This window comes from Prionailurus bengalensis, chromosome B3 (assembly GCF_016509475.1).
Source record: "Prionailurus bengalensis isolate Pbe53 chromosome B3, Fcat_Pben_1.1_paternal_pri, whole genome shotgun sequence".
Taxonomy (NCBI): Eukaryota; Metazoa; Chordata; class Mammalia; order Carnivora; family Felidae; genus Prionailurus; species Prionailurus bengalensis.
This window is the reverse complement of record NC_057355.1, coordinates 138,054,232-138,194,452: the sequence shown is the minus strand read 5'-3', so window position 1 is coordinate 138,194,452 and position 140,221 is coordinate 138,054,232. Positions and strand designations below refer to the sequence as shown.

General features: G+C 53.1%; 3 protein-coding genes and 1 long non-coding RNA gene across 5 annotated transcripts; 1 reads left to right on the top strand and 3 right to left on the bottom strand.

The window, feature by feature from the left end:
• Positions 1–73,789: 73,789 nt before the first annotated feature.
• On the top strand, positions 73,790–75,307 carry LOC122469495. The gene is made up of 2 exons (XR_006293484.1): positions 73,790–74,246; positions 74,760–75,307. It is a non-coding gene; the product is annotated as an uncharacterized LOC122469495 (long non-coding RNA).
• Positions 75,308–86,881: 11,574 nt separating this feature from the next.
• On the bottom strand, positions 86,882–95,023 carry SERPINA3 (serpin family A member 3). The gene is made up of 5 exons (XM_043556945.1): positions 94,930–95,023; positions 93,160–93,813; positions 90,978–91,251; positions 88,607–88,757; positions 86,882–87,297 (listed from the first exon to the last, which is right to left on the bottom strand). Exons 1-5 carry the CDS (start codon positions 95,006–95,008, stop codon positions 87,094–87,096), a joined length of 1,362 nt encoding a protein of 453 aa, XP_043412880.1. The 5' UTR covers positions 95,009–95,023; the 3' UTR covers positions 86,882–87,093.
• A 10,108-nt stretch (positions 95,024–105,131) lies between these two features.
• Positions 105,132–115,699, bottom strand: SERPINA5 (serpin family A member 5). Of its 2 annotated transcripts, XM_043556944.1 has the most exons (6): positions 115,587–115,695; positions 110,896–110,993; positions 108,899–109,531; positions 107,315–107,585; positions 106,807–106,954; positions 105,132–106,226 (listed from the first exon to the last, which is right to left on the bottom strand). In XM_043556944.1, exons 3-6 carry the CDS (start codon positions 109,512–109,514, stop codon positions 106,038–106,040), a joined length of 1,224 nt encoding a protein of 407 aa, XP_043412879.1. In that variant the 5' UTR covers positions 109,515–109,531; positions 110,896–110,993; positions 115,587–115,695; the 3' UTR covers positions 105,132–106,037. The 2 variants fall into 2 exon arrangements, with proteins under 2 accessions (XP_043412879.1, XP_043412878.1); XM_043556943.1 differs by lacking the exon at positions 110,896–110,993 and having other exon boundaries at positions 115,587–115,699.
• A 6,243-nt stretch (positions 115,700–121,942) lies between these two features.
• Positions 121,943–131,876, bottom strand: SERPINA4 (serpin family A member 4). Its single transcript, XM_043556942.1, has 5 exons — positions 131,752–131,876; positions 129,059–129,724; positions 124,246–124,519; positions 123,243–123,402; positions 121,943–122,475 (listed from the first exon to the last, which is right to left on the bottom strand). Exons 1-5 carry the CDS (start codon positions 131,810–131,812, stop codon positions 122,275–122,277), a joined length of 1,362 nt encoding a protein of 453 aa, XP_043412877.1. The 5' UTR covers positions 131,813–131,876; the 3' UTR covers positions 121,943–122,274.
• Between the last annotated feature and the right edge of the window lie 8,345 nt (positions 131,877–140,221).

Here is a 140,221-nt window from a genome sequence, read left to right as displayed (position 1 = left end):
TCAAGGTCAAGATAAAGAGAATCAGGCTGGTGTGAGGCCCCCCGCCCCCCCAATGGAGGTCAAACCTCTCGGGGATTATGGCGCGCATTAGTTCCCCGGAGCCACTGTCACCAAGTGCCACCAACTTGGGGCCTAAAGGCAGCAGAAAGGTATCCTCGCATAGTTCTAGAGGCTAGGAGTCTGACATGAAGGCTCTGGCTTCTTTCTTTCTCGTTCTTTCCTTTCTTTCTTTCTTTTTATTTCTTTCTTCCTTTTCTTCCTTTCTTTCTCTCTCTCTTTCCTTCCTTCCTTCCTTCCTTCCTCCCTCCCTCCCTCCCTCCCTCCTTTCTTTCTTTCTTTCTTTCTTTCTTTCTTTCTCCTTCCTTCCTTCTTTCTTTCTTTTTTTTTTCTTTCTTCCTTTTCTGTCTTCCTTTTCTTTCTTTCTTCTTTCTTTCTTTCTTTCTTTCTTTCTTTCTTTCTTTCTTCCATGTTTATTTATTTTTGAGAGAGAGCACAAGCAGAGCAGGGGCAGAGAGAGAGGGAGACAGAATCCAAAGCAGGCTCTGCGCTGTCAGCACAAAGCCTGACACGAGGCTCCAACTTATGAGCCGCGAGATCATGACCTGAGCCGAAGTCGGACGCTTAACCGACCGAGCCACCTGGGTGCCCCTTTGTGTCTCTTTGCTTATAAGGAAACCAGTCCTATTGGATTAGGGGCCCATCTCATTCCAATGTCACTTCGTTTTCACTTATTACATCCACAAAGACCCTATTTCCAAATAGGGGGGGCACAGGGCAACCCGTAACGTAAAGACGTTTGGGACAGGAGCGTCTGATTTCACACCCCAGCCCCACCTCTGGGGCGGGGGGGCGGGGGGAGGGCAGATCGCTTTCTCCCTGAGACTTGATTCCCGTCTCTGTTCGATGCCTGTAGCAGACTCTGCCTGGCAGCCGAGTCCTGTGATCAAGGGAGGTGACATGACCGCTTGGCATTGAGCTGGTCCTTCACGGTGTTGGTCCTGTCTCCTTTCCATGGGCCCAACTGGGAAGAAGGGAATATTTGTCTTCTAAGCTTCCAATTAGAAAACTTTGCAGTATCTGGAAGAAACGGTGGCTGTGGCGAATGAAAGCCATGCTAGAATTTTCAGGACACGTCGGCATACGTAGTGGATGGTAAGGAGAGCCCGTCTTTTTTGTTTTTATTTATTTTTCATCTATTTTTATTATTTAGTGTTTTAACTTCTTTTTGAGAGTGAGGCCGTGAGCAGGGGAGGGATGTCGTGAGCCGATGTCGGTCACTCAACCAACTGAGCCACCCAGATGCCCCAGGAGAGTCTGCCTTTAAGTGGGACCCCAAGCTGCCAGCCATAAGGTCATCTGTGCTGGGGGTTGCACAGATGTCACAGGAGCCAGCTGGATTTGTGGGCTTTAGGAGTGGCTTCGTGTGTTGCAGAGGGAGGTGTTACTAAATAAAAGAGCATTTTTTTTTTTTAACACAAGATGTGAGCTTGCCCCGTGCTTAAATCGGAAAGTCAGACTTAGTCTTGCCTCTGTGCCTCCTCTGACCTTGAATACATTCCATGGAGCCCTGAGGTCAGCTGAAAACTGTCGTGACTCTGTCTCCCCCCGAAACTGTGAGTCCTGAGAGCAGGGTGACTGTGCTATTTATTTCTCGACCCAGAATGTTCCAGTTATTTATTGCCGCCTCACCAACCACCCCGATGCCTAGTGGTTGAAAATAATATATTATTAACTCTCTTGGTTCTGGAGGGTCGACGAGGCTCCGCTGGGTGGTTTTGTCTGTCCCCCACACGGTCACGATGGGATGCTGGAACCACCTGAGGGTAGCTCATACGTCTGACGGGGACAGCTGACATACGTGGGCTGGGCAGCTGGGGCTCCTGGGGCTCCTGGGGCATTCTGATCTCCGTGAGGACTCTCTACACGGTTTCTCTCTCAGGGTGCCTTCAGGGTAGCTGGAGTCCCGTGGTACTCAGGGTTCCAAAAGCGCATGCCCCGAAGAGAGAACCAGGTAGACTCTGCCTTGCTTTTTATGAATAAGGCTCTGAAGTCAAAGCGCAGTCACTTCCCAGAGACTCACAAAGGCCAGCCCATATTCAAGGGGAAGGCAGGGAAACCCTTACCTTTGGATGGGAGGATCGTCAAAGAATTTACAGTGTAAAGACTTCCGTGGGATGGACAGGGGGCTGCTGGCTTATTTTTTATTTAAAAAAAAAAAAAAAAGTCACGAGAATCCCAGTCAAGCATTTGGAGATCCAGACATTAAGCATAAGTTAATTAAACTATTTTACTGAACGTCTGAAGATGCTGATCTGTGTTAGTGTGCTAGATCTTTTTTTTTTTTTTTTCTTTAGGACAAAGTCAGCATGGGTTGGTTATTTCTGTCGTAGCCTCTGAGGAGGTCAGCATCCACAGAAAGAGGTGGGTACTGCGGCTGGCACTCGAGGGGTCATCTTATCACCCAAAGAAAGGTCTGTTTCCGTGAAAAGCACTTGGAAGATTGACCCAACAGGAAATCGCTACAACTACAAGCGTAAACTGTCTTAACCTCGAGACTTTCCTTTTGCTCTGTCGCTAGAAAAGAGGATTCTTGCCCGTAGGAGGGCAGACCTCACCGAGAGCACACAGTAGGTGCTCAGTCCACGTTTGCCGAACTGACTTGCTGCCGAATGGCAAGTGGGTTCCAAGTGGATTCCCGGTGGAATCAGTGGGTTCCAACCCGTAGGTAAGCGGACACGGTTAAACAATGGCCATAGCAACCATAGTTAACAGTTGGTCTTAGCATGTACAATCAAGGAGTAAAGTTTTGCTTTGCTGTAGGACTGTATGGAGGGTGACCGGTGTGTCAGTAAGGGTTCCACCAAGGAGGCGGGACGGCTCGGCGTGTCCTAACGGGTTTATTCTAGGCGTTAGACTTTATATGTTTCTGGGAACCAGTTACGCAGTCTATGTCAGTCTGTTGTCCTCGAGTCGGTTGTGGGTCTGAGGCCACAGCAGGGCTGCTGGTGGAAAGAGAAGACGAAGGTGTAGTGGGGAGGGGGGAGCAAAGTCAAACTGGAACCCGGGAGGATAAACGGGAATCCACCGGAAGGTCGCGTCCCACTGGATCCCATGCTGGTCTTTCCACAACCTTGATGCCTTAAGGGGAGCCACGTAAGACCTAGATGCTTGGATCCACTTGGCCTGGGTGGACACAGACAGCTTCATACACGTAACGTGACCCAGGATTTGGGACCCGGACGGGGGAGATGGGGCGGGAGCTGGGGGCGGGAGCTGGGGGTGGGGGCGTGGGCGTGGGTGCCACTGCCCCACCCAGGTGGGCCAGGAGACCCAGGACGATGTGCGTGAGCTCCAGCAGCTCTGGGGGCTGGGACCGGGTCGGGGGCTCTTCGTGTTGAACAGATGGTGTCGGGGACCCATGACTGGTAGACACGAGACTGTTACAGCTTCTCAAGGAGTAAACCTAAGCAAAACGTATTCAAATTACAAACACATGCCCCTTGGCCCAGAATCCCACACCTGGGAATCTTTATCACACAATGTGCGAATACTGATGTTCAAGGTTGAATACGTTGCCTAATAATTCAATGCAATACGTTGCCTAATTGAATACATGCCTAATAATTCATAGTACTTCATTGATCGTTATAGTAATGGATAATTCTTAGTTCATTAAAAGTAATAAATTGGCACTCTCTCTAGGGTCCTGGAGCCATGGGGTATTCAAAGAGCAAAGCTGAAGCTGGGTGTGGATGCCTTGAACCCATTTTTTAAACAGTGACAAAAATATGTTGTATGTGTATATGTGTCCCTGTATGTGTGTAGCCATTATATGTTTAGAATTATGATTCTACAAGCATGGGGAGAGTGTGGACAAAATAAGTACAAGGTTGCTGAGACTGGTTGAGTAGGACGGGGTGGGGAAGTAAACAGGGAGCCTCACAGAGAGAAAAAAGCAGATATAACACTGGGTCAAACACCACTGGAGGGACATGATCTCATTTAGACTGGGATTCAGGATTATGTATGTGTGTGTATATATAATTTATCTCTATTAATATTCATTTCCTTTGCTGTTCTTAGACTTACTTTTTGTATCGGGAAGTCATTTTGTACCCACTCAGTGTCACTCTCTCTGTCTTCATAAAGTACATCACTTTTAGACAATATGTAGTTGGGTCTCTTTGGTCCATTCTATTCTACCTTTTAATTGTTTAGATCATTAACATTTAATGTGATTACTGCTCTGATTGTATTTAGCTCTGCCATTTTCTTATTCATCTTTGGTTTTTCCCTTTGTTATTTGTTTTAACTGCTTTTGAGAATAATTTCAAATTTACGGAGAAGATGCAAAGATAGCTCTGGATGGGTTGTGCCCCCCTCCCATTCATATGGTGAAATCCCAACCCCCCAATGCGATGGTATTTGCAGGTGCGGCCTTTGAGAGGTGATTAGGGCCCAAGGGTGGAGCCCCCGTGGGTGGGATCTGTGCCTTGTAAAAAGAGGAGCAGACACAGAATCCCTCTCTTTCTGTCTGCCTTGTGAGGACACGGCAATAAAATGGCCATTTGCAAACCAGGAAGAGGACTCTCGCCAGAACGGACTGTGCTGGCATCCCGACCTTGGACTTCTCACCTCCACACAAGCCCCCCAGTCTATGATATTCTGTTAGAGCAGCCCACACTGGCGAAGACAATAGCACAGAGAGTTCCATGAGTCCCTCATCCAGTTCCCTCAGTGTTGACATGTTCCATTAGATCTCACCATGGTACATTTGTCACAAGTAAGAAACCGACATTGGCACATTACAGTTAACTAAGCTCCAGACTTCTTTGATTTCACCAGTTTTTCCATTTATGTCCTCTTTCCAATCCAGGGTATCGCCTTGCACTTAGTCAGTAGGTCCTCTTGGTCTCCTTTGGTCTATAACAGTGTCTCAGTCTTTCCTTGTTTTTCATGACCTTGACAGTCTTGAGGAATCTTGGCCAAGTATCCTGTAGAATATTTCCCAACTTGGGCTCGTGTGATGTTTTTCTCATTAGACTTGGGTTATGGGGTTTAGAAGAGAATACCAAGGAAGTGAGGTTTCCTTCTTGTCACAGCCTATCAGGGACACATGCCTGGTGATGTTGACCTTCACCACTTGGCTAAGGGGGTGTTTGCCAGGTTTCTCCACTGCAAAAGTACCATGCTTTCCCCTTTCTAAGTTTGCCCTGTACCTCTTTGGAGGCAAGTTACTAACTAGCCCACCTGTAAGGGGGAGGAGGAGTTAAACTCCACCTTCTAGAAAGGGGGTCTCTACATGTTAGTTGAAATTCTTTTATAGGGAAGATTTGTTTCTCGTCCCCACTGATTGGTTTATTTGATCATTTATTTATATAAGAATGGACTCATGTATTTTCTGCTTTGGGTTATAATTTAAAACTGCTGTTTATTTCATTCAAATTGTTTCAGCTGTGGTCACTGGGCACTCTTTCAGGTTGACTTCTATGTCTGCGTGACTTGTCCCTACTCTTTAAGGTTTTACGATCACATCTACCCTGAACTTTTCAGTTTTTCAGACATATGCGCTAATAAGTTTCCCCTCCCCCACTGTATTGCTTAAGCTAAATTGAATTGGATATCTGTGTATATAATATGTCTGGTATATAACAGATATAATATACATCAGACCCAGATATAATAGGACTTAAAATTATTATTTAAGATTGTTAAAAATATATTGAAATAGGTAAAAAAAAATCATACTCCAAATTTAGGCCAATATAGTTATCAGCATTAAACACATAATTTAAGGTGGAGTTTCCTGGTACCCAAAGCAAGAATAGAAACAGGATGAATTATTTAACACTTGTCTTATGAAAGGAAACGTATCAACCTCTCAAGAGAGATAAGATTATCTTTGATCCAAATGTTGCAAATATTTTCTCATGAGGATTCTTACTATGAGAATATTAAGCAGGGTAAGGATTATTTTTTAAAGATGCCATAATGTTTCGATATAAAAGGGATATTATTATTATTATATTATATTATATTATATATTATAATATATTATATATTATTATATTATATTATATATAGTATATTATATATTATTATATTATATATTATATTATTATATATTATTAATAATAATATTATTATTATTTCAGGGTAAGTTAGCAAAGGCATTTCGGTAAGAAGATGACTTCTTGTGGTCTAGAAACCATCTTCTTTGTGTTCTAACCTGATACAGATCAAGAGCTTAGGGAATTGGAGGGATGGATGGACAGTCTTTGTCTTAGACTATTATTCTCAGGTAGCCTTGGGTATTTGAAGGATAGTAGTCAAACTATTTCTCTAAAAATAAAGCCCACACTCCACACACATGTCCTACTGAAATGGCAGCGATCTTAAGTCAGAATTCCAACTCTAGTATTTGCTCTGGAGATTTAACTCTGCAATTTCCACTGTCGCTGATGAATCTTGTGTCCGTTCTCTCCCGATCAGCCCAGCAAACTCGTTCTAATTTCTCTGCAGAGTTTAATGGGACTCTTCCCGAAGAAAGTGCTCCGTGGCACGCCAAGAATAACGTCTGTAATACAAGGGCAAGTGACCCAAGGACAATCTTCTCCCAAATATTTGCTTTTCTTCCCCTTGCGTTTTCCCTTCCTTGTACCTTGACACGGCAGCGCCTTGGCGTTAGCAGGCTGAAACAGGGACCCCTGGGCATTCCATTCCCGCCCCTCTGGATCTGTATTACTGCTCCAAACCCACATTCCTTTCACCTCAAGGAGCCCACCCAACAGCGGGCTGGCCTACCTCCTGACTTGAATGCCACCTCCAGAAGGCTTCACCTTCCAGCGGCTAAGTGAGTTAATCCGCTTACCAAGGGCTTGGCTGCTTTTTGACTTCCAGTGGTATTTTTCTGCCACCGGTAAGCTCTCTCTTTTGACATCACGTTTCTGTAGTGCTGTAGGATTTCGAGGAGGATAGATTGGCCTGCGAAAGGCTTCAAGTCAGGCAGCTCCAGTAGAGCACACGAATTCCAGTCCCCCCGAGAGACTGGTGGCTTGGAAGAAACCCCAAACAGCATCCTGATCCCAGGCCCTAGAGGAACAATCCATTTGAAAAACTCAGGGTCCCAGGCTAGGGCATCGCGGCCCAAACGTCAACCAGCCGCACGTTGTGCGTCAGCCTAACACAAGGTTTACTTGATCTTTAAGTCGTTTTATGTTTTAAGGTTTAAATGCATTTATTTAAGAAGGAAACCTCGTGGGCCTGATCAGCCAGGGCTTGAGGCCCTTCCAGCTCCACTGGGGCTTTGGCTGTGGACCTGGGAGGCCTTCAGAGGCGATGCACGGCCTGGCCACTTACCCCAGCGCCTGTCAGAGACCCCGCGGTGCCCCTCCTTAGGGCCCAAAGGTGGCCCAGAGGGGAGAAATGGACGGGCCCAGACAGTGGCCCTGGCTCATCTCCATAGGCTCCTGTCGTGTCCTCCTCCCACACCCAGCCTTAAGACTGCTCCAGGCCAGACAAAACCAAGTGTTCCCCAGAGGGGTTCGGCTTCCTCCAATTGGTCCTGCTTTCTTTGCTAATAGTAGAGAACGAATTTGAAATGGGATAGTTCTATATTCAGAAATACTCCTTTGTCCCAGAAGCGGTTTTGCAGCCCCGAAGTTCCCAGCGCTTGCAGACAGAGCCGCCCGCGCTGGCGTTGTTTTGGGGGGGCGTTTGAAACCCTCCATTGTGAGGCCGGCCTTTTCCAGCCCCTGGACGTGGAGGAGGCCGTGCTCCCAAGATCCGCCCCTTCAGCTTAGCCCCTTCAACACTTGCCCATGAACGCGGGAGACGGGGCTGACCTCCCAGGCGCCTTGCAAAGAAGGTACTGTTACCTCTTCAACTTTTAACAGGCGACACCAGTTTTGTACGTAAAAGGAGACTTTGCAAAAATGAGTCCGGTTTGGAAGGACAGATGTGCACGCTGAAGTTCCGAGGGGTAAAAATGCCTGGATCAGGCTGTAGGCTTCTTTGGCAGGAACTTGCACCTGCCCCCTTCTGTCTATTAACGGTGGGCGGAGCTTTGCATCACCGCAGAGGCAGGACCGCTTTCCTTGACAGCGCGACGCAGGAGCGCATGCGCCAGTGTGCAGTCGCGCCGGATCGGGTCTACGTGAAGCAACCCACGGCTCCCGTCCAGGGGGTCGCAGGTGCGGGTGCCCGAGTGTCCCCCCCGTGCGGGGGAAGGGGTGACGTGGAAGTTGTGGCCGGCCAGGAAGTGACTGCTTGGAATCATTCGACACGTTTTCGGTGCAAAGTACAGCATAACTTCCACCGTCTTTTGTGATTTTTGTGACTGCCTAGAGCACCCGTAAAACATTGGTTTTCACTAACCTCATAATAATGCAATATGTCTCCTGTGATTGAACGTTTGGACCCTACTTGCCCCCTAATGGAAGGGCTTCCAGGCGTTTTGTGATAGAAACTCAGTGATGGGAGGCGTGGCTCGACCTCAAGTCCCAGAAGCGTGAATCCTGAAATGCACGTTTAAAGAGGCACATCCTGAAATTCACAGGAAAGCAACAAGAGAAGAAAAGGAATCTTTACATCACTACAGTCAACGGAAAACAAGTATGGCTTGCCAGGAGGAGGTGAAAACCACCGTGGGGGAAACTGTCCTGAGGATGACTCTGACCAATGAAAGCATAGCTGTGTTCAATTCTGGCTCAGTCTTCTGTCTGGGGAGGCTTCTCAGCCCCAGAACTGCTATCTCTTGGTTTAAAAAGATCATCTTTCTTCTAGACGTCATCAGCAGTACCGTAAGGGGCAAGAGAGGAGCACCTTTAGCACTGTTGTTCAAGGATGTTTAAGGACCCTTCCATGTCCCAACTCTTTGGGGGGACGCTGGGTGCTGGAAAGAGACCAGACGCCCTCTGCGCATCGTCTGGGCTTGAACCCCCACTTTGCCCTTTATAGCCACGCGACCCCGGGCAAGTTCCCTGCTGTCAGTTTTCCCATCTGTAGAAACTGTAAGGCCGATTCCTCCCTTTGAGATCTGTTCAACAGAGATCGGAGATTCCCACCAGCATAGCAGAACGTGCCTTAGACAGTGCCTACCTAGCACATAGTAGGTGCTTAATAGGTAGCTTCAGTTATAAAACGACCTGGAAGGCCACGGCTGGACAAGGAGACTCCAGACTTTCAAGTGCTGTGCGGAGCACAGCATTTCTCCCCGATGTGTACGCATTACAAAAATCACAGAAAGGAAAATTTAGAGTCTGTTCATCACCTTACTGTTCTTCTTTTTTTTTTAAAGTCTATTTATTTATTTTGAGAGAGAGAGAATCCCAAGCAGGCTCTGAACTGTCAGCACAGAGCCCGCTGTGGGGCTTGAACTCACCACCTGACCCGAGCCAAAATCAAGATTCAGATGCTTAACCGACTGAGCCACCCAGGCGCTCCTTACCATTCTGAAACAGCCATTTTCACCTTTCTTTTGTTCCATCACTAACTCTGGGATTTTATTTTGCTTTTTGCCCTTAACATTACAATGCGGACCTTTTCCCTTCCGGTCTTCGGTCTCTCCCAAACAGCACCTGTTTCTGTCTCCATTGCGGGGTCTGTGGATTATCTTCAGTTACCAGCGGCTACATCAAATGCTCCGTGGACATCAGCAGTGTTCTGACCCTTGGACCTCATTGTTCAACCCGTTACTCCACATGACTCTAGGGAGCGTGTGTCAAGCATTTTCTGCCTTATGTAGTGAATTCACATTATTTCTTTTAATTTTTTTTTTTTTTCTACAAGATTGGGTCCTGAGGAAAATTCCTAGCAGAAACACCAAAACACCACAAACTTGCGAACGTTTTTCATAGCTTTCCGGACAACCGCCAAATTGCTTTCAGCTCACGGATTTAGCAAACGCACAAGGAGCCAGCTACGCGATGTGGCTTCCCACCTGCCATGAGAAGACAGTCCCGTCGGAGCATGGATGTGTATCTGTCTTACTGCTAGGCCAGCACTGATTGTGATGACGTTTATCTTTTTTCCTGGTTACACAGGCACACTCTTGTTTGTACTGGAGATCTGGTTTCCATGAGTTTTTTTCCTTGGGTTTGGCGAACGGGTTTCCATCCATCCATAAGAACCTCCAAAAGCTGGGACGTGTCGCAAGGATGTGTTGAAGGCTGAGCTTCGGTTTTGTCAACCATATGAAAAGGGGCTGGGATAGATGCCCATCAGCTCGTGTGCAGGCTCTCTGGGAAGCCGGTGTTAGTGTTATTCCCGTTTCGCTGATGAGGAAACTGAGGCTCGGGGACATCGGGGAACTTGTCTGAGGTTGTATGTGTGGTTAAGTGCCAGCTCTCTCTAAATCGTAAGTTCTTCACCATGCCGCGTGGATCGCACTGAAAACCACTCTGGGGACAGGATTTTGCTGGCAGAAGTAGACGTCCCACAGAGATTAATTGGAAAGGGGCCAAGTTCATCTCCGGAATTAAAAAAAAAAAAAGGTTTTTTTTTGAGTTTTTGTGTCTGCATGCAGTCCGTGCATCACCCCTTCAGCAGGGATGGGTTTGTAGTGCTACGTGAATGCTCGTATCCTGGGGGCCTTCCTAGACTCCCCTTAGCCCTGGATCTGCCCCCTGTCTCCATGAGCTCTACAAATCAAAGTACCCTTTCCATTAACTTTAACAAGTTGGCTATGAAGTCCTTTAAAACAGACTCTCCTTCCCTTGTTTCAAAATGGAATCAGAGTCCGGGAGAGCTTCTGTTTCAAGTAAAGGCTGTAGCAAATCAATGGTAGTTAGACACCCCTCCGGTAATTTATCAAAGAAATTCCCTCTTTGGGTAGCAACTCGTGATTTCTAAGAGAGATGAAAGGAGCCAGGGAGCCCATATATCTTAGTAATTGTAAAGTTAAATGTCTGCAGAAGCAAGAAGTAATACAAATGAGTGGAGCAGGACAATCGGGAGTGGTGGAGACTGTGGCAAACAACAGCCCATGCTTCTGTGTGGAGGGAGCACGGCTCAGTTCCCCCAGAGTGTTGCCATGAATGAAATAGGCCTAGTATCGCTTAATCTTTTATTCTTAAAGAGATGCCAGAATTCCAGATTCTTAGGTAAAACCTGCCCATTTTTATAAAGGAGAAACCGATTTGGATTCTAAGAGGGAAAAAAAAAATGCGCGCAGAACACCAAATATGTCTGCAAACCGACTTTGGCGGAGGGCAAGCAGTTTGTAAGCTTTGGTCTAGTGGCACCATCACGTTTTACAGAAGAGAGAGCTGAGACCCGAAGACGGGGAATGACCATATGAATCATCCTGTGCTAATAGTTTAGGGGCCTGCAGTTAGAAGAAGCCACTTTGCCAAGGTGCAGAATTTTGAAGTCCCTGGGAAACCCATTTGGGCGTCATCAGGGCTCACTGCAGAAGTTAGCATCTATTGCCCACTTGCTGTACTCTAAGCCCTGTGCGGAGATATATCTCACGTGGTCATTACAGCTACTTAAAAAAAAAAATTTTTTTTTAATGTTTATTTTTGAGAGAGTGAGAGAGAGAGAGAGAGAGCATGAGCAGGGCAGGGGCAGAGACAGAGAGGGAGACGCAGAATCCGAAACAGGCTCCGGGCTCTGAGCTGTCAGCACAGAGCCCGACGCGGGGCTCGAACCCACGAACCGCGAGATCATGACCTGAGCCGAAGTCGGCCACTTAACCGACTGAGCCGCCCAGGCGCCCGGTCATAACTGCTATTTTATCCACTTCACAAATGAGGAAGCTGAAGTTCGTGGATGACGAGTCAGAATAAAGGGTGGACCGGCTTTCAGGCGTGCCTGACTCTGAGGCCTGTGCTCTGTTTTCTACTGCTAGCTGTCTTCTTAGGTAATGACTCCTGTCCCCCGCAGAGTCCCTATTAGGAACAAGATTCTTATAGAGGATAGATAGTAGGAGCAGGTGCCACTTGAGGCCCCCTGGAGATGACGCTTCTTGACTTCGGCACTCCTGACATTTGGGCAGGTTCTTCGTTGTGGAAGCTGCTCCTGTGTGTTGTAGGACGTTCAGTAGCATGCCTGGCTTCTACCTAGGGATGTATCTTCAGCATCCCTACATGTCAGTAGCGCCCCTTTCCACCCCCCCAGTTGTGACACCCAAATATGTCTTCAGACATTGCCAAATGTCTCCCGGGAGCAAAATAACCCCCACTTGGGACCCACTTCAAGGTTTGAGATTCTCATAAATCTGTCATTAGTGGTGGTTTTCACATCAGCTTTGGAGCAAAAGAAGGGAAGCAGGCTAAGATCTGTGGACCCTCCAGGTGCCTCCGATGCATCACCTCGCAGGGTCTTCCCAAGAGGCTGGGAGAGGGGGCCATCACCCCTGCTTCACAGCTTAGGGTACAGATGCTCTGGAGAGCTCAGTGATTCGCCCAGGAGACATGACCAAGTCATGGAGGATGTGATCAATACATTCATGTCCTAACACCCAGGGCTTTTTACTATATAAGAATTTCAAAGTGAAATGCACATGCAATGCACCCAAATCAAGAGAGTAGAGAGGAATTATTGCCATAACAAAAACAGAGAAGAGTAATGAGATCATTATCGGCCTTTTGATTATATTCCTAAGGTTAATAGGAGAAACACTATTCATAAGGCTCGTGATAGAAAGATGCACGTAAATAAAATATAAACCTCTATGGAGAAAGTTTACAATTTGATCTGAAAGAACAAAAAGAAGATCTGAAAAACGGAGAGACGCTCATGTGCTTCCACAGCATTACTTAACGTTACAAATCTGCCCGTGTCCCAAGTTAAGCTATTGTTTCGACGCAGGCCTGACCAAATTTCAGTTGGATTTTCTGGGGGAACTCCATAAACTTGTTCTAACATTTTTATTCTTGCAAGCATAAAAGTCCACGAATAGCTGAGTCAACTCTGGAAAACGAAAAGCAGAGTCACGATTTCCCCCACCCAAGGACACGTTCATGAAAACAGCGTGGAACAAAGAATGTGGAACGGAACGGAAGCTCAGAGACTGACCTGTGGGTACAGGTGAAAACTCAGCACAATAAAGGGCCCCCCCCACAAGTCAGCGGGAGAGAATGAACAGTTTCACGAGTGGAGCCGGCAAAACTGACCCACCAAACGGAGGCAAGGAGACGCCTAGATCCCCCGTAGCCGTTTTACAAAGGGGGTTCCCGATGGAAGAGACTTCAATTTGAAAGGTAAGGCTAGAATATCAGTCGGAAATAACACAGAAGAAAATAATAGAGCATTCTCGTGGGAAACTACTACATGGGTAGGAGTGTGTGTGTGTGTGTGTGTGTGTGTATCTCAAAAGCACAGACCATGAGACAGGAACAGAGTTGGGTTTGACGATAACACAATTGAGGGTTTCTGTCTGGTGAGGGACACTTTGGAACACGTTCACAGACAGGTAGACTGGGAGACGTATTTGCAATGTCAGAAATGGACCAGGGACTAATATTGACAATGTCCGAGAAATTTCTGCAAAACAACAAACAACAGGAACTTCAAGGAAAAACCGGACCAAAGGTGTAAACAGGCACTTCATAGAAGAGACCCAAAAAGCCAAGAGGAGGCTCAAACGTAGCAGCCAACGGCGGAGACACTAAGGGACACAACAAGACGTCACTTACACCCATCAGATGGGCAAAAGCTAAAAACACAAAAAGCAGGATAACAATGCAAAATGCCGGTGGGGACGCAGGGATACGGAAAACCCCGTGCCTGGCTGGTAGGGATGTTCAGGCGGATACGTCTGTTCTGGACAGCCCCCTGGCTGGCCCTGGTCTAACTGAGGTGCACATGTCCTCCCCACGACCCTGCAATTCCCCCCTGATATTGTTCCTCAAAGAAACTCTCACATATCTCCATCAGGTGACATATACAGGATATTCATCAAGGATTGTTGGGGCGTCTAGAGGCAGGTCTGCTGTGGGTCCCCGGGGGGGGGGGAACGGGTCCAAAAAATGTGGCGGACAGACGCTGTGGAATGCTAGGCAGTCGTTAGCAGCATAATTGCAGATCTTTCAAAACGCAAACTGTGACGCATACAGGGCGTGCGCATTGGAACGTGTGTGACTCCTCTTGGGAGAGGGGTGGCGCCGGAGGTAATGAGGCGAAAAGAGGAGGAGTAAGTAAGTGAATCAAGACAGAGGTCCTGAGTTGACCAATGGTGAGTGTGAGCCACGAAATGAAGCATGTGATGAACTCGGTCGATGCCTTTCCCCAAAGTGAAGAATATGTATTGTTTTACGAAAATACAGCCCTCTGGGGCGCCTGGGTGGCTCGTTCGGTTAAGCGTCCGACTTCGGCTCAGGTCATGCTTTCGCGGTTTGTGAGTTCGAGCCCCGCGTCGGGCTCTGTGCTGTCAGCTCGGAGCCTGGAGCCTGCTTCGGATTCTGTGTCTCCCTCTCTCTCTACCCCTCCCCTGCTCTCACTCGGCCTCTCTCTCTCTTTCTCTCTCTCTCAAAAATAAATAAACATTAAAATTTTTTTTTTGTAAAAGAAAATAAAGCCCTCTGCCCTTATGCTGTTGGGGAACAGCCAGTTTCCCCAGCCCACTTGTCATTTGCAAGCCTGTCTCCATCCAGGCTGCCGGTCTGATCCTGATTTTATGTCTTCCTATCACAGCTCCTTCCGACATCACGCCTGTCATGTTGAATCTTCCCCGCCTTGCATGCCATGCGGAAAATCAAGCCCCGTGTCTGCACAGCCAGGGGGTGGGTGTCTTGTCATGAACAAACCCAGGAAATTCAGAGTGATGTAATGGCCATGGGCCTTCTGGGTGAAAATGAGAAAAAGTCCTCACCTCGTATCCCTGCCAATGTTCGCGGACCATAAAAAAGGAACATTAGAAGTGAAAAATGGGCGATCGCGATGCAGCCGCCATGGAAATCTTTGGCTTTGGAGACATTTGGAAGAATGGGGCAGAACAATGGACTGGGGGACAGACTTGTCCCGATATTTTTATCCCCTTTCCCCACTTGAGGGGGGCGCTCTGGAATTTGTGTGCTGCAGAGGGCACGGCTGATCCTGGGAACCAGAATGATAATGACGATAAGAGCAGCTGCTATTTATTGATTGATCTATTACCTGCTGTTTGTTACCCACCTGGCTGCAAAGTACCAGGATGGGGCCGTCAAAAAAGTTGTTGCTAATTCTCACGACTCCCTCGCAGTGGGGAAGGAATCTGGATCCCAGTGTGACCTCAGAGATGGAGAAAAGCAGAGCCCTGAACTCTTTGAAGACTCTCTCTTGCCTGGGCCGCCTATTCCCCGTGCAGGTGGCAGTGGGAGGAGGCCTGGCTTGAAGCCCCAAAGCAGAATGCTGTGTGCCATTCGGCAGGACGCTCGACGTCGCTAAGCCACAGATTCCTCATCCACCAAATGGACAGAGGGTCCCAGCCCTGGCCACTTCACCGCGCTGTTAGTTAGGGGGTCCCCTGGGGGCTTGTGAAGTGTTCTTTGAATGGAAGCCGCTGCTGATAGATTACTTGGGGGCTTTGTGCTACCCTACGTGTAGGGGAAATCAAGGGGAAGACCTCGGTGTGCAAGGGTGGCGGGCAAGGGGTAGCCGGGCTCACAGTGACTGAGTGGCGGCTCCTCTCTCTCTGGGCTGCCTGTCCTTCCCCTGGCATCCTTGATGTAGCCGCCACCGGGGGCTGATGGAGCATGACTTTGGGGCCAGGAGAGACCTGGGTTTTGAGTTCTGGCTCCGCTGAGGACCAGCTGTGAGACCCCGGGTAAGTCACCTATGTGTCACATGCACAAAGTGATATCCTCTCGCTGCGGGCGGCATGGTACCATGCTTCCACGTGCCTCGTATACCGTAAGCACTCCATGAATGCTAACTGCCTCCTTTTCGTGTGAAACCTTGTGTGTTTTCTTTTCCAGCATGGCCGTTCATGGGTCTTTCGGAGACAGAGAGAGGCAACTGAGAATAATCAACAAATTTTAGATCCTGTGACGGTCGGTTTTATGCGTCAACTTGCCTGAGGCCCAGTCCTCAGGTATTGGGAGGTTGCTGTGAACGTGGGTGTTTTCATTTATTTGTTGGCTTGTATTTGGGTATGATTAACACTGAAATTGGTGGCCTTAGAACGAAGCAGATTACCCTCTGTAACGTGGGTGGGCCCTGTCCAATCAGTTGAAGGCTTGTTTAGAACAAAGCGTGAGCTCCCCTGAGCAAGAAGGAATTCTCCCAGCAGGTGGTCTTTGGACTCTTCCCCTGGATTCCTAGCCTGCCAGCCTGCAGATTTTATATATCAGCCTCCATAATTGTGTGAGCCAATTCCTTCCAACAAGCTTCCCTCTCTCCCTTTTCTCTCTCTCTCTTTCTCTCTCGATCTCTCCCCCCCCCCATCCTGCCCTCTCTCTGTCTCCTTCTGTACACACACACACACACACACACACACACACGTCCCGTTAGTTCTGTTTCTCTGGAGAACCCACCACAGACACCCCCCCAAGTCAAACCTCTGTGCTGTCTGGCCCCCTCCCTCTGAAGAATCAGCCTTGAAAGCGATTTGGGGGCCTGGACGCCTCAGGAGGCAGGTGAAGGACTCAGCATGAGTACCTCAGAGCTGCTTTGCTGAGCCACAAGCTCTGGTTCATGATAATGAGAAGCGGACCGTGAAGCAGGAGGCATCATGGGATTTCCCCAATTTGTCTGAATAATGAAGTGTTGCCCTTTGCCTGCATGGCTGACTATGAACAAAATATGTGTTCTGTGCTCTATCCACCATTTGGGGCAGAAGAGAAAAAAACATTTGGATTTTCTTTATGAATGGTCTCGTGAAAACGTGTGCTGTGTTCATCGACGTCTTCCCTACCCTAGAGCCTTGCCAATTACCGAAAGTTATGTTCTCCCACTGTTACAGTTGTTGCGGGTGCTCAGACATGAACTTTCCAGGCTTTTACATTCTGACTTTCTCCTTATGACAGGTTTCTCAACCTCGGCGCTCTTGACGTTTGGGGCCAGACAATTCTTTGTTGTTTGGGGCTGTCCTTTGCATTCTGCGATGTTTCCCTGCATCCCGGGCCTCTCACTGGGGCTCACTCACCCCATTAGTCACAGTAGACCCCGTGCCCAAGGTTAGGGGCTTACAAAACTGGCTTCATCTTAACTGAATTTTAAAATCAGAAGGAAAAGAAATGAATATAACAATAATGAGTATGTAACAATGATTCCAATGTCAGTTCTATTCCTCTTCACACCAACTCAGCTTTTTAAATCATGTTTTTAAATGTTGAGTTTTGAGAGAGGGCGTGGGAGCGGGGAAAGAGCAGAGAGAGAGGGGAGCAGAGGATCCAGGCTCTACGCCGACAGCAGAGAGCCTGATGCGGGTGTTGAGCTCACGCGATCATGACCTGAGCTGAAGTCAGACGCTTTAGCTGACGGAGCCGCCCAGGTGCCCCGCCCACCAACTGAGTTTTTAAGCTATATTTAAAAAAAACCCAAACTTTTTTTGGAGGAAGGGGCACATGATGATGGAAGTAGGGTGCAGGGAAACCTTGATGCATAGCGATGCCTGTATGCGTCGCCTCCCGCCCCCCAAAACGTCTCCAGACGTTAGCAGGTGTTGGGCAGGCGGTGGGGGGACGTCCTACAGAATCAGTCGGTTGGGAATGCCCGCTTTATGCTCTGCTGTGTCGTATCAGTAGTAATCGCTTAGTCAGTCAACAAGCATTCAGAGAGCCCTCCTGGGTCCTGGGTGCTTGCTCTGAGGATGGGAAGAAGCATAGAAGGCTAAGATAGTCTTCCTGCCCTGGGCGGCTTCGGGGGTGGCCAAAGAACCAGGGGAGGTGGGCAAGTGGGTTAAGAAGGTGCAGGGACACATCAGTCCCGTTGCTACAGAGGAAGAGGCCTTGGCTGGTTCAGGGGGTCAGGAGGGACTCTCAGACGTGGGCTTTCTGAACGGGGGCTTGGAAGGTGAGCGGACGTTTTTCAGGTTAGGACGAGAGAGCCAACACGCCCGCAGGGGTGAGACGGCACCCCGGGGTCTGTTTCTGGGGCCACTGCGAGGTTCGAAGGGCCAGACATAGGGCCCTTTGTAATAAGTGTAGAATAGGAGCATATTTAGTTCCCTGGAATCCCAGGAATATTAATTTCTTCTCGAATCTCCTGAAAGATTCATTTCTTCTGCTGGCACCAACAATAACATACGGCGTGAAATACCACCGGCCCTGACACCATGTCCAGCCCCGTGAAGTCCAATTAGAAAATTACCGTCGATTTCAGATTTATCAGATTCGAGTTTTGACTCGTGTCCAGAGGAGAACAGGGGCATGGTGTTATTACAGGCTTGTATTTCACCTTCTGGAGGAAGGAAAGGAAAGACACACGTCGTTTTGATGGGATCCAGAGCCAGCTCGGAAAGAGGCGCCCTATTTTATAACGGAGCTGCTGTCTAGAAATAGTCCTGCCCTGTGGATGCTGGTTAGTTTCTGGGCCCGTCATGCCAGCCACGTGAAACAGAGTGCAGTCTCTGGGCCGACACCAGCTTTTCCAGGGCGAGGGGGTCTGCCCGGGGTAAGAGTCAATGCTGTGGCACAATGTGTGCTCTCAAACTGGCACGTGGGGGCGGGGGTGGGGGGCAGTGCTTCTGGAACTTTAAAATCAGCCACTGGTCCTGCTTCGCCTAAAGGGATGGGGACTGTCCTTCTCGGTGGACACCTAAAGGTGGCCTGGAAACTTCTCAGCCTTCTTCTCCGACCATTGAGAGCACAGCCGCCCCCTCCCCACGTCTCCTTCCCTTTCTAGGCACCGCAGTGTGGGATAAAAGGATAAGATTTGGGGGGATGACACCCTGCTGGGGGTGCGTGCGGGGAGAGGCAGCCTGTGTTCCTTCGAGCCCCTCTTCAGCCGCTCAAGTCCGTGGCCGTCAGAAAACCGCTGCACGCTGTAGGGTAAGGGTCCACCAGGCGCTGTTGTACGTGTTTCTCCTGTCTTTGCTCGTTGGCCATCGCAACACCTAGGAGGTGGTGAGGGGCGTGGCGCGAGCCCTCAGGAAACGCTCGCTCTTGGCGGCGTTGTTTTGACTTATCGTTACTGGAGCATCTGAGAAAATAACACGCACGAGGAGCTGAGCCCCGAAGCTGACGCCTCAGAGGTGTTCGGGAAGTAGGAGCTGGTGTTCATATATACTGAGCTGGTCTTAGCTCCTGTATTCTGATGGAAGGAGGGACTGTGTATTCTGGCTGGGCGATTTGGGCACCGCAGAAAGGGTGTCATCATTCAGCAGGGAAGGGAGTCCAGTGGGCGTGATCCCTCGAGGAAGGGGGACACCTCGGGCCTCCCACTGGAGGCTGGGGCTCCTGAGCCCATGTGCTCTGCCCAAGGTCACACAGTGAATCGTGGAATTGTGGCAGAACTGGGAGCCGACTCGGGGCCACCTTCCCCTGTCCCGGAGGCCTTGGTTCACGGAGAAAGTTCCGCTGGGCTCACACCCCTGTCCCTCCGGAACCCCTTCTCCCACGGTCTGGTCCGCAAAGGAGATTTGGATGGACGTCCTTTGCATTCCCTCCCCGGCTAGGGGCCGGTGACCGTCACCGGGAGGGCCAGCCCCACGTTCCCAGGTTGCCCGTCCCAAGGTGCCCCGCAGCCCTACCCAGCGTCTCCCAGAGAGCAGAGCCCGGTTGCCTCTGGCAGCACCTAAAAAATGAAAATAACTTAATACTTAGCAATGCAGCCCTCATTATCTCTCCGAGCAACACGATCTGTCTACAAACCTGAGAAGTTCAGATTACCGAGTTTCCAGGCCTTTTTACCAACCCAATCCAAAAACAATCCTGGTTTTATAACTCAATAAAAAGGACTCAAGAGCTTTCATGCAGAGCAGAACAGGCGGGAGCTCGCAGGCCCAGGGGCTGACGGGGGAAATGATCAGTCTCCCCAGTTGGGAGGGGGTGGGGGCGGCCGCCAGGCAGGGCCGGGCCCAGAGCCCTTGCTTGTACAGGGAGAAAGCTGTCTGCTTCCACTCCGTCATGGGACTTACACTCCGGGCAGGCTGGAGGGGCAGCAGGGCAGAACCCCCTCCTCTCTGTCCAACCGATGGGGAAACTGAGGCGGGGGGCAGGTGCCAGGCAGGGTTGGGCCTGGTGTTTAGATTTGGGGGGGGTGCTCCCCAGCCAGCCGTGCTCCCTGGTGCGAGGCTGCCTATGCCTGGAGGGGGTGCCCTATTCTGGTTCAGGCACTTGGCCTCCCTTCCCGGGCAGTGAGTTCACTGCACTGTTTTGTGGGATTTTTTTTTAATGTTTTTATTTTTTTTATTGTTGGGAGAAGGAGAGACAGAGCACAAGTGGGAGAGGGGCAGAGAGAGAGAGGGAGACACAGCATCCAAGGCAGGCTCCAGGCTCTGAGCCGTCAGCGCAGACCCCGATGCGGGGCTGGAACTCACGAACTGCGAGATCATGACCTGAGCTGAAGTCGGGACGCTTAACTGACTGAGCCACCCAGGCACTCCTGCACTGTTTTCATGGAGTCCCCGGGTCTGGAACGGAGGACAGCCCAGAGCGCCTTGTATCTAGCCCTTGCCTGCTTTTCCCGCAGTCAGATTGCCCTGGCTGGGTTGTGGGCGTGGTTGGATCTCTAAGAATTTAGTGCCCACCCCTCTGCCCCCCCCCCCCCGCAGCCTCAGTTTCCCCAGTGTGTGGGGGAAATACAGCTCTCTGCAGGGTGATGTGAGGTATACATGAGGAGAGGACGCACAGGACTGGGGAAGAGGTCCTCTCCCACACAGTTTAGTGGCGTAGGAACCGGTTCCATCATGTCTGTTTGGTGATTCGGATCCACGACGATTATACCAATTTTGATCCAGCCATTCTGCTTGGTGGAATGGGTCCTGGGGGGTAATTTGAGCTAAAGGCAAAGATGTGTGGAGGAGGAAGTAAGTTCAGGACTACCCTGTGTACGGTAGCAAAAACTGGCAAATCGCCAACCATCGGTAGAGGCAGGTTTAACAAAGGTGCATCCCCCACCCAGTAAAATATGCTGCACCTGTTGAAGAGAATCAGCTAAGTTTCCATGCAGTGACCCAGATTGAAACCTAGTCAAGCACACACACACACACACACACACACACACACATTGGGTTATGGAACACGATGGAGGGCATTCCTTGATTTTGGTCAAATCTTTTATCGTATGCATTGATTTATGTGTTTTCTTCATATATACATAAATAAATCTGGAAATACCAACCAAGTCACTAACAGTGTTGGCCTATGGGGAATGTTTGCAATCTACCGAATCCATTTTATAGTGCGTGGTTTTCCTTTTTTCAAAAAAATGGAGCCTGGGGCACCTGGGGGGCTCAGTCGGTGGATCGTCCGACCTCGGCTCAGGTCACGATCTCACGGTTTGTGGGTTCGAGCCCCGCATCGGGCTCTGTGCCGACCGCTTGCTCAGAGCCTGGAGCCTGCTTCAGATGCTGCGTCGCCTTCTCTCTCCGCCCCTCCCCCGCTCACGCTTTGTCTCACTCTGTTTCTCAAAAATAAATAAATGTAAAAAAAATGAAATAAAAATGTAGCCTGCATTAATTTTATCATCAGAACAAAAGTTATTCCAGTTTAGAAAAGGAAAAAAACCCAAAAACCTGAGAGAGCACAGAGAAAGCACAAGAATAGTTTTGAACACATGTTAGGTGCTCAGTAAATGAAATTCTGTCCACGGGGCCTCTTTTTTAAACATTTTTTTTTTCACATTTGTTTATTTTTGAGAGAGAGAGAGACAGAGCATGAGCAAGGGAGGGGCAGAGAGAGAGGGAGTCACAGAATCCGAAGCAGGCTCCAGGCTCTGAGCCATCAGCACAGACCCTGATGCGGGGCTCGAACCCACGAACCGTGAGATCGTGACCTGAGCGAAAGTCGGACTCTCCACCGACGGAGCCCCCCAGGTGCCCCTCCGTCCACGGGGCATCTTGATACTATCCCTCCCAAGTAGCACTTTGAAATTTACGTGAGCATTTGTCCCCTACTGAAAGCCCTCAAGTCCAGCAATAAGTGGCTAAATTAAAATGGAAATATATGGGCCAAGTAAGTCTCATTGAAAGAAAAAAACAGAAAAGAAAAAAACCTGACTATACATGTATATAAAATCCATATTATAACATGCTGGGCTGGAAACCATAAATTGGAAACAGGTGAAGTCGCCCTACATGGGCCTATAGATTGCATTTTTAATACGTTGCCTTGACATTGGCCGTCTTCTTATAGCATCTGAGGGCGGCAAGGGGATCGCTGGCCTGAGGGAGCAGCGGGCCGCCCCGTGCTCTCGGGCACCTCTGTGTCCTCTTCCTTCAATGCCAACAAGTTAAAGAGGATCTTGTCACCTCCCGCCCACCTTCCCAATCTCCCAAGGCAAATACCAAACAGATGTTCTCAAAGGGTGGAAAAATGAAATGAAAGGCACATTTAGGATTTATAGAGCTGAAAACCAGAAACCAGTGGAAATTAGAACTCTGATGAGCACAAAGCTGGCCACTAATGCCTTTTTTTTTTCACCATAGCATTTGCAAATTGGCTTTCAGATCCCAAAGCTGCGAGCAGGATATAGGAAAGTGGCCTTAGTTTGCTAAAGTGATAGGTCTGAGTCAGGCATTCAAAGCCCTTCAGGACCTGGCAGGAACCTACCCGTGCAGACTTACTCCCCTCCCCTGCCCTCCTTGGTCCTTCCACCCTCGAGGACCTCCTCCTTCCCCCAGCCCTCCTCCTCCACCCCCTCCCCCAAGTCTCCAACACTGCCTGCCTCGGTCCCGCCCCTTCCCCCAACACTGTGGTCCCTGGTCCCCCCCTTCTCCAGCATTCCCATCCTTGATGTACCCCTTTCTCTGAACTAACATTTCCCTCCGGGATGCCCAGTGGACTCCATGATGATGATTTATAGATCGGCCCTTATCCAAATCCCTGGTGGCCTCTATAACGTCGTTCTCTCCGTCTAGAATGCTCTCCTCGGTTGTGAAAACGTCTTGCAAACTTCAAGACTCAGAAGAAAGTCATCTCTACCTGTGGGCTCCCCTCCACCCAGGGAAGGACTCCGTCAGCCCTTCCTGCACGACACTGCCTCTGCTGTTCAGGCCTGGCCCCCCCGTGGGAACCTTTCCGAGGCAGGGACTATAGTTATTATCGCTCTGGCAGAGGGTTCCCATAGACATCTTCCCACACAACAGTAGAAAGCACTTCATTGGATGAACGGATGAATGGGGTCTTTGCCACAGGCTCACCCCATCCTCCTCACCCCCACGAGAGAACATCTTGAGCCCCTCGGGTGGGAGAAATAAAGCAACTTCAGGAGGAAGCAAATTGCCATTCATCACGACCGTCCTGCGACCGCCTGCCCTCTGGGGGCTTCATGGACTTTAATCTCATCGATTTCATCCATTTCTGTTCTACAGATGTTGAAACAGAGACTCGGAGAGGTGAAGGGCTCTGCCCAAGGTCACCTCCTATCAGGACCCAGGAAACGGGACTTGGGGACCAAGGTGGGGAGAGACTGAGACCAGGGGGTGGGTGTGCCGGAAGCAGAAGAGGGCGGTCAGCAGGTCGGTGCTCCGGAAAACGCCCACTGACCGCAGGGTAAATGTTCATTTCAAATTCATTATTGTCTTTGTGAGCAAATGCCTGCTTATCTTCCCACACTAGAATTCCCGGAATCCTTGCATTTGACCTGATTTCCCTCACAATAGCCTGATAACAGTCCAGTGATATTTTCTCCCCCTAAATGCTCGTGAACATAATTAATATTCCATCTCAGACGAAACACCAAAGCGTAGGAGCCTTATTAGTTTCCCAAATAACCCGAGGACTTTGAGCCAGGGTTGAACCTGCAGGGTCTCGCTCCCAGCCTGTGCACCTCCCACCGTCCTACCCCGCTTGTGACGCCTTCCAGTTGGGTGACCCCGGGCAGGGACACGTGTGGAAGCCCCAGCCTGGTCCGGCGGGCCACGCGATCCTTCCCTTGGAACTGGAGTCAAGGTAAATGCGGGTTCTAATCTCCCACCAGGGCCCAGTGCCTTTCAGAGGTCAGTCAGTCGATCTGCAAACGCACGCCCGCTCTGCGCCGGGCCCTGTGCCTGTGCTTGTCCTGGTGTCCCCAGGGCTCACGGGCCACCTACGACTGAGCAAACACGCAAACAAGATTACTGAAGTAGCCGCTAAGGTCCTTCATCCCGAATAACCCAAGCAACGACGTGAAAAGGGACCGTCACCCCACAGGTCAGGGATCACAGGGGTGTCACGTTTCATAGACAAGGGGCCATCCCGGGTCAGGACCAACGGCACCGCCAGGCAGATTCAAAACCCTTCTTTGCGGGTCTCTGTTCTGCCATTTCTCCTGGCAAGGCTCGCATCCGTTGGGGCACGCCTGGAAAAAGCAGCCCCAGTAGGCACTCCAGGGAAGGGGTCCACCGTGGACTGACCCACAGGTGACGGAGGACAGGAAGCGCAGAGGGGGAGCACTGAGCGGAGCCAAGGGCAATGTGGGGGGACAGCTGCCGCCATCGCGAGGGTAGACAAGGGGTCTGAAACCAGGAACGTGGAGAGGGGGTGCTGGGGGAGCTGGGGGAGGGACCTCTGAGATGGGAAAGAGGGGAGGCTGACTGCAGAGTTGGGCCATTGTGTGTCGGGGGGGGGGAGTTCGGGGCCAGCAGGGCAGAGGCCACACCCCTCGATGCCACCCCCCATCCTCTCTTGCCCTAGTGCCTTTCTTGGTGGAGCCCACAAGAAGCCACTGCCAGCCGGGTCACCTGCACACCCAGTCCCAGCATCCCTGACCTCAGTGTGGACAGATGGATAGAAAGAGGAGAGGCAATGACTGACCCTGCCACTTCCTAACTGTCTCACTTCTGGAAGTTTCCTTAAATTAACATCTCTGAACCCCATCCACGAACTGGCCTGCTGCTGGTCCTACAGTTGCTTTGGGCGCTCCCTTCTTTTCCCTTCCCTTTCCCCTTCCCTTCCCTCCTCCCTTCTCCTCCCCTCCCTTCCCCCTTTGCTTCTCTTTCCCTCCCTTCCATTCCCGCCTCCCTTCCCTCTCCCCTTCCTCCTCCCCTCCCCTTCCTTTCACTTCCTTTTCTCCTTTCCTTCTCTTCCATTTCCTCTTCACTTCTCTTTGCCCTTCCCTCCCCTTCCCTTCCCTCCCCTTCCCTCCCCTCTCCTTCCCTTCCCTTCTCTTCCATCCCCTTCCCTTCCCTTCCCTTCCCTTCCCTTCCCTTCCCTTCCCTTCCCTCCCCTCTCCTTCCCTTCCCTTCCCTTCCTTCCCTTCCCTTCCATCCCCTTCCCTTCCATCCCCTTCCCTTCCCTTCCCTTCCCTTCCCTTCCCTTCCATCCCCTCCCCTCCCCTCCCATCCCCTCCCCTCCCCTCCCATCCCCTTCCCTTCCATCCCCTCCCCTCCCCTCCCCTCCCCTTCCCTTCCCTTCCTTCCCTTCCCTTCCATCTCCTCCCCTCCCCTCCCATCCCCTTCCCTTCCATCCCCTTCCCTTCCCTTCCATCCCCTTCCCTTCCCTTCCATCCCCTCCCCTCCTCTTCCCTTCCCTTCCACCCCCTTCCCTTCCATTCCATCCCCTTCTCTTCCATCCCCTACCTCCCTCCCCTTCCCTTCCCTTCCCTTCCCTTCCTTCCCTTCCATCCCCTCCCCTCCACTCCCATCCCCTCCCCTCCACTCCCATCCCCTTCCTTCCATCCCCTTTCCTTCCCTTCCCTCCCCTCCCCTCCCCTCCCCTTCCCTTCCCTTCCCTTCCATCCCCTTCCCTTCCCTTCCCTTCCCTTCCCTTCCATCCCCTTCCCTTCCCTTCCCTTCCCTACCCTCCCCTCCCCTCCCCTTCCCTTCCCTTCCATCCCCTTCCCTCCCCTTCCCTTCCCTTCCCTTCCATCCCCTTCCCTTCCCTTCCCTTCCCTTCCCTTCCCTTCCCTTCCCTCCCCTCCCCTCCCCTTCCCTTCCCTTCCATCCCCTTCCCTTCCCTTCCCTTCCCTTCCCTCCCCTCCCCTCCCCTTCCCTTCCCTTCCATCCCCTTCCCTTCCCTTCCATCCCCTTTCTTTCCCTTCCCTCCCCTTCCCTTCCCTTCCCTTCCATCCCCTTTCTTTCCCTTCCCTCCCTCCCCTTCCCTTCCCTTCCCTTCCATCCCCTTCCCTCCCCTTCCCTTCCCTTCCCTTCCATCCCCTTCCCTTCCCTTCCCTTCCCTTCCCTCCCCTCCCCTCCCCTTCCCTTCCCTTCCCTCCCCTCCCCTTCCCTTCCCTTCCCTTCCCTCCCCTTCTCTCCCCTTCCCTCCCCTTCCCTTCCCTTCCACCCCCTTCCCTTCCATTCCATCCCCTTCTCTTCCATCCCCTACCTCCCTCCCCTTCCCTTCCCTTCCCTTCCTTCCCTTCCATCCCCTCTCCTCCACTCCCATCCCCTCCCCTCCACTCCCATCCCCTTCCCTTCCATCCCCTTTCCTTCCCTTCCCTCCCCTCCCCTTCCCTTCCCTTCCCTTCCATCCCCTTCCCTTCCCTTCCCTCCCCTCCCCTCCCCTCCCCTCCCCTTCCCTCCCCTCCCCTCCCTTTCCCTTCCCTTCCCTCCCCTCCCCTTCCCTTCCCTTCCCTTCCCTCCCCTTCCCTCCCCTTCCCTTCCCTTCCACCCCCTTCCCTTCCATTCCATACCCTTCTCTTCCATCCCCTACCTCCCTCCCCTTCCCTTCCCTTCCCTTCCTTCCCTTCCATCCCCTACCTCCCTCCCCTTCCCTTCCCTTCCCTTCCTTCCCTTCCATCCCCTCCCCTCCACTCCCATCCCCTCCCCTCCACTCCCATCCCCTTCCCTTCCATCCCCTTCCCTTCCCTTCCCTTTCTTTCCCTTCCCTCCCCTCCCCTTCCCTTCCCTTCCATCCCCTTCCCTTCCCTTCCATCCCCTTTCTTTCCCTTCCCTCCCCTCCCCTTCCCTTCCATCCCCTTCCCTTCCCTTCCATCCCCTTTCTTTCCCTTCCCTTCCCTTCCCTTCCCTTCCCTTCCCTTCCATCCCCTTCCCTCCCCTTCCCTCCCCTTCCCTTCCATCCCCTTCCCTTCCCTTCCCTTCCCTTCCCTTCCCTTCCCTTCCATCCCCTTCCCTCCCCTTCCCTTCCCTTCCATCCCCTTCCCTTCCCTTCCCTTCCCTTCCCTTCCCTTCTTTTCCCTCCCCTCCCATCCCCTTCCCTTCCCTTCCCCCCTCCCATCCCTTCCCTTCCCTTCCATCCCCTTCCCTTCCCTTCCCTTTCTTTCCCTTCCCTCCCCTCCCCTTCCCTTCCCTTCCATCCCCTTCCCTTCCCTTCCATCCCCTTTCTTTCCCTTCCCTCCCCTCCCCTTCCCTTCCATCCCCTTCCCTTCCCTTCCATCCCCTTTCTTTCCCTTCCCTTCCCTTCCCTTCCCTTCCCTTCCATCCCCTTCCCTCCCCTTCCCTCCCCTTCCCTTCCATCCCCTTCCCTTCCCTTCCCTTCCCTTCCCTTCCCTTCCATCCCCTTCCCTCCCCTTCCCTTCCCTTCCATCCCCTTCCCTTCCCTTCCCTTCCCTTCCCTTCCCTTCCCTTCCCTTCTTTTCCCTCCCCTCCCATCCCCTTCCCTTCCCTTCCCCCCCTCCCATCCCCTTCCCTTCCCTTCCCTCCCCTTCCCTTCCTTCTTCCCTTCCTTCTTCCCTTCCTTCTTCCTTTCCCTCTTCCCTCTTCCCCTCCCCTCCCTTCCCTCCTCCCTTCCCTCCTCCCTTCCCTCCCCATCTCTTTTCTCATTTGGAAAGCGCTCAAGTAAAGTACCAGGCTGCAGGACTCTAGAGCCATAAAACAGGGCAAGGATGCGGTCGCACCCCCACAGCCCACTCCCCAAGCCACTCCCCTGCTTTCGTTTTACTCACAGCCAAATTCCAGTGAGTCAGTTGAAAACTCTTGTGTAATGTCCTCTCTGCCTACTAGAATCTGAGCTACAGACGGACAGGGATTTCCGTTTGTGTCCTTCTCTCGCGAATAAGAACAGGGCCCGGCTTGGGGCGCCTGGGTGGCTCAGTCGGTTATGCTTTGGACTTCGGCTCAGGTCATGATCTCACGGTCCGTGAGTTCGAGCCCCGCGCCGGGCTCTGTGCGGACAGCTCGGAGCCTGGAGCCTGTTTCAGATTCTGTGTCTCCCTCTCTCTCTGGCCCTCCCCCGTTCATGCTCTCTCTCTGTCTCAAAACTAAATAAACGTTAAAAAAAAAAATTTTAAAGAACAGGGCCCAGCCAGAACTTAAGTCTCCTCCTTCCCACTTCCCCTCCCTCCCTCCCTCCTTCCTTCTTTCCTGGAATATGTACCATTTAAAGCCCTGGAAACTAAGGACATGTTACCCTTCAGTTACCCATCATCTTGCTTGTCACCTCCGTGACCTCGGAGGTGGGGTCTGACTCTTCCCTTGGGGTCAGGCCATCCGGGGTCGGTCGGTCCCAGCCCACCAGAAAGCGGCGGTGTCCTCTGTGGATAATTTATTCACTCTTCCGTTCATTTGTCCCACAAACCCTCAGTTAGGCTGCGTGTCCAGGACGTTGCTCAAGACTGGGGTAAATAGACCCATGCCTTCGTTTACTTTAGAGCCAACTTATTTCACATCAGCTATGTAACTCACTTAAAATCTCTGAGCCTAAGGTTACCTGTCTGGGAACCGGGCGTAACAATCCCAGCTGTCGAGGTTACCGTGGAGAAAGCCACTGAGGCAAGTGACGGGCACACCCCCACCGCCAAGGGCAGCGGCCGCGAGCGGGCGGTGGGTTTCTGCAGCGCGAAGAGGGATGCAATTAATCAGTCATCTGACAAAGCTTGCCAAGCACCTGCTCTGTGCTCAACCCTTCTAAGTGCTCTCCTGGTATGAACTCAGCTAACCTGTAACAGCCCCGGGGAAGTAGAGGTACTGCCGAGATGCCCTTTTTCCGGGGGAGGAAACCAAGGACAAGTTGAAGATACGCAATTTTCTCAAGGTCACACAACCAGCGGAGGGCAGGATTCCAACCCGCCACCGGCCTCTGGAGCTCTGCTCTTGACCATGATGATATGAGGCGGGGGGGGGGGGGGGGGGGGGGGGGGGGCGGGGTGGGCAGGAGGAACAGGGACCCAACATTTCTGTATGGCAGGAACTGGGGGGGGGCAGTGGGGCTGGAAGAGTGTTGTATGGGTGTGAGGAAGGTGGTTTGCAGGGGCTCAGCCCTTTCTTTGCATAATTTTTTTTTTTTTTTTTTTTTGGGACAGAGAGAGACAGAGCATGAACGGGGGAGGGGCAGAGAGAGAGGGAGACACAGAATCGGAAACAGGCTCCAGGCTCCGAGCCATCAGCCCAGAGCCCGACGCGGGGCTCGAACTCACGGGCCGCGAGATCGTGACCTGGCTGAAGTCAGACGGTTAACCGACTGCGCCACCCAGGCGCCCCTCTTTGCATAATTAAAAAAAAAGTCCACATCCAAGAGTGGAGGGGAGACCCTGGCCACCTCTTACCACCCACCTCTCCTCCCCCCAGGGTGTAAATGCACCTGGAGGGTCTGGAGGGAGGGTGGCTGTGGGGAGCCCTGTGGAGGGGTCTCAGCACCCTACCACGCAGGGGGTCTGCCGACCAGTGGCACCAGCCTCACCTCGGAGCTTGTGGAGAATGCAGAATCTCAGGCCCCATCCCAGACCCGCCACGCCCCGGTGCGAGGGTGACGGTCCCAGAGCGTGAGCACCTGCGGAGGGTGGGGGTGGTGTCTAAAGTCAAGTTGGGAGAAGGTCTACGGTGGAAGAGGCCTTCCTTGACCACCTTCTTCAAGGCCCATCCCCTTTGATTTCCTTCTCTCTACTTCTTGGGCCCACACTCACTGCACACACATACACACACACACGATACTAGTGGGGGGCAGGGCAGTTGAAGACTTTGTATGGCGTGGACTCCCCAGCTTTCAACAGTGCAAAATATGACGGAACCCTCGGTTTTAAATGCACAATTTGCAGAACGTCAGACATCTTCTCTCTGAGTCTGGTCTGTCCTGGGCGGGGGCCCTGGTGATTGGCTGAGCCCAGAAATTTGGATGTAAGCAGAAGAAAACGCGGGGTGGAATGCATCTGCCCTGGGGCTGCTCAACGCGGAACCACAGGGTAAAGGGGGAACAAAGAGTGACAAGCCCCTCCGAGGTTGGGCGGAGGTCTAGTCACACTCTAGTTAGAAGCAGGGAAGCCTTCACGAGCTTGAGCTCTGTACTAGGCTCTGCCACCCCCTTGCTGCGTGATCCGGGACGACCTGCTTAACCTCTCTGAGCCTCATTTGTATAATCTGCAAAATGGGGAGAATAACATCTGCCTCCTACTCATCTCTCGTGACAAATTTTGGCTCACTCCTCCCTCCCCACGCAGAACCTCACCTCCTGGAAAGCAGGGACCAGAACCTTTTTGTATTTCTCTTTTGTTTCTCTTTCTACCTCTATTCGGCCTCGGTTTCAGGCAGGCTCTGTGCGGTTCAGTTCCGTTGCCTTCATCCAGCCGCCCCTGGTGGAAAGCCTGCCGTGGGGTGGGCCCGGCACAGGGACCGGGAAGGTGGAGAAGAGGGAAACCGGATCCTGGTCCCAGGGAGGAGGCAGTAGGTGGAGGAGGCATCGCGGAGGTGGTCACTTCCATACAATAATACAGGGAGGGTTACAGCTGTGTAGCTGTTTGAGACCCCATAGTGAGGTCAAGGAGGACTTCCTGGAGGAGGTGACCCTTGCAAGATGAGGAACGGTTGGGCAGGGGAAGAGGGACCAACGTTGTTGACGATGACGGTGGTCGCTGGGAAGAGCCAGCACTTAGTATATGATGTGCCAGGCGGCCGCACCAGCATTTCCTGAGGGCGGTCTTCTGCAAGTGCCTATGAGGTAGGCATTATTTCATCTCCATTTATAGATGAGGAGACTGAGGCACAGAGAGGTTAAGTGACTTCCCCAGGATCACATAGCTCAGTAAAGCAACCACAGGTATCATTTACTGGATTTTTTTTTTAATCTTTTTTCTAAAAATGGTTATTTATTTTTTTAAAAAAATTTGTTTAAGTTTATTTATTTCGAGAGACAGAGAGGGTGAGGGGGGAGAGGCAGAGAGACAGGGAGAGAGAGAATCCCAAGCAGGCTCCGCGCTGTCACCAGTGAAGTCCAATGCGGGGCTGGAACTCACAAACCGTGAGATCACGGCCTGAGCCAAAACGAAGAGTTGGATGCTTAACCTTGAGCCACTCGGGTGCCCCTAAAAATGTTTTATTTTTTTTTTAATTTTTTTTAATGTTTATTTATTTTTGAGACAGAGAGAGACAGAGCATGAACAGGGGAGGGGCAGAGAGAGGGAGACACAGAATCGGAAACAGGCTCCAGGCTCTGAGCTGTCAGCACGGAGCCCGACGCGGGGCTGGAACTCACGGACCGCGAGATCATGACCTGAGCCGAAGCCGGCCGCTCAACCGACTGAGCCACCCAGGCGCCCCAATGTTTTATTTTTGAGAGAGAGAGAGAGAGAGAGAGAGAACGGGGGAAGGGCAGAGAAAGAGAGAGGGACAGAGGATCTGAAGCAGGCTCCGGGCTGTCAGCACAGAGCCCGATGCAGGGCTTGAACCCACGAACCGTGAGATCATGACCTGAACCAAAGTTGGACGCTTCACCGACTGAGCCACCTGGGCGCCCCTACCTGATTTTTTTTTTTTTTACACCAATGACACAGTTAACTATTTTTCAACTCACATCATTTACCATTTTTCACCCATCCTGTCAGGCAGACGCATCGCTTTTTGGTTCTGCATGATTCTGATTTTACAAGTTGGGCAAATGCGACTGAACGGGCCAGCATGTCCACTGTCGCCCAGCCAAGGAGCCGGGAGGGCAGGACTGGAACCCGGGGCCTGCCGCCCAGAGCCTTGCGTCAGTCCCTCCGCTCTCCTGCATTTGAACCCCCGGCTCTGTGCCAGGCGCTCTCCCTGGAACCTGACACGTAGCAGCCACGGGGCAGGGGTGCGCGTTTCAGAACGATTCTCGAAGCAGCCACTGGGGGGGGGGTGGTGAAGGGGGAAGCGGAGAGCAGAGTCCCTCCCTTGCCCTCCCCCCTGCACCCCCACCTCCAGAGGAGTTTCCAGCGTCCCGGTTAGCGCCGGGAGCCTTTCGCACACCCTTCCCGCGCTCCTGTTTCTTCTCCCTGCCGGTGTTTCATCCGGGCGCTCCTGGAGAGCGGCACCTGCGTGTTTCACAAGCCAAACGTTGGACAGAAGCCTCTAAACGTCTGGAGGAGCACAAGGAGGGGTGCACGCAGGTAATGAAGCTGAAAGCTCGCAGAGTCCGTGGCCTTCGGGGCTTGATTAGCGGGGACTGGCACTTTGCTGCAGAATTGGCAAATGAAATGCTTCTTGGAACTAACGGGGCGAATTTGGAAAACTTGGGAACGTTCGGTCTTGAAAAGCCGGCCTTCCCCCGTCTGGCAGGGACCCAGACAGACAGGGCCCCTGGAAGCTTGCGGACCCCTCGCGGGGTCTGCTGGGAAGGAATGGGAAGACTTGGAAGACGGAGGTTCCAGTCTGGGCGCTGTGATCCTTCGGCCAAATTCCCTACCTTCTCGAGCCTCAGCTTCCTCATCTGTAAAAGGGACGCGTGTCCTGGGTGGCTCAGTCGGTTAAGCGTCCGGCTTCGGCTCAGGTCGTGATGTCGGGATTCTTGGGTTCGAGCCCCGTCGGGCTCTGTGCTGGCAGCTCGGAGCCCGGAGCCTGCTTCGGATTCTGTGTCTCCTCCTCTCCCTGCCCCTCCCCCACTCGCACTCTGTCTCTCTCTCTCTCTCTCTAAAATAAAATAAACATAAAAAATAATTTTTAAAAAAAGGTGGATGTCTCCTACCTTATGGTATCGTGGGAGGACTAAATGAAATATTGCGCATAAAGCTCGTGGGATCGTCAGCTCTGGTTCTCTTCATTCTGTTTTTTGCCTGCCTGCATCCCTCCCAAGCCCCGCGGCCCTCCACCTCTGTTCCCTGTTGCTCTGTGCCTGGAACGTTGCCCCCGCGGACTACATTACCCAGCTTCCCTTGCTCCGTGGCTTCAGCCATAGAGAGGCTCCGGTCGGGGCTTAGGGGCGGGGCCACAGAAAGAGGCCGGGGGTGTTTCTTCTCCACTCCTTCCTGGCTTCAGATGGTATTGGAGTCCCTCGAGAGCTGCCGCTGCCGCTGCCACCGGGCAGCCCTCCAGGGGGCTCCGGCCCTCCCTGGGCTCCCGCCGCAAGAGATGGGGATGTGTCCCCTTGCGCTGGTCCCCATGTCTTCCCCACGCTCTGCGACTCGCTCCCAGAATTCCAGCCATGGCCCGTGCTGTGTCCTCCAGGCGTCTCGTTATCGTGTTCTCAGTAATGTCAGGTTTAATTTTTCTGTCACCAACAGCCTACGTGCGACCCGAGATGAGCCCCTTCTGCTGTTCCGCACTCCTCAGTGGCCGTGGCCAGAGACTGTCTGCTCTCCCCTCCACAGGATAAAAATGAGGTAAACAGTCTGGCCTCCTGCCAGCTTCGGGAGGGGGAGTAGCTTAACCAGCGGTGACTTTGGGATGGGAAACCCAGGGGTGGAATCCGACCCCTCCTTCTGGGAGAAAAGAGGCCTGCGGTTGTGGGGTTGGATTAACTCTGCACACGAAATCTCAGGGACTCTGGTTTTTGGCCACAGATCTGAGCTCTGCTCCCTAATCAGCTGTTGTAATGCAGCGGACGCCTCAGTCTACGGTTCCGAGGTCCCTGCTGCTTCCAGCCTCAGGAGGGCAGAGGTCACTGGCCCCGCGGCCCCCGACACCTTTCCAAGACCAGTCTGTTCCTCTGGCTCACCAAACTGGAAAGTTCTGCAAGTCTGTGAATGCTGGAGCCCACGTTGGAGTGTGGGAACCCCGGGGGTTTGGATCCCGTCTTCCCGGCGGGCCCTCAAAGCTGGTGACCAGGTTTGTCCATCCTGAGATTAATGGGCCCTCCCCCCAGCTCCCAGCCCAGCACTCCTCACACAGCTTGATAAACGCATGCCGAGGACTTGGTCCCCGGGGCAGTTCACGTCCTGCAGAAGGTCGTTGCTGAGGTGGGTTTGGGGCGTCCCGGGATTCACTGTAGGTAAAGCCCGCGAGGGAGAGGAGGCAGGAGCATCAGGGAGAGAGAGTCTTCGACCCCAGTGAGCTTCCGGCAAAGTCTCGGCCAGCCCAGCGGAGAACTCCAGAGCAAAGATTGCTTGCTGAGGACGCGTGCTAAGGGCACGAGTGGCCGGGCCCTACCTCCCCCGTAGAGACCAGCTATTGACGGCGGCCTGGCCCGGAAATGCCTGGTCCTGGCTCGAAGGCCAAGCTGGAGCCAGATGGCTCCGTCGGCAGAAGGCTGGCAGCTCAGTGCTCGCCCTGACGCTGAGCTCCAGGTTCCTTCTCCAAGAGAGACCTGAGCGGCTCGTCCCCACCGACGGTCACTGGGCCATCTGCTTAATGACAACTAAAGGAGACATACAGGTCGCAGGCCTCTGAGGCGACCGTGGTCCACCGGCCACGATAAGTCCAGACCATCTGAGCGGGCAGGGCCCTTAGACTTAGACATTCATTCAGCAAGTGTCAGGGGAAGCCGTTGGATGCCGGGCACGGTTCTAGGCTCTGGGAAAATAGTAGGCGAATGAAACGGTCTCTGTGCGGATCTGCCAGGAGAGGGGTCAGAAAACTTCAAAGGGCCAGAGAGGAAATATTTTAGGTCTGTTGCAAGGACCCCGTGCTGCTGTTGTGGGGACACAGCAGTCGTTTGCTGTGTAAGCGAACGGGCGTGACCGTGCCGGTAAGACTTCACAAAAACAGGCCAGGTTTGGCCCGCAGGCTGTAGCGTTCTGACCCCGGATTGGGATAACACCTGCCTGTTTACAGATGCAAAGACTGAGGCCCAGAGAGGGTAGGCACTAGACCCAGCTCACACAGCAGGAGGTAGGGGAACCAGCCAGGTAGGGGGCTACACGGCAGCTGGTGTGGCCACCGCAGGACACACACCTGTGGACCCAGCCTTGGGTCTCCCCCTCATCTGGGTCACGCAGCTTGAACCAGAGCTGGGGACGGAGCAGGATTTGCTCACCTTGCACGGCCCTGCAGGAGTCACGCTGGGGCGCGAGCCGTAGCCGCGGGGTGCCTGAACTACTGTTTACTTGATTTAAAATTAAATTTAGATTAAATACGCCAAAAATGTTAAATCCGCAGTTACTAATAATTTTTCTTAACTCAGTCTTCATTTTACTTGAGTACGTCTCCTCTTGACAGAATCAGCAAGGCCGAGAAAGAAGCGGAAAGGCGGTAACTTTCCCACTGGGTGATTCTTCCTCCAGGCGGTGAGTGTCGGGTGGGGGTGGGGGCGCTGGCGCGTGGCTGGCACACTCCCGCTTCTGGGCAACTCTGCTCTGGACAGACAGAGGTAGCTACGTACCTGGGGCATTTCTTTCGCAACGGGGAGTCTTCAACAGGAGACCGTGGACATCAGCTGCGACAGTGCCCCAACTCTGGAGCGGTCACAGACACACAGGTATGGCGCTGGGCAAGTCAGTTTCTCACCTGGACGCACCTGAGGTCCCTCTAGCCGTGGCCCAAGCATTCCAACGGGGACCGCTATAGCTTGGTGGTGGGAGCACACGTCTGGGGGCAGAGGAGGCCCAGATAGCTTTGACCCCTACTCTGTGTCTTATTAGCCGTGTGGCCTGGGTTAAGTCACCCATCGTGTCGGAGTCTCATTCTTCCCGCGGAGACGACGGTACCTACTTCAGAAGGTGGGTGTCAGAACAGAGAAAGCAATCGTGCTGGCCACGTAGCACAGGGCGGACCACTAACGCATGTGTGTTCAACGGACACGCAAAGGAGCACAAATCCTACGGGTTCTCTAGCGCGCCAGGACTCGGCAATCCTCGTGGGGCGTGTCGACCCCGTTACACAGATGAGGAAGCTGAGACCAGAGAGTTAGGGTGCTCTACCCCGGGTCACACCAAGGGCGGAAGCCAGTGTGGAAACTCTCCGGGGCCCTTGGCTGCCATCTTCTTCCCATGATGCCCCAACTGCTTCCCGCGTTCCAGTCTGCTGCACTTGGGCCTGGTTTTTATGGCCCAGGTTTTGTATTTTCCTTTTTTAGAGGCTCTGGGAAAATCTCGGTCTTTCCGCTGACTTGGAAGCCATAATTACCGTATTAACTGGAGAAGACTTTTGGGTTTACTGGAGCACATAAAAAGCAGACGCAGGCCCTGGCCGGGAGGGCCTGGGGACAAACAAAAAATGCCCCCTTTCGCTTGGAGACTAACTGAGCTCTTGGTTCAGGCACCTAAGTGGGGAATAAATATCGATCCTGCAAATCTGAGGTTAGAACCGGTGCTCACGGTCGTTCGGGCTCTTGGGGAGACGTAAAGAGCCTTAAATACAATGCTTGGCTCAGTCTGAGCGCGGTAATCTAGCTCTCCACTACCCCTTCCGTGAGGCCAGAAATACCAGGACCCCAATACCGGGTACTTACTAGCCTCGTGCAAGGAGGGTACACGAATGCTCCATTTATCAAAGGAAATGGTCCAGTTCCCCCAGGTTTGTAGCCTGAACTGGAATAACCATTTGGCTGAGCACAGGGGAGGAGGGACATGAAAATTTAATGAGCACCTACTCTGTGCTAGGTACTGTACAGGGGCAAAATCATTTCTCTTTGTTGTCAAAATAGACAGCAGGGTATGACTTACGGCTTTGTGCAAATGAGAGGCTCGGCTACTGGGGTAAGTTCCTTGCCCCGGATCCCGCAGCTAGGAAGGGAGTGGGAAATGTTGGGGGAATCATGTGTATCTCACTCTGTCTCCCCAGGAGGGGCCTATTATCATGGGGAGGCAGTTCTTCCTGAAACTCACTGGCCTGGCTGGGGTCGGAGTTGGGGGGGGGGGTTGGTGAATGTGGATTCTGCAGCAGGCCTGGGGGAGGGCTCTGTGATTAGCCTCACACGTTGTTTGCGCCTTTCCAAGGCTCAGAGGGGGAAAGACAGGTATTTTCCCTTCGCCCCCCACTCCCAGTTTAAACTGGTTTTGTTGCTAACTGTGAAGCTGGCCCTGTCTGGGCACCTCATTTGCTGCTGAATTGGAAATAGCTGGAGTCTCAGCAGCGATGGGAAGTGAAAAAGGGAGAAAGATAATGCTGGAATTTTCACTGGGGGAAGGGTTCTCCAGATCCATCCATCCATCCATCCATCCGTCCAGCATCTATCCACCATCTGTCCATCTATCCATCCATCCCAAGGCAGGCTGGAGTGGAAGCTTTCACCGCTGTCACCTGGGAGCCCTGGGAGCCATCCCAGGCTCTGCCACTTACCTGCGATGTGATGTTGGGCGGGCAGCGTGAGCCCCCCGAGCCTCTGTTTCTACACCTGCAACGCAGAGCGGACAATACCTCCATCACGAGAGTGTTAAGTGGCATTCACGGGAAGAGGCTCATTGAGTAGCCGGTATGGTGGTGGTGACACCGTTGGCTCTCAGTAAATGCTGATTTCCAGCACCTTCCTTGTCAAGCGAATGGCGCTTAGTCCTTCTTCTTCCTTCCATTCCTTCTTGCTCGACATTGTGCTACACCCTCCTCAGGGACCCAGCAGGGAACAGGAGTTGGTGGGACTTCTGCCTTCATGGAGCTAACGGGCTAGTTTTGAACAAAAACGCGCGACTGAGATTGTACGTGGGTCTTTCTGACGTACGGAGCCCAAATGGCTCTGTCAGCGATGTGTCGACTTCAAAAAAAAAATAGACCTTATATTTTTAGAGCACATTTAGAGCAAAAGCGGGCAGAAAGTAGAGAGAGTTCCCATGTGCCCCCAGCCACCACACACACACACACACACACACACACACAGCCTCCCCCATGATCAACATCCCCCAGGACCCAACGTCATCATCCAAAGCCCATACTTTGCATCAGGGCTCACCCTTGACGCTGTGTATCATACGGGTTTGGACAAACGGACAGTGACCCGTGCTCACCCTTCCAGTATCCTCCCCAAAGGTTTGGCTGCCCAAACACTCCTCTCTGCTACACCTGTGCATCCCACCCTACCCCTAACCCTGGCAGCCGTCGATCTGTTTGCTGTCGCCCTAGTGTTGCCTTTTCTGAAACATCATCTGGTTGGAATCCTGTCCCTTTCAGTATGAGATTGGCTTCTTTCACTTAGAGATGTGCGCGTCAGTTCCCTCCACGTCATTTCGTAGTTTGGGAGCTCGTTTTCTTTGTAGCCCTGAATAATGGTCCGTTGTCTGGATGCACCCCGGTTTATTCATCCGTCACCCACTGAAGGACGTCTCGGTTGCCGCCAGGTTTCGGCGATTATGACTAAGCCGCTATAAACATCCGTGAGTGGATCTTGGTGCGAACAGAAGTTTTCAGTGCGTTGACTTTTTTCTCAATTAACTGCCAACATTTACAAGTTGAGATATTTCACTTTAAAAACAAACACTCAACCAGGGCTTCCAGCTTTTCTTGGAAATCCAAAGATCTGGTGTCTCCTTGCGCCGAGCAGCGAGCGGGGGGCGGGGGTGGGAGTGGGGGTGGCGGGGGTGGGGGGTGAGTGTGGGTGGGGGGATGCCCCCCCATGGGGTCGGAGATCTCCGGCTCTCTGCTGCCCTCTCCCAGCCCTCCCTGCCCCTCTGCTCCTTGTCTGATGTCTCTAGGCGTGTGAATTTGAGATCCTTGCAGGGGACGATGTGTGCCTTACCCTACAAATGCCTGTCTTTAAAACTAAACCCTTACATAGTGCTCACGCAGGGCCAGGCACTGTTTAAAGAGCTCTATAAAATTTAACTCTTTCAGGGGCGCCTGGGTGGCTCAGTCAGTTGACCGTCTGATTTCAGCTTAGGTCACGCGTCGGAGCCCCGCATCGGGGTCTCTGCTGTCGGCGTGGATCCTGCTTCGGATCCTCTGTCTCCCTCTCTCTCTGCCCCTCCCCTGCTTGTACTCTCTCTCTCTCTCTCTCTCTCTCTCAAAAATAAACAAACATCTAAAGAAAATTTTAAAAAATTTAAATCGTTCAGTCTTCATGGAAATTCTAGGAGGCCAGTACTAAACGGATCCTTACTGTACATATGGGAAGCAGAGGCACAGAGAAGTTAAGTAAGTTGTCCAAGCTCACACAGCCAAAAACACGAGAGCCAAGGTTGGAACGCGGACTGCCTGCCTCTTTTTTATGTTTTAATTTTTTTTAATGTTTATTTATTTTTTAGAAAGAGAGAGAGAGAGACAGAGCATGAGTGGGGGAGGGGTAGAGAGAGAGGGAGACACAGAATCGGAAGCAGGTTCCAGGCTCTGAGCTGTCAGCACACAAGAGCCCCACGCGGGGCTCGAACTCATGAACCGCGAGATCATGACCTGCCCCTTCACCGACTGAGCCTCCCAGGCACCCCCTGACTGTCTGGCTCTCACGTACTAAGCTGTGTGTATTCCAGGGGTGGTCTGAGTAGGGGCGGTCCGGGTGAGACAAATGACGATCCAAGAGAAGCCACAGGTCAATGGTGCCAGTAACTGGGAGGCCGGAAAGGGCCGGGGAACTCGGGAGAGGGAAACTTCCCGGCTCTCCAGGCTCTCCATAGTGCCTGGTGTGGATAATCAGCCAGTGCCGGTGGGAGGAAACTTGCAAGGACTGAATACGGCTGATCAAGTCTGGGCAGGCTTCCTGAAGGCGGCAGCATCCACCGGCTGGGCCTTAGCCCGGAGGAGACAGGACCGGGAGACAGATTCTCTTGGACTCTCTTAGACGCGACCAATGGTCACTTCTTGGACCCCTGGTGGCACGATCCTAGTCCACGGGCTGAAATATGGGATACGCATGCCCTGTGCGTAGAGCAGGCAGACGTCGCCGTGATGAATCTCTGAGCAGAGAAGCTCAGGTGCCCGATGCCCCGTCACAGACATCACGGGCGGTTAACCCAAAGTGGGCGCTGGGCATGGGGCGTGGTCCGTGAGCCGGCCACGGCCGTGTTGGGAGCCCCAAAGAGCAGCGACTGGTGCAGACATCGGGGAGACCTCTCACTCACCTTGACCTGTCGTGGGCAGGGGATGCCAGACTGTTGCCCTCTGCTAGGAGCCGGTGCTGGAGAGCAGCGAGCCCCATGGGGGACGGGCAGGTCCCTCCCGTGTGGCTACAGGGCCCAGCAGGCTCTGGAGCCTGGGCCTCCCTCTGTCAAGCCCAAAACTCAGGTCCTGGGAGGGAGAGGAGGTCACTGAGTTGCCAATTTGGGTGCGAGGTCCCCAGAAATGTCCACTGCCTGCCGAAGGCATCTGTCTCACTGACTCGGGGCCACTGGCTTCTCCTTATCTCACGGCGGCATCTTGCCATGACAGTTGACATTGAGTCCTGGCTCCCCAAGGAAACACGCGTGGCTTTGAAAGCCGTTGGGGAAAGCACCATGGGGCCTGCGAAGGTGGCCACGCACGCAGTCTCTCCCAGCCCCGGCGGCTGCAGACGAGCCCTTCGGAAGCCAGGGCAAGGACAGGGGGCTGTTTCCAGAGGAGGTCCCAGCAGTGACGCGTGTTTGGGTTTTGTGTGATGTAAAAAGAGGCAGAAATATCTCGGTGTCTCGACTTCCCTCTCTTCCCTCTCCCCCTTTAAACCAGGCCTTTAAGCGCTGGCCCTCCGCCTGCTGAGTGCCTCGCTGCAAAGCTATTTAGAAACTTCCTGTTCCACATGCTAATTAACAGTCTATGAATTTTAACTTCCACCCAGGGCCCGTGTAGCTAGAACGTGAGCTCGGTGGAGGCCTGTATTTGCCATTCGACGCCTGTGGTGTGTTTTTCTCTTTCCTGCTAATCTGGATGCACGATGGGGATCTTCGCGGGATTATCCGTGTCTCAGGTACCCCTGACTCCGGGACGGGGTCCTTTATCATGACCCACCTTGCCATTCCTGGCAAGTTCAAGGGAGACGGGCTCTGATTCACCAAACACCACTGCAGGACAAGAGAGCCTGTGCTGGGCCCAGCCTCGCCCCCAAGGGCTCCCAGACTTGGTAGAGGCCGACAAGTCACCAAGGGCGGTTCTGGGGAATATTCACGTATTTGGTCTTTACAACAGCTCCCATGAGGCCAGGACCCTTTTATGGACTAGAACGCTAAGGTCCAGAGTGGTCGAGTAACTTCTCTGGGAACACACAGCGAGTCTATTTCATATCCCGGGCTCATTTGTTTTCTATTGAGTTTTTGGTCTCCGTGATTTGTAGGAAGTCTTTAAATATCGAGGAAAGCGTCTCTCCGTCCGTGATAGGAGTTGTACATATTTTCTCCCCGTTTGTTGTTCGCCTTTTATTTTGTTTAATTTTTCCCCTTCCAGTTTAAAAACTTTATTCATGAGAATTCAACAATCTTTTCTTTTACGGCGTTTGAGTTTTGGGTCATGCTTATTTATAAAAAGGTCTTCCTCGTTCTGAAATTATATATAAAAATGCTGTGCATTCTTCTAACGATTTTAGCCTGGTTTGGTTTTTTTTTTTTTTTTTTTTTTTTTGCATATACATATTGGTTTTGTTTGGAACTTGTCTGGAACTATGTCACCGTCCCCCCAGTCAGGAGAACCAAAGCTTGGAGTCTCAGAGTATCTGTCAATATCTAGCAGCTGGTGGTACTGAGAATTCTAGAGATAGGTTAGAAGGATATCGACCCACCTTGAAGTTACAGCTTAAACTGGAGCATTAAAGCCCGCCCTATTTTCCAGACCCTTTGCCCCTCAATAGCAACTGAAATTTGAGGGCCCCTTGAACCGGAGGCCTGGGCATTCTCTGGTGCCAAGCCCGGGACTGGCGCTGGGGACCAGGAGATAAATAAGCCAGCCGCCCCCTCGCGGATCTCGCAGACCAGCCGAGAGACAGAAACGGCGGACCCAGCGCGGTGAGCCTCCGAAGGCCAGCCCTGGGGCCGCGTCGGCATGATGCAGCCATTGTGCCTGGAGAGGCAGGCTTTTCTGCCATTCAGGACGTCCCACTCGCCTGCGCGGCGGACCCGTCGGGTCCCCAGTCTGCAGAATGCACCGTGGGACCGGAAGGTGTCCGACTTCCCTCCGAATGCGTGACTTTACAGCTTGCGTTGTGGAGACGCCCCCCCAGGCACTGAATGGTTTTTGTCTGAATGCTTTTATTTCTTTCACCCCAACGTCTAAATGTGTCTGGAAGAGCGCCTTGCGAAGTCCCTTCTGGTATATTGCAGGAGCGTCGTTATTCTGAAAAATGTGTCACAGCAGGAGAGGACGGCAGGTGCAGGCGGAGACCTCCAGGACTGACCCCCTCCCCGTCTGGCCCCCGGGGGGGTACCAGAGGAGCCGGGTGAAGGCCACAGATCACCAGAGACCCATGACGGCTGAGTGGCCTCGGCTGGCCGGTGGCCTTCCCTGAACTCGGCTGCAAGGGTGGGGGGCCTGGGTTCCAGGGTCCTGCGTGGCTGGAAAGTTCCACATCTGTGGCCAGTGAGAGGGTGGGGAGAGGCTTGAAGGAATGTCCCTTCTTCCCGCTTGGTGACTGACAGTGCCTGCCACTCCACTGGCCCATCCTCCTCCTTCTGGTGGGCACATGAGGTCCCTGAGGATGCTCGGGGAACTTCAACAATTTTGGATACTCTAGGCTGCAGGGAGGGGTGGAAGGGGTCCTTTAAAAAGCTTCTAATCTGCTGCCAGAGACTTCTCCTACCCAGTCTTCTCCAGAAATCCTGGTCCCAGGCCTTGGGTTGGCTCCAGGGCCCAGCCTGCCCCTCCCAGCCCTGCCCGGCCGCCCCGCAGCCCATAGGCGCTGCTCTGGCGCCGCCTAGTGGTGAGCGAGCGTCAGCGCCCTTAAATCCTGCGGCAGAGGCTTCCTTAGCTCTCTCCTTGACCTGCTGGGGGTCCCAGTCCTCACCGTTTTGGTGGCTTGGTGTGTGTAAAAGCCAACGAGACACCTTCCAGCTTCCTCAAATGTTTCCTTTCTCTATTGCGGGTGACTGGTCCTTTTTCCTGGTTGATGAAGCGGTGTTTCTATTTTATCCTATTTTCTTCCTCACATTGAAATTTTGTAACGAGGGGAAAGAGCCCCGGGGGTCGACGATCGAGCTGTGGCTTCCCTGGGCCAGTGCTTTCTCATCTAGAAAACAGATTTTACGTAGCGTTTAAGCACAACGACTCCGGGGGGTCTGAACCACACGGGCAATGCTCATGTCGTTTTGTTCGTTGAGAACGTAGGACACAAAGCCAGGGTTTCATCTACTCTGATGACAACTATTCATTGTTTTCAATGAATATTCTTAATAGTTTTCGTTAATATTCTTTAATGAATTTGTTATTTATTGGTATCATGTGATGTACAAGATAGAATATACAATATATGATATAATACATTAAAAGGTGGTATTTGTAGGAAATCCACCAAAGGGCAAGGGCGCTCACAGCAGCCCCAAACTAGAAACAGCCCAAAGGTCTGCCCACGGTGGAATGGCTACGTTAGTGACAGCTCAGCAGGAAGACCCCACGGTCACCATGCTGAGCGAAAGGGACGAGATACAAATGATTTCACGCAGGTACAATTCTAAAACAAGCCACCCTTGTAGAAATCGGGAGTGGCTCTCTGCACGTGGGTGTGGGGTGGGAGGGGGGCCTGCCGGGGTGCCGACTACCCCGCATCGATCCTCGATCACTAATTGATCGAGCTAGCGGCTACATTCATGCCAACGTTTAGCAAGCTGTACAATTAGGACTAGGCGTGTTCTGGGCCGGATGTTTGTGTCCCCCACAAATTCACAGGTCGAGACTCTAATATCCAATGTGATCGTGTCAGAAGGTGGGGCCTTGGGAGGTACTTAGGCCATGAGGGAGGAGCCCCGACGAATGGGAGTGGCGCCCTTGCGAAAGGGACCCCAGAGAGCTCCCTTGCCCCTCCCGGTGTGACGATACGATCAGACACTGTGACCCAGAAGAGGGTCTTCACCGGACCATACTGGCACCTTGAACTTGGACTTCCAGCCTCAAAAATCTGTGAAAAGCAAGTTTCTGTTGGTTATACGTCACCCGGTCGATGGTTTTATTATAGCAGCCTGAACGGACTAAGACATGTGTTTCCACATTTTTTTTTGATGATGTGCTTCAATAAAAAGTCAAGAAAAAGAAAAAAAAGTAGCAAATGGGGTAGGAGGAGACACGCCAAGTTACCAAGTTAGTTGCTTCTGGAGAGGGGGATTATGGGTAATTTCCCTTCCTTTTATGCATCATTGTGCTTTGAAGAATTTTAATCAGAAAAATCACTTTTAAAAAATGTTACGTATCTCAGGACTTGGGAGTGAGTGAGCGCAAATAATACGCGTCTATGTGCTTTGTAAAATGCCAAGTGTTCTGAGAACCGTCGGATTCGGTGTGCTTAGGAAGGTTCTAGATGTGTCTGTGGGAGAAGGATGGTTGTGTTGGCGAATCGGGACAAGAGCCTATTGGGGCCCAAAGGGCCTCGTGCATTTTGCTCTGTGGAGTGTGATGTTCATCTCACAGCCTAGAAGGTTCTCAGGGGGCAGTCAGGAGCGGTCTGTGTCCTGATGGGGAGAGAACCGGGCACTCGGGGGTTTCTCGGTTCCAGCCTCCCTTCTCCTGTTGACTTCATGAGTGACCTTGGGACAGCTACTTGTCCCCTCTCCCCACCTGTCGGCTGTTCACCTGGGAGCACCCAAGGCTCCAAGCCCCTCCTCCCTTTCAGCTTTAATGCTGCTGACGGGCATCCTGGAGGGAGAATCCAGGTCGGCTCTCACCAGGCCTGTTCCTGTGCTCTGGGTCAGACCAAGAGGGGGTGCCTGCGGGAGGGCTCTTGTCCTGAGGGTCCAAAGAGCCCTGGGGATGAAGAGTCGCCTTCAGCTCTCCGGGGACATGACAGATCAAGTGACTTAGAACTCTGGCCGCCGTCATACAGAGGCAGGCCTGAGTTATAGCTCACCACTCACAGCCATGTGGCCCTGCCTGACCCTCCGTCTCTTCATCTGTGAAATGGCAGCGACCATACCCATCTTGCCAGGGTGGATGAGGAGGGAAGGAGTTCTCCCTTGTGTCCTGGCCCCTGTGGGCGCTCAGTCACACAGGGACTCCCTCCCCTGCCCAGGCCTCTCTGGTTCAGAAACCCCAGCGGGTGACGTTTCCACCTACCGGCCGGCACTTGCTAGGTGCTCAGCGAACGCTTGCCGAACGCGCCCAGGACCAAAAGCCAGGAGAGCAAAGAGCCGACTTGTCTGATGCCTCGTCTCCTGAGGAGCAGGCTGAGAGGGTAGGAAGGGGACGCTTCTGGCAGGGCACAGCCACAGAGCTTGGAGAGTTCCCTCCGGTCCCTCTCGAAGTCCAAAAGGAAATCAACAGCAACTCCCAGGGCTCCCTCAGGCAGGACCCCAGAGCTCAGCGACCTCCTCAGGCCTGCGGAGACCTGGGGCTCGGGGCGTTTCCCGTGAGCTCTGCTCTGGGGCCCGCAGCGATGGCTGGGCCCGGCCTGGCCTTGTGCGGGGTCCCAGGGAGGCCCCGGCCGTGCCGCCGAGCTCCCCGAGGTGCTGCTGTCCGGCTGAAGCTGGGGACATACCTGCCAGGTGCCTGCGTCTCCAAACGCATCATCTCCTTGATTCCTCACCACACCCCGCTGAGGGCCCTTTAACACCCTCGTCTGACAGAAGTGGAAACGGAGGCACAGAGAGGCGGAGTAACTTGCCTAAGACACACAGCTTGGGTGTGAACCATGTAACTCCAGACCCCATACTTTCACCTGCCTCAGTTTCCCAGAGAAACTTCCCTGAGAGAAGTGGCTTTTGGGGGGGGCAGACGTTGCTTTATGAGGCACTGGCCTGGGCCCATCGGGCCGTGAGGGAGTCCTTTCCAGCAGATATCACCCCTCTTGGTAGGGCCACAGTATGACTTTTGTGGGCCTATTTATTCATAAAAAACCAAAAAAATCCAAAATTATATTTCACAATGGCACTGGTGTGAAGAAAAATATAAGCCAGGCTGGCTTTGACCTTCTGATTTTAAAAGAAATGAAGACAAGGGGCGCCTGGGGGGCTCAGTCGGTTGGGCGTCCGACTTCGGCTGAGGTCACGATCTCGCGGTTCGTGGGTTCGAGCCCCGCGTGGGGCTCTGTGCTGACAGCTCGGAGCCTGGAGCCTGCTTCGGATTCTGCGTCTCCCTCTCTCTCAGCCCCTTCCCAACTTGTGCTCTGTGTCTCTATGTCTCTCAACATATAAATAAATATAAAAAAAATTATTTTAAAAAGAAGTATGGTGACTCTGGGCGCTGGCCCGGCTGTGCTGCCGCGCGCCTCGGACACCCTGCTGGAGCAGTCTCGGCGGACTTCCTGCGGGAGGCGGCCCTCGTTGCAAGGGGCCATCCGGTGAGGCGGTGGCCCGGCACTCCCCGAGCTTGCGTTCGCCATTCTGGGAATTAGGAACCACGTTGCCGTGGAGAAAAGCTCTCGACTCTGAATGTGTCGCCAAAGCAAAGAGGCTCTCAGGGCAGGTCCCCATCACGGGAACTCACCGGGGCTCCTGGAGACCAGAGCCTCCCCGCCTCGGCTGCACATTAGAATCGCCTAGGAAGGCTTTATAAATCCCGGTGCCCGGCCCCCTCTCCAAGCCAATGGAATCAGAATGTGGAGCTAGGACTCACCCCGCAGATTCAAAGCTAGGAAGGGAATTCCTGAACGGGACCAGAGTCTGAGTCTGGCGTTGGGCGATCTCGTCACCGGAAGGGGGTCAGGCTGGCCTATGTGGATCTGTCAGACATCCAGAGCAGCCTCGGCCTCTGCCTGGGGTCCCTCGGCTGTCCTGAGCTACCCTGTCGGGCCATCCCTCTTCGTTTCCCCAGCCGGCCTGTTCGTGTGGAGGGGGTCTTCCTCCCTCCCCGGGCCCCCGCTTTACCCGCCCTCTGGCTTTTGTCTCTGATCCAGACTCCTTCCCACCTCCGTGGTCCGCAGGGCTCACTGTGGGTGAGCCCTCGGAGGTGTCCCGCTGAGCTGGGAACCTGCAGTGGCCAGAACACCGGGAGGGAGGAGAGGTGTCCTGCAGAAATGTTGGCTGTGTGTGACTGTGACGGTGCCAGCGTCGGATCCCTTCTCGGGGCTTCTGGCTCACGGTTCTCTTTGGTGCCCGCGTGGGTGGAGCCCCGGGGGCCGAGCGCACAGGCGGGAAGGGCCGGTGTGCCCACGCGTGAGTACTGGTTTATCGCCGGGGTGCGCGGCTGCATGAATGTGTGTGCACGTCCCCACTGGGTCATCTGGAAGGCAGAATTACACACGTACATGCCCGGGGCTCCAGCAAAGCGGGGGGCGCTGAACAAGGGGCGAATGCATTGTTCATTCGCAAACAAATACGTGCGTGGAAAAATAAATAATTTAAGATTGTAATCAGACGAATCCGGGAAGAACCTCCTTTATTTTTAGCACACACACATATGTTTTCTTGCCTTAAAAACAAAAAAAACAAAACAAAAAAAACTTGTGTTTTAAGTTCCTTGTGGGACGTAGGGAGACTCCATGAGCTTTTCTGGGCTTGGGAGTTCTTACAGTCATTTGGGACCCCAGGACATGCTCGTGGGTACTTGCTTTTCTGCCTGCAGAGCAGAAATCTTTGTAGCTCCTCTACCATTTCTTCGTTTTCACTTTTTAAATGTTTATTTATTTTTTTGGGAGAGAGGCAGAGAGAGACAGCGTGAGAGGGGGAGGGGCCGAGGGAGAGGGAGACGCAGAATCCGAAGCAGGCTCCAGGCTCCGAGCTGTCGGCACAGAGCCCCACGCGGGGCTCAAACTCACGAACTGCAAGATCACTGACCTGAGCCAAAGTCGGAGCTTAACCAACTGAGCCACCCAGGCGCCCCCCCCCCCCCCCCCAGCTACCGTCTCTTAACAGCAAGTGGAAAAGGCAGAGAAAAGGCCGGAAAAGATTCTGACGCTCCGTGTGTGCTCGAAACGCCTCCCAGTTAGGCCTGTGTGCATCTCGCTTTGCAGCCTCATTCATGCACTTGTGCAAACGCCTGCACTGAGCAGGATGCACGTGACTGCGATCGTGAACACAATCGTGGTAAGTGGGAATCAGCCACCTCATCCTGCGTTCTAGACGACCGGGACTGGGAAGACTGGAAACTTCCGAGCTGTCAATAAAGAGGAACACCCCTAAGTGCGAGAGAGGCAGGAAAATTTCTCCAGCGGGTAATGACTATTACAGCCGGTAATAAAGGCTTGTCTGAGGACGGCAAGGGTGGGATAAACAGGGGGTGATCACGGGAGTTCAGCATGTTGACAATCCCCCCTCCTCTGGCCGGGCAGCGCCCCCTGCTGATGGGGGAGGAGGGTTTGGGGGAGAAGTCTTGGAACTGCCAAGGGGGCCTCTGTGGAGCCTGGATGGAAAGCAGAGAGAAACGATGGAAGATGGCTTCTCCCTGGTGATGTCATTTGAGCCCCCTGGATCAAGCCATACCTGAAGCTCGCCCAATCTTTGGACTTGTCCGTTGGGTGAGCCCATAAATTACCTTTATGTTTTAAGCTGTTTGACCTGCGTTTTCTGCTAGTCGCAGCCTAACCCCCAACTGATATGTCATGCTTATGGCCTCTTGGGGCTGGCAGAGGCTCGAGACACGTTGAAGTTGCTTCTGAGATGCTAGCTGCAGCCTCTGAGCCTCTGATACATTCTGCTTTCCAGGGAAGCCTGAGCATGGACCTGACCTGGGCCCCAGGACCCTGAGCCAAGGCTCTGGCTTTTGCCTCCAACCAGAACTGAACTTTGCTGTAATAGTTGGGAAGGTTGGATTCTCCAGGCTGTGAACTCTGAAATGTTCTGTAACGGAAACATCTGGGCCCTCTGCCGGCCCCAGGGTGCACAGCCCTCAGACTGCCATAAGTCACGACAGCACATCAAGGGTTTTATTGTGGTTATGAATTATGGATATGGCCCAGGCTGTGCACTTTTCATTATTTTTTCTCCTGCCGCAATTAAGCCACAAATCATACTTGAGAAATGGGAGGGTGACCGAATTAGTCAGGATTCGTCCTTAATAGGCTGACCCTGGAAAAGCCATCCAGGAGGGGGTCAGATACTCGCCAGGTCCCAAGAGCCCGGGCTGGGACACAAACAACGTCTCCTCGTCCAGGCTTCCAGCTAATGGACTTTGTACTTCTGACAGACTCACGCTGCTGAGCCACGCGTTTAACCCACTCGGTGCCTTTGTCCCGCCTCAGCCGGAAAGCACAGAGGCTCCGCCCACAGCAGATGAGGGAGGAGGCTGGGGCGGGGGGAGGGGGTCCTGCTTCTCGCCCGGCGGCTCTCAGACCGAGGACCAGCTTTCTGATCCCCTGAGTGATCGTGATGAGGAGGGAATGGGACCCTCCCGAGCTCTGAGCCTCTGGGACGAGAGGGGTTTTCACCCTGCCGGAGGGTGTGAGTCCTTTCCTTGTTAAAATTGGCTTTTTATTGAAATATAATGTCCTTCTAGAAAAAGCGTACAGCCTGATGAGTTTTCAGCCTGTGCGCAGGCCCCCAGATCGAGGTGAGGATTTCCCGCTGCTGAGAGTAAGTCAGGTTTTTTGGCCCTTGAGAAGCTCACAGTCGGCCAAAGGAAAGGCTGCAAAAGTAACTCTCAAGAATATTGACCGAGACGAAGGTGAGGCACGACTGTGCCAGCCCACCGCTCTCTCGGGAGGGCATGCCCATGGGAACCTGCGTCCATCCCGGTACCCGCGGACGTGACTGATCTTCCTGTCCCGCCCCCGCCCCCGACAGTTGGGTGGGCCAGGAGACTAGTTCCAGGCCAATCCGTTGAGCGGGTGTAACCGGGGTCACTTCTGGGCGAAGGATTTCATTGCTGGCCAGAGACTCTTATAAGCTCTCTTTCCATCTATGATGGTGACGGGTGTCATTTGAGAAGGGGACCACAGAGCAGGGAAACGTGGGGACGTGTGGAGCAGCGCCCCCTGCTGACCTCAGAGGACAGGCTGGAGCAGCTCGATTTCCTGGCGAGAAACCCAGATCGCAGGGCTGGCACCCGTCCCGACGCCAGGCCTGGCCCTGCGCACCTTCGTAAGCCGCCTGGGGCTACCCGGGACCCCCGCTGACCGCCAAAGCTGACCTTGAGGAACGCGCCATTCATGTCTTTTAGCGAGTGCTCGGATCAGTCACATAACGGTTGACTGGTGTCTTCATCTTCCAGCCCCCAAACCACGGGCACAGTCTCTGATGTGCTGCCTCTCCGTCCCTCCCGTGCCCAGTCCCGTGCCCAGGCCCCGAGCTGTGGCTTCTCTCTGTGTCTTCGTCCCCATCCCCACGGCCAACTGCTTGGTTTCTCGAGGGCCGGTCGTCGCTAGCCCCGGGCGCTGCGGGGGCTGAGGGGCCTCTCGGCCTCCCACGTCGCCTTGAACCCTGTCCTCGGCCTCTCGTCCGCGCCGCAGCTAGAGCGAGCTGCCTCCAGCACAAACCTGACCGCGGCTGTCCTCCACTTGCGCGCGCAAAACCCTCGCACGACGGTCTGTTGTTTACAGCAGGGCTTTTCAAGACCCGCAGCGCAACGCGTGGGAAGGCGCGCTGACTCGAAAAGCCAGGCGGCCTGCTTTTGAACCCCACCTCCACCGCCAGCCACCTGTGTGTCACCGAGAGAGTTACTAGCCTCTCTGTGCCCCAGCTGCCTCATTGATAAAAGCGACGAGGAAAGCAATCCTAATGAATAACAGTACTTGCCTCATTGGATCGTGGCGAGCACTGCACGAGTCCGTAAGGCGCTGGGGACAGTGCGTCCCGGGTATATATCGCGGCACTAACAGAACACCCCCGACCGTGGCCGTTACTTTATTATCATCTCCGGCGTTTCTGGGGCCTGAATGAGCACGGCCGGGCTGTTTTCATTTGGGTCGCTCTCGATGGCAGCCGGGGCTGGAATCGCCTCCAGGCTTCCTGTCTCGCCTTCCGGAAGGTGAGGCCGCTGTCCCCCCCCCCCCCCCCCCCCCCCGGCGTTTGCGCAAGGCCGCCGCACCCACGCCGGGCCTGGACATCCCGGTGGCCTGGTGCCTGGGTTCCGAGACCCGGGATCCCGAGACAACCGGCTGGAGGCTGCACCAGCTTCTATGACCTTGCTCTGGAAGTCACACGGCAGCCCTTCTGTGGTCACTAGAAGCTTTCCAGCTTCTAGGGGAGGGAGAATAGACATCATGGGAGCGAGGGGAGGGCTGTCACCATCACATTATAAGAAGAGAATGCGAAAGAGATTCTGCTATGATCGTAGCAGGAAATACGATCTGAGGGGCGCCTGGGTGGCTCGGTGGGTTGCGCATCTGACTTTGGCCCAGGTCACCATCTCGCGGTCCGTGAGTTCGAGCCCGGCGTCCGGCTCTGTGCTGACAGCTCGGAGCCTGGAGCCTGCTTCCCATTCCGTGTCTCCCTCTCTCTCTCTCTCTGCCCTTCTCACACTCTGTCTCTGTCTGTCTCTCAAAAATAAATAAACAGTAAAATAAATTTTTTTTTAATTTTTTTTCAACGTTTTTTATTTATTTTGGGACAGAGAGAGTCAGAGCATGAACGGGGGAGGGGCAGAGAGAGAGGGAGACACAGAATCGGAAGCAGGCTCCAGGCTCCGAGCCATCAGCCCAGAGCCCGACGCGGGGCTCGAACTCACGGACCGCGAGATCGTGACCTGACTGAAGTCGGACGCTTAACCGACTGCGCCACCAGGCGCCCCATAAAATAAATTTTTTTTTAAAGAAAATACAATCTGCTGTGCAACGCCCAACTAGCAGCAAGTGCTCAATCAAGGTCAAGAGCTATTACTGTTGTTATTGTTTCGTGAATACAGTCTTCATTTGGCAGCTCAGTGTGTGAAAAAGTAGAGCGGCAGGGGGTGGTGGTGGCACAGAAGCCCCTGCATCAGCCCCGAGAAGGCCACTGACACTGTACCTTCCCCGCAGCACCCAATGGAAAGCCCCTGGGGTGTACCAACCCGAATTCTCGAGTGTGAGCCACGGAACCCGCTCCAGTTACTTTAAAGGGAAAAGGGGATTGTCAAAGGCCATTGGCGGCTGTCAGGATGTCCGGGAGAAGCCAGGGGCGGGGGCTTGGAGGCTCGAGGGCAGGAGCAATGGTCCCGTCTCGCCCCAGTGGAGACAGACCAGTGCCACCCGGGCTGCTCAGACAGAAACAGGTGCTGATGATGCCACACATTCCCACCCTCGCGGGGTGAAGTCTGCAAGGCGAGCCTGCAAAGCACACGTGTCATACCACTGGCTTCCAGAATTGTCTCCCAGGGCCGTGTCTCATGGGTGGATTCAAGGTCACGTGGCCGAACCTGGTTGCAAAGGATGCCGGGAAAGAGACTTACAGGCTTTTTCCTTGGGAAGGCTCGCCTTTCTAAGAGGGGCCCTTCCTCCATTCGGGAGGAGCGTCGGAAGGTCCCGGCAAGTTAAGGAGCACCACACGTGTCCTCCATATCCACGTGGGTCCCCTTCTCGTCCCGCGGACTGTCCTACAGCTCCTTCCGTGCCCCCACTCCTTCCGTGGCCCCTCCCGATCCTTGCTCCCTGGCAATCTCTGATCCAGCTCCCCTCGCCAAACTTTTCTCACTTCCTCGCCTGCCTTTCCTTTGTTGGGGCCCCGCAGGAGCCGCGCAGACCTCTGTCCCGGCTTCCAAGTGCAGAAGCCCAATTGCTTTTATTTATTTGCGTGTCTGTCTCTCTGAGGGCCGAGTCTCCAGAAAACGGCCGGGTCGGTTCCGCCTCGAACTCCCACGCGCGGAGCCACGAGCTGGCACACAGTAGGTGCCCTGTGCACGTGTGTGAGGGACGGGAATGAATGGCAGAGCTCACGCCCTAGGGTTTCGTGCTCTGCTCACCTCCGAGGCATCTGGAAGCCCTTACTGGGTCTGAGACCCGCGGCGTCTAAGGGAGCGCACATGCGCCGGGCTGACTTCGTTCGATTTCCCGAAGGAAACCGTATTCTGGGGGGGGGGGGGGGGGGGTGTCTCTCCACCCCCGAATAATACTCGGGGCTAAAACCAAACGAAAGAACCCAGCAGGAAGTGAGGCTATTTCCCGGCCCCCAGTGGCCTCTCCGTCGAGTGTTGACCCTGCTTTTCTGGCGACACACATTTTCCTACCAAAGGGTCGGGGAGCGGGTGACAGACTCGGGCTCATCTGGCTCCCTCTTGATTCATGCCGACCTCTCCAAGCGAGGGGCCGTGCTGTTGGCAGGGACTAGGAGTTGATCTGACACTAACTGAGTAATTAAAAGTGAGGCCTTGGATATTTGCGTAACGAGCTGAGAGCAGCTTCCACTAAGCTGTCACGCAGGCCCGCTGATCAACGCGGTCGTCACATTTGATGGCAAGTGACAGTGTTTATATAAAAAAAGGAGGAAAGGAAGGCATATGGATCTCCCCCCAGCCCAGGCCGTCTCCCCTCCGTTCCTGTGTGGGTCTCCAGCTCCCACTGCTGGGTTGGGCCGCGGCCGGCCAGAATCTGGGTCAATGGTGGTGCAGGCTTATGGAATGTTCCAGAAGCCAGTTATACCTGAAAGTGGGGGTCAGGGCCAAAGAACAAAGGTCCTTCAAGGCGGGGAGACATACGGGTGGGTGCACACACGCACACACGCACACACGTATAGATAGAATTTATTCTCTAATCCGTCGGTTGGCACTTGCCTACACATTCATCTCAAGAAGTATCCCCCAAAGCAAAAGCGCCTAGAATAAAAAAAGCTGTCTCCTCTCTTCACGTACCCCCGCCTTTACCGCCCCCTTCACCCCTACGCATTTATGAGCTTCTGGGCTCAGATACGTACCATTTGAGCGGGTAGGAATCCTTAGGATTCTATCCTAAAGCTTCTGGCTTTCCCCTCCCGATGATGAACTGCCTCTTTCTCTACCCCTGAAGGCTGATCTTGGTTGAGTCCCATCCAAGGACTTTTGGTCACTCCTGGATAATAGAATACCCTCTAGCGTAAAAAGACAAAAAACAAAAAACAATTCCTTTGTTGAGTTCAGTACGATCGGGAGAACACAGAGTTCTGCCCACAGGTGAACTTCTCCCTGGGCCACCTGCAAACTCAAGCCGGGGGTCTGGGGGGCGGTAGGCAGGCCCGGCAGCCTCTTTCCTCTGCCCCCCACCAGCACCTCACCGGGAGGTGTCCTTCCTGCTCGCTGCTCCAGTATTAGGGGACCAGCAAGCTTCGGGAAGGTTCTGCCTGATGCAGCAGTGGTGGGCGGGGCTCGGCAGTGTGCGCTGAGCCTCCGTCTTGCCAGCTGTCTTTGTGGGATCCTGGCGACTCCCCCACCAGGAACCTCCGTTTGCACTGCTCCTCATGATTCTCGAGGCATCTCTCACCTTTGCGGTCGGTCCGCCTTTGGGCACGGTCAGCCCGCCCCGTCCTGCGGCGTGTGCCCTCTGGGCAGAGTCCCTTCCGAGATGACCCCGGGCTGGCTCCCGTGGTGGGTTTACTCAGTTTGAGGGGGAACACCTCCCACATCTGTTCCCTGCCTTCGGCAGAAGTACTGTTTAGCCCCTTTCTTCCTGTGCCAACACCCTGTTCTCCCCGACTCCGGGCTGGGAGCTCTGGCTCTTGCCCTCGGGTTTTCTCCGGCGCAGGGCTGACACCTGTGAGCTTTGCATCCACAGACACCAAGGGCACCAGGTCTCCAAGGGTCCCCTGACCTACCCCCCCCACCCCGACCCCGGGGCTTGAGTTAAGAGGGAAGGATCATTCCGCCACGGGGTAGGGCAACACCCCAGCGCCCAAACCCGTCTCCCCAGGAACACTAGTGTTTTGCTACTGGCTTCTGGGGCTTCAGGGAAATGTGGGACAAAGTCACATTTTAACATCCTGCCCCTGGAGGCAAGGGGGCAGGAACGCTGCCCTTCTCCCCCTCTGGCTCCACCCACGTTCGTCAAGACCGAGTGATCTTACACATCATCTCACCCAACGCTCCCAACATATGTGGGACATATGGGAGCGGTTAACCGTGTTCCCATTTTATAGACGAGGATACTGAGGTTCAAAGAGGTCAGGGAATTTGCTCAAGATCTTAGCACCAGCAAGCACAAGGCCTTGACTTGGACTCTGATCTTTTGACCCCGCGTGCCTGTTAATGAACGTCCGTGCAGGGCTCAACAGCACCGTTTTATGCCTTGTGTTTTCCAAGGGTTTCCAAGTGGATCCAACATGGGACTCCACCTCCTGTCTTTTCTGAGCTCTGTTAGCTGGTGTGTTTGCTCCTCCTTGGGGCCCCACAAGCATATTAACGCATTAATGTACACTAAATTATAGGGCTCTTAATATATTTGCAGTCTTGTCTTTGTCTTCGAAAAGGACACTGTGGGGCACCCGGGTGGCTCAGTCGGTTGAGCGTCGGACTTCGGCTCAGGTCATGATCTCACGGTTCGTGAGTTCGAGCCCCGCGTCGGGCTCTGGGCTGACAGCTCAGAGCCTGGAGCCTGCTGCGGATTCTGTGTCTCCCTCTCTCTCTGACCCTCCCCCGTTCATGCTCCATCTCTCTCTGTCTCAAAAATAAATACACATTGAAAAAAATTTAAAAAAAAAGGAAAGGACACTGTAACTGACCCCCACTCTGAGGAAGCAGGACATTTCATGGTGTGTGTGTGTGTATGCATGAGCAAATAAGTGGCAGAGGGGTCACCATTTTCATAATTATTGCCAGTTTTTTCCTACATGTAAAGGAACTTTATGTATTTTTATTTTTTAACTTTTAATTTTTTTAAGTTATATATTTACTTTTGAGGGAGGCAGAGAGAGTGCAAGCAGGGGAGGGGCAGAGAGAGGGAGAATCTCAAGCAGGGGTTCCTCACTGTTGGCTCAGAGACCAGCATGGGGTTCAAACTCATGAAACCATGAGCTCATGACCTGAGCCAAAACCAAGAGTCCTACGCTTCCCCGACTGAACCCCCCCAGGCGCCCCAGGAATTGTGTGTATTTTTAAAAATATCGCATATCACACACACGCTGTTCTGCCTCCTTTTTCGCACAGCAATTTATCACCTCTGGACAGAGCAAGATGGAGTCACTCATGTCAGGTCACGGGGTCAAAGACTGATGCAAGCAGCTAAGACCGGATATCCCCAACACCAGCACCACGGATGACACGCTCAGAACTGAGAATCCCCAGAAACAGAGGAGGTCTGCAAAGGCCCATGACTGATGAAATCCCTTTATTTTTTATTTTTATTTTTTTTCAAATTTTTCTCATGGTTATTTATTTTTGAGAGAGAGGAGAGACAGAGCACGAGCAGGGGAGGGGCAGAGAGAGAGGGAGACACAGAATCCGAAGCAGGCTCCAGGCTCCGAGCTGTCAGCACAGGGCCCGACGCGGGACTCGAACTCACGAACCGCGAGATCATGACCTGAGCCGAAGTCGGACGCTCAGCCGACTGAGCCACCCAGGCGCCCCTGAAATCCCTTTAAAAAGGGAGCATTTTCGCAGCTAACTCTCAGAATCCTGACACTGACCCCTTAACATCTGACCACTTTAAAAAGCCACTTCCTACCCAAGCCTTTGCCCGACTGACCTCAGAACAGAACTGAGATCCTTCCCTGCTTGACCAAAACGAACAATCTACCTGGACCGCACCGAGGCCTCATCCTACCTGCGCGCTCACAGACTGACTTGGAGTTGGATTCGTTGACTTCCTACCCCTGGTTCTATCTTGTTCGTTGTGCTTCGATTCGCGGGACGTGTAAGAACGCCGCGAAATGTCGTTGAGTTTGAGATCCTGAACCCGCTTCATCGTTGTGCTGACCTTGCTTTACGACTGCGCGAAACTGACATTGGAAAGACACAGCGCGGGGGCGTGCCTTCCTAGCGTGTCCTGGCAGTTTCTTCTATTTGTAGATCTGCTTCTTTCTTTTCTTTTTTTTCTTAAAAAGCAGTTTAATGTATTTTAATAGCAAGCTTACGGGAACGGCACAGAAGACAGACAACATTCCAGACATGCACTTGCACACTGGGCGACTCAGGAAAGTACAGTGAATGACAGACTCACTTACGTGACAAGAATTCTACAGATACTGTTTGGTTGCCATCAATCAGAAAATTCGTTTGTGTTTTTGTTTTCCGAAACCTCAAACACTGGCATTGTCCAGAAAAGTTTAGCAGGTTTATTTGCAATTGTTATCAAGTTGAACGGCTGAAACGCGTGCACCGAAACATTCCGATTTGCGTAAATGCTTTATGTCCCTGCCTGTTGACTGAAAATTCCCGTACTAAGGTAAATGAAAAACTGCCCATACCTGATTTCCGTCTTCTGTTTTGCCACTTGCAGTCATCTGCTTAGGCACCTTTTGACCCCATGGGGAAAAAAAACCCAATCATTCACAATAAATAGTAACAAGAAGAAGAGATTTTTTTTTCCTTTCCTTCCCTTCCCTTCCCTTCCCTTCCCTTCCCTTTTCTTGTTTTGACAATGAAACGCTTCCCATGATTGTGAAGTCTTAAGCACGACTCCGCGAACGTGGCATGCCGTTGGAACGTGACGTGTCCTTTGGCATAAATGTGAGCCCTGTGGCTTGGATACCACAAGCTTGGTGTCTGAAAAAGGGCCGGGCAGAGAGGTTTCGTAGCCAGGGAGCTAGTCTGCTTTGTAAGAGCCGTGGTTTAGTGTCCTGCTTATTGACCCCTCCTCTTCTCAGCCAGAGCCCCGCAAGCTGGAGGCAGTGCTGGAGTCTGGTTCTTTCTTTTAAATAGTAGTGCAGGACTCCGAAATGGGAAGTTCAGAGTTCAGTCGCTTTCCGGCATTGCCTCTCTTTGCTCGACCTAATAGAAAAGCCAGTAGGTTTCACCATGGCTTTGGAGCTTCATTTCTTATGAAGTCTCCCCCTGTGGCACATAAAACTTGTATTAAATAAAATTGTATGCTTTTTTTCCCTGTTGATCTGTGTTATGTCAGTTTAATCCTCAGACACAGCCAAAAAGCACCCTAAGAGGGTAAAGGTAAAAGTTGGGACCCCCCTAGAAACAGCTGTGCCGTAATTTATTCAATCAGTGCCATGGTTAGCTTGCTTCCAGCCCCCCGCTGAAACAAGGCTTCAGTGAATATTCTCGTGTGTGTGTATGGTCTTGTATTATTGATTTCTTCTTTTTCTTCTTAACTTTTTTTAAAATTAAAAAAATGTTTATTTATTTTTTAAATTCTTTAGTGTTTATTAATTTTTGAGGTAGAGACAAAGAGACAGAGTGGGGGAGAGGCAGAGAGAGAGGGAGACACAGAAGCCGAAGCAGGTTCTAGGCTCTGAGCTGTCAGCACAGAGCCCGACGCGAGGCTCGAACCCATGAGCTGTGAGGTCATGACGCTGTGAGGTCGGACGCTTAACCGACTGAGCCACCCAGGTGCCCCCAAAAATGTTTATTTATTTTTGAGAGAGAGAGAGAGAGAGAGAGAGAAAGCGCACGTGGGGGTGGATAGAGAGAGAGGGAGAGAGAAGCCCAAGCAGGCTCTGCACGTGGGGCTCGAACTCACGAACCATGAGATCGTGACCTGAGCTGAAACCAAGAGCCGGACGCTTAACCAACTGAGCCACCCAGGTGTACCTTGTATTACTGATTTCTTAGGAACAAGTTATTCCAAGTGAAACAGTCGATGAAAGAGCGTTTAAATTTTGATAAAAATTGCTTCCCACAAGGGCTGTGCCAATTTACCCACCTTCCCAAATTTTCTCATACCCTGGGCACGTGATATATCGTCAATCGTCTCACCAGATCTTTGTCGGTCAGATAGAGGAATATGGTACCAAGTTGTAGATTTCACCGATTTCTCTCATTGTGACACTGGATGTTTATTTATTTTATTTTTTCAACGTTTATTTATTTTGGGGACAGAGAGAGACAGAGCATGAACGGGGGAGGGGCAGAGAGAGAGGGAGACACAGAATCGGAAACAGGCTCCAGGCTCCGAGCCATCAGCCCAGAGCCCGACGCGGGGCTCGAACTCCCGGACCGCGAGATCGTGAGCTGGCTGAAGTCGGACGCTTAACCGACTGCGCCCCCCGGGCGCCCCAGACACTGGATGTTTAAATGCTATCTGTGCTTCTCCCTCTGTAAGCCACCTGTGTTCTTTTTTTACTTTGCTCCGTTTCTTAATAATTAATTTGCAATTTATTAATAAATAAGTATCCAACACTTGAATTATTAGATTAAATAGTATGTTAATAATTGGTTGCAGATTATATACAAATCATGTATACTTATATAATTATAAATCATTTACAGTTGTATATATGTATATACTTGTGCAGACGTATATATATGTAGCCTGAAACTGTTTTTCCAGTTTGTCACTGGTCTTGTGACTTCATGGTCCCTTTGCCAGTTGAATGTTGAAATTTTACATAGTAAAATTTATCGTATTTATCATCTTTTCTTTTAGGGGTTTTGGGCTTAGGGTCATGCCTAGGAGAAAGCATACACGCGCACACATCCTAAATACAAACAAATTTGCCCTATGTTTTCTTTAACACATTTTTAAATTTTTCATTTCTTACATTTAAGTTGTTGCTTCATCTGGAATATATTGATATAAAGAATGATGAAGCAGCCAGAATTAATTTTGTCTGCATGGTTGCCACATTATCCCAACCATGTTGATTGAAAGTCGTTCCGTCCTCACTTTATGTCACATTTGGGGCACCTGGGTGGCTCAGTCGGTTGGGTGTCTGACTTCAGCTCAGGTCATGATGTCGCAGTTCATGAGTTCAAGCCCTGCATTAGGCTCTATGCTGACAGCTCAGAGCCTGGAGCCTGCTTCGGATTCTGTGTCTCCCTCTGTCTCTGCCCCTCTCCCAGCTCGTGTGCTCTCTCTCTCTCTCCTTCAATAATAAATAAACAGTAAAAAAGTTAAAAAAAAATAAAAGGTCACATCTACCATAGATTAAATGGCAAAATTAGCCTACAGATAATGGAGAAAGTTACATCGTAAAAGATCAGTAGATTTGACTGCAGGGAAATGTACAATTTCCTTGTATTGCAATGTGCTATGAATAAAATTAAAAGGCTTTTTTAAAAAGAGATGTAAACTTTGGCCAAAAAAAAAAAAAAAAAAAAAAAGGACAGGGGACTCTGTATGTAATGCATATTCATGTTTTTGCATTTTCCAAACATACCGATTTGTCATCGGAGAAAAAATTACCAAAGAATATCTTGGGGTCGCGGGTCGATGGCACTTTTGCTGAATCGGTGCCAGGGAGGATGAGGGAGGTTCGCAGCGGCTGGGACCATGTGGCGGGGGCACGAACAGGATCTTCAGAGCTGCCCGTGGACCCGCTTCTGCTTGAACTTGCATGGATCTGTCAGTGCACCGTCGCAATTAGCGCAGAGGGAGAATACGCTTTAATAACCGGACGCGTTTTAAGGACTGGATTTAACCCTTCCTTTAAAAACATTCGATTAGCCATTCTGACATTTCAGAGGAACGACTTGACGATCGCTTCTGTCAAATCATGAAAAACTTCTGTTGGTTTGACTGTCATTGCGTTAAATCTTTATTTAATTTGGGATAAATTGGCATCTTTTTGCCATTGTGTCTTCCCATTCCGGAACATGGTCTCTCAATTTCCTTAAGTCTCGTTTTAGAGCTCTCCGTAAAGTTTCATATTCTGCATACAGATTTTTCCATTACCTTTTTAGAGTCATTCTTAGAGGTTTTATGTTTTTTATGGTTATTATGCAGGGAATCTTCTTTCCTTTTCTGTGTCTTCCCATCTGGCATCGCTGGTATATAAAAATGCTATTGACCTTGGCACATTTATCACAGATCTGGTCTTATGATTGAACCCCCATTATTTCCTAATAGCTTTCCAGATGATTCCCTTGGGTTTTCTCAATATAAATACTGCCTAAAAATAACCTGATTTCATCTCCTCCTCCAGAAATCGTATCTCTTATATCTACTTTGTACGGAATTGCCTTGGATGGGAACCCAAGAACAAAATGAACTAATAAAAACATTCCCTGGCATCCTTTGCTTGCCCCAATTTAATGGCAATGTCTGTGATACTTCACCACGGAATGCGAGATTAAGTTAGATGTCCTCTTCCTAACTGTCTGAAATGTTCCCAAAATTTAAATTGAGAATGAATATGAAATTTCATCAGCTTTCCTTGTGGCGTTTGCTAAGACTCTTTGTTTTTATAAATGCATTTTAGTCAATTAATAGTTTGCTTGCTGTTAAACCCTTTTGCCTTCCAAGTGTCTCCACTAGGTCATGGAGAACACTGTCATAATTTGATTTTTTTTAATTTAATTTTATTTTAGAGAGAGAGAGAGAGTGAATAGGGGAGAGGGGCAAAGGGGGGAGAGAGAGAGAATCCTAAGCAGGCTTCCTGCCCAGGGCAGAACCTGACACAGAGTTTCATCCCACGACCCTGGGATCGTGACCTGAGCCAAAATCAAGAGTCAGACGCTTGACTGACTGAGCCACCCCGGCACCCCTATAATTTGATATTTGGCTTGTTAATATTTGTTTGTTTTTGCACTCACATCTTACATGAATGAGGTAAGTGTGCATCCCTAGGTCTGTGGACAGGCCTGACCTTACTTTTGCAGGACCTAGAAGGAGACTTCATCTAGAGGCCATGGTTAAGAGCAGAATGAGAGGGGTGCCTGGGTGGCTCAGTCGGTTGGGCGTCCGACTTCGGCTCAGGTCATGATCTCACGGCCCGTGAGTTCGAGCCCCGCGTCGGGCTCTGGGCTGACAGCTCAGAGCCTGGAGCCTGTTTCCGATTCTGTGTCTCCCTCTCTCTCTGACCTTCCCCCATTCATGCTCTGTCTCTCTCTCTCTGTCTTAAAAATGAATAAACATTAAAAAGAGCAGAATGAGAAACCCCCATACTACATGCCTATAGCATATATTTACACGTATATGAACTAGATGTTTAAAAGTTATAAACCAAACTAATGAACCACTAAATAACATATGTTCTATCCTACCTTTTCGAAGATACGTGTACAACAACAAAATAAATAGTCTATGAAGCTAGGATTTTTATATGAGTAGAAGTTGGCAAAATATTTAAGAAAAAACTGCATTGAATTATTGTCATGTATGTCTGGATGTTTGGTTATGTAACAGAATGTATACACACAAAAGGCTTAGATTGGTATACATTTATTTCAAAAAATATTTTTATTTCTTTATTTATGGCTTCATTTCAGCAAAGTCACTGGTTCTATTGCTGTCATCAAGATTACTACACAATATGTTCTAAACAATGTATTAAACGATGAAATGTAATTAATTCAAAGTATCAAAAATGTGAATGTACTTTCCTAAAAGTGTAAATAAAAAATGTAACAGAAACTTAAACACTGTTCCTGTTTTCAAATTATTTTGTTTTCTAAAATATTGAAAATTATCTTTCATCAAATGACAAAATGCAAATTAAAATTATATAAATTAAGATGTAAAGTTTGAAATCATTATTCAGATAAGGCAGAACTTAGTTTTTAAATTTAGTTAAATTTTAAATTGTCTTTAAATTTAGTCAAATCTTACTAAATATTTTAATAAATACAAAATCATTTGCAAGCCTAGTGCACCTGGCAACGTGAAAAGTCAGTCCATCCCACACTTAATGCGCTTTGTCTGGGCCTATGTTGTACAAATTTTGGAGTAATGTAAATTATTTAATATTGAAAAATATTACTCGGGTGCCCGGGTGGCTCAGTTAAGCGTCTGACTTCGGCTCAGGTCATGATCTCACGGTTTGGGAGTTCCAGCCCCGCATCGGGCTCTGTGCTGACAGCTCGGAGCCTGGAGCCTGCTTCCGATGCTGTGTCTCCCTCTCTCTCTCTCTGCCCCTCCCCCGCTCATGCTCTGTCTCTCTCTGTCTCTCAAAACTGAATAAATGTTAAAAAAAATTTTCTTTAATTGAAAAATATTCCTCAGCTGTCATGAACAACTATTTGGGGATATTATGCTGATTTTTGAGTACTTCCAGAAGCACAAATTATAACACTCACTAGAAGCAGGAAAGTGCCCGTTTGTGCTTCCAGAAAATGCTACATCATTATGCAAATACCTGTTGAATTCTTGTTGAGGGAAAGAGTTAGCAAACCGATGTATCTGTCTTTCCTCTTACTCGCTCACTCAACTCGGCACTCGGAAACAGGGTCCTTCTCCAGAATCAACAGGGACACAACTCATAGTCCTTCCCAACATCTGGGCACCCTTATCTTTTGTTTTGATGACGTGACACAAGAGACCTGGAGACACGTTTCCGTTTTCCTGGGGCCTGAACGGTGTTAGTCATGAGAGCGGATGTTTAGAGGTACACTGAACGCCGAACTGTGGATGTTCGTTAATACATCCGTATGTGTGGGTACGCACGCTCACCTGCGTGTCTATGTGTGTGTGTCTGTGTGTGTATTTATATGAATAGAGGGGGTGGGGGAGAGAAAGAGAGATACCACTTGTGGAAAATGCTAATGACTGGTAAATCTAGGAGAGATGTGTATGTTTCTAAATTGTGCTATTCTTTTTTTTTTAAAGGTTTTTTTTTTTCAACGTTTATTTATTTTTGGGACAGAGAGAGACAGAGCATGAACGGGGGAGGGGCAGAGAGAGAGGGAGACACAGAATCGGAAACAGGCTCCAGGCTCCGAGCCATCAGCCCAGAGCCTGACGCGGGGCTCGAACTCACGGACCGCGAGATCGTGACCTGGCTGAAGTCGGACGCTTCACCGACTGCGCCACCCAGGCGCCCCTAAATTGTGCTATTCTTTCAACTTTTCTGTGTTTGCTATTTTCCAAAATAAAGTGGGGGGGGGCGGATATTTCACTTGCTTCTTCCTTCTTTTATTTGTAGGCTGCTAGAAAGTTCTGATTTGATTCCAGCACTTGTATGGGAAGATCCCCAGAATGTCTGAGCTGTTCTCCCTTGGAGAGTGGTAGCAGGACTCAATCTCCGAGCACTGACTGGGTCTTCAGGAAGCCGTGGGGTATCCCCGGAATCAGCAGTCTCTCTGTGAAGTGATTTGGGTAGCGGCGGGTTTGGGGGTTTGCCAGGTGCGTGAAGGGGGAGGGTGAAGGGGGGAACAACCGAAACGAAATGCAAGGGTGTTGGTTGCCAAAATTGGATGTGGACTCTCAGCCGGGTGAGGAGGGAAATGAACACATGAGAGAGTCCGAAGGAGGGAAGATTCCAGATCAGTGACTGGATAATGTAATAGAACGAAGAAGTGTTGGAGTGAGCTTGTTGTCAAGACAGGGTAGTGGTTCAAGGGCGAGAGGCTCGTGTGGCTGACAGCATCATGTGGATGGATGGTGGCCAGTTATCGGTCATGACCGAATCTCGGATGCAGCCATAGGAACGGGGGCCCCAGGAGGGTAGAGTAAAAGACCACTGGATGTGCAGGCATTGTTGCCAGAGAAGCAGAAGGAGTTATAGCATGTTGCCTAAACACAATAGGAACGCACTACTAGCCACCCGACCTGGGACAAGTCGCTTCACCTAAGACTCAGTTTCCTCATGTGTCAAACGAAGATAATAACCTTCCCTCCGCGGGTTCAAGCACAGAGCACAGCACATGGTACGTGACGAATGCCAATGAACACAGCCCATGACCATCAGAGTGAATCATCTGAAATTGCCAATAGTCAACCATGTTGACTTACAAAAGTGACAATTTTATAGGATTTAATCTAACATTATAACTTTATTCTTTTCAATAAAAGTCATGTATTATATTTCCAGTGCAGTAGGGTTTAATGTTTACAGAGCTATTGTATAATTTCTTCATTTGAGGGTGGCACAATAGTTTCAGTCAAGCCTTGAGGCTCAAGCCACTCGAAAACAGTACACGGCCTACCTCTAGAGCCCTACGCGCCTGTGGCCCAGGCTCTGCGTGGCTTGAACTCAGGAACTGATTTCTGCCAGTTGTGGATGGGCTTCTCTGTCTGGATGTTGGCCAGCCTCAGGGTTGGTCCCCAAAGGCCTAGGCCTGGATGATGAGCTGTGCCATGGGGGTGAGGGAACCAGGATGAAAGGTTGGAGAAGGTCCTAGAGTTAGTAATGGGGCCTTGAGGGCATGGAGGAGCTGAGTCATACAGATGCCTCCAGAATGCGGCTCTGCAGCCGGGGTCCGTGATCATGGCTTTTTGGGCAGACGGTTCTGAGTCTCTGAGGACTTCTGAGTCAGGCTGCGTTCTTATTGTGTTAGAGAACATCCCTGATGAGCTGATTGCCATGAGCACAGGACATTTTGTCCTTCGCTTTGCAACTTTCTTTGTATAGTCCCACTTCCTGTCGAGTTCCTCTGCTTGCTGTCTGTCAAGACCCAGGATCGAAGAAGAATTTGAAGATGAACATTGTATGCACATGAAGGCATTATATCAACACAGCAGGTGGTTTTCCACAACTGCATGGGATTAAAATATCACCTGTTTGTGTTTTGGAAGTCACTTAACATTTTTATGTATTTTAGGGGAGCAGAAGGAGATGGTCATGAGAAGGCGGGGCCTATTCTTAAAAATCACCGATGTCTGGGGCGCCTGGGTGGCGCAGTCGGTTAAGCGTCCGACTTCAGCCAGGTCACGATCTCGCGGTCCGGGAGTTCAAGCCCCGCGTCGGGCTCTGGGCCGACGGCTCGGAGCCCGGAGCCTGTTTCTGATTCTGTGTCTCCCTCTCTCTCTGCCCCTCCCCCGTTCATGCTCTGTCTCTCTCTGTCCCAAAAATAAATAAACGTTGAAAAAAAAAGATTAAAAAAAAATCACCGATGTCTATTTGCCGAGGCAACTAACGTGTGTTAGATCTTGAAGGGTGGCACAAACATGAGACAATAATAATACTGGCTATAGTTTATGGTGTCCACTATGTGCCAGGCACTGAACGAGACACCTCAATTATATGATCTCACTCAGCACTCATGAAAACCCTTTGAATCACAGCCCAGAAGATGAGAAGAATTTGAGACCATCCGGACCAACTCGGATATGTGTCAGAGAAGTCAGCGAACAACAGAGCTTAAAAAGAGGCAAGGAGAACATACCCAGTGTAATTTATTTGTTGAGTGGATGACTGACAGCAGTCACTGGAATTTTAAGAGGAAACGGAGCCTCCAGTAACATTCTATCTGAAAGGAATCTAGACATTCCCAAGTGCCGTTGATGAGCACTTCGTAATAGGGGCTCCCATCAAGATGGCGCCCTGGTATCAAAGGACAAGCTTGAGAAGGCCAAGCCAAAGGGCAGAGAATCTGCAGTGCGGGGTCCAGGGGTGGGAGAAAAGGGGTGCATGTCAGCTATAACAGAGACCAGTCTCTGGCAATCCTGACTAAATGTTTCATTGCTTCCTTGATGGTGAGCAATGAAAAGCACCATGAGAAGTCCCCAGATGTGCCCGTGATGTATATATTTTTGCTTAAATTCACTGAATATAGTTCTTACTCCAAAACACAGGGTCAGTAGTTCTCAATGAACTTTATTCTTACCTGCAAAAAATTCCAAGTTAAAGAACTTCTCAAAGTGGATTGGGTCCACCTCGTATGACTAATGTAGTAGAGATTTCAGCGCTCGGCATGGGCAAGTCAGAAGATACTTCTGGACAGTCTTGGTCACCTGTAGGTTTGAAAACTGACAGATACGGGAGTGGAAATAACCCATAGGGGGATAGAGGGCAGGTCTCAGGGACAGTGTCTGGGGGCAATAATGGTCCCATGATCAAGTACAAGTTTCAAGAGGAGCAAAGGTATGAAAACAGTTAGTGGAAGGCAGAGGCTGCCAATGGAGCAGCAGGCAGAGACCCCAGCTCTGAACCGGTAGGTTCAGGCTGGGGGGTGAGCCAGAGCCCGGGAGAGCCGCGTGCATGGACACACATTGTGATGTGAATCAACAGGTCGGGACATCCAAAAGACAGCATCTCCTGCAAAGTATTAACATAATAATAATAAGAAAAATGTAGTAGGTATTTATTTTACACCACCAACTCAGATGTACAAGCGTTATGCTTCTTTAAGAATTCACATTTATCTGACTCTGCGTCCCCATCCAGCTGGCTGGGAATTCATTATCGAGCATTATCAGGAAATGGGTGTGGGTAGGTCGCCCTCTCCCTTCGGTAGCTGAGGAGGAGGCTTAGGCGGGAGGCAGGACATCGTAGACAACCGTCAGCTCTTCTGTCCTAACGATGCTTCGGGGATGCTCATTGTCAAAATCTTCATTGTCATGGTCATGATGCCTGAACCCCCCAGCATCCGCTTGGGTGGGAATCCATTGATGGTTTTGGATTGTGAGATTCTGCACAAATCCTTCAATGACGTATGCAATCAAATCTGGGTCTTCCTGATTCTGAAGTTCCTTCTCATGCGGAGCCCTGGCACAAGGTCCTTGGAGTGGGCAATGTAGGAATGGGGTAGACCTCTGAGCGGGAGGCCTATCTTGGTCCCCCAGCCCCTGCTGAAGCACATAGCTGTCTGATGTAGCATGACCACTTTTCCCAGAGGGTCTCAGGTTGGAATTTCTCACTTGAAATTAGTGGTTTAGGCAGAACAGAAAATTCTCCCTTTGGGCAAAAGCCTTTCATGGCCTTAACTACCGAGAAGAGAGCTGTGAGTATAATCTTCACGGGACCCTCTGTCGAAGATAAGAAGGAGAAAAATGCATTGACATTCTGGAGCAATTTGATGGCTTTAGTTTTGGGGAAAAAAAAATCTTTCAGCTGAAATGGAATTAGAGTTGACCTTTTAAAAAAAAAATTTGGTCTTGGCTTTTCCGAAGAAATGTCTTCCAATTCTGAAATATACAAAACTCAATGCAGCGGGGAAATTATGGGCAATTGCCTTGAACCTTCTTGGTATGAGATTTCAGAGCATCTAGGGTTACATAATTGTTTCCAATAGTCAGAAACACACAAACACTTAATTTCATTGTTTGATGGGTCTTCGTTGTGGTCCTGTGCTGGCGAATGCCAGAGAACTAGTTGCACGCAGAGTTTTTTGTTTTGTTATACATACCGTTTCTCACCTGTGTAAGTCCACCAATGGGATAACTTCCTAGCAATGGAATTGCTGGATTCCAGAGTATGTGTACTTATATTTTAAGAGATTATGACATATCCCTCCACAGAGACTGCTCTAATTTATATTAGGACAGGAATATAGGAGGGTCCCTATTTTCCACATTCTTATCAACACAGCGTCGACTTTTCTCATCTTTACCAATCTGACAGATGAAACAGAGCTTCTCCTTTGTAGTTTTAATTTGCGTTTTTCTTAACCTGAATGATACTTTCATAAGCGTAAGAGCCAAGTTAATTTGCTTTCTTGTGAGAAATTGATTCATACTTTTGGTCAGTTTTTATATTGGGTCACTCGTCTTTTTCTTATTGATTTGTAAGAACTCTTTATGTACAAATGAAATTAGTCCTCTTTCCATGGTATGAATTCTAAGTATTTCCTCCAGTTTTTTCCTTTGTATTTTAACTCCGCCCATGGCAGTTTTTGTCATGCAGCAATTCTTTGTAGGAATTTGACCTCACTAATCTTCTAAAAGTTGGTTTGGGGGTCTTATATGTTAGTTAGAAAGGTGTTCTCCAGTCATAGGCGTTTTAGGATTTCTCATGATTTCTTCTAGCAGTTTTAGGGTTTCATTTTTTACATTTAAATCTTAAATGTCTAGGAAATTTATCTTGGTGTATGCTGTGAATGCACCAGGTAGGGTAAGGTAATGTATGCTGCAATGTTCATTCATGTTCCATGTCCGTTTTGTATTAGCTCAGGGCTCTAGGACCCAGCGGACAGAGAACATCACTGGCTACCATGGCAAGAACATAGATACATGGCGATACAAAACCTGACTCTTTAAGGGTTCCTCTTGAAAGAAACACATTTACGCTCCCATTTCGTTGATCAAAGCAAATCATATGGTCAGAAGGAGAGGAGAGCCGGAATATTTGTGAACAGATTCAGTGCTTACTGCAAGAAGTATGGATCCAACTCTTTATTTCCAGATGCCAACATTGTTCTCTCAGCTGTATCTAATGACCAATCCACCTTTTCTCCACCGATCTGAAATGCCTTCTTCATCGTGGTCTAAATTCTGTTACGTATTTTGGACTATTACAGAGTTTCTATTCTGTTCCAGTGATGGGTCTGTCTAGTCACGTGCTGTATGGTTTTAATATTATTCAATTATGATTTTCTAATTTATAATTAGAAGCTGTTTTAGTATCTCGTAGGACTAGTCTCCCCTCGCCAGCCCCCACCCGGCCCAGTATTCCCTTTTTTTTGAGGATTTTGTTATTCTCGCTTATCTTTTTCATATGAATGTTGGAGTCATCCTATTTAGTGACCATATCGTGTTGGTGCTTTTTGTTGGGTTTCCATTAAATTGGTATCTTAACTTGGGGAGAACTGTCATTTTTATGAGGTAGGGCCTTCCTGCCCAAGGCTGTGTTGTGTCTTTCCTTCTGTTTGTTCTCATGTTCTTCAGCAGCATTTATTTTTTTTTTTAATTTTTTTTTAACGTTTATTTATTTTTGAGACAGAGAGAGACAGAGCATGAACGGGGGGAGGGTCAGAGAGAGAGGGAGACACAGAATCCGAAGCAGGCTCCAGGCTCCGAGCCATCAGCACAGAGCCCGACGCGGGGCTCGAACTCACGGATCGCGATATCATGACCTGAGCCGAAGTCGGCCGCCCAACCGACTGAGCCACCCAGGCGCCCCCTTCAGCAGCATTTAAAATTGTCCCCATCTACTGCCCACATGCTTCCCGGCTAGTTCCTGACCATTTTGTTATCATACTGCTACTGTGTGAAAAGGGACTCCTCATTCTTTGTCTTTCTTCTCCCTCTCCTTCTCCTTCTCTCTTTCTTTCCCCTAATTTGTGGGCATGGAAGTCCTTGGTTCCTCCGGCCCCTTTCACAGTTATTAAATTGGAAGCAACGATAAGGTGGGATATAGGCGTGACCCAATGGTAACATAAGGGCGAGTCAGAGTCGTGCGCAGACATTTTTGCTTTCCCACGTTTAACCTCTAGAGATCGTAGGACAATGAGCTTGAGCCACAGGGTTGCTATTTACGAAGTTCGTTTCTCTGGAAAGTTGGCAAGAGGGAGGCAGGTTGATCCCAAAGGAAGAAAAGCAGTTTACTTGACGACTCCCAGCTTAAGCCAGGGGTGTCCTGGGTGGCGGGCGAAATGAGGGAGTGCATCCCTGGGCCGGATGACTAACGCAGGGCCTGCAACCCACCGGGTGCCTTATCAGGGATTTTTGGAATAGAGTCAAGTCTAACCAGAGTTTAAGCACCGGAAGGGGGGCTTCAGATTAGCCAGAGGAGTGGTTCTCCGCTCTGCTAGCACGTGAGAATCACGCAGGGAACTTCTGGAAAGCACTGATGCACGGGCCCATTTCAGACCAGTGATGTCAGAAGCCGTAGGGGTGAGGTCTGGGGCCGGGGGTGGGGAGGTCAACACCTTGCAAACGTCCCAGGAGATTTTACTGTGCAGCAAAGTGGGGAACCACCGCTCTAGACCAACGTTGTTGCTGAGCAGATGAGGGGTGGTGAGGTGTCCGTGGTCAAGCTGAGGGCCATTACGAGGTCTCCCGGGTCCCCAGCCCAGGTAACGGGAGCTCTGCCTCCCGAGGCTGCCAGGCCTACGGGCTCCTAAGTGTTTGAGGGTTAGAACTCTTTTTACCCTGTCGACAACCCCAGGAAGGAGGCATCATGCTATCCCCATGAAAGGGGAAGCCAGTTGGGGCGCCTGGGTGGCTCAGCTGGTTGAGCATCCGACTCTGGATTTTGATCTCGCGGCTTGCGAGTTCAAGCCCCGCATCAGGCCCCATTCTGACAGTGCGGAGCCTGTTTGGAATTCTCTCTCTCTCTCTGCCCCAGCCTCTCTCTCTCTCTCTCTCTCTCTCTGTCTCTTTCTCTCTCCCTCTCTCTCTGAAAACAAAAAAAATTAACTTAAAAACAAAAAAAGAAACAGGAAGCCCGTTCTGCAGCTTTCACAAGGGTATGCAGTCAAAAAGGGCAGAATTCAGGAGGGAACCCCTGCCTGCCTGACCCTTGTGCCCTGGGCCAGCCTCTTATTTACTCGGGCCATGAGGCCTCGGGGCACTACCAGCCACATCCCCCTCCCTGGGGAAATAGTGAGTTATATAATACGGTCATTAAGACTTGTTTACATTTTAAATATGTTTAGCGGCGCAACCTCTTTGTCAGTTGAAACCTGACTTCAATAACGGGGAGCAGGGCCGCCCAGCTGGGGGCACGCCGGGGTCGCCGAGCCACCCGCTGGCCCCCTCTGCCCCGTCGCGCCCTGGCGTGCTCCCCCTAGGGAAGCGTTGTGTTTGAAAAGCAGGGGCATCAGATGCTCTAACATTAGATGAGCAATAATAAAAGAGGAAAAGAACCAGAGGAAATCGTTATCCGTTCATCTGCCGGTGGACATTTAGACTGTTCTCACCTCTTGGTTATTGTGGAATAATCCCGCGATGAACAAGGGAGTGCAGACATCTCTGTGAGATTCTAATTCTGATTCCGACTCAGAAATAGGATCGCTGGATCGTAGGGTAGCTCTACTTTTTTTGGGTTTTTTTTAGTAAATTTTTAAGTTCATTTATTTATTTTGAGAGAGACAGAGAGAGCACGAGCAGGGGAGGAGCAGAGAGAGCGGGAGAGGAAGAGAATCTCAAGCAGGCTCTGCAAGGTCAGTACAGAGCCTGACGCGGGGCTCGAACTCACGGACTGTGAGATCATGACCTGAGCTGAAGTCGGCCGCCCCACCGACTGAGCCACCCAGGCGCCCCCCCCCCCACTTATGGTGGTTTTGATTTGCATTTCCCTGATGACGAGTGGCATTGAACATCTTCCCATATGCCCGCTGGCCGTGTGCACATCTTTACCGTCTTCTTGAATGTCTAGTCAAGTCCTTTGTCCATTCTTCAGTAGGGTTATTTGTGTTTTTGCTATTGAATTATAGGAGCACCTTATATACTTTGGATATTCGCCCTTTATCAGGTAGATGATTTGCCAATATTTTCTCCCATTCCGTAGGTTTCCTTTTCATACATACAACGGAATATTATTCAGTCCTAAACAAGAAGGAAATTCTGTATTCGGTGACACCGCGGACGAACCTGGAGGGCATTATGCTGAGTGAAATAAACCAGTCGCAGAAGGTGACTTCCGTAGGATTCCACCTACATGAGGTATGGAAAGTAGCCAAACTCACAGAAGCAAAGAGGTGGAATGCAGCTGGCCAGGGGCTGGGGGCAGGGGGACACGGGTTACTATTGCTATCGAATGGGCGTGACTTGTGGTTATGGGAGATGGAAAAGGCCCAGTGACCCGATGCACACTGCGGTGTCTACGGTTAACAGTGCTGCATGCACACTTCATTCGTTAAAAGGGTTGATCTCGCTCTAATAAGACAGAGACGGAGGGATTCAGCTGGATCTCCTCACGTAGCACGTGAGCTTTTTGTGTTCTCGTTTTGCCACCCCCAGATCGGGCAGACGGAGCCCCCCCCCCCCCCCACTCAGGCTGAAGGAGGGCCTGGTTTTAAGGGCCACACCTTCGGGGCTCTCGGGTTACCCACCCGGCCTCTCGTAACGAGCAGATGGGCATCTGGGGTTCGCGTGTGCACTGGCCATATTGGACCACTTTTCTCTGCCACCCCTCCCCCAGGCTCAGGGCAATCAGAGGCCCGGATGCCAAGCCTGGTTTGGAGAGATTTTCTCCAGCAGGCCCCGTCCGCCCCTGCTCACCCCCCTCCTCCCAGTGCTGGCAGCTGCAAGGGGACCTCTAGACCTGCTAAGTGATGGGACGGTAGGGGGCAGGGGGGCCCGCTCCAAAGTGCCTCTGGAAACAATTTCTTCTGCCCTGCTTTGGGAGTCTGTGAAATTTTCTCTCCTGTCTCCCTGTTGCCTTTCTCGGCCTCTGTCTCCGGGGTCCTGTTTTCCCTCTTGGCCCAGCCTGCTCTCCCTGCACGTGCGCGCGTGTGAGTGGAAATCGGAGTGTGCTCTGTGTTAACACCTCTCTCCCCGACTTCCATCCCTCTCTCCTCTGCTCCTCGTGTGGGAACAGCCCAGGTCTGCCGGGGATTCCAGCCAGTCGGGGTCCCCCGATTGCCCACTCCAGGAGTGGCTCAGACACGGTCCCGTCTGCTATAGGCATGACAGGTGGGCGCTAAAACCAGAATGCCGGGAGAGACGGGCCACAGGGCCCAGCAGCCTAAATCTGTCCTCGATTCGCCCTCCGTCACATTCCCACATTCTGCCCCGGGGTGCCCAGCTCCACCATGGGCTCCTCGGGGGCAGGGTCCGTGTTAGACTGCCCTGCGCGTGGCAGGACGACCTACCCCCAGCATGGCCGCTGTCGTGTGCTTGCTTGGCCGGGAAGGCCGACAACTTCAGCGAATTGCATTGTTGCAGGAATCTGGCATCAGAGGGCCGAGGGCCATGTCACCAGACAGCCAGAGGGCACCTCCCGACTTTGGTATTTCGGACATCTGAGCTCATGCCGGGGCTCGGACCAGATCATCCATCCGGGTGGCCTGGACAGGGAGCGGTTTAGATGGCAGAGTCCCAGGGAAGAGCCCCAGGTGCCGGAGGAGATTGTCTGCCAACCCCGGAGGATGGGGCTCCGAACAGATCTCCTGCATCTGGGGAACTCAAGGGACACAGCACTGTTGACCCCAGGGGTGGGGATTCAGGTCACCCCTGCTGCGTCTGGAGCCCCACACGGGCCTTCATTCAACAAACATCCCCTGCTACAGCGTCAGTCCCAGAGTGCCTACACGGGGAGCGTACTCTCTCAGGGCTGCTGGGACAGACGACCACAAACAGGGGTGGGGCTTAGAACAAAAGAATTGTATTCTCTCACAGTTCCGTGGCCCGGAAGGCTCAAACCCCGATGTCAGCAGGGGCCACACGCCCGCCGGAAGCACGAGGGGGAGAACCCTGCTCGTCTCTGGCTAACGTTGGCCGTCAGCATCCCCGGTGGTCAACCCTCCCGTCTCTGCCTCGGACTTCACGTGGCCTTCTCCTCTGCGTGTGTGTCTCCTCCCGTCTCCTAGAAAGACTTCAGGGTCCACCTGAAAAGTTCAGGATGATCATCTCAAGATCCTTGATGACATCGACGAAAACTCCGTTTCTACATAAGGGATGTTGACGGGTTCTGGGCGTTAGGACGTGGACGGGCCTTCTCAGGGGCCATTGTTCAGCTCACTCCAGATAGCGTTAACAGAACCCTTTTCCAGAGCACTTCCGTGGCCCAGGGACTGTTCTCAGTGCTTTCCTCCACTGGCCCACCTCACCTTCATGCTTGTGGGGTGGCCACCAACATTACCCCATTCGCAGGTGAGAGGGCCTCCAGTTTGTAGAGGTGAGCTGAGGGGCGGGATTTCCCAACCGGCCACAAAGTGCAAGTAGAAATCAGGGAGGCCGTGAGCCCAGCTCCTCCCCACTGAGCCACCCTGGCTGAGGCTCTGGTGGGTCCTTGGAAGGGTACAGAGAGAAGCCCTCATGACAGGCCTTCAGGCTGCCATCTCCCTGGGGACTGTTGACGTCTGGGTGTAGCCTAACCCAGTCCACACAACAGAGGAGCTCAGGCGAAGCGGTTGGTTAGAGGCTGAGTTTTCCTCCCGCTCACTCTTCTCTGGAAGGCTGAACTTGCCCAGGGGCGTGGGGGTCAAGGTGGGTGCCCCTATAAGCCACAAAACAGCCCCATCCCACAACATTTCTCCTTATATGCCCAGAGTCACTGTCCGAGGGGCTTTGGCCCTTCACGGCGGCCACCCGAGCAGTGAGTGGTGATGTCAGGGCCCCTCCTCGCTGGGACCTCTGGCATCAAAGACCCCATCTTCTCCACAGGGTGTCCTGCAGGGACAGAGCACCCGCTTCTGACCACGTAAGTGTACGAGCTCATGCCCAGTGCCCAGCATACAGTGGGTGCTCAATAGAAGCTTGGAGAATGAATGACGGACTAATCATTCAGCTGGGAGGGCCCTTCTCTGCTCTGGAACCCCCTCTGTCTGGCATGAGGAGTCCAGGCTTTGTCTATATTTTCTTCCTGACATCATACCTCGCATACCGTACCCCCACCCAGAGGGGACAGATGGGAGACCCTAGCTGCCTCCTAGCCCGGCCCTCTGAGGGCAACGTACAAAAGACGGCCAGTTTTCGTACGTATCTGGAGACTCACAAGCTCTCAATCAAGCCAAAACCAACTGTGGAAGTAAACAGAAAAAGGATACGTTCAAAACAGTAGAATTGAAAATCCCACCCACAGCCGCAGTTTCGTGTGACTGCAAATCGGCAAAACACCGAAGGTGACCGAATTTAATTACTGTCGCTCATGTCTGGGTGTCTGTTGATGCACCAATAACGTTTAGATGGGAAATAAAGACACAGGTAACTCACAAAGCTTTCTGTATTTTCCATAACATTGATCGTTTTTGCCTTCAGTCGACAAAAGTCACTAATTATCTTGTTATAGTAGTGATTTGTTGCACAAATTGGCTCTATTGGCAGAAATCGTCTAAAGGACAAGTCTTGAAAAGCTTTTGTAAAATCTGCTCAAACAATTTTGAGCCGGGTGCTGTGATTTTAAGCTGCTTTGTAGCTGCCGCTTCTTCTCTCTGGGGACAGTCACATGTTTGCCTGGAGACTTCACAGGCCAGGGCTGGGTTTTAACCAGAGCTCCCGAGACCGGCTCCTTATCCTAGGGTCCAGCCTTGGGGGTCCTGTAGACTGCCTTCCGTGCTGCCTGCCCCTGTTGGGGATGATGAAGAAGCTGGTGACGTTCCTGGCGTGGTCCATCTGGGGGGCACGGAGGAAGGGGTGGAGGGACTTCCGTTTCATCGTGGGGACCCGCACAGCTCTGTACTCATCCACAAAGAAGTCCCTTGGGCTCGCGGCATGTGGGTCAAAGGGTTGCATCCACCCAGCTGAGGGGAAGAGAAATACTGGTTCGCTCTTGGAAAGAGCCAAGAATGGGCTCAGGGGTCACCTTCTGGAAGCCCTTGTGAATGGGAGTCCACACTCTGGACGCCAAGCCCAGCTTCGTCGCTCACTCCTGGCCTGTCCTTTAATACCCGTGTGATGCTGGGGGTGCAGAGCCCTTGGTGGCCCTGAGCGGCTGTCTCCTTGCTTGTAAAATGCAGATACTTCTAATACAGCATCATAATAGTTTCATGCTAGTATAATCCTACTGCTGGCATACTGTTGCCTCTCTGGTCTCCTCGACCTCTCTCAGAGGTGGTTAATATTTTAATTTATTTTTTAATGTTTATTTATTTTTGAGAGAGAGAGAGAGAGACATAGGGGAGGGGCAGAGAGAGAGGGAGACACAGAATCGGAAGCAGTCTCCAGGCTCCGAGCCGTCAGCCCAGAGCCCGACGCGGGGCTCGAACTCAAGAACCGGGAGATCGTGACCTGAGCCGAAGTCGGACGCTCAACCGACTGAGCCGCCCAGGCACCCCAGAAGTGGTTAATTTTTAAGAGAAAAGACATCGCTGTGATACACGCTGCTCGGAATGCCGGTGTGGCTCTCCTGCCTGGCTTTGAGATGCCAGGCGGGTTGCCTAACTTCCCACACTTCTTCAAGTTTCTCATCTCTCAAGTGGACGTAATGTCCACCTTGTCGGGCTGTGAAGAGAATTCCACGCAAATGACACATGCACTGGGCCTGGCATATACTTAAGGGTTTCATGCCTGGTGTGTGTGTGTGCGTGGGGGTGCGTGTGTGTGTGTGTGTAAACACGCTTACATATAACGTATGATAACTATGCCCAGATGTGTGTTTGAGTAATGCTTTATTGGATCAGGAAAATAACCTTTCTTCTTTTTTTTTTAAAATATAATTTATCGTCAAGTTGGCTAACATACAGTGTTATGTGTCCTCTTGGCTTCGGGCGTAGATTCCCGTGGTTCATCGCTTACGTACAACAACCCAGTGCTCATCCCAACTGTGCTCCTCAGTGCCCATCACCCGTTTTCCCCTCTCCCCCGTCCCCTCATCAATCCTCAGTTTGTTCTCTGTATTTAAGAGTCTCTTATGGTTTGCCTTCCTCCCTCTCTGTTTGAAACTATTTTCTTCCCCTTCCCCTCCCCTACGGTCTTCGGTTAAGTTTCTCAAGTTCCATATCCGAGTGAAAACAGATGATATCTGTTTTTCTCTGCCTGACTTATTTCACTCAGCATAATACCCTCCAGTTCCATCCACGTTGTTGCAAATGGCAGGATTTCGTTCTTCCTCCTTGCCAAGTAGTATTCCGTGGTATGTATAAACCATATCTTCTTTATCCATTCATCAGTTGATGGACATTTGGGCTCTCTCCATAATTTGGCTATTTTTTTTTAATGTTTATTTATTTTTGAGAGACAGAGAGAGAGAGCATGAGCAGGGAAGGGGCAGAGAGAAAAAGAGACACACATACACAGAATCTGAAGCAGGCTCCAGGCTCTGAGCCATCAGCGCAGAACCCAACGCGGGACTTGAACTCATGAGCTGTGAGATCACGACCTGAGCTCAAGTCAGACACTTAACTGATGGAGCCACCCAGGCGCCGCTAATCTGGCTATTGTCGATAGCACTGCTATAAACATTGGGGTACATGTGCCCCTATGAACCAGCACTCCTGTATCCTTTGGATAAATCCCTAGTAGTGCTATTGCTGGGTCGTAGGGTAGGTCTATCTTTAATTTCTTGAGGAACCTCCACACTGTTTTCCAGAGCGGCTGCACCAGCTTGCATTCCCACCAACAATCCAAAAGAGATCCTCTTTCTCGGCATCCTCGACAACATCTGTTGTTGCCTGAGTTGCTCATGTTAGCCATTCTGACAGGTGTGAGGTGGTATCTCATGGTGGTTTTGATTTGTATTTCGCTGATGATGAGTGATGCGGAACATCTTTTCATGTGTCTTTGGCCATCTGGATGTCTTCGGAAAAGTGTCTATTCATGTCTTCTGCCCGTTTCTTCACTGGATTATTTGTTTTTTGGGTGTTGAGTTTGATCAGTTCTTTATAGATTTTGGATACTAACCCTTTATCTGATATGTCATTTGCAAACATCTCCTCCCATTCTGTCGGTTGCCTTTTAGTTTTGTTGATGGTTTCTGTTGCCATGCAGAAGCTGATCTTGATGAGGTCCCAATAGTTCATTTTTGCTTTTATTTCCCTCGCCTTTAGAGACGTGTTGAGTAAGAAGTTGCTGCGGCCAAGGTCAAAGAGGTGGCTGCCTGTGTTCTCCTCTAGGGTTTTGATGGTTTCTTGTCTCACATTTAGGTCCTTCATCCATTTTGAGTTTATTTTTGTGAATGGTGTAAGCCAAGTGGTCCAGGTTCATTCTTCCGCATGTTGCTGTCCAGTTCTCCCAGCACCATTTGTGAAAGAGACTGTCTTTTTTCCATTGGATATTCTTTCCTGCTTTGTCAAAGATTAGTTGGCCATACATTTGTGGGTCCAGTTCTGGGTCTCCATTCTATTCTATTGAGCTGTGTGTCTGCTTTTATGCCAATACTAGACTGTCTTGATGATTACAGATTTAACCTTTCTTCTTTAAAAAAAAAATACGGGGGCGCCTAGGTGGCGCAGTCGGTTAAGCGTCCGACTTCAGCCAGGTCACGATCTCGCGGTCCGGGGGTTCAAGCCCCGCATCAGGCTCTGGGCTGATGGCTCAGATCCTGGAGCCTGTTTCCGATTCTGTGTCTCCCTCTCTCTCTGCCCCTCTCCCGTTCATGCTCTGTCTCTCTCTGTCCCAAAAATAAATAAACATTGAAAAAAAAATACGCCTTGGGGCCCCTAAGTGGCTCAGTTGATTAAGCGTTCAACTGTAGATTTCAGCTCAGGTCATGATCTCGTGGTTTGTGAGTTCAAGCACCACGTTGGGCTCTGTGCTGGCAGTGTAGAGCCTGCTTGGGATTCTCTCTCTCTCTCTCTCTCTCTCTCTCTCTCTCTCTCTCTCTCCCCCCCCCCCCTTCTTCTGCTCTCTCTCTCTTTCAAAGTAAATAAAAATTTTTTAAAAATCTGTCTTATCTGTAAAATGGGAATTTTAATCTCAGTCTTGTCTGCCTCCTCCAGGTGAGAAATCAAGCGAGATCCTGGGAGGCAAGATCCCCCGAGACCCACAAAGCCCTGTACAGATATAAGGCGCTCTGGATTAACTTGCTGAATGAAGGGGTGTGATTGAGGAATGAGGCACACAATTCTCTTGGCTCTTTTGCAGAACATTAAGGACCTTCCTGCCCTGAGATTCTTCCTGCTCTAAGCCACTTGCCCAAGGTCAAGGAGCTAGTAAATGGTGGAGTCAGGAATTGAACCCAGAGCCTGGGGGTGGGGGTGGGGGTGGAGTCAGGAGGAGATGAGAGGAACACCCAAACAAACATCTGCCCCCGAGGCAATGATCCTGCTCCCCCCACGCTCATCCCTGGGTCCCGGAGGCGCCACAGATCTCAAGTCAGCTGAGTCTTCTCCAGCCGCTTCCTGTGGGTTGGGAGGGGGCCCCCTTGACCTTTGAGGGGGTCCCTTTCATCCCCTCCATCCCAACCCTCCTGCTTCCCGCTCACACACAGAGATTGGGTCTCATCCAACAGCTCAGAGCACTTCCTCCAGGTGACCCCTTTCAAATCCTGGTTCCACCATCTCCTGGAGTGTGACCCTGGGTGACTCACTTAGCCTGTCTGAGCCGCATTGCTCATCCCTGGTCTTGGACTAGCAGAACGCTCCTGAGGAGAGCAGGTGCAGGAAGCACCTCACAGTGCCAGGAGACAACCTGGCAACCCAGGCTGGGCTCAGGCTCTGCTTCTGTGTGGGAGAGAGCAACCTTGGTCAAGTCACTTTACCCCTTGGGGCCTCTGTCTGCTCTCTGCAGGGTGGAATTAAGAATCTCCTTGTCACAGCGCTATAGGAATTCGACGTGATTTTGCACCACACCGACCCAGCCCAGGACCCGGCACAGGGAGGGCCCCCGGAGGACTTGAGGCCTCCCTTCCTGCCAGACACTGTGCCCAGCACAGGAGCACAGATGCCCGAGTCTTAGTTCCTGCCTGCGGGGAGCTTGGGTTATAAAGTGCAGGGAGCTGAACTTTGTAGTGTTGTTTTTTTTTAATTGTAATAACCAGTTCTCCAGGAAAGCCAATAAAACGTTCCACTTTAACGCAGCACGAACAGAAACAATATATACTCAGCAGAAAGCGTATTTAATGACACTTTTGCAACTCAAATGCCTTGTCCTTCCTGAGCTGCCTTGGTGGCAGGGATGGTTTATAAAGGTAGCCCGCCCACTGAGTGCGGAGACAGGGTTTACATGGGTTAAGATGTGTGAGCCAGGCTTAATTCTCCCCCAGATTTATTATTCCTTTACTTTTCCTGTGCTCATCCACTGCCTGGACATAAACACCCACACAGTCCCTTTTTATTGATTTCTTGGGGTCTTCAATTATTCCTCTTGATGTGCATTCAAGGGAAGATACAGCAGGGGTCTGGCATGAGATTCGTCGCATTCATTCATTCATTCGTTCCGTTTTGAAGAATAAGTCACAGTCCTGGCCTCCGGGATTCTTTTGTTGCAAATTTTTGTCGTGGAAGAATTCAAACAAATACAAAAGGTAGAGAGAACGACATCAGGAAACTCACATACCTGTAGCAGCTTCAGTTACGAGGCATATGAAGCCAGTATCATTTTTTCCTCACCCCCCAATCCCTTTTCTCCCTTGGACTGTTTCGAAGCAAATCCTATCCATCATTTTGTTTCACTTGTGAGATTAAAAAAAAAAAATCACAGCCACAGCAGTGTACCACACCTTTAAAAAAAAAAGGTGCTTACTTCCTTCACATCAATCCATTGTTTCCCCTAACTGGTTCCTCAATATTTTCTTCTTCTTCTTCTTCTTTTTTTTTTTTTTTAACAGTTGATGTGTTTGAATTCAGATCTCACACAGCCTTTAGTTAACGTGTCTCCAAGCCTCCTCTGTGTCTGGGGAGGTGAAACTCACATAACATGAAATTAACCATTGTAAAGCACACAATTCAGCCTCAGGTCCATCCACAATGCTGTGCATCCACCTTTGCCATCTAGTTGCAAACTATTTCAAGCACCCCCAACAGAGACCCCATACCTGTTAAACAGTGCTCCTCATCTCCCCCGTCCCCAGCTCCCCGGCACCTGGCAACCACTCATCTGCTCTCCGTATCTATGCACTTGCCTAGGCTGGACGTTTTGTACAAATGCAATTAGGTAATTCGTGACCTTCTGTGTCTGGCGTCTTTCACTTAGCATAATGTTTCCAAGGTTCCTCCGTGCTTTGGCACCCCACGTATGCCATTCCTCTTTGGGGCTGGGTCCTGTTCCAGAGTGTCACCTCTATTTCACCGTCCCTCCCTTCCATGAGTAATTGATCACTCAGTCCTATCAGTGATATTTCCAAAGTGTGTCTGACAATGTCCCTTTTCCTGCGTCACACACCCATCTCCTGCTCGGTGTACTGCCGCCTTTCACCTCACTTCCTTCTGTCGCCTCACCGTGGAGGCAGAGAGCAGTGTAGAATTGTGCAAAGGAAGTATTTGCTCCAAGGAAGGGAGTGTATTGAAGCCAGAGGTCTCAGTGCCGATCACATCTCTGGCTCCCACATTTTCCCAGAGCTTCACACACAGATCGTGGAGGTTCGGGGAGCACTAGCCAGCCTCCCTGGATCACTCCGCACTCCAGAACTCAGTAAGGCTTAGGGACGAGGCCAGTCGTGAGCGGTTTTAGCTTTGGGACCCATGAGTCTGTGCAGTTACTCCTAAAACAGCTGGCTGGGTCCTTGTCTTGGAACACATGGGTGTGAACAGGAGGATGTAATACACTCTGGACGCGGAGAGTGTGTGCTGTGGGTCACGGCTGGGCGCGGCGTACCTGCTTTGCAAGTCCCAGGACATTTTGCTTTGCAAATTGCAATTGCAACGGCATTGCTTACTGGGGTTGACAACTCTGTCCAGAAGAAGCGTGCTCTGGGTGGCTGGGGGATTGATGGCCACCAGGAAAGGCCTGTTGGAACCCACCGTGGTCCACCGGGTCCTCCCTCCAGAGAACAAGCGACTCTTTTATTTTTAATTAATTAATCCTTTGAAAGAGAGAGTGAGTGAGCAGGGGAGAGGAGCAGAGGGAGAGAGAGAGAGAGAGAGAGAGAGAGAGAGAATCCTAAGCAGGCTCCACGTTCAGCCCAACCCGGAGCTTGATACCACGGCCCTGGGATCATGACCTGAGCCGAAATCAAGAGTCGGATGCTCAACCCACCGAGCCACCAGGCGCCCCGAGGACGAGGGACTCTCGGTGCCCATGGCTGTAGCTGCTGCAGTGCCCTCCTCGGCCAGCTCAACCGCAGCTTTGTGCATCTCCCTGGGGGCTGTGGAACATCCCACACCTGGGTGTCAGAGCGGGCTTCTGGTGGACAGTGGGGTGGCCGGGGAAGCCAGCCTGTGACCTGCGGGGGGTAGGGGAAGTGGCAGTAAGAGTCAGAGTGGTGGCAATAGCAGTCACTGATGGTCTCGTAGAGTAGATGCCCCCCCATCAGTTAGGTGCAGAGGCGGCGACAGTTAGTGACGTCGGGTAACGTGGCCCAGGCTGTGTGACTCTGAAGCGTCAGTCCAAGAGTTGAGCTGACTCTGAAGTCAGACTGGATAGCTGTGTGGTGGGAGGGAAGGTCCGAGAAAGCTTGAGGGAGGAGAACAAGATGCGTGGAATCTGTAGGCATCCTCCCTCCACTCCCCCCCCATTTCCCCATCCTTCCTCCTCCCCCCCATTTCCCCATCCTTCCTCCTCCCCCCCATTTCCCCATCCTCCCCCTTCCCCCACAGTTCCCCATCTTCCCCTCTTCCCCACATTTCCCCGCCTCCTCCACATTTCCCCCACCTCCCCCTCCCCCACATTTCTCCACCCATAGATCTGTATAAAATGCTGGGCAAGCGTAAGCCTTTCACCAGTAGACAGATCATCCCACGTGCACGACTTCGCTGGACCATCGCCTCGTCAAACTCCAAGCACCATCTCGTTTCCAGACACCCCTTCTTTCCCCATCGGCCTCCCTGTCATTACTTCCTGTTTCCGCAGCCTGGAGGACAACAATCCTATCATACCAACGACTCTGGGTCATTATTTTCACATGGAATCACTTTGCCCGTGGTTCCCTCATCCCTGTAGGCAGGGCAGACTTTGACTCCAGTAGGATCCCGCAGTCCACCCCCTTGGGTCTGTGTCTGGACTCCCGAGATTCCCGGCGACCATGCACCTGCACAGGTCAGTGACGTGGGACCCAAGCCACCCTAATCACACCTACCAGAACCTGGAGATTCCCTGATGTCTCCTTGTCTCCCCCTCCCCAGACCTCTGGTTCATTTGCTTCCCCAAGATGGATTCAGTAGGGAACATTCTTCTCTGCAGCACAGGGGAATGTAGGAGCCATTTGAGGGGCGCTCCCTCACCTTTCCGCCAAGGTGCTTAGAGTCATGCTTTTGCCCTCTGTGTCTTCTCCCTAGAATGGCGTGCCACCCGTGGGGCCCAGGGCTCCCCCTCCTGTGCTTGGTGTCCCATCCAGCCCCCACTTCACCACCCACGACTAACTTCTTCTATTTTCTGTCTTCAAACTCGCGTTCGGAATTTTCTTATTAAAACATGCTCAAGGAGCACCTGAGTGGCTCAGTTGGCTGGACGTCCAACTCTCGATTTCGGCTCAGGTCATGATCCCAGGATCCCAGGATCATGGGATCGAGCCCTGCCTTGAGCTCCACGCTGAGCATGGAGTCCTGCGTAAGTCTCTCTCCCTCTCTCCCTCTGCCCCTCGCCCCTGCATTTGGCCATCCGTCTCCGCTGTGGCACCTTTATCCTTGGGCCTTCACGAGACCACCCTCCTTTGCGGCCTCCCTTGTGGTCTGCTTGGAATTCCCTCAGACGTTGGCGTTCGGTTAAGGGCACCTCTGGGCTCTCGGCCCCGCGTGCGCTCCCTGAGATACCTGTCTCCGCTCACTGTCTCGGTCAACACGCCGACCGTGCCATCCGTCTTCTTCCCTCTTACCGAGCTCCAGATCTACACGGACGTCTCTTCTGACGTGACCCACGGGCACCTCCAACTGCACGCGTCCGCGTCTGAGCTCATCGCCTTCCTGCAGAAGAATGTTCTTTCTGTAATCCCGAGCGCCCAGAGCAGGGTATCGTTTCCAGCTTCCCGAGCTCCCGACCTAGCAACCAGGGTGTCAGCCTCGATTCTTTCCTGTCCTTTGCGCAATCAGCCACTAAGTCCTCGTCATGGCACCTGCTGACATCTCTCCGGGCAGCCCCTGTTCTCTGCACGCTTCCCCAGGTCCGTAGCTCAGGCTACAACATCTGGCCATCCTGTTGCTCCTCTCCCGCCCCAGCCCGCCCCCAACCACGCATCCTCCCCTGTGTGGGCAGAGCGATGGCGCTGAAGCGTAACCTAGTCAGCGAGTCGCCCGTTTGTGATAGGGCCCTGTTACCCACCACTCTTTGGACAGACTCCAAAAGCATCGTGGGTGACGTCAGTGAGATGGCCAGATAAGATGCCCCTCGCTTGTATCTCTCTTTCGACAGCAAGACTTGGCACCCTTCCGTGGACCGAATGCCCTTGGGGGGACTTTGGGTTCCTGCGCCATACCCTGAGGGGCCCGGGAGGCATCTCGCCCACCCATGTGTCGGGTAACAGTCACGCCGACCTCGAGCCCTCTTGGCTGCGGTCTCGGAGTCCCTGGAGAGCGCTGCCCTGGACCATCACCCACAGACGAGAGAGTTTTTGTGAACAGTCTAAGAGTCCAGTGGGAAAGCTCCAGAACATCCTTGGAGCAAAAAAGAAATCCCAGTTTGGAGGCAGGAAGAGGGATGGTTTGACTCCTCTCCCAGGGCGGCACCGCTTGGTGCCTAGAGAGCCCTTGTCAGCCTGTGATTTCTCCCACGGGGCGCATGAGAGCTCAGGAGGGATCCCCTGGCTTCCCCACCTGCGTGGGGTGCTGTCGAAGAGGCCGAAGTCCCATCTAGAGGACTGAGTCACAAGTGCGCAATCTGGGGGCAGAACAGTCAGGGCTTAGGATATGGGGCCTGCTCACCATCTCATCCCCTGGGTTCATTCATTCCCTGCTTCACTCCTCAGCCCTCCCCCCTGTCCCCTCCGCAGCTCTCCTCTTGGTCCTGGGGTGACAACTCAGGCCACTCTCCCTGCCCTTCTCTTCACAGTCCGTGGCACTCACTCTGGGGGGGGGGGCTCGTCCCCCTCAACGCTCCCTTGTCCATCCAGGGGGACAGATCCTGACCACTTGCTACGCCCCAGCCCAGATTTCTCTCCCAAACCTCTGAAGCGAATCCCTTGGCCGTCTCCTGCGAATCCACCCGTAACGTGACATCGGCTGTCATCACAGCCTGCGAACCGTCCCTGTTCTCTCTCTCCAGCCGTGCCTTTGTCCCTTCGAAGCACCTGCCATGCCCAGCCCACACCCCTGTCCCAGGCCGCTAATCACTTCTCTGCACAGCAACCAGTGTCTGCGTTCTAGTGTGCAAACCTGCTCCCATCAGCTCCCTGTTTAAACTCCTTTAAAGCTGCCTGCGGCTCTCGGAAACCATTCCAGAACCCTCGCTGAGCCGCCAGGCCCTCAGCAGTCCTGCCACAGCCCTCTCCCCTTAGAAGCCCCTCTGCTCGCTGGTCCAAGCTGTCCCACAGCCTCCGGTTTCCTGAAAGTGCCTCCATCACCTTCCCCTGCCCAGAACACCCTCCTCTCTGTTCACTCAACCGCCTTCTACTCTTCCTCCGATTACAGCACAGGGGTCACCTCCTCCAGGAAGTCTTCTCTGACTTCCCTGAGTTCGGTGCTTTGCTCTTAGCTTCCAGAGCCTTGCTTCACTATCAGTCTTGCCCAGCAGATTCCAAGTCTGTGAGGGTCATCACTGTGAGAATCTTTTCTTCTTTGTTTATTTTATTTATTTTTTTTATTTTAAATTGAAAGAGAGAGAGAGGGAGAGACCATGAGTTGGGGAGGGGCAGAGGGAGAGAGAGAGAGAGAGAATCTTTTTTTAAAATTTTTATTTTTTTAAGTTTCTTTATTTATTTTGAGAGAGACAGAGAATGCATGACCAGGGAGGGGCAGAGAGAGAGAGAGAGAGAGAGAGGGAATCCCAAGCCGGCTCCACGCTGCCAGCACAGAGCCTGACACGGGGCTTGAACTCACCAAACCGTGAGATCGCGACCCAAGCTGAAACCAAGAGTCGGACGCTTAACTGACTGAGCCACCCGGGCCCCCCATCACTGCGAGAATCTTCAAGGGCAGAATCTCTTTGTGGCTCGGAGCGGTCCTCTTGACATCTAGCAGGTTGGGATAATACCCCGCTGGCAATAATTCCTAGCTGTGAGGGCTTGGGGGAAATTACTGAGCCTCTCTGTTCCTCAGTTTCCTCATCTATAAAATGGGGCTCAGAATCACCTATAGGTTTTAACTGCAGTTGTCCATTTATGCCTCATTTGCTTGCTGAGGGTCTCATCTGTTGGAGAGGACTCAGGACTGGTGAGGCAGGCGAGGAACTCCGGCCGGGAACCTACAAAGCAGCTATCCTCCCTGGATTGGACGTGCTGGGGGGGGGGGGGGGCGGTGAAAGGAGGCATCCCGGAGGAGAGAAGGCCCGGGAGCCAGAGCTCCAGGGGCTATGCCAGATGTGGTCAGGGTTGGGGGTGGGGGTCCATGCGTAGACACATCTGGGCCCAGGGGAGGGAAAAAAAAGCGAGACTGGAACCCGGGACAGGGGAGCCCACAGAAGAGAACCAGGCCGCAGGCTCTCCTCCCGTCCCGGGCCTGACGTCCGGGTGGGCTTGGCCACGAGTGCCGCAAAGCAGAGGGGCCCAGAGCCTGGGTGAGACTGAGCCCGGTGGAAGGTTCTGGGGCTTGGCCCCTGGGCACAGGCAGCTGCAGGGCCGTGGAGCCAGGCAGATCAGGGTAGAAAGGCACAAGGAGAGCGTCCAGTCCGAGAAAGGTGGTTTATTGCTGTCTGGAGGTCTCAGAGCCTCCGATCAAAAAGTCCACAGGCTCCCTGTGCAGGTGGAAGCCACGAGGCAGAGTCACTGTCATCGTCTAAAGGATGAGCCAGGCAGGGCCTGGCATGTGGCTCCTTGGTGCGCAGAGGCCAGGCTGCGTCTGGAGGAGACCCGGGCGCCCGGCACCTCAGAGGGGGGGCCCTAGGCTTGATTGGGGTTGGCGACCTTGCCCCAAAAGAGGATGTCCTGGGTGTCTTTGCTGAGTACGGACAGCAGAAACGGTCTGTTGAAACGCACAGTGGTCAGTGGGCCAATTTTTCCAGACATCAACATAATTTTGCTTCCCGTGGCCGCCGCTGCTTCCGTGCCCACCTCGGTCACGTCGAGCACGGTCTTGTGGACCACCTGCGGGAACGCAAGACCGTCAGCTACCGCAGATGGGGTGGGCAAGAGGTGAACAGCCTGCTCGAGAGTCCCGAGGGGGCGTCTACCCTGGCCTGTCATTGTGCTGCTCAGCCGGACCCGTTTGTTTGTTCCTCCCCACGACCCTGTCAGCGGTCTTGCACAGACCCAACGCACAGATGCACAAACTGAGGCTCAGGGTCATGGAGACGCAGAGGGAGGGCACCCTGATCTGAGTGCCTCTCTGTCTGAGTCCAGGGACTGTGCTGCCCCCCCAAACCACTCCATATAATGTAGAGGGAGGGTCAAGGGTCATACGAGGCATGTTTCTCGCAAGCAACTTTCTGGCAGCTTCTCGGCCTTGAAGCAGCCGCCGCAGACATCCCTGCAGACAGGAAGGGCCCCACTGGTTTTAGCACCTCTCCTGCTCCATCTGAAACGTCCTCGGGCCCCTTGGCGACTTTGGGTGTCACATCCCTGGACCGCATGGGCCCCTCTGCACACGTCTCTCCATCACCGCACCCTTTGGAAAGTGGGGCGCGGAGGAGAGCGGAAGGCTCAGACGCCCCGCTTCATCTGGGGACCTTGTTTCCAGAAGCGTAGCGCAAGGGTCCCTGTATTCTCCTTTCACACCCTTGGGGCATTTCCATCACCATTGTCCCGTGGCTGTGATTATCTAGTGCCTCTCCCCTCCTCTGCCGGGCACTGCACACTGGCCAAGACCCATCACCCCCATTTGCAGATGAAAACTTGAGGGTTCCAGCACTGTAATCATTTGCCACTGTTGGCAGTAAAAGGTGGGGCACGGGGGGCGCCGGGGTGGCTCAGTCGGCGGAGCATCCGACTTCGGCTCAGGTCACGATCTCACGGTTCGTGAGTTCGAGCCCCGCCTCGGGCTCTGTGCTGACGGCTCGGAGCCCGGAGCCTGCTTCGGATGCTGTGTCTCCCTCTCTCTCTCTCTGCCCCGCCCCCGCTTGCACTCTGTCTCTCTCTGTCTCAAAAATAATATAAATATTAAAAAAACATTTTTTTTAAAAAGGTGGAGCACGGGATGGGGTCCACCTCTCATTCCATCCCAGCGCTCCCCCGCGCGTGGCTTCCGTGTCCCATTATATGGCAAGGGGAGGTGGGGACCGGCTTTCAACACGGTTGCAGCCCAGCTCTCCCGGGCTTGTGCAAATCCCGGGGAGGGGAGCCGGATAATGAGAAATGCAGTGATTGATGCAAATTCAAGAGGACCCAAACGTCCGCCCGGCCTTTACCATTCGAGCTCAGATATGGAGGATGAGTCACCTACGGTTTAAAGACTCACCTGGGAAACTGCCAGGTTCCTCTCCCCCGTGATTCCCGACAGGTCGGCCTGGTTGGTGAAGACTTTTGTCACACCCAGCTGGGGGAGTATGGCTTCCAGATTATAGCTGCTGGAGATGGAAAACTTGGGCAGGTACAGGTTGTCTATCCACCTGGGAAAAGAGAAAGTTTAAGGTGAACGGGCCTGACCCAATGCTCACCTTCTCCCGTCTCCCAGCGTGGTCTTCCCTGGTTTCCTTTCCAGCCACCTTGTTGGAAATAAGTACTCATTTCTTCAGTTTCTTCTTTTTTTAAGTTTATTTATGTATTTTGAGGGGGAAGGAGAGAGAGAGAGAGAGAGACAGAGAACCTGAGTAGGGAAGGGGCACAGAGAGAGAGAGAGAGAGAGAGAGAGAGAGAGAGAATCCCAAGCAGGCTCCGCACTGTCAGTGCAGAGCCCAGTGCGGGGCTTGAACTCACGAACCGTGAGATTATGACGCGAGCCGAAATCCAGAGACGGACGCTTAACCGACTCGGCCACCCGGGCGCCCCTCTTTTCCTCAGTTTCTTGACCCCTTGTGCTGACTCTTCTTAATTCATTAATTATCCATGCACATCTGCGAGTGCCTACGTGTGCCAGGCAGGGGGCCAGGGCCGGGGCCGTGGCGGCACCCGTGCCTGCCCTGGTCCTCCCCCGCAAGCTTGCAGGACAGCGGGAAACACACGGTCTCCGACAGGGATTCCACAGAATGCTCCACGGGCACCAGGAAGGCTTCCTGTAGGAGGTGGCGTCAAGCCTGAGTCCTGAAGGGGAGGAAGGAGCTCGCTGGGTGGAGACGGGAGCAGGAGGCAGGTGGATGGACTTATAGGAAGGCAGGAAGGAGAGAGGATGCTTCACAGAGTGGAGGGAGGCCTTGGTGTTGGGGATGAGCGGCCGGGGCTGGGGCTGGACATGAAGGGATTCTATTCGAGGGGATCCTGAGACGCGCAACTGAAGGCCCCCATCTTGGCTGTCTGGCGAGCTCCCCGAGGGCAGGGGCTTCTTCTGCTTCTGAGCGGAACTGGTGGGGAGTTCTGGGAGCAAAAGCTCCCCACCTTCACACTTCCCTCTGTCTGTTTATATCCCTCCAGGCTCTTGTCACCGTCTGGTTTTGCAGTTGCCAGACGTGAGGAGGCTGCGTCTCCCATTGAACCTTGAGTCCCATGAGCAGGGAGGATAGCCATTCCTCTCCAAATTCATTCATTCGTCCATCCAGGCATCCATGCATTGACCCACCCATTCCCAGCACCCATCATGGGCTGGGAACGTGCAGAGGCGTGTATTTCCTCAGCGCTTTGTAAATTAAAGGCGTCTGATGAATATTCTACCCGTCGACACCCGATCATCAAGCCCCTGCCGTGCAGCGGCTATTTGCTGTTGGAGGAAGGAAGCGTTGCAACATGCAACGTGGGTGAGAGAGCGGGGTCCCTGTGTCGTGGGCCTTCCAGGGATCTGAGCCGCGGCTGCCGCCCCGTGTCCCCACCGCGGGGACCGGGCCCAGGACGCTCCTTGCCTCGCTTGTCCCCTTGACTTTGGTCTTCCGCATTCCGTGTCCCAGCCCGTCTCGACCCTCAGGTTGACCTGGCCCCTGACCACTTCTCACGCTTATTGTGGCACTGGGCTCCTAACAGGTCCTCCTGCCTCCATGCTTGTCCTCGACGGCCAGTTCTCCACTCAGCTTCCTGGGTGGTCTTTTTAAAACAGTGCTCCGGTCACTCCCTCTTCGGCGCCGACCTTGCCATGACTCCGCGTTGCACTCAGAGGAGGGAGAGTTGTGGTTTCCCCGGCGTCTGCATGGCCCCGCTCGACCAGAGCCATCCCGTGGGGCCCCCTGACTTCTCCGAAGTCTCACTCTGCTCCAGCCTGTCTCGCCTCACCAATCCTCAGGCAGACCAGGCTTTGCACGGAGGCTCCGCACTGGCCGTTCCCTCTGCCAGGAATGCTTTTCCCTAACATACCCACAGGGCTCGGTCCCTCACGCCGGGTCATGCCGATGCTCAGATGTCACCTGCTGGTGATCCTATTTCAAATCACTAACCACCTCCTGGGGGGTTCAGTGTTCCTAATCATTTTACCCTGCTCTATTCTCCACCCCCACACCTTCATTTCTTCAGGTCCAACATACTGAACAATTTACCTATTTAAAATTAGTGCCTGGCCCATCGCAGCTGCTCAATTAACCTATGCGATGGAGGAGTAAATGGGCCAAGGGCAAGGTAACCCCAAGCCCCCACGTGTGCTGGGACCGGTTCTCCCAGCGCTGCAGCCCCGGCCGGGGACATCAGGGGGGTCCCGCGCGCTGGGGACACGGGGAGTGGGGGAGAGCCACGGAGGAGGAGGGAGGGGCAGTCACCTCAGCCGCAGTGAGTGTCTCCACCCCCTCAGCGTCTCTGGTTGCAGCACGGCCTCCACGGCCTCCATCCTGCCCTGGTCGGGGAGAACAAAGAGCGCGCTGTCGTTGCTGGCGTACTGGAGCTCCACGACGGTGCAGGCCAGCCGCTCGTCCCGGAAGTAAGGCACCTCCACGTCCTCGAGGTCCATCATGGGCACCGTCACCCTCCTCCTCTTGCTCACGTGGAACTTCGCCTCGAACGTATTGTGGGGGTCGAAGGGCGTCTTCCATTTGGCTGAAGGTCAGAGGACTCCGTGAACACGGGGCTGCCGGGCCTCTACCCCTTCTCTGCCCGGGTTCCCCGGGGGCGCACCGCCAGGCACCCCACTGGCCTCTTAGGGGTGGCCCTGCCTGGGGGGGAGGGGCCAAGCGGGCGGGCCGCCGGAGACGGGGGTGAGCCCCACAGGTCGGGACGGGGAAGGGGCCGTGGAACGAAGATCCGGTTCATTGTGGTGAGCGAGACACCTGCCGGAAGCCGGGACGAGCAGGTGCAAGAGAGACGGGGAGGGGTCAGGGAGAGAGGGGGGAGGGGCCCCGGAGCGCTGCCGCGGGGGGAGGAAGGGGAAACCCCTGACCCCCTGAAAGGGACAATGCTCGTAACCGCCAGTTGGCCACCCGGTCGTTGACCTCGCCCGGAGGTCCGCACGCACGCACAGCCTCGTCAAACGGGCTGAAACGAGGGGCCAAGTGGGGACGTGAGGGCAGGGCGGAGGTCAGCCGAGGAGAGGGCACAGGTCTCTGTCCCCAGGAGGACTGGAGCACTCAGCGGGGTGGGTGGGAGCTCCTTTGCTGGGAAAGCGAGCCCCCCTCCCCTCCCCCACCCCCCGGGCCTGAGTTTCAATGATAGAGGCACCAGAGTGGGGGGTGGGGGGGAAGCCCACCGGCTGGCGTGTCCCTGGGAAGGAGAATTTGGAGGAGAAAATCCTTGGGCAGGGCAGGGTGGTAGGAGGGGAAAACACAGGAGACACAAAGAACAGACAGGGCGCATCCCGCCCACTTCCGTTTTATAGAGAAATCTGGTTCCGCGCCTTCACCTGCCGGGGCCGGGGACTCAGCCAGAGCCCCTCCTGCAGACTTGCTGCGTCTCCCCTCAGCTCTTGTCTCTCAGACACCTGATGGCTCCCTGCCTCCATGATCAGGCTTTGGGTCGCGTCTGTTTTTTGTCCCCATTGGGACTGCTGCTCCCCAAGGCTGACTCTGTTTGCACTCCGTCTCTCCCGAATTTATGGGCTGAGGTCTGTGTTTGCTGGGTTTCTACCCATGGGATGGGGCACTGGACCAACCAGAATCTGGGAAGGGGTCCTGGCTGGGATATTGCCCTCCCCCAGGGCGCTTCCCCAGAATGGTGACCCTGCTGGTACCACCCTCAAGATCATAGAGGATTGGGGGTGCCTGGGTGGCTCAGTCGGTTAAGCGGCCGGGTCTCATTTTCAGCTCGGGTCTTGATCTCACGGTTGGTGAGGTCAAGCCCCGCCTCGGGCTCCACACTGACAGTGCAGAGCCTGCTTGGGATTCTCTCTCTCCCTCTCTCTCTGCCCCTCCCCTGCTCTGTCTCTCTCTGTCTCCCAAAATAAATACGTAAACTTAAAAGAAAAGCTTATAGGGGAGCATAAGCTCCCCCGCTATTGCAGAACCCTGCGTTGGCCAGGCTCCTTACACACTGTCTTCCTGGGTTCATGGCCCCCAGACGGGCTGGGACTCCCAGAGGCTGAGTCCCTGGGCAGGACCCGGTCCAGGTCAGAACGGTCCCACTGGCGTGGCACTGGCAGAGGGCTTCTAGAGCATGTCCAAAGGCGTCTCTTCAGGGAAGAAGCTCAAGTTCCCACCCACCCAAGAGCGGCTTGAAAGGGCAGCCCCTGCCTTCTGGTGAGCAGGCAAGTTTGACTCTGACTCAGTCCAAGGGTTGCTGGGCCCGTCCCAGTGTCATTTGGAAAACCTTAAGAGAAGACCATGCTTACAGGCAGGGAGGGACCTTGGTGCCGCGCCTCCTCCCCTCCGCCCACCCTGGACCAAGGGCACCTGCTGTGTGAGGGTTTCCCTAATAACACGGTTTGCTACACCCGGCCAGAGACGGCCCCACGAGAGCAGAACTAAAAGATCAGATCTGATCCGTTTCCTTCCAAACCCCAAGCCAGGCACTCACCTTTAAGGAAGATGTAGTTCACCAAGACCATTGCTGTGTGCAGGTCAAGGTCCTTGACCAAGTCCGCAATTTTCCCCTGGGTCCTATTCTTCACGAAGTCGTTGATAAGCTTCTCGGCGGCAGCCGAGTCCTGGAAGTTGGTGGAGAAGGCCTCGGAGGCGTAGAGCGCCCTGGCATCTTCCCTGAACTTCTCCAGCAGCTTCAGCCCCTCGCTGACAAATATGGCGTTGCCCACGCTCAGCCGTAGCTCGTCGCTGGGCCGGCTGAGGCTCTGCAGAAGGTGCCGGAAGCCCCGGTGGATTTCCGTGTCGGGGGTCTCCGTGAGGTTGAACTTGAGGCCTTCGAGGATCTCCGTGAGGGTGGTGCCGCGGGCCCCCAGGGATAGGAAAGCCAAGGCGGTGGAGATGCTCAGCGGGGAGAAGATGACGTTCTTATTGGGGGTCTTTGAAACCAACCGCTTGTAGAGGCTGAAGGTGAAGGCGGTGTTGCTGGAGGCCAATCGGAGGCTGTCCAAGGGCGGCCCAGTGTGTTGCACCTCCTGGGTGGCTATCTCGGGGCCAAGCCTGCCCCCCAGGAGGCAGCGGACAGTGGGGCAGAGCCCAGCCACCAGGAGCCCCAAAGCCAAGAGGGGTGACATTCCAACTGCCCTCAACTCTGGAAAACAAAGCTCTTTTAAGTCTTGGGGGGCCCGGTGGTGTCCCGACCGCCTCCCCCTGCCCCCCGTGTGGCCTGTGTTCTAGTCTCTGCCTCTGTTAGCTTTGTGAAGCTAGGGAGGGGCCCGGCTCATAGCAGGTGCGCCTCCCCCCACATGCCACCCCCAACTCCGAAACTACCAGCTAAGCCAGAGCAACGATTCCACCGGGAGAAGGAATGGAGGAAAGATCAGAGAGAGGCGGGGTTCAAAGCCGGTGACCACAGCAAACAGGATTATGTACCTTCGGGCTCTGCCCACTCAGTCCCAGAGTCCAGAGGAGAAAAGGGCAGCTTCTGAGATGGGGAGGGGGGCTGGGGAGGGGAGGAGAGGGAGGGGCGGTTGAGGAGGGAGGGGGTTGAACCCCTTTCCATTGAGAGTCCGGGAAACACCTTCAGACAAGCATCAGGGGCGGTGGCAGTGGAATCGCCTCAACACTTTGTTTACCCTTCGGCTGCTGCAGCCGTTTCTTTGGAAGCGTTAAACAGCCCAACCCCTACACCCCCCCCTTCCCAAATTATTTCTGGAGAAAAAGAACTTTGTTTGGGCAAGTTAGCAGGCTGGCTCTGTTTCTGAGCAGCCCGTCCTCTCGGTTGCTGGACAGACACAGCCTGCCTGTCTGTTTGGCCGGGGACGCTGGAGGGGAGAGGAACCACGAAACAGCCCCCACCGAGACCGCGTGGCCTCTGCCCGGAGGGACGCCGTACAACAGTTCTGTCTGCGCCACGCGGTGAGGGCAGTGCCCTGTGCCAGACAAGGGGAGGCCCCTCGGGCCCCTCGGCGGAGTTGGGGCCCTGTCGGTCCCGTGTATGGGGGTGCCCAGCTGGCTAGAGTCAGAATCCAAGCGTATTGGAGGCAGAAAGGGCCACAGAAGCCCTCGTGGTACCCTTTGCAGGGGTGAAGACCCAGACCCAGAGAGAGGACTTGTCCTCAGAGGGCGTGGCATGCGGGGCCAGCGCCAGAGCCGTCCCTGGCTCCCTCCTGGCTCCCTCCCGCCTCCCAGGCTCCAGGCCAACGCCTAGAGCCACCCTAGAAAAGTGGGTTCCTTTGCTCCCAGCACGCACAGCGTCACGGATTACCTGCCTCTGAGCTGGATGTAGTCGGCGGATCCCAAAGCCACCCGCCCGGAGTGCTGGGTTTTCGTGGGTGCTGACACATTTATCCCTGCAGAGAACTCCTCCCCTCTCTTGGGAAATGTTGGCAGGGACACCCAACTGTTCCGTTTTAGAGTGGGATGGCCAAAGAATCATTTCTGGTAACCCGGGTTTATTAGGTCTACTGGAATAATCCAGTTACAGGAATCGTTCCTAACTTGTTCCTTTAAAAAAAAATAATAACCCCCCCCCCACACACACACCACAAAAAACAACTTTCCCTTTTCACTGTTATCTTTTACGAAATATTCGTTGAGGAACATGTGAAAACCCAGAAAATACACGGAAGGGCATGGGAAAATACTCCCCCCCAGATTTCATCACCCTGCTAACACTGTGCTGTATTTCTTTTATAAGGTCACTTTTCTTGGATAGGTGTAGGCATGTGATGTGAATCTTCATACGCAAACTCAGATGTATATTTTTAAATGCAACACCCCGGGCGCCTGGGTGGCTCCGTCGGTTAAGCACCCGGCTCTTGATTTCGGCTCAGGTCGTGATGTCATGGTTCGGGGGTTCAAGCCCCGCGTCGGACTCTGCACCGACAGCACGGAGCCTACTTGGGATCCTCTCTCTCTGTCCCTCCCCTGTTTGTGCTCTCTCTCTCTCTCTCTCTCTCAAAATAAATAAATAAACTTAAAGAAATGCAACACTCTTTTCTTGCCAGTAGATTGATTTGCGTTTTGAGGCACCCCTCCCCCGCTGGCAGATCGGGGGTGTTGGTCTGAGGACCCCGAGTGTGGGGGAGCACGTCCGTCTTTGGCAAGCTCCTCTTCGTCCTGGGGTTCTGCCACTGAGAGCTGTTGGCACCTCGTGGTCTCCTCGGATCTCTCTCGAAACCCCGGCCTTTCTTGGGCTCATGAGAAAACCTTCCCCTTGATCCCTCATGGTCCCAACCCTCCCTCCATGACAACCTCTGACAGACTATAGGGTTCCACGGAGCACGGTTGGGAAACCACTGGCTTACCGGTAAGGGTGCGGCTTTGGCGAGCCGTGAACCCGAGTCCTGAATGTAACCTCGCCAGCTGCTTGGCCTCGGGCAAGTGGGAATCCCTCAGGCTTAACCTCCGTGTCTCTAAAACGCTGAGAGCAGCATCTTCCTGACAGGGTGACACCAAGGGTAAGTGTCATGACACCGAGTGTCAGCTCCATGAGGACCAGATTGTTTGTACCATGCTGTGTCCTGCTGGCCGTGAAGCACTGAGGTCGCTAAGAGTTCCGGCCCCATCGTCCCTGAGATGGTGACCTAGTGCCCTTTTAGGTTCCAAACACTTGCAGAACTGAATACATATTTTATTTTATTTTTTAATTTTTTTGAGGTTTATTTATTTTTGAGACAGAGGGAGACAGAGCACGAGCAGGGGAGGGGCAGAGAGAGAGAGGGAGACCCAGAATCCGAAGCCGGCTCCGGGCTCCGAGCCGTCAGCCCAGAGCCGGACGCGGGGCTCGAACTCACGAACCGCGAGATCACGACCTGAGCCAAAGTCAGATGCCTGACTGACCAAACCACCCAGGCGCCCCTGTCCCTTTATCATGTTGAGTGTTGTCACTAAACCCTGGTCCAGAGAGGCGGATTTGGGGGAGAGGAAGAATTCTAGCATCTAATCTTGTGACTTGCCCAAGGACCCCTAGCTGTTAAGTGGTGCAGCTACAGAGGTTGGGCAAAACCACCCCAATGCCAGATCCAGCCTCTCTGTGCCTTCCCATGCTCCAAAAGAGAGAGAGAGAGAGAAAAGGGGAGCATTTTCATCCTTGAACATAGGAGGGAAGATGCCAATCACGGGAGACTAATTCTCACACGGGTGCTGGGGCCACTATTTTTAGAAGGCATCGCCCGTCTCTGGATCCGTGTCGGGAAGGCGGCCTCCTTTATGTGGGGCGGGGTCCCAGCTGGATGGGAGCTCTGTCCCTGTCTGTCACCACCTCCCACCTGTGGCCGCGGATGGGCCTGTTTTTCGGACTTGAAATGGACCCAGGTGAGCGGCCCTAGGGGAGCTGACCCTAGGGGGTCAGGGCCAAGGTCTCCAGGAGCCTACTTCCCAGGTTCAGGAAACCTGCAGGTACAGAGCAGAGACAGGCAGAGGCCAGAAGTGGTGCTAGGCTTGGGGCCTGCACGGCTGTGCCTGTGGCACCTGCCTCCAAGGGGAAGATGTGGAAGTTGTATGTCGAGTGCTCAGCCCCAACGCTGGGGCTGGCGGGTGCTCCCTCTGTGGGACAGTCACCCTTCCCGTCCCCGCCACAAGCCGTCGGGACGGGATCGACTTGGGTCTTGCAGGCTCGGCCATTCTGATGCTGTTTACTGCCTTCTATAGTTACAGCCTTCACAGCATTGCTTCTGATTCCTGCCTTGGTGCAGGCGGTTAAAGAAAACCGTAGGAAAAAGAGTTGTGTCCCCACTTGGGCCGGGATCGCAGATGGAAAAGAGTATACTTCTGGGGCTCGACGGGCGCCGGGGCGGATGGCGGGAATCCGAGGGTGTCCCACCTCCGCAGAGCAGGGAGGGACCGATGCCAGTTCCTGCCAGCAGAGAGTTTCTTCCTGGAGGCTGGAGAGGCGGCGCTCCCGGGAAGGTCCCCGCTCGGCCAGGCCCCTCTGGCGTCACGGCTCTGTCACCACGTACTGGTTGGGTGACTCTGGGCTAGTTACTTCACCTCTCTGAACCTCCTTAAGTTGATCGTAGCTCCGGAAAGAATTCACAGGAGGAACAAATGGAATACTGGCTCCGGTCCAAGCCGCAGAGCGGGTCCTGCCTTCTCCCTTCCAGGCGGAGGGGCCCCTGCTGTCGGCTGGAAAAGTGCACACAGATGTCCCGCTGCTGCTCGCTGTCTGCGCTGGCGCTGACCCGGTTCTGTGCGGCTGGGGAGATGCTGGCTGCAGATCTCAGGCCCCTTTGCAAAGTCCCTTCAGCACCACCGCCCTGGCTGTGCCCCCGCGAGTCCCCAGGCGCCCGCGGGGGTATTTGGCCGAGTAGGGAGAATGCCCGCCTCTGCTCTGCGAGCTGCTTGGTCATCTAATGCTCCTCCTGTCCCTTTGACGAGGGAGCCGCTTGCCATCATCGGCTCGCATTCCTGCCAGGCCCTCCCCGTGACGGGTGGCGGCTGGGAATTCCTGGTGAACAAGGACTCTGACGTCAGAGCAGCCCGGGCCCCGACTTACCACCCACACCCGTGATGCACACCAACCTTTCCGAGCCGCACCCTCTCCCTCCCCCCCACCCCCTCCGTGGCGAGTGGGGCAGGAAGGCCCTTCTCACGCACCTGTTCACTGTTTCCTGTCGGTCAGTCCTGCCGCTTTTTATTAAGACGCCTCCATGAGGGCAGTTCCTCTGCCCGATTCTGGGGTCACAATACTCTGGTCACCCTAAAGATGTGTCCTCAAATCCTCTGATAACACTCCCTTCAAGAGCCAGAGTTTAATTACCCGGCCCTTGTGTCGGACTGGGGGAGTGACTTACTTATTTGTAACACGGAGAATGCGGCAGAGGGGGGAGGGTGTCGTTTCTGACAATGGGTCATAAAAAGACAGCGGCTTCTGTCTTGCATGCTCTGTCAGTCTGTCTGTGTCTCTCACATCCCCCACCCCCACCCCCCGCCACCATGGGAAGCCGTGTCTATGCAGCCCTGCAAACAGATCCACTCCGAAGAGCAGAGAATGAATCTGGACGTCCAGCTCCAGCCCCTGTCCGGCCTTCAGGAACGGCAGCCCCTGGCCGGGGGCCGGACCACGAGCTCAGGAGGGACCGTGAGCCGGAACCTTCCAGCTCGGCCTCTCCCAGATTTCTGACCCTTAGAAACTGGGAGGTAGTACATGGTTGTTCCCCGCCGTGAACTTTTAGGGTGATTTGCTATGCAGCCAAGATGAACCCCAGTCCACATCCTCGACCCACTGAGCTCTTAGGATCCAGGGAAGAGAGAGCAAACAGGGAAATCCGAATATTATATAAGGGAGCAATTTCAGCTTCAGACTCCAGCCTGTGGCACAGGGCTGGTGCCCCAGTTAGTGGGAGTTCCTTCTCGCTGCCTGTTTTCAGGTAAATGTACCCATTCCTCCGTGGCCCACAGAGGCCCAGGCGCCCACACACGCCTCCTGGGAAGGTTGGAGTACTCTATTTTCCATCTGAGGAGACTGAGGCACAGAGCGATGGAGTAGGTTCCAGGTCGCAGGGAGCCCACACTCCTGCCCTCTCCGAGACACCGAGCGCCCGTCCTGGCTGGCCCTGGCGGTACACCGACCCCAGCCTCCAGGCTTTGGCCGTGCTCTGTGCCAGCCCGTGGACAGGTCCGGGCATTCGATCTGGAAGACACGGCTGGCGGCCCGGCGGTGATAGGTTTCTGATTTCAGCGTCAAGGACTGTGAAGGTGGCCGCAGGCTGCAGAGCTCCGTGGCTGAGGGGAGGCCCTCGCGCGCCCCCCGCTTGCTCCCATGCCCCCTTCGGGCGGCCTTGTCTGGCCTCAGACCCTCTCCCGGGCCACAGGGACTTTCCATTCCCCTGGCAGGGGGTTGTCCGCCGGCCTGTTTCAGTCGCGTCCCTCACCTCGCACGTCTCACCTGGGGTGCCGTGGCTCTTTCCAAGTTTCCAGAGATTTCCGGTGAGCAGAATGCGGACACCAGTGCCTGCTTGGCGTCTCTCCTTAGTGACGTCTCACACGGATCACACCCTAAATAGACCCCCCCCCCGTCCCCGCCTCCCCACAGTCTTCCCGTCCCAGTACAGGGGGCCTCTAGCTCCCCCGCTCAGCCAGGACCTGGGGCCATCCCCGTCCCCTCTTTCAGTCCCCTCCCCTGCTCTCTCTCTCTCTCTCTCTCTCTTAAATAAATAAATAAATACACATTAAAAAAAAGAATATGAGTCATTCAGGGCACTCTCCTGCTTGGAGCCCTGCTGGCCTCCTTGTGGCCTCCCTGGTGCAGAAGCCCCCACGTGGTCTGGCCCTGCCCACCTCGCGGCTGGGACAGCAGACAGCGGGGGGCCCGAAGCTCACTCCTGGAACACAGCTGGCCCTGCAGAACCCACAGCCCCCAGCTTGTACCAGAAGAAGGGAGGGTTTCGGCTTCCTTTACAAACAAGGGAACCTCCCAGAACGTTCTGTCTCGGGCTCCAGTCTGATGCAATCGCGGGTGAGTCCGCACCTTTGTTACGCTTCTGCCTGCACGTCGTGTGGCAGGAGGCCTCCCCTGGTCCTTCCTGGTGGAACCGACCCTCCTCTGACTCCCCCAGATGTGTCCCCGCGCCTCTCCCCTTGCTATCCCTGCGACTGTCACTTCTCCCATCTCTGCCGTGAGACCGTTGGCTTCTGGCCAGTGGGGACGCACTTGCTGCTGGCTCCCTACAGATAGAGCTGAGAGCGAGCAAGCAAAAATGCCTCCGATCCCTCTGGGGCATACTTATCCTAAAAAGTGATTTATTACCTGGGGTTCTTATTAATCGGGGCATCCTGGATGTTATCAGCAGCCCCACCTGCAGGGCGTGTAAAGGGGCGTCCCACCCAAGGAACAGAGAAGTCTCCGGCAGTGACCTGAGGACTTGCAGAGGCACGGAATCCTGTGGAACCAGCTGGCCATCCCCTCATTCATTCATCCGACGAGAGTCCACTCCAGGCCAAGCCCCGTGCCAGGCACTGGGGTGTAGAAATGATTCAGGGCCCTCACGGACCTCGTGGTCTATAAAGAGACCCAAACACACCGAAAGACGGTACCTGTATGGTGTGGAAGCTGTTAGAAGGAGGCACGGGGAGCTGGGATTCCAGGGCCGGGCTGGGGGGGCATCCGGAATGCTCCCCAGACAGGGACCTCTGGGCAGAATCCTGCGGAAGTGTTCTTCGAGCCGTTAGATGCCCAGCCCCAAACATTTCGATTCCTTGGGTGGAATCAGGAATATGAACTTTCAACCAGCTCCCCAAGTTATGTTTGAGAAACGCTTTTGCAGGGTCAAAGCTGCCTCCCTTGCCTGATTTGCTTCTAGCCTTCAAACAGCCTGGCCACCGGGTGTCATTACAATTGTTTCCTCTGTGCAAGAGAGGCGTGGCCTTGCTGCGTGGGCCTTGCTTGCCCACGACCACCTTGCTCAGCACTTGTGGGAGCAGAAGCTCGGACCCACATGTCCCGACCCACCTCTCATAGTCCTTCACCCCCCACTGCCCCCCCCCCCCCCAGATCCACCTTCCCACCCCGGCCTGGGGCCCTTACCATCTGGGAAGGAATGAGACACGTGATCGAATCCACAGATGGTACCCGGCAGCCTCTGTGGGAGGCTGAGGGAGGAGCAGGGTCTCAGAGAAAAGACTCTGGGGGACCCCCACCCCCGACCCCCAGGCATAACCGTGAATGCTCAGCTCTCTGTATAATGGCGTTGGATCAGCCACTGCCCAGCCACCGCTCGCCAGCAGGCCGGGTGTGCGCGTGCATGCGTGTGCACACGTGTGTGTTTGCGTGTGCGGACGTGTGCACAGACGGGTGTAGGTAGGAGTGTCTCATTATCTGTACTCCGTGTGTCTCCGTGGAAAATCACACTGGATTGTCCCAAGGGGTCCAAGGACCTGGAATTGGGGGTCTGTAGCTGTTGCTAACTTAGTCCCGCCTCCCTCCCACCTCGTTGCTTGTGGAAAGGTGGGAGATGGTCTGTTTCGGGGTGCGGTTCCGCGGAAAAGTGGAGAAGGGCACTGATGTCACCTGTTCGCCATCCCCAGTCCCTTGCAGCAGGTGACTCTCTGACTTTCTGTTAACTGAGACGAAACTTGCAGAGGGTGGAGAGCAGTGTCAGGCACGCGGCAGATGGCTTCCATGTGCTACCTGGTATTATCACTGTCCCGGATCTCGGCTTCAAGGCCACCACCTCGGAGCTCCCTCGGGACCCCCGGCTGCAGAAGGTCTCCCCAGCTGTCTCTCTAGGCGCCCGTTCTCTTCCGTAAGTGGCCTCCTGCTTCTGTCTTTACAACCCCGATCCCATTCCTATCCCTTCATCTTCTTTTCTTTTCTCTCTTCTTTGCTTTCCTCTTTTCTCTTCTCTTTTCTTTGACTTTTTTTCCTTTGCTTTTTTGTCGCCTTTTTCTAAAGAAAACAACCTTTTACGTGGAAATGACTTGAGATGCATGGAAAAGGTGTAAAAACAGTGCAGAGAGTTCCGGTGACAGAATCGTCTTGTGTAACCCTGGCGTATTCATCGACGCGAAGACGTGAACGTCGGTACGGTGCAGGTTTATTTGCATCTCACCAGTTTTTCCACTAATGCCCTTTTTTCTCTTCCCGGATCCCGTCCAGGAAACCGCATTACATGTAATTTCCACGTCTCCTCAGTCTCCCCTGGGCTGTGACAGTTCCCCGGGTGTCTCCGGCGGCTCGGGCTGCTGCTCAGAAGACCACAGACGGCGGCTTGTAAATAGCAGAAATGTACTTCTCACACTTCTGGAGGCTGGAGGTCTGAGGTCAGGGCCAGCGTGGTCAGATGAGAACCCTCTTCCCGGTCACAGGCTTCTGGGCGTGCTGTCCCACCGGAAGGAGTGAGGGAGCTCTCTGCGGTGTCTCTTATAAGGGCACAAACTGCTGGTCGCCTAGGGGGCTCAGTCGGTTAAGCATCTGACTCTTGATATGGCTCACGGTTCATGGGATCGGACCCCGGGTGGGTCTCTGTGTTGGCAGTATGGAGCCTGCTTGGGATTCTCTCTCTCTCTCTCTCTGCCCCTTCCCATCTCTCTCTCATGCTCTCTCTCTCTCAAAGTAGATAAATAGATAAATAAACTTAAAAAATATACGTGTATATACAAATGCCATTCATGGGGGCTCCACCCTCGTGATCTAATCACCTCCCAAGGGCCCCACCTTCAACCCCATCCAGTTGGGGGTTAGGGTTTTGACCACTTAGTCAGGGTAGCGGGCGTCAGATCTCTCCACTGACCATGACTCCCCATTCCTCCCTGGGCTCTGTTTGTAGAAGCAAGTTGCTCAATCAAGCTCAGCTTCCTTCGAACCTAACACTAACGAACACGCATTGTTTACTCCTCTTTCCTATTTTATTCTTTGTTATTTTTTTTATTTTATTGCCTGTCCACACAAGAATGGAGCCCCACCAGGGCAGGGACTTTTGTGGTGTTCTTCGCTTATTTTCAACACCCCGGACGGTTCCAGATACACAATGGGCATTCAGTAAACACCTGTGGACGAACAAATTGTCCTCGCCAGTTTACAATCCTATTTATCTGGTTGTTTACCTGGTTATGGCCAGAGCCCACGTCTGCTGGATGCACCGCTGTGCCCTTGTACGGCTTCCATGCCCGAGTCCCCTTCAGCACCCACAAACAATGGCCTTTGGGTGAAAGAGCTAAGTAGGCGAAAATGGGATGGGCAGGGCTGCTCATTGGGTGGGAAGTGTTTCCTCTTGGAGCCCAAGGTCATTTTTCTGGTCTGAGTCTCTACAGAAGAGGTGGGGGAAGGAGTCCTCGGCTTAGCATGGTCCTCCACGTTCTGGTGGCAGGGGGGGGTCGCAAGGGGGAGGTCCCGAGAGTCCATGTGGCTGGAGGGGGGGAATAAAAGTGCGTTCCCAAGAGCAAGACTGACTTGGCAATAGCTGCAGGAACTCAAAGGTAAGCGACTGTCACGGGCTACGTTGTGTCCCCCGTCAAGTTCATTTGTTGAGCTAGCCCCCAGCACCTCAGAATGTGGCTGTACTTGGAGGAAGGCCCTTTCAAGAGGGGATTGAGTTAAAGTGAGGTGGGTAGGGTGGGCTCCGATCCAGTCTGACCGGGGGAGGCCGAGAGACGGAGGAGGAGTTTAGTACACCGAGAGGGAGGACCCTGTGAGGGCACAAAGAGAAGAGGCCATCTGCGAGCCCAGCCAAGGAGAGGGGCCTCAGGAGGAGCCCGGATCTCAGACTCCAGCCTCCAGGACTGTGAGAGCATTAATTTCTGCTGTGAAGCTGCCCTGGTCGTGGTACTTCATTGCGACGGCCCTGGCAGCCTAACACAGTGGCTAAGAAAGAGGGTCCCGAGGAGGACGGTCATGCCTGCATGTGGGGTCCCGCAGACCCATTCATCCCCTTAGTTCACCAGACAGGATGGACGAGGCCAAGAGAAGAAAGGGCGGGCGGGGGCTCCGGGGGCGCAGGTGTATGGGTGCGCGCGCGCCCCCTAGAGGGCTGAGTGGGGGCTTGCGCTTACCTGCCGGCGGGAGCCTGAGGGACACAAGGGGTTCAGGGGGCGCTCAGGGTGTGGCCCGGGTATTCAAACGACCCTGAGATCGGAACGAGAGAGAACAGACACCAGCCTGGTGGTCCGGGTCCCTGGGGCCCGACCGCAAGCGCCTGCACTGGTGGCGACCGAAGTCCCGCGGTTCCCACACTCTGCAGCTCGCTCAACACCGTTCCCCAGCCCTTCCCTCTGCTGGAGTCCCACCCCTGCGCCCAGCCTGCCGTCTGTTGCAGACCTACTTACTCCTCCAGACCACCTCTGCACCACCTGTTCCGAGAGAGCTTTCCTGACCTCCCCCCGCCCTCCCCCCCTTACTCTGTCTCTCTCTGTCTCTCAGTTGCCATATCGTTTGTTCAACGATCCCAGGATCGCGAGACAATGGAGTTACGTGGCCAGCAATGACTGTCAGCGGGGAGCTTCAGCAGTGACAGGCAGCGGCCCCGGAGCCCATCCCAACCTCACACACAGTACCTGTTTGGTGGCCATGTGCCCAGTGACCTTTAGACAACGCTGGACCTTGGCCTTACTCTCATCAGCCAGGCAGGGCCTACCCCTGACCTTGGACTGGCAGGGCAGACAGTGAGAGAAACGTCTGCCGGGGCAGAAAATGCACTTTGCAAGGGAAAGGCACACAGGAGCGGGCGTGACCCCACGAGGAGGCCCAATCCTAAAGCGCTGTCCTGAGTTCGAAACACAGAGGCAGGTGAGCGCTCTGGGGCCAGCTGCAGCCATCTGTCCCGCCATAAGCCAACACCTGTGCCATCCAGGTCCCAGAGCCTGAGCCTCTCACCGTCCTGGGTCTCGGGGCAAACCTTATGTCCCGTCTGCGAAACGGGTGCCCTGATACGCTGTGCAGGGCTGTCGAGGGATTCAGGAGCTCACACAGATGCAAAGCGTCCCCAGGGGCTGGTGTCTCCATTCCCAGAGTTACTTCCGTCGGACATCCGGTGTTTGCAAAATGCTTTATTGTTATTGCTGACACTAAAACGCACTCTCAGTCACCAGTATCTTCAACTGACCCCTCTAGTATTTGCAACAGGCCTCCGTCCTCCCGCCCCCAGCCGACTCCAGGAGGTTGTGACTGAAGCCACAGGATGGTTTCGGTGCTGTGATGGGCCATTTCCACTGGCTTTTCTTCGATGACAAGTAGCACTTGAATGTCTTAAAATCCACCGTGACTGGCACGGAACACCCCAGCCTCCTTTTATGATGTCAAGGAGCCTTCAGCCCTTGAGCTGACCCTGCGTTGTGTATATGGGGGAAATAGAGGCCCAGAGAGGGACACTATTAGCCTTATGTCCCACAGCTGGTTAGCTGGGACAGAAGCCCCGTTCCGGACTTCCATTTCAGTGTTCTTTCCAGCAGATAAATGCAACCACGCACGGGAAGCATGATGGATTTTAAATTGTGATGAGTTGATAGACCGTATTACTAGCAGGTGGAGGAATGGGCTTGGAAATACGTTTCTTGGTAGAGATGTGAACCACAGCAATCCCACAGAGCTTTGCGGCACCGGGCTGGGCGTCAGGTGCCTGGGCTGTGGGCGCCTCTCTATCGCTAACATGCTGTGTGACCTTGGGCAAGTCAACCAGCCTCTCTGGGCCTCAGTGCTAGACTCCGCTGATGAAGGGCGAGGGCAAGACCGAACGTTCTTCTTCAAGGCACCCCCACGCCTTGCGGTTGTGTGAGAAGAAGCGAATCATCAGCATATCAGTGCTATTATCGTTATTACTTGTAAAAACTTCAGTAGTCAAGGAAACGAAACCTGTGTGGATCAGCTTCCAGCGGATAGATGCCACAGAGCCTTCACCTGCCACTATGGAGGCCTGTGGCCTTTCAGGGGAAACACCCACCTCAGGGGTGGGCCACTTTGCCAAGGAAGAGAATGTTCGTGAAGTTCTCTACAATGAGCATGATAAAGGGCCTGTTGAGGATGACCTTGGGAGAGCTAACCGGGGCCGACCTGAACATGAAGACCGTCTCTGTGGCTGCAGCCGCTTTGGTCCCCGACTCGTCCACCTCCACCACGGCCTTGTGCACCATCTGCGGAGGAGACATCGGGTGTCACCGAGCCACCGGGGCTGGAAGATACCATCACGGGAGCCCGCAGAGCTTCCGCCTGTGGCGTCACCGTCAAAGTCTCCGTGCGGCTGCGCCCCAAAGCAGGCAGCGCACGGGACGATGGTGTGGCTAGGATCTGTGCCTGGAGGTGACTGCACATGGGCCTCCCATTGAATGCTCCTGGCATCTCCCGGCAGGGATGTGATTGGGCCTCCAATTTTATGTAGAGAAAAGAGGCTCAGAGAGGTCACGCAATTGTTGGAGGTCACACAGCTAGTGAGTGAAGGAGGTAGCACCTAATTCTTAGTTTTGATGGCTTCATTGGGGGGCTCCTTCCCCTAAGACACATTGCAAACAGGATAAGACACAAAGGGTACCTTTGCTTCTTGAAGGAAGAGAGGAGAGTGAAAGAGAGAGGGAAAATATGGAATGGGATGGAATGGAATGGAATGGAATGGAATGGAATGGAATGGGTGGAGTGGAGTAGAAAGGAATAGAATAGAATAGAATAGAATAGAACAGAAATCTCTGAAAACAGGGGCTCAGGAGGTTCTGAGCTCACCTCAGACACCTGGATGTTGGAGTGGTTGGTGAGGCCAGTCAGGTCAGCATGGGAGGTGAAGACGTCATTGATGCCCAGCTTGGGGAGGACTTTCTCCAGCTGGTAGGAGCCCTCAATGGAGAGCTTGGGAAGGTAGAGCTCAAGCTGCCTGGAAAGAGGAGAGGAACTTTCCTAGACTCTTCCAGAGCATCGGCTCACTGAGCTTATATCCCCACTATCTCCCCTCGGCTTCATAATGACCCTTCAGCCCCCCGTCTAGAGCCCCCCCCCCACTCTGCACTGGGACCTGGGCTGCCCCCAGAGTTCCCCGCCCACTCCGATGGCACCCTGGGACACTGGGCTTCCGGCCCTGCTCCCTCCAGCTGGGCCAGGGCCCCGGAGGCTAAGACTTCACGTGGTTTCCCTGGGCTTGGAGGCAGCCCCTGGGCTGGGAGGAGTCCTTCCACTCCCCCCGTGTCTCTGTGGCCATGTGCAGGGTCAGGCTGGCCCCACGTCATCTGAGGAATACCTCTTTGTGGACATCTTGAGCCACGTCCTCAATGTCTTCTCATTCAGCCCATTCTCCAGCCGCCCCATCCTGCCCTGGCTGGGGAGAACGAACAGGGCGGTGGCGTGCCCTTGGTAGGGAACCCCCACCACCCGGCAGGAGAGGCTCCGGTCCAGGAAGTAGTAATACAGGTCTTTGTGCTTCATCATGGGCACCTGCACCACGGTCTCCGAAGTCACGTGGAAGTCCTGCTTATGAGTGTTTTTGTGGTCGAAGCTCGTCTCCCACTTAGCTAAATATTAACATGGAAAAAAGGGAGCAATTCTCAGCCACAGATGAAAAGCACAGAGACAGCAAACGCCTCCCTCAAACAGACCTCACCCTCCTCGGCGAAGCCTCCTCGGTGGCGGTGACCGCCGAACCCTGGGGAGAGAAAGGCTCGCCTTTCTAGAACTTTGGAGACGTGCCTGAACTTTCTGTGGGGCTTTTCCTTCTGCGTGTGCAGAGCCAGGAGGCTGGTTTCCATGTCTTCGGAGGCCCTTAACCGCTAAGGTTGTTTGTTTGATTCTCTGATGTTACTCGAGGTCAAACATCCAAGGGAAGAGGGTAAAAAATATGGACGTCTGACAAAGCGACACTCTATCTGGCTGAGTTATTCTGTTCTCCGCTCTTTTCCCATTTGTGGATTTTGATCTAAGTGTGGGAGGGAGGTTTGTAAGGTTCCTGGAAATACATGATTCTTCCTACTGAGAAGCCTTCACGCATAGTTACTGCTCTGCCTGATTCCTGCACTCTTGCGTCAACGGGATACAAGTAGTTGTTCATCTTCTTCATAGTCATCAAATACGGAACCCACCCCCGGTGCCCCACTCGGCTTCTGTCACACCTGTCCCCTGCAGCCTGGTGTCATAGACAGAGCCCTGCACTAGGGGACAAGAAATCTTGGAATCCCAGCTGGGTGGTCGCCATCCGTGCTCGTCGGAAGAGGGGAGGTGTTTAACAGGTTAACTAGTTTTCTCTTTCCTCTCTCCCTCCCCTCCCCTCCTCTACCCACTCCTGCCTTCCCACCCTCAGCCAGGCCCCATCCAGGCACCGAGGGGCTCAGGGTATAGAAGGAGAAGCAGACGTGAGCACCGAGTGGGGGAGGAGTGTCCCCGAGAAATGTCATGGAAGCGGGGAGAAGACTCTCCAAAGGGACAGGTGCTTGTTGAGAGATTTCTCCGGCCGAGGGAATGGCCCCGAGGAAGACGCTCCCCAAGGGAAGGTATTCCAAGCCCCCCCAAGACCCGCGGTCCTGCCCTCAATAGCATTACGGTGGCCATGGTGATCTCATGCTTTAGAACTAGTGTGGATGCTATGGACCGGGGCCTATGGACAGGACCCAGCACTTCCTCAGCGGAGGAAACAGCGGCCTGGTGTAGCTGACATCACCTTACACCATAAAAAGATGCTTGGCTTCCCCTCTCCTGCTTGTTGGCCTCACTCTGTCAACAGGCACCAGAAGGGACTAAATCTACACCCACTCCTGTATGTGTGGGAACGGGGTGCTCTCTTGACCAAAGCAGCAGAAAGGAGAGAGTTCAGGCTCGAGCACAGGGGTCTTACCTTTAAAGAAAATGTAATTCACCATAACCATGACCTCAGTGCTATCCAGGTCCTTAACTAAGTCCACAATCTTGCCTTCAGTTTGTTTTGCCACGTAGTCGTTGATCTGCTTCTGGGCCCCTGCGGGGTCCCCAAAGTGGGCGGGGAAAGTGTCTGCCAGGTACAGAGTCCTCACGGCACTCAGGAAGGCGTCCTGGACGGGCACCGTGGGGCTGATGAACAGAGCGTTGCCAAGGTTCAGCCGGAGGCCCTTTCTGGGCCGGGCGAGCTCCCCCAGCAGCTGGTGGAAGGAGTTGTGGAGCCCCTGCTCCGAGCCCGCCTGGGGACCGAGGCCCAGGCCTTCTAGAATCTGTGCCTTCGTGTCGGACCGGGCCCCCAGGGACAGCATGGCCAGGGACGCGGAGATGCTTAGAGGGGAGAAGAAGATGTTCTGGTCGAGGGCAGCTGTAGCCAAGGCCCTGTAGAGGTCGAAGGCAAAGTCCCCGCTCATGGGGGCCACCGTGCTGACCACGGGTGCCTCCTTGACCCTCTTCTTTGTCTCCCGGGAGCCGTGGCGGTGCAGGGTGGCCCCGGGTGGGCTGAGGAACATCAGGCAGAAGAGGAGGCAGAGTGGCATTGTGGCTGAGCCCCGTCCTGAAAGGGAAAATGGGAAGGTATCCTCAGAGAGGAGACCGGGGGGGAAGCGGGTAAGGCCGGTACCCCAGAGATGTCACCACCCAGCGCACAGCATCCACGGAGACGACGGGCCCGTGAGGTTGGGAGCGAGGGTTTAAGAAGAGCCACAGGGCCTCGAGGACAGAGACCGGGGGACGTGGGGGCCTCATGGCGGGAGAGGAAGGGGAAGGCGGAGGGTGCAGCCCCGAGGTGGGGCTCGAGGTGGGGCTCTCATCCGCACCAGGGTGCGCGTTACGGGGAGGGGGGGACGTGGGGCTGGACGATGCTCCTTGTTCTGCCTGATCAGCCTGCTTCCAAAGTGGCCTGTGACTGTCACTCCAATCCCCGGGGGGTAGCATTTGCAAGGCCTCATGGTCCTTCCGTCAACTCAGACCAACTACGCCCCACGGACCCCCTCAGAACTGCTGGATTTATCCCTGTTCGCTCAGCAAATGGACATCGAACATCATGGCGGGCAGGGGCCAGGCTCCAGAGGCTCATTCGTGACCACTCGGATGCCAATCGGCCCCTTTTCTCCTTCCCCCCGGGGGCTGCTCTAGGACCCTGCGGCCAACCTTGCTCCTCATCAGAGCCCCTCCCCCGCTCCCTCCACCCCACCCCCCTGTGAGGAAATCCTGCCCTCTTAATGTGAGCACCCAGACTCCCCCCCTATTCTGTGATGGCCGAATTGTGTTCCCCACACTCCCGGGTTGAGGTCTTAACCCCCAGCACCTCAGGACGTGACTGTATTTGGGGAAAGTGCCTTTAAACAGGTAATTAAGTCAAAATGATGTCTGTGGACGGGCTTTGATCCCATCTGACTGGGGTCCGATGAGAAGAGATGGGAACACAGCTTCACACGCACACGCTCGGAGGGAAGGCCGCGGGAGGACACAGGGAGGACACCGCCGTCTGGAAGTCGAGGAGACGGGCCTCAGAAGGAACCGGCCTCTCCGGAACCTTGACCTCAGACTTCAGGCCTCCAGGCAGCGAGACAGGAACCTTCTGTTCTGTGGTGCTTTGTTGTGGCGGCCCAGCCGACACCTATCTCCTTCCTTCCGTCCCCCAGACGAGGACGCCCTCGTTTCTTGTGTCTCCTCCGCCCCCTACGTGGGCCCTGGAGGGTCTTCAGTCCCTCCTTCCCCCTTTCCTCCCTCCGGTCCATCTACCTAGACCCCTCCTCTCCAACCAGGAGCGCTTCCTGTGCCCCAGAGGCCTCCCGAAGCCCCCTGTGTTCACAGTCCCCTGCAGCCCAGCCTCCTGGGCTCAAGTCTCAGCCCGGCTGCTTCTTGTGAGTGTGGTTTGGAGCAAGTCACCTACGGCCCCGTGCCACTGTCCCTCACCTGTACAACGGAGGTGATGACGTTACCCGTGTCGGCCGTGGCTGGGGGCTTTAAGGACTCGACATGCCTGAAGTGTCGCAGCAGGGCCCCGCGCGGACCTGGTGCAGTAGAGTGCGAGCTGTGGCTGTGGCAGCTTCCAGCCCCCCCCCCCCACACCAGAGGTCCCCATTTCCTCTGCTGTGCGCGTGGGGTACGCGCTCCCAACGCTCTCGCGCCGGCCTGCCTGACCGCTGACGACAGCCTTTCTCCGGGGTGAGAACTCCCTCCAGCTGGGTCTTCTCCCTCCTCGGACACCATGTCATCAGGTCCCCAGCCTCAGGGCCCTGCCGGAGTCCCGTGACCCACGCAAACCCAACCCCCAAAGGGCCCCAAACATCTGCATTGGACATCGCGTGCAAAGTGGCCCACTGAGGTGGCGGCCGGGGCGCCGGTGAGCTTGGGCCAGGCAGACCTGGGCGGTCGTGGTCTTTGAGAGAAGCCCAATGACTCCAGCAGGCCGCGCTCACCAACCCTGGCCTCCAAATTGCCCCTGAGCTCATAAAGGAAGCCCATTTAGAATGTTCCGTCCGTGGAAGCTGCGGCCACCCAGGACCAAAGAGAGCAGCCTTTGGTTCCTCGACCGGCGCCATTCTGCAGATGGGTAATCTGAAGCCCAGCGAGCTTGAGTCACTGGCTGATAGTGGCAAAGCGTGGGCCCAGACCCGGTGCTGATGCTCAAGGCCGATGCTCTAAACCACCACACCATTTGGTTTCCCCACATCCCTGGTCCCCCCCCTTCTGTGTCACAGCCTCTCTGTGTCACAGTCCTTGTCTTCCTGGCCTCAGCAGCCACCACTATAGCTGCTAATCTGCAGATAATTAAGAAACAGGGTCTGGGCTTCCCAGGCTGACACTCCCTTATTGTTTACACGCTGAGAATGCCAGTCTTTCAAGGACACGGGTGGTTTAATCTCGGGGCCCTTTAAAACAGTCTGTTCCTGCAGCACAATATGATCCCTCCTGCAAAGTGTTAGAACCATCACTGTAGCGAGATCCTGGTGGACAAGATACGCAGCTCTCCTCCCCCTTATTATCAAAGATTAACCCCGAGCTCATGATCACCCTAAAAGAAAGGCCTTCAAAGAATAGTTGCAGGCACAGAGGGAGTTTCCTGCTTGGATGGGGCCTAGAGGCAGTTGACTCCCGCAGGAGAGTTCTGGCCTCCTGTCCCTCAGCCTGCCTGGTGGCCTTGGACCAGTCGCATCCCCTCTCTGGGCCTCAGTTTCTTTACAAACAACTCAAGGTCTGTCAGTTACTGTGGCCGGTAACCCTTCTTCCCTCCACTGCCCCCCACAACACCAGAGGTCTAGGCCTGATGGGCCAGAGCCCACAGAGTCTCCCTGGGGAGTGGGGTCTCTTTGGAGGGAACCCAGCCTCACTCACTCTCCTCCAGGCTGCAGGTGGGGACCTAGAAACCTCTCTCCATTTGGGCCCGCTCTTATCTTTTGTTAAAGCCAGTATTTAGAAAGGCCACTCTACAAATATCACTACATTCAACCATCACCAAAAGTGAACATTATGGGGGCGCCTGGGTGGCGCAGTCGGTTAAGCGTCCGACTTCAGCCAGGTCACGATCTCGCGGTCCGTGAGTTCGAGCCCCGCGTCGGGCTCTGGGCGGATGGCTCGGAGCCTGGAGCCTGTTTCCGATTCTGTGTCTCCCTCTCTCTCTGCCCCTCCCCCGTTCATGCTCTGTCTCTCTCTGTCCCAAAAATAAATACACGTTGAAAAAAAAAAAAAGTGAACATTAGGGGCACCATTTTACAGATGACTAAACTGAGGCTTAGCAAAATGGAATAGCTCGTGCCAGCCAGTGAGTGATGATGGAACCAGGGTTCGAATCCAGATTCCTGTGTCTGGTGGATCCACTGCCTCTTGTCTTCCTTTCGTGGCTCTAAGAAGTAACAGCTCTTGTTCCTCTTCTCCTGTAGCTCCTGGTGAGTTTCCCGGGGTCTCTCGCAAGCCGTTCACCTGGATTAGCTCATTTCTACGCCTCCACAGCAACACGGAGTCGGTATCATTCTCATCATTGGTACAGAAGAGGAAACAGAGGGTCAGAGAGATCGCTTCCGAGAAAGTGGAGGCCTCGGGGTGCTCATTTCATGTTTCTTACGTTTAAGCCCAGGCTGTGCCATCCCGCTGCTGGGCCTCTGGTGGAAATGACAGAGTTGACAGAGTTTCATGCCAACCTGGACCCGGGGGTGAGTCTGCTTCGGGTCCTGGGAGCCTGGCTCTCGGGAGACCAGCTCTCAGCCAGGAGACCGGAGCCGGGCCTGGCCGACCCCCTCCTGATGCCAGTGTTTCTGCAGAAATGCCCCACGGGTCCGAGGGAGGGGGGCAGATCAATCAAGTCCATCTGGCATCCCAGGCCAAAGTGACTTGAGCCGGCTGGGGAGGGCAGGGGGTGGGCGGGTGCTGAGGAAGTCCTCCCATGGAGCCCACCGTCCAGGGATTCGAAATCTGTTGCATTTACTCCAAAGGTTAGGCAACAAAGTCCTACCGGGTCAACTTTGGACTCTGCGGTGGGAGGTGTGGCTGAGGAGGTCTGTCCGCTGAAAAGGGAGATGTACGAAGGAGAGCCCAGGCAGGGAGGGAAAGACAAAACCCCAGGCTCCCCTGGATGCTTAAGGACAGGACGCCGGAGAGCTTCCTGGGAGCAGTGACCTAGGGAACTTTCTTCACCTCCCTCCCCGTCCCCAGACCACCTGCAAGGCTTGTCGGTTTCTAGCTCCAGAACGGGTCTTCCGCCTGCCTGCCTCTCCCTGCCACGTCCTTAGAGAAAACCTGCCGCCTTTCGCCCCGACCACCCCACGCCTCCTCCGGCCCCCAGACCCATTCTACACACGGCATCTGAAGGATTCTCCCTCAGTCCCCGACTGGGCCTCAGCGCCCTGCCGCCTAGGGGTGCCATTGCCAGCCTCCGGGTGTGGGGCAGGACCTAGCCGATCCGTGCGATCACCACCGGGCCCCGTGTGGTCTGGTTCCACCCGGCTCTCCCCAGCCTCAGCCTGATCTGCTCTGTCCTTGCTCATGTGTGTCCTCCGGGTACAGTTCTCAGCTCAGCAGACAAGCCCCGTCACAGTCCTGAGCCTTTGCACGCCGTGCTGTCCCCTGGAACCCTCTGTCAGCCTCCCTGACCACGGCCAGCTTCTCCCTGGGCCTCAGGCCCCTGCTTGAATGCCGCTTCTGGGCGATGCCGTGGCCCTGCCTGGCCCTCCCTCTGCAGTAGCATTCTCTTATCACGGCCCCTCCGTTTTGCTCACTGCTCCACCAGCGATGGAAATGCAACCCCACATCGTGCCTTCTTGTGTCCCGGCCTCTCTCCCCGACTCGAACATGTGCTCCTAACAGACAGGACCCGCATCGACACCTCCTCTTGCTGTGAGATTTGCAGTCAGCGATGGTGCTCAGACACCTTTGTGGAATGAATGAATGAATGAATGAGTGAAGTCCTTCTCTGTGGCTCAGAGGTTTTAGAGCACACGCTGGACGTGGAGCCGGGCTGGGCACCCAGGGCTGAGCCCTCCTGGCCCCAGGGCTAACTCTGCCAGGTGACCTTGAACACCTCCCACCCTGCTGTTCACCTTCTGTTTTCCTTTTTCTTTTTTTAAGACCATTTTCCTGAGGCGCGACTGCCATACGAGAAGCCACTCCTATTTACCCTGCACACCTGAGAAACCACCTTCACCACAAACATCCACCACGTCCTGACCGCCCCCCACCCCCCCCCGCCCCGCCCACCCCTTATTCTTCACGCTGCGGCTTCTTGATCAGTGAACGGGGATGTTGGTCAGGGGTGCATCGTCCCCTTTTATGGTTACATTTCTTGCCAAGGGCCCCGTCCTTAGAAACACTGAAAATCACACTCCTTTTGTGTCTACGTGTTGCCTATTTCACCAACAGCCAAGCGGCGTCTGGCCCTCGAGGAGCCACTGTGGTCATTCTGGGAGGCAGCCCTCCGGGCAGGGCGGCCCCAACTCGGGGAAACAGGTAAACGGGTACGTGATCGCTTCTCGTGATTGCTAGAGGTCCGAGATTGCAGGCACAGAAAACAAGAGAGAAAAGCGACGGCCTCCGGGGAACCCGCCTGTGTGCCACACACTCTGTCCCCACTACGTCATTTCTGAGTTTGTCCGCCTCGGCGCTGTTGGCATTAGAGGCCGGGGTATTCTTTGTCGTGGGGCTGTCCCGTGCCCTGTAAGGGGTTTAGCAGCGCCCCCGGCCTCTACTCTACTCGCTAGATGCCAACACAGCCCTCTCTCCAGTTGTGCCAACTAAACATGTGTCCAGATGTTGCCAGACGTGCCCTGGGGACAAAGGCACTCCCGGGTGAGAGCTACCGTATCACGGGACCCTCATGGTCGCCACGCAGAAGATGTGATCATTTGCATCTCACCTACAAGGAAACTGAGGCACAGCCAGATTTAGAGTCGTGCCCGAGTTCACACAGCTGGGAGAGGGGCACACAGGCCCTGGCTCCTTCCCTCCCCCCCCCCCCCCCCCCCCGCACTGCGGGGAATTTTCCTGTTCACTCTGGGACAGCACCAGAGCTTTGAAGCCCTCCAAATCCCACAACCCCAGCCTCCTGTCCTCGCCGTTCCACGCACACCCTCACGCCCCCGGGCCCTCTGTCTGCCCACGGCATCTGTACTCACCCTGTCCCATGGCTGAGCGTGCACACGGCGCAGGTGACAGTCCCCCACGCTCAGTGTAAAGCAGAGAGCCTCTGGGGCAGGAACCAGCATTTGTCGCTGACCACAGTCGGGCTCTGACTCCGCCCCCCCTTGGCCCAGCCCTGTCCTGTCCCGTGGGTATTCTAGCCAACAGGCAGGCCGCAGGGACAGCCACCTGAGCTCTGACCCGGGCTCGCTTCCCCACCGGCCCCACATAGACCCCCGTTTGCCTGCAGTGGCACAGGGTCCCCAGGGGAGCGACCCGCTGCTGGCATTCCAGACACAGGGAAAGGGACACCCTCTGGCAAACATCCCTTTCTCTGGGCTGATTCCTCTGTCTCCTGCAGCCACTTAGCTCTACATCAGGGGGAGTGTGGTATGCGCCTAAGGTCCCCACAGCCCCCCACGTGCTTGCCGGATTCCTGGGCAGTGCTTACCAGATCCGTCCAACGGTGAGAGTCTGGTGGGACCCAGAGGGGCTGACCGTGTCACAACGGTCCCCTCTCTGCACTAACAACTGCATCGAGGCTCGAAAAGATGAGTGGACTTTTCAGAATCAAGCATCAAATTAGGGACAAAGTGGGACCGAGGGCCCAGGTCGCCAACTTCAAAGTCAGGGCTCTTACAAAAGGGCCGTATCTAGGATTTCCGTGGGCTCATCTGGACTGCCCTTTTCGACCTTGAAACTGGGGCTCTGAAGCACAGCCCCACCCTTTCAAGAGCATTTCCAAGATGCTGGGGCAGGTGCTGGCTCAACCCTTATTTCATTCCCAAGGTCCCCATGGCTGCGGCTTCCTAATACCGAGGAGTCCCGGGTATGGCCACGACCCAGAGGTTTTGTGGGTGAGCTGGGGCATGGAGCTGGCAGAGGAGACGGGGTGGCGGGGGTGGGAGGGGGAAGGTATCGCCTAGGGACACTATCTTGGTGTTCGGCAAGCAAAGGTCCCTCTACAACCTCTGTGACCAGGAGGGGACTGAGCTCGGCCTCAATCTGGAGATAAACACAGTCACTACCAGACGTCAAGCCCTTGCTTTGGGCTCAGCGCCTTCCCCACGTGCAGAAAGGTGGGTAACAGCACCCCCATCAAATCACTGAGGAGACAGAAGCAGAGAGAGGTTAGGCAATCAGCCCACAGGCACACAGCTAAGGAGAAGCATTAGCAAAGGGGAAGCTTGGTGTCGTCTGTCCCCGGGCCATGTGACCTAGCGAAAGTCTTTCCTTTCATAACCTAGAGATTCCTAAACTATGTTCTGCAGGGTGGGAATCATGTGAACACCTGTGCCGGGATGGATACCGCGTCCCGCGAAGACATCCCCGTCCTGATACCCAGGACCTGTGAATGTCGCCTCCTGTGACTAAAGGGACTTTGCGAGTGTGTCCCTAAAGGGACTTTGAAATGGGGGGTGGGGGGTGGGGAGGAGACTGTCACAGATTACCCAGGTGGGCCCTAACTGTAATCACAGGGGTCCTTACAAGGGAAGGCAGTGGGAAACCAGAATCAGAAGAAGGCGACGTGATCACGGAAACAGGAGAGAAGGCTGCGACGTGGGGCCATGGGCCAGGGACCCTCAGAAGAAAGCCCTGCTGACTTCTCGATGTTGACCCAGCAAGACCCATTTTGGACTTTGGACCTCCAGAACTGTCAGCGAATAAATGCTTGTCATTTTAAGCCACTAAATTTGTAAAAATTGATTACAGCAGCGACAGGATCCTGGTACAACCAATACCCCCAAATGGGCTCCAGATGGAAGCATTGGGGAAAGATGGGGTTAACCAAGACAGGAAGGACTTCTCCAGCTGTTCATAGACACGTCCCATGTATCGCTTTCTAAGCCTATATTGTAAGGAATCTCTTGAGAATCTGGGGAAAGTCTGTGGCAGCCCCTGACTCTCCTTGCCACTCGGGAAGGGGGCAGAGGCCGGGTAAGTTCCGAAGAGAAAGGTTTGGGGGGGACGCTGGTCTCAGGGCACGATGCCCCGTGCGTTAGCCTGCTAATTAGGCTGCCATAACAAAATACCATAGACTGGGAGCTTCAACGGCAGACATTTATTTTCTCCCTTTTCTGGAGGCTCAAAGTCCAAGATCAAGGTGACATCCCATGTGGTTGCTGGCGAGATCTCCCTTCCTGGCTTGCAAATGGCACCTTCTCACCTTGTGCTCACATGAGCTCTTTGTGCATAAGAGGGAGACAGGCGGTTCTGGTGTCTCTGCCTCTTCTTGTAAGGACATCATTCCTGTGAGATTAAGACCCAACCTGTATGACCTCATGGAACTTTAATTAACTTCCCTAAAGGCCCCATAGTCACATTGGGGGTTAGGGCTTCAACATGTGAATTTGTTGGGGGGGGGCACACTTAAGTTCATAACAGCCACAGTGAGAGGGTAGGAGGGGCCAGTGGCCAGAATATGGGAATTTAAAGAACCGTGTTGTTTGTGATACATTTATTTTTTGATTAACGCCAAAAGCAACAGAGAACGCCATCCCCAACAGGTGAGTTTCACGCAGGGCAGAGGTGGGTTCTGCTCGGCCCAGCCCGCTGAGTAACAATGTGGAGGAGATGTCTTTCAATAAACAGGAGCCTTGGGGCGCCTGGGTGGCTCAGTCAGTTAAGCGGCCGACTTTGGCTCAGGTCACTATCTCACGGCCCGTGGGTTCGGGCCCCGCGTCGGGCTCTGTGCTGATGGCTCAGAGCCTGGAGCCTGCTTCGGATTCTGTGACTCCCTCTCTCTCTTCCCCTCCCTTGCTCATGTTCTGTCTCTCTGTCGCTCAAAAAATAATAAACAAACATTAAAAAAATAAGAAAAAATAAATAAACGGGGGTCTTTACTGACCTACCCTCCTGGACCCCAACACTGTCAGCCCACTTTACCAGTTCAGGTGACCCGCCAGCTCTGGCTGTGACTGTGTTCTAGAGGATAGGGGAGGACAGGGTTGTGACAAAAGATGAAATGCGATAATAGTTAACAGTCGTGGAGTGCCAGAGGTGTGTGCTTTACGTGTCGTAACTCATCCAGTGCTCAAGATGGGCTTCTGCGTTAGGTAATGTCTCCATTATACAGGTAGGGGAACTGAGGCTCAGAATAGCCCATGTCGGGGACGTCTGGCTGGCTCAGTGAGTTAAGTGTCTGACTCTTGATTTTGGCTCAGGTGATGATCTCATGGTTTGTGGGTTCGAGCCCCACATCGGGCTCTGTGCTGACAGCTCAGAGCCTGGAGCCTGCTTCGGATTCTGTGTCTCCCTCTCTCTCTGCCCCTCCCCCACTCTCTCTGTCTCTCTCAAAAATAAATAAACATTTTTTGAAAAATAAAATAAAATAAAAATGGGAAATGTGGACACAGACACGGCCACAGAGAGAATGCCACAGTTTGCCAGCAAACCACCAGAAGCTAGGAGGGAGGCCGGGAACATTCTCCCGCACGGCCCTCAGAAAAGACAACCCTCCCAACACCTTCATCTCAGACTTTCAACCTCCGGACTGTGGGATGATACATTTCTGTTGGTTAAACCGCTCAGTGGGCAGTGCTTTGTTATTCCGGCCCCAACAAACTAACACCTTCAGTCACGGGTGGTGGTCAGGTTCGAACCCAGGCATTTCGGCTCCAAAGTCTAGGTTTTGTACGTGCGTGTTCTGTGGCCTCTTGATAAGTCCTGGAAACACGTGTCCCCGTGCCCTGCTCACTGCAGGTGCTCAGAGCATGGGAGCTATTGGCCTTAAATGACCACTTCTCAGGAAAGGACTCTTCTGCCTTCCCAGGCAGCCAGGGATGGGGCTGGGGCCTTCCTGCCACAGCGGGTCAGAGCCGGGGGTCCCAGGTCTGCATCTTCAGGGGATCCCGTGTCCATTCTCCGCTCTCTGCTGCTACAGCGGCTGTGGGGTCTGTGCCCATTTACGGGTGGGGTGTGGAATCTGAGAGCCAGACAGGTGACGTGCCCGCCCCACAGCACAGGGCTGGTGGGAAAGCTGGGACCGCACCCCTCCAAGCTCCAGTCCAGATCTCACACGCCTCCTCTGCCCCTGGGGAGATGCCCCAGTTCCCGGGCCAGTGGCCAATCCCCGCTTCATGACTATTTGTTGAATGACAGAGCGAATAACCAAAAGAACCCATGTTGCATCTCCCAAGGGGTGTCACGAGGGCCACACAAATCAGGGACCCATAGGAGAGCAGCAAAGGAGATGAGGAGGCCCAGGCACCGCTCTGGGGGCGGAGGGGGGATTAGGTGTCCTGCATGGAGTCTTTTTATGTATCGGTTTAAGGTTCCAAAAGGGCATTTCGAAATCTGAGGAGTTGGAATAATAAATATTTACCCAATCAATTCCAGGGATGTGTCAGGGGGTGGTGATGCAGAGCAAACAGCTCAGGGACCTTGCTCAGGGCACAGCCTTTTTCTTTCATTCATTCATTCATTCATTCCCCAAATATCATTTGAGCCTCAGCCACATGCCAGACCATACGATCGGCGCTGGGGCCAGGCTCTGGGGCAAGTACAGGAAATTCAGGATGAACAGGGCCCTGCCTCCAAGATGTTCTGTCTAATCGGGGCCAGGGGAGCAGAGATGAGTCAGCCAACCACGTTTGATGGGAGAATGGCCATCTGCCTTGCGGAGGGCGTGAGGCGTTTGTAGGAGGTTCCAGAAGATTCTCAGGGATGAGGGAGGGGGAGCTCTGGGCCATGGGGGCCTGCAGGAGCAAAGGCCCAGGTGCAAGCTATGGACAACCTGGGGAAACAGCAAGTTTCCTTGGCTCAAGTCACTAGGCACATGAGTGCAGGAGGAGGGACCGAGGCAGGAAAGGCAGAGGGGGAACGAAGAGCGGGTAGGGGACTTTGAGCCTTAGTTTGCAGGCAATAGGGAGCCACTGAGTGCTCCTGAGTCGGGGAGGGGAGGGCTTCATCAGAATATGGCGGCGTCCCTCTCAAGGCTGATCTGAGGGCGACCGCTCCCCTTCCCTCCCCTTCATCCCACTGAGCCTCCCCCTTCGCACACCACCCAGGGAGCACTGGCCACAGTAACCCCAGGCCTCGGGCTTCCCTCATCTGAGGGGCTTCAATCCGTCCACCCACCTGCTTCTATAGGGGCAGAGTTGGGAGTGTCGGGCTGGGCCGGGCTTCATTTCTTGCCTGACTATTAAAAAAACAGAATTCAACTTCCCGACAGGTGCAGGAAGACATGGGCCAATATCTTCAGTAACATGCGTGTCTTTCAGCCAATCAACCCAAGGGATGGATGGGAGGGTCTACATTCCTCCCGGCAGTGGGGGGCCCCGGGGTCCTGCAGCATTTCCGGGTCCCTGTCCACGTAGCTCGGGGCTGGTGTGACAGGCACCTCATTTGGGATCTTTCTTTTATCAGGGCTGTCCTGGAGCTGTCCTGTCCAGCCCAGGGCTGTATTTGAGAGGTGAGGGAGAGAGAACCCCGAAGTCTTCCCTTCCCACCCTCCCTCGCTTCCTTTCGCAACGGCTTCCTCCACCATAAAGAAGCGGTCTGTCTCTTGCTCTGAATATTGGTTTCCTGGTTTCCCACAACGAGCCTATTCTGTCCTTGTAGCATTATTTGGACCAGGGACCATGTCATACAAACCCTGCAATGCTGCGGCCCTTGATCAATCATCAATGCTGGAGGTGCCCTCAGCCTGTCTCTTCAGTCACCAGTGGCACCCTCCTGCCTCCGATGCACTGGCCGACAAGAATATCCACAGGGCCCTGCCTAGGGAAGTGCATCTGCCCCAAATCACTGAGGTTTGGGACCAACACAGCCAGGTTCTGTCGGCCCCCCTCCTCCTGGGGGAGGGAGAGAGGTTGATTCTCTAAGGCTCTGGACGGACCCTGCTCAGAGAATTCAGCCCACACACCACGGATGTCTAAGCTGGACCACCTGGGTCAGCCCGTATTACCCAGATGGGGAAACTGAGACCCAAGAAGGGAAGCATTTGGCGGAAGCCCTGGAGCACATCAGTAGAAGATGGAGATATCAACACAGGCGCCCGGGCTCCAATCGCACACTCTGTCTTCTTCTTCAGTGTGTCCGTGACCATGGCCATTGATCCTGGGGGACTGGCCACATCTCCACAGACAGAGGAGGGGGCAGTGCCTTTTGCTCCCGGGTGGCTACCTGCCTTGCTGGGCTTTCCTCATTAGGTCCCTGTGGCAGCCGCCTCGACTGGTGCTCTCCCAGCCGAGGCCCTCCCGAGCCCCGGCTCTGAAACCAGGCAACCACCCTGCCCGGGTGCTTCCCCGCCCACATTGCTTCCCCCTTGCGTACACTGGAACTTGGAACATCTCACTCCCATGTCTGGGACCAGATATGCCAGGGCCATGCAGGGCAAACCCTGAAGGGATGGAAAACGAGGATGCATTTATTGAGTATCTACTACGTGCAAGGCACCAAACCAGGTTCCTCATAGCCATCGTTTTGTTTAATCCCTTCAACCACCTGGCGGGGTGTCTCCCACTCTCCCGGGTGGTGCTTGAAGCAGTCAGGCGACCTGCCTGAGGTCATACCGTCCCGAGGAGCTAGGTGTCCGGGTCACATGTCGCTCTCCTTCGCCAACAGCTTCTGCCCCGGACTCTAAGGATCTTCCGAATCCCTTGCTCCAACACGGAGCTGCTCACACCAAGCCCCCCAGGCCACATCCTCCGGCTTGTAACCGAAGAGCCGGCCCTGGGAAGGCTATGGTTTCGTGGGGTTGACAACCTTGCCCAGAAAGAGGATGCTCTGGGTATCGGTGGAAAAGATCACCACAAGGAAGGGCCGGTTGAACCAGAGGACTCCGAGACTGCGACGGGCAGACAGAAAGGTGGCGAAGCTGCCAGTGGCCGCTGCAGCCTGGGTGCCAGCCTCGTCCACCTCCAGAATGGCTTTGTGGAAACTCTGGGAAGGAAATCACAAGTGTTTACCTCCAAGAGAACATGAGCCAGGACTCAGGGAAGCCCGGAAGAACCAGAGGTCGCTGAAGATCAGCACCGCAGTTCACTGCTAGCCAAGCCGCTTGTTGGGGCTATCACAGCAAGAATGTCTACACTGGGTGGGTTGTTGAGTTGGACGCCCTCTTATTTATGGAAATAATTATTTCTATCAGCAACTGAACACTTACTACGTGCCCTGGGGCACTTTTTAAATCTTCATAACCACCCTAAAAGGTTGATGCATTATGGCTGGTTGACAGATGAGGAACATAAATCCAGACACTAGATAGCCCTTGACTGCTGTAAGGGAAGGAACTGGAATTCAACTCTGCAACTCAAGGCTCTACCTTACAATGCACTTTTGTCTTCCTCACCGAAGTCCTAGGTCTCTTTCTCTCGTCAAAAGAATCTCTGATACACACACCCAGCCCAGCCTGGTCTGTTATCCTTTCTCTGTTTCTTTCACTTTGTCACTCTCCATTGTCGTGATCTATGGAGCCCACTTGGCCGCGAGAGCTCCCTGAGGACAAGGATTGGGTGGACACCGTATCCCCAGAGCCAAGCACCATGCCAGCACGTGGTGGGTTGGTTCCTGGAAACCCGTGCCTGTGGATGGTTGAATGACTCTCAGCCTCTGGTGGCAGAGGGAACACCCATCACCTAGAAGCTTCCAAGGGGCAGACGTTCCCCACTGCGTCTCCAGGCATCAGTGACCACCGATGACTTACTTACCTTGGACACCTGCAGCTTTCGCTCTTCAGTGATGCCGGACAAGTCAGCCTGCTGTGAGAACACGTCCACAAAGCCCAACATGGGCAAAATCTGATCTAGATTATAGGAGCCAGAAATGGAGAACTTGGGGAAATGCAACTCGAGCCTCCTGTAATAGTACCTGGAGGAGATACGGGGTTAAAACTCTGGACTCAGAAACAAGCGAGGGACCCCAGTGCACTGTACTCGCCTTGCCTGCACCCTCTAGCTGGCCCCACGTCATCTGACTTCTGCTGCCACAAACACCATTTGCTCAGTGCTCCCAGGGACTTACAGCCAGGCTCCTTTGCTTCCAGGGCCTGCTGTCTGCAGGACCTCCTCCCTTGGGAGCTCGTCTTCAGCGGAGATTGTTTCCCATGGGCATGCCAGGTGCCCAGGGAGATGCAAGTCTCCCTGTGTGGCATTTTTGCCTTCGCCTGCGTTGGGGTCCTGTGGTTTTCACTTATTTGGGACCAGATGATTTCTTTGGCTAGAATTCCTCTATCCCATGAGCTGTGCGAATTTTCCGTCCACATGTGGCCTTGGGTTGAGGCCTTTTTCTTATACGTGGATGGAAACTTTTCCCACTCGTAGCCCCAGAGTGATACAAAGCTTCCTGGCTACTTCCTTAGATGGGCAGATGGAGTTTTCTTAAGTGCCTCTGTCCGAGTCATCTTGACCAGAGGTCTACGCATTCACTGCACAGGGGCAGACCCTCAGAGAGCCAAGGTCACATCACCCAGATCTTGTGCTATATGAGGGTTGCATCTAGAACCAGGACTCTTAACTCCTCGTCTGGTTCTCTTTTCACTGATAGGGGCAAAATCTTATCTCAGATGTAAGAGGAGAGTTCATTATTTGAGGAAACCCATGGAAAGTCTTAAAGCAAATAAGAATTCCTTTGTAATTTGGCAATCACCCCCCCTTTTGGGCATTGGCTTCCATCAGAAGGGTCCCTTGGAAAGGCAGGGCTGCAGAAGATTACCTCTTCCGAAGCAAGCTCATCCACCTTTTTAGTATCTCTGGAGTCAAGACTTCCTCCACCTGCTTCATTTTCCCTCGGTTAGGGAGGATGAAAAGGGCCATCGCGTTTCCTTTGTAATCCATCCGCAGGACTGAGCAGGGCAAGTATTTGTCATGAAGATACCAGTGGTCCTCTGTGTCCTGCAGCATCATAGGCACCTTGACTACTGTATTCTCATCAACGTAGAAGTCTTGGGGAGTGGTCAACGAGAGAACAAATGGTTTCTCCCACAGAGCTGAAGGGAAGAAGGGAAGAAGGTACAAAGCACCTGTGGACCAACAAGCCAACCGTCCAGCCAGGAAATGCCTCTCCAACAGTCGCGGAGACCCCACCTTACTGTTTCATCACGGTGGATCATTTAGACCATTCAAAGCCGGACCTGCCTGAGACACGGATCTCTCAGGGCTCATTTAGACTCTAAAATATGAGATACAAAGGGTATCAGCTAGGTTGTTTCCTGTCTTTGCCATTGAATTTACATGGCCGTGCTTAAATTTTTTTGCCAACCTGATGTTTATGTAATGGTAGCTCATTATGGCTTTGTAGTGCACTTTCTTGGTTAAAAATGAAGTTGAGCAAACTTTTGCATGTTTACTGACCTGTTGACCATTTGTATGTTTACTGACCTGTTGACATAAAAAAAGTCCTTTTTTTTTTTTTTTTGCATCAGTGCCAGATCATGTTTTTTTCCCTGTATTTGTGGAGGACTGTTTCTTAGTGATTTGTAGGAGTTCTTTCTGAACATTAGTTGTGTATCAATCGTGTGAGTTGCAAATACTTTCTCTCCCGCTCTGCCTTGTCTTTTCACTCTCATGATGGTGGGTTTTGATGATTAAATTTTTTTTTAAGTTTATTTATTGGTTTTTGAGAGAAAGACAGAGAGGGAGGGAGAGAGAGAGAGAGAGAGAGAGAGAGAGAGCCTGGGGCAGAGAGAGAGAGGGAAACAGAGAATCCCAAGCAGGCTCTGTGCTGTCAGTGCAGAGCCTGACATGGGGATAGAACTCAAGAACCGTGAGATCATGACCATAACCAAAACCAAAAGTCAGATACTTGACTGAGCCATCCAGGCACTTTGGTATTGAAATTCTTTAATGAAGTGAACATATGAGTCTTTTCCTTTGTGATTAGGTCTTCTGTGTCTTGCTTAGGACAACTTTCCCTCCATATATATTATATACGTATAACCTCCATATATATTATATAGAGAGAATAGGTCTTATATTCTAGAAGCTTTAGTCTTTCCTTTTACAAAAAGCACTCTACTCCACTTGGAAGGAATACTTATGCTTGATAGAAGGGAGGGGCCTAAACCCATCTGTTTCCCCCTGTGGGGATCTAGTTGTCACAGTGCCATTTTTTAAACCCACTTTCCCCAGTGCTCTATCACAGTGGTAAGGGGGGGATGCCAACATTGACAAATATCAAATGCCCAGGTATCTATCCACGGGGCCATTTCTGGGCTCTATTCTGGCCTCACCCTTCTGTGGAATTGGTCTATTTGTACCACCAAGTCTAAATTAATACAGATTTATGATGAGTTGGGCTCTCTGGCAGCCAAGTTTTCCCATCGTAGCTATTCATGGCCTTTTGCTTTTCTCATACACATTTTAGACTCGGCTTGTTAACTGCCACCAAAAAAAACACAAAAAAGAAAAAAAAAAAAAAAAAAAACCCAAGAAAACCTGTTAGGATTTTGATTGGGATTACATTAAATATTTAGATTTATTCACGGGAGAATCCACATCTTTACCATATTGTCTTCCTTTCCATGACTATGATATATCGGTGTTTTTTTTATTTATTTTATTTTTTTAATGTTTACTTATTTTTGAGAGACAGAGAGCAAGTAGGGGAGGGGCAGAGAGAGAGAGAGAGAGAGAGAGACACAGAATCCAAAGCAAGTTCCAGGCTCTGAGCTGTCAGCCCAGAGCCTGACGTGGGGCTTGAATTCACAGACTGCGAGATCATGACCTGAGCCGAAGTTGGACGTTTAACGGACTGAACCACCCAGGCAGCCCAATGTATCAGTGTTTTTTAAAGTTGAAGTCTGCCTTAACATCTCTTAAGAGAATCCTAGCCACAGAGTACTTGTGCATCTTTTGTTTTCTTCTAGGTGCTTTTCGCTTTTGAAGATAAGCCACCATTTTTCCATTCTCTTACCATGTGACCCACAGCGAGGCCCGGGCTACATTCGCGTCCCCAAAGTGTAGGGCAGATGTGTCCGTGGGCAGGATGTCTCTATCTCCCTTCTGTTTCTGGAGAACCTCTCTTTCTCATGCCAACCAGCCTGAGCTAGGTTTCTTTCAGATGAGAGCACCCAAACCCTTCATTATCTGTGATCAGAGCTTTGGGTGGGTCGATGGTGTGTATTATACATTTAAATTATATTTCAAAGCGAATGGCATCAGTAGACTATTGTGCAGGCATTAGGTTAGATCTAAATAAAGTCTTCAATAGCATAAAACTACACACACACACACACACACGAATGCATGCAAAACCTGGTGAAATCTGAGTTAGTTCTATAGATTGCACCGATGTCAATTTCTTGGTTTTGTTACCGTACTACAAGTTATATGACATGTGATGTAGGGTAACCTGCATGGAGGGTGTATGAGATCTCTCTGTACTACTTTTGCACCGTCCTGTAAGTTTGTGGTTATTGCAGAATTAGAAAGGTTTTTAAAAACGTTTTCGATGGTAGGTGACACATTCCCTGTGTAAAATGCAAGTGATAACAAATCTGGCTGGATCGTTAGTCTGGCTGGGGCTGTTTCCCAGAATTTGCTCTCTGTAGAGTCTGGGTTCAAGGTGGTCACAAGCGTGAGATGGGGAGGTAGACGTGAGGCAGGCACCACACGCTGAAGATCTTCGCAGGAAGATGGAATGATGGGCAGACCTAGCGGAGCTTGTGTGCCCCGGCTCGTCCGTGCCGTCCTCCAGGTTCATCGTCCAACAGTAGCCCTCCTGACCAACGGTGTCCCCAAGCCACCACCAGGTGCCCAGCGTGGGCCTCTCCGCAAGTTCCCCTTACACAGACCCACTGGGGTGGCCGAAAGCACCTGGAGTATAGTATAGATTCCCGATAAGCTCCAAAATTGCACCTGCCCCCAGGACTTCACTCTGCCCCTCCCACCCTTGTTTCCTCCAAACCTTCATGTCCCCACAGTTATGCAAGGTCCAACTCCTATAGCAACCTCCTTTCCCTTACCACTTATGATGGCTTTGCTTCTCTGATGGAACACTGATGGTACACACAGCGTGAAGCTGTCCTCACGCTGTGATTTCAACGGTTAACATATGTGTGTGAGTGGACGACTGGAATGAATTCAGTGAAAACGTTAACATTTTAGGTTGTCTCAGTGTGGTAGGATTAGGGGAAATTTCTTTTTTCTTTTTAAGTTTATTTATTTTGAGAGAGAGGACAGGGGGGAATGAGCAGGGAAAGGGCAGAGACAGAAGGGGAGAGAGAGGATCCCAAGCAGGCTCCACACTGTCAGCGCAGAGCCCCACACGGGGCTCGAGCTCACGAACCCTGAGATCATGACCTGAGTGGAAACCAAGAGTCAGATGCTTAAACGACTGAGCCACCCAGGTGCCCCTGGGCAATTTCTATTTCCTTTTATACCCTCATATGTTTTTAAGGATCTTCAAAATGAGTATAATCATTAGATTAATTACAATTACTCTAATTATTTATTGACTATATATAATGGTCAGGGGTCGCCAAACTTTTTTTTGCAAAGGGCCAGAAAGAAAGCAAATATTTTAGGCTCTGTAGCAACTGCTTATCTCTGTGGCTGTGTGAAAACAGCCCAGGGACAATGCACAAATGAGTGGGCGTGGCTGTGTCCCAATAAAACTTTATTAACAAACACAGGAAGCCCATCAGATGTGGCTGGGGACTGTAATTTGCCTATCTCTTTAGGCCATCTTCTAAGGAGGACACAAATATGTGCCATGATTTGATCCTCAAAACAGAACTTTGGGGGTGCCTGGATGGCTCAGTCGGTTAACTGACTTCGGCTCAGGTCACGATCTCATGGTTTCATGAGTTTGAGCCCTGCCAACGGGCTCTGTGCTGACATCTCGGAGCCTGGAGCCTGCTTCGGATTCTGTGTCTCCCTCTCTCTCTGCCTCTGCCCCACTCTTTCTCTGTCTCTGTCTCTCAAAATTAAATAAACATTAAAAAATAAAACCAGAACTTTGAAGGAGGTATTCTTCAGCAACCACCTCCCTGTTTACACTGTTGACAAGTGGCAGTCCTTCGTCGTGAATCCAGAAGTTCAACTTGTACATTTCATACATTACCATTACTAAAAAAAAAATAAATAAGAAAACATATCTAAAGATAGGAGGGGGGGGGCGCCTGGGTGGCGCAGTCGGTTAAGCGTCCGACTTCAGCCAGGTCACGATCTCGCGGTCCGTGAGTTCGAGCCCCACGTCAGGCTCTGGGCTGATGGCTCAGAGCCTGGAGCCTGTTTCCGATTCTGTGTCTCCCTCTCTCTCTGCCCCTCCCCCGTTCATGCTCTGTCTCTCTCTGTCCCAAAAATAAATAAACGTTGAAAAAAAAAATTTAAAGATAGGAGGGTACGGAAACCTCTAAACTACACGATCTTAAATATCTGATGCTCTCACATGAATCTTCTAAGGGTTGCTTGGCCCTATCTGGCCCCATCCATCCACTTTCTCTTTTTTTTTTTTGAACATTTAATCCATCCGTAAATCAGGGGGAGAGGGGAGATACAGGACCCACTGATGAACTGACTCTTACCTTTGAAGTAAATGTAATTCACCAGCACCATCGCGATGTCTGTGCTCAGGTCGCTGACCAAATCCACAATCTTCCCTTGAGTTTCCTCCTTGACATGGTCATTGATCAGCTGGGCGGTACCCACAGAGTCGTGGAAGTTGGTGAGGAATAATTTGGAGTCATAGAAGGCCACACTGTCATTTAGAAATCCCGGAAGGATGGGCAGCTCCTGGCTCAGGAACAGGGCACTGCCCGTGTGCATCTCCAGCCTGTCTCCCGGGAGGTGGAGGGTGTGCAGGAGGTGTCGGAAGCCCTGGTGGATGTCCGACTCAGACACCTCCGTGAGGTTGAAGCCCAGACCCTCAAGGATCTGGGTCTGGCTGTGTGAGCGGGCGCCCAGGGACAGCATGGCGTAGGAGGCAGAGATGCTCAGCGGGGAAAAGAAGATGTTGCTCCCAGGGCTCTGGGAAGCCATCAGGTGGTAAAAGCGGAGAGCAAAGACTGTATTTCCCGGGGCAATCTTGAGGCTGGGGGAGCCCTCACCTGTGCTTGGAGCTTCCGGATGGGGGCTGCCCATGTGACCCTGGCTGTTGTGTTCAGGGAGGAGCTGGCCGTGAGATGCGACCAGCAGTCCAGCCAGAAGGAGGAGCAGGTGGCTGGCAAGATGCATCTTCTGCGCTGTCAGGGCTATAGGAGGAAAGAGAGTGCCCAGGCAATGCCCCAGCAGAAACCCCAGCCCTACTGAGAAGTCGGGGAAGGGCAGGGCCCCCGGGTGACAAGTGACAGGGTCAAGTCCAGCAGATGGGCCTATGGCAGCCTACCAAACACCCAGCCCCTTCCCAGTATGTGGTGAAGATGATATTCTGTGGGTTAACCAAGCACGTTCCTTGTGCCCACCGCCTCCTGGCACTTCCTGTCCCGGTGAGCTTTGCAAAGCACTGGCCTCCATTCTTATCGCCAAGACTCGCCAAATGACTGAATGAGGTCATTTACCTAACTGGTAAATATCTGAGCTAGAGCATGAGGCTCCAGACTCAGCCTGGGGCTCCTTTTGCCATTTGAGCTAATTTCCTCAGCCCAGTGACCCACTGCACCGAGGATACGAATTGCCAAAGCGTTAGCCTCAACTCCACAAACATCCATGGTGTGCTTTACGGTTTGCAAAATCACTTTAATGCCATTTTGTCTGACCCTCGTACCCAAGTAGAGGTCAGTAGAACTGGCATTCTTATCTTCACTCCAGACAGATAAGATCACTGATGTTCAAAAAACTGATTCTCCTGGGGTGCCTGGATGGCTCAGTCAGTTATGCGTCCGACTGTTGATATGGGCTCAGGTCATGATCTCATGGGTGTGAGATCGAGTCTCGAGTCGGGCTCTGCACTGAGCGTGGAGCCTGTTTAAAATCATATCTCCCTCCCCAGCTCTCTCTCTCTCTCTGTCCCTCAAAAAACAAAACAAAAAAAACCACAAAACAAAAACAAACAAAAAACACACAAAAACAAAACAAAACAAACAAAAAAAATGCAAAAAAAACAAACAAAAATAAACAAACAAAACCCAAAAACCAAAGCAAAACAAAACAAAAAAACCTGAATTGCCCGAAGTTCTGGGAAAAGGATTGGTCTCTTCTCCTAATCAACTTAACCTACCCAAACAAGGGTGCTCGATTTTCTCCACTAAATCTGCTCGGCCGCGTCGGGTAGCCTCACCGTTATTACCTGGTTCTCAGCCTCAAATCCAGTTGTCAGCCCTAACCTGGGTCTGGCCTTCCAAGACCGCACCCCCAACCATTCAATCTTTCCGCATACCCGGCAGCCTCTTCCCTCCACCTCCTAGTGTCCCCACTGCTACGATCCTCACTCAGACCTCCAGCATCGCTCACTCAGACCAGGGGCCAGACTGCGGGCCGTGTTGCAGCTCCCCAACTTGGCTGTGCCGGCTGGAAAGCAGCCACCCGCACACCCACAAGGCAGCCTAGTGTGGGGCTGGGTTCCGGTGGAGCTTTAGTCATGGACGGTGAAATGTGAATTTCATATATTTTACATGTGTCACAAAATATCGTCCTCCTTTTGATTTTTTTTCAACCATCGACAGATTTTATATTTATATTTATATTGTATTTTGGTATTATACCTTGCATTCCTAGCTCAGGGGCAATGCAAAAACAGGCAGGGGGCCAGACTTGACCCACAGGGCCTCATTCGTGGAGCCCTGACCTAGACCGTTGTGGCTTTCCAACTGGTCTTTCTACCCTGATTTCCACCCAGGAGTTGCGGTGGTCACTTAAAACATACAGTGGGTCGCTTCACTCATCTACCTAACACCTGTCCCCATAGCATGGCCTCCTACCAAGCTCTAACACCTTCTCCTATCCTAACCTTCAGACACTTCTCTGGCTTTGCAGTGAGTTACCCAGAATTTCCCTCTGGCAGGAACGCTCCAAAAGCACCTGCGTCGGGAGCCAGGAGACCCGTGCGGCCTCGCGGGAGGCGGTTTCTGGCCCTCAGCCCCAGTTTCCCCACCGGTATAATGAGGAGGGTAGTGTAGTGAGGTGTGGGGGGCGTTCCAGCCCTAGGGTGTGTCACTTCTAGGTCTCTCCGTGTCTCAGCACCGGAAGCCTTATGTCCCAGAGCCCCCAGTCCTGGGCAGACTAGGATGGTTGGTCACCCTCCCTTCTGAGTCTCAGATGCAGCCCTCAGCGAGTTACTCACGGTCGGTCCTGGTGAGGCCCCCCGGGCGGCTGTCTGAGAGCCAGAGGAAGCCCAGGAACATAGCCTGGGTCTATCAAGCCCAGGAGCATTGGCAAAATCCCTCGGCACCCCCGGCACCACCTACCACCTTCCCGATTAGGTAATTATTAATGAACAGGTCCGTGGGTGCAGTGTGGAGTCTCAACACAGGGAATCTTCACTGAAAGTTGGCCCATCCCCTCCCAAGAGAAGCCCCTTCCCTCTGGGCGGGGGGGCGGGGGTAGCTCCAACAGAATTTAGCCCTTGCTGTTTGCATCATGCACCAAGGTTTGCTTGGCACATGCTAAGGCCCCGGGGTCCCCTTAGTGGATGTGGTCTTCACAGGGCCCCTTACTGGCCATGTGAACTTAAGCACATCTATTCCCTTCTCTGGGTTTGTCATGCTCCCCCATCCGCCCCCCCCCCCCACCTCCTGCAAAATGAAGAAGTCAGCCAGACCAGGGGCAGCAGACCACAGTGCCTTCACGAACTTGATAAGGCCGCTTTCAGGGTGATGTGATGTGAGACTGGAGAGAGTTAGATCTCTGCAGCCATGAAAATCAATCCGGGGACCTGGGTCCTGCCCCGGCCCCCCAGTATACAATCCTGGACTATGTGATTGCTGAGGAACCTCCCAGCTTTAAAGCTACAGGGTTCTGTGATGGAACCCTCCGAGATGCCTTTAAGGAGAGTGCGGCCCAGGGGCAAGGGTGGCATGGGGTGGGAGCAAACCCCTCCTTGGGCCAGGACTCCAATTGCACATTTTTCTTTTTCATTATGGATCTCGAAGCTGCTTTATTTCCAGCAAGCAGTGAGCCTCAACACCCTTGGACCATTTGGGGGCAATAGAATGTGTAAAGGACATGTGGCTGTTTCTTAAGCCCACTGGGGAAGGAAGCAATATGGCCACTGATATTCTGAATGGGGTGCCCTTGACATTCAGGCTTCCTCCAGGAAGCTTTTCTGAATGTGTCCAGGTCCTCAGGGGCTTTAACTTGAGTGGAATATATGCCATTGAGTAACAAGATGGGGCTGGGAGTCCTGATCTGGGCAGACCACAGAGGGGTAGAGTGGGTTCACGCACAGGCTTGGACCCAGCTGCCCTGAGGTTCAGGGGCATGTCCAAGTTCACACGACAGAAGTGCGTCAACACCAGGGCAACAGAGGAACTTGCCGTGCCGATAAAGTTCACTTGCTTCCTCCTCTCACCACACACGTGCACGCACTCCCCTGAGGGACTATCCTTATCCCATTTTGCAGATAAGGAAATGAAAGCCCAGAGAAGTTGCTAGCTCAGATTCCAGAGTTAGACTGAAGCCCGCGTTCTTCCTCTGGACAAACCTGCCTTGCTTCTAGAATAGCCAGTCCAGTTTTGCTCTCCACTGAGACGCACGGGCTAGAACACGTGCGCGCAGTAGGTGCTCCATCGAGGCTCGCTGAGTCAAATGAAGGAAGGAAAGATGGTTGTCGGTTCATGAGGGTGAAAATAAATTATTCCCTTTCCAGAGTCAACCATTTGGGTCTTGCTTCCTTAGCCTGGTTTCTGCACTGAGTTAGAGCCCCAAGCGGTGGATTACAGCTGGAGGGACAGGTGGCCTGACCCCGCTGGGAGCGCGTGGAGACTGCCCTTTGGTTCCTGGACCTGCCCCTGCCCCCGGCTCTGAAGTCAGACAGGCGGCTGTTGCCGCTGAGCTGGTTAACCCTGGATAAGTCGCTCCACCTCTCTGGAGCTCGCTTTCCTCGCCTGTCAAAGGAGGAGCCATCGCTGAGTGGAAAGGCAGACGTGAGGGGACCCACATCATCAATGTGCTGCACACCGGTCGGGCTCAGCGGAGCTCCCTTCTTCCCTGCCCGCTTCTTGCAGTGATGACAAAAGCGGGGACTGTGGGGGGCTCAATCCCGGCCCCACCGCCCGCTAAGTTACTTCCTTTGCTTCTCATCTGTAAGCTGAGGGCAATAATCGTTCCAGATCTCGCGGTTGTCATGAGAGGTCGGTAAATTCGTGTCTGCAAAGTGTTTAGAGTAAGTTTTGGCAATAGTAAGGGCAACGTAAGTGTGAGTGATTCATTTATCCCTAAATGTGCAAATATGGCTAAATCAGTCTTTTTTTATATAAATTAAAAAATTTTAATGTTTATTTTTGAGACAGAGACAGACAGAGTGTGAGGGGGGAGGGGCAGAGAGAGAGGGAGACACAGAATCCGAAGCAGGCTCCAGGCTCTGAGCTGTCAGCACAGAGCCCGACGCAGGGCTCGAACTCATGAACTGTGAAATCATGACCTGAGCCAAAGTCGAATGCTTAACTGACCGAGCCACCCAGGTGCCCCAATGTTTATTTCTTTTTTTTTTTTTTTAATGTTTATGTATTTTTGAGACAGAGAGAGACAGAGCATGAACAGGGGAGGGGCAGAGAAAGAGGGAGACACAGAATCCGAAGCAGACTCCAGGCTCCGAGCTGTCAGCACAGAGCCCGACGCGGGGCTCGAACTCACGGACCGCGCGATCATGACCTGAGCCGAGGTCGGAAGCTTAACCCACTGGGCCACCCAGGCACCCGGGCTACATCAGTCTTTTTAAACATTTTTTGCATTGTGGTCCTGACAGAGTATCTCGAGAAAGCCTTGGACTCTCCCTAAAATATGCACATGCTTGCAAATTTTACAATTTAGGGAGTTTCTTGAATCGCTCCTCCTTGTGGTCCCTGTGTGCCAGGGTTGCTGTTTTCTCCCACAGAAAACATCCTGCATCAGGGAAAGATGGAAAGGACCTTCAGATCCTTAAAGGAGTCACCCCCGAGGGCACGGGGGATGGGGACGGAGGCCGGCAACCCTGGCGGCAGACTGGGCTCGGCCACAAGCTCAGAGCTCACTCCCGCCCAGTATCTGGCTGCTTGCTGTCCTTAGGCCTCTGGGTGGGCTTACGGAGTGTGAAAACCTTGCACGTCGTACCCTGGAATGCCAGGAGTTTCACATTAACCATCCGTGAGGCCCCAAAGAGCAACAGATCGTGTCACAGTGAGATTTGTATCTCTGCGTCAGAACAAGACTGGCTTAGAGAAGATGCCTCGTGGAAGTGTGTGAACAAACAAACGAATGAATGAATGGACAGCCATAGGGGCAGGGGTGAGGCTGTCGAGGGGAGGCTACTTTCCCAGCATCTTGAGCAGCAGCCTGAGCTGTACATGATCATAAGGCTCACTCCCTGGGGACCCTCCCGCTGTCACTTTGCAGCTTGAGACCCAGTCCTCTGTGCATGGCCTGGTTTCCCAATCCAGCACGGGTGTGGACAGCTTAAGCTGTCCTTGCCTCCTAACCACCCCCAACCCCTTCCGCATTCTCTGGACTCCAAGGGAAGCCAGGATATTGTCCTTCAAAAGGCTGTCATCGTTTTTAAGGTGATTGTCAATGTAATATGGAGGCTATGAAAAATCTGGGAACGGGGGCGCGGGGGGACGGCCTCCCCTGGGACCCTGTCGAGAATGACGGGCTCATGGTCCCAGGGCCAGCATGGTTACATTCTGGTGAGGGCCCCCCTCCTGATTCACAGCTGGTGCCTCTTGGCCCTGCCCTCGCATGATGAAGGGCAACAGATTTCTCTGAAGCCTCATTTTTTTTTAAATGTTTATTTATGGGGCGCCTGGGTGGCTCGGTCGGTTAAGCGTCCGACTTTGGCTCAGGTCAGGATCTCGCGGTCCGTGAGTTCGAGCCCCGCGTCGGGCTCTGGGCTGATGGCTCGGAGCCTGGAGCCTGTTTCCGATTCTGTGTCTCCCTCTCTCTCTGCCCCTCCCCCGTTCATGCTCTGTCTCTCTCTGTCTCAAAAATAAATAAACGTTAAAAAAAATTTTAAATGTTTATTTATTTCTGAGAGAGAAAGTGAGACAAAGCGTGAGCGGGGGAGGGCAGACACCTGCTGACTGTCTGGAAAATGTGGAAGGTGCAGGCGGGCTGCTCAGACTTCCTGCGGACTCACCGCATCTATTTCCCTGTCCCCCTCTGACCCACCACCTTGTGCCTGGCTTTGAGATATGTGGGTACACATGCATGGGGGTCACGTATTGTAGGGTAACAAACCACCTCAGATGTAAGCAGCAGCCGTTGAAACCACAGCATCTCATGTCCCCCAAAGAGACTCCGGGCTCTTTGGAAACCGGGACAGGATTTTATTGATTTTTCCCTCTGCGTCTGTCGCCTTCCCTCTAACGTTCAATGCTCAGCCCAGGGAGCATCCCTGGGAAGAGCATCCCTCTTCCTAGGGATCCCACGAAGTGCGCTTTCTCCCATCAACTGGGAGATCGAGTGGAGGCCAGGAGAGATTAAGTATCTCGCTTAGGGTCACGCAGCTAGTACATGGGAGAGCTGGGGTTTGAACCCGGGGGTATCTCGTTCCAAAGCCCAAGACCGTAGCCGCCGCTTTCTTTATTTCTTTTTTAATGTAAATTAATATTTATTTATTTATTTTAGAGAGAGAGTGTGTGTGTGTGAACAGGGGAGGGGCAGAGAGATTGGAAGAGAGAGAATCACAAGCAGGTTCCGTGTTCAATGCAGAGCCCAACGCGGGGCTCCATCTCATGACCCTGAGATCATGACCCGAACTGATATCAAAGTCGGATGCTTAACCGACTGAGCCACCCAGGAGCCCCCACACCTTCCACTCTGGCCTCTATTAGAAACGGGATGGTTTCATTTCAGCCCACAACACCCCCCACTTTCCCCTCCAAAGGAACAGGGCTTTCTTTAACCAGGGGATGCTGGGACTGAGAGCCTCTGAGGGTGAGATTGTGTGCGAACCTGGCCCTGCTACTTCCTGAAGCTACACTCAAGGTCACAGGCGGGATGGAGACAGCTGCCCACATAGGCCGCTGGGACACTGACCGATTCGCTGCTTTTTGCCCAAGACCAACATTCCTCAAAATATGGGTTCGGGTCCTCCATGAGCGGGTGCTTGTTAAAAGCGAAGAACCACAGGCTTTCCCTCAAGTTTCCTGAATCAGAGTCATGGGGCTGGCATAGGGTGGGTGGAGGAATTGCGTTTTAAGGAGCTCCCCCAGGAAGTCTTGCAAAAAATCACCCTCTGCCCGGAAGCAAGGGCTTTGTGGGGCCCGGTTCCCGCAGTTTGCCGTTCGACCACCAGAGGGCGCGCCACCACTTCTTAATCGCAGTGGCGTCTCCAGGGTCAGGCATTCCTGTAACCCTCTACTCCGGGGCTTTGGGTGACAAAGGGGAGGTTTGTGTTTAAGACAGTACAGCGGACCCTCCGCTGTCACGAAAGAGCTTTAAAGCTAGCTCATCCAGCCAAACACCTCCTCTTGCAGAAAGGGATGCAACTTGCCCAAAGCAAGTAAATGACAGGACTGGGCTCAGAAAACAAGGCACACCTCTGCTCCCACCACCCCAGGCTCCCTTCCCCTCCGAGCTCAGGCTTGCTCGGGGCTGGAAGAGAAACAGAAACACCCACGGGTCCTTGCATTCATCCATCCATTCACTTGCTCAGTCGTTCCAACTATTTACTGAGCTCCATCATTAGGAGCAACATCACTCTGTCCTCCTTTGAGGGGGCTGGAGAGGGTGAGCCCAGCACCCGGCTGTAGCCACCCCACAACACGCGGTTCCGAAGGGGAAGTTCAGGAGTTGGCATTGACCGTATGGGGATTTGCTCTCGCCAGGGGCAGCGAGGGGAGGTTAGGAGGGGTTTCCTGAGGAACGGACACTTGGGCCAAGAGCGGATGAGGAGGTGCCAAGTGAAAGCAGGGGGGTGCCGTGCGGAACACGGTTCCAGAAAGGGGAACAGCATGTGCGATGTCTTGCAGAAGAAGGGAGCGTGGAATGAGGACAGATGCATAGATGCCGGTGTGCCCGGGGGGGTCAGGACATGAAAGGCAGGCTGGTGGGGAAGGACAGGGACGGGTAGGAATCGGGGACTCACAGGTGCATAAAATACAACCTCGATCCCAGGGTCCAGGAGACAAGGTCTGACCAGGAGCAGGCACTAACAGGAGACGGCCCCGGGCAAGGTCACAAGCCACAGAGGAAGGGATTGGAAGGGGGACACGGCGGGGTGGGGGGGGGGGGCAGGCTTCATGGAGGAGATGACATTCTGGATCACTTTAGGGCCGAGGAAATGGGGAAATGAGAAGGAATGGGTTTTATAAATGATTGGGCAGATGTAGAGGATCGACAGCAGGCTCTTGTAATAGAGCCTGACTCCATTTTTTTGTGACTTCTACAATATTATTATTATTATTATTATTATTATTTTGCCGTAGCCTGATATCCATAGGGGTTTTTTTCTCCTTTTTATTTATATTCAAGTTAGTTAACATACTGTTCAGTCTTGGACTCAGGAATAGAACCCAGTGATTCATCTCTTACATATAACACCCAGTGCTCGTCCCCAAAAGCGCCCTCCTTAATGCCCCTCGTGCATTTAGCCCATCCCCCCGCCCACTCCCGCCTCCAGCCACCCTGATGTTTGGCGGCTGGTGGCCCTTAAGCCTCACCCCGCCCTCGCCCTTCTGCCCCCTTCCGGGCGAGTTGATGGAAAAGCCCATTGGTTTGCCTGGGAACCCTCACCCAGCTCACCCACTAACCACCATCAAAACCCCAAGCCCAGCCTTCAGTCTTGCTTTCTCAAGCCACTTCTGGACCATCTTGGGAGTCTTCTCACCCCAGAAAGTCTCATTGTGTGAGTGGTAACCTTTCTATGCCCCCTATGTGTACGTGTTGTGGCATCAGTCAACGTCCATACCAAATTTTAGTTGGGGGAGGTGTGTTAGCGGCTGAACCGTGTGTCCCCCACCCCGTCACATGTTGAAGGCCCAACTCCCCCTCCAGTGCCCAGAATGTAACTTTTTGAGACAGGGTCTTAAAAGAGCTAATTAAGTTAATATGAGGTCATTAGGACGGGCCCTAATCCAACGCGAGTGGTGTCCCCATAAGAAGAAGAGATCAGAACACAGACATGCTCAGGGGGAGAACGCGGTGTGAACATACAGCAAGAAGACGGCCATCTACAAGCCAAGGGGAGGGACCTTGAGTAACCGTGTTCCTCACGGCCCTCAGAAAGAACCGACACCGTTGACCCCGGGGCTTGGACTTTCAGCCCACAGAGCAGTGGGACAATGAATACCTGTTGTTTAAGACCCCAGATCTGTGGTGCTCTGTGACGGCAGCCGAAGCTGGCTAGGACAGAGTCTATCCCTCCTCTGGTTCTCAACAACCCCCTTCTCTAGGGTTTTCCCCCAACACACGGGAAGGTCCTCGGTGCCTCTGCCCCTCAGGCTGAGACCGATGACGTAACTGAGCGAAAGGCAACAAGTCCCTCCTATGTTCTGGTTGCTCCACATGATGTTGGATTCCATGAGGTTCTCTGACAGCCTTGCAATCCTTTGTTTATGAAACCCAAAGTGTCCTAAGTCCCGTGGCAACCAACCGGGGTGTGACTAGCACAGTTATTAACACACTTTACAAATAAAGAGATGATATTCTCTTAAGTGGGGCTGACATTCTCTGTCAATTTTGTCCTTAGCGTGAGTGTGTTCAATAAGCCCATCCTTTATTGCTTAGCCATCATCTGGCTCGTGCGCCGTGTGAATAATCACACTCGTCAAGGTAGTAGCCTAGGGTGGGGCGCTACCCCATGTGCCTGGAGCATAACAATATGGGTTCTTCAAGCAGGGCCTGCGACGGGACCAGTCCCTGTGGTGAATTCAATATGGCGTCAAAGTCTTTCCTGGTCCTCCCATCCGGAAGTGGAGGCTGCCTCTCCTCCTGAGTCAGGGATTCCCTTGGGACTTGTCTTAACATGGAGGCAAAAGTGGTGCTGTGTAAACTCCCGAGGGTGAGCCTTGACACTGGCAGCTTCTGCTTTCACATGCTAGAACGTTCCTTCTTGGAAACCAGCTACCATGTGAGACTCCCTGGGACCACCATGTTGTTAGGAAGCCCAAGACAACCAGTGGAGACAGAGGTCACAGGACGGAGGCTCCAGACATGCAGATGACCCTTCCGGCCCAGCCCAGACAGGGTCTGAGGGCATCCGAGTGAATGACCCCGGCCAGCACCACATAGAGCAGAAGACCCCCGCTGGCTGACCGCTGCCTGAACTCCCAGCCCACTGAACCCGGCGCAGATCAAGTGATCGTTGTTTTCAGCCACTGAGGTTTGGGGTCGTTGGTGATGTGGACAGTGGATGTTCCAAACAGTCCCAGACTTAAGAGTTTTCTTTTATTATTTATTTATTTATTTATTTATTTATTTATTATTAAGTGTATGTATTTAATTTGAGAGACAGAGCCAGCAGGGGAGCGGCAGAGAGGGAGAGGGAGAGGGAGAGAGAGAATCCCACGCAGGCTCCACACTGTCAGCCCAACAGAGCCCAACGCGGGGCTCGAACTCACGAACCGTGAGATCATGACCTGAGCTGAAGCCAAGAGTCAAATGCCTAACCGACCGAG

Coding starts and splice junctions, on each gene's coding strand:
- SERPINA3 (XM_043556945.1), bottom strand. CDS start 95,008: ATGTGTCAGCACCCACGAAAACCCAGCACTCCGGGCGGGTGGCTTTGG. Junction 93,814..94,929: donor TACATCCAGCTCAGAGGCAG/GTAATCCGTGAC, acceptor TTTGTTTTCCAG/AGTTGAGGGCAGTTGGAATG. Junction 91,252..93,159: donor GAACTACATCTTCCTTAAAG/GTGAGTGCCTGG, acceptor TCTGACCTTCAG/CCAAATGGAAGACGCCCTTC.
- SERPINA5 (XM_043556943.1), bottom strand. Junction 107,586..108,898: donor GAATTACATTTTCTTTAAAG/GTAAGACCCCTG, acceptor GTTAATATTTAG/CTAAGTGGGAGACGAGCTTC. Junction 106,955..107,314: donor CTCAAGATGTCCACAAAGAG/GTATTCCTCAGA, acceptor TCCTCTTTCCAG/GCAGCTTGAGCTCTACCTTC.
- SERPINA4 (XM_043556942.1), bottom strand. CDS start 131,812: ATGTTCCTGGGCTTCCTCTGGCTCTCAGACAGCCGCCCGGGGGGCCTC. Junction 129,725..131,751: donor GGGCCTCACCAGGACCGACC/GTGAGTAACTCG, acceptor TTCCTCCTATAG/CCCTGACAGCGCAGAAGATG. Junction 123,403..124,245: donor ATGAGCTTGCTTCGGAAGAG/GTAATCTTCTGC, acceptor TATCTCCTCCAG/GTACTATTACAGGAGGCTCG.